Source organism: Pieris brassicae, chromosome 1 (assembly GCF_905147105.1).
Source record: "Pieris brassicae chromosome 1, ilPieBrab1.1, whole genome shotgun sequence".
In the NCBI taxonomy this organism is placed as follows: Eukaryota; Metazoa; Arthropoda; class Insecta; order Lepidoptera; family Pieridae; genus Pieris; species Pieris brassicae.
Genome location: NC_059665.1, coordinates 17278264 through 17420222, shown reverse-complemented (window position 1 = coordinate 17420222; position 141959 = coordinate 17278264). Strand labels below are relative to the sequence as shown.

The window sequence follows — 141959 nt, the reverse complement described above, 5'->3', positions numbered from 1 at the left end:
TTATTACAGATACTTTGCGTAATGCCTATCATTGCCCAAAAATCCCGACATGACCACCGCTTTAAAGAATCGCGCCATAGCCCATGCCACCATCCGTTTGTTGAGGGCATCCTAGGGGATACCTGGGGGGAAATGAAATCAATCTAGGGGTACGTCGCCGAGACCATCTGGCAACACTGATATATACTAGTACTATCTAATCTGTGCTTTAAATTTTTACTAAGTATTGATTTATGGCTGACGCACAAACCGTGCAGGCCAAGAAAGGGATAAAAAAAAAGGATTGATTTGTTTTGATTGTGAATAAAAGCAATTCATAATCCATTTAATTTACACTACAATTAATTTATAAAGCTTAAAGGTTTTGGTATCTTGTACGATGTCATCAATTATTCAAAGAGACGACAACATTCCACTAGCTGACGATGATCCTCAAGTAATTATTAGCGATGAAGTTGATAATAATCGTTTGGACCACGGAAGGTCCATGGACTCTTTACCGAGCTCTTACACAGGATCTTCAAGTCCAGGATTGAATGGTCCCCCAAGCTTTGAACCTGATTCAGGAATTGATGAACAAGAAGAAAAGGCCCGGCTCATCTCCCAAGTTTTGGAGTTACAAAATACTTTAGATGGTAAGGAAATACCATAAATAGGTTTATTTTTGTGCCTCTTAAATCCCTATAATAAATTGTTGCATAAATATATGGTATCTTCTTTTTCTTGTTTCAGATTTGTCACAAAGAGTGGACTCTGTCAAAGAAGAAAATTTAAAACTGCGTTCGGAAAATCAAGTGCTAGGTCAATACATTGAAAATCTCATGTCTGCATCATCTGTCTTTCAATCAACAACATCTGCAAAACAGTAAAATATTTATTATCTTTCTAGGTACATAGTATTGACTTATATACTCTATCAAATATTTCACTCTGGAGGTGTAATGATTAATTGTCTATTTCTATAGATTGTTTTTGGGCACAAATAGCTTAATAATATATTTCTCAGAGGTTAAATGCTGCTTATGCATAATTATGATGACGAGCCATAACTATTTAAAGTAATGTTGCAATGCCTAAGTGTAAAAGTGCATTATAAATTACTTAGCCTATTGATGATGATTTTTGTGTATTTTATTTTTATGTTGCTTCATGAATTTAAGCAGTATTGTTAAATTGTGTAAGAATAAAATATTCTGTTGCCTATGTAGGCAATTCCAATTTCCAATTTGTATTTATCAGATACCCAATTTTGTAATAAAGGCTTCATGGTATGTCATTGTAGATTTATAAAATATGTAACTATAGAATTAATATTTTAAGCTTTTAAATATTTATTAAAATGTATTTAAAGTTTGTATCATTATCATAGTTATTAGCCACTATATGATCATTATTTATTTTGCCTATATCTGATTTCTTTAATTTTATAACTCAAATAAATTTATGTCATATTGCTTAAATAAAATTGGATCAAAATTACTTATGAAGATGTTATTAAATTTGAAAAAAAAAGAACTGAGTCACATTAAAATAATGCATCATTAATTTTATTAACATAAGCAATTTTATTTTTTACAATTAAATGATCTTAAATAATATATATAAAACTTTTTTATCTTAAAATGATAGAATAGATCGATAGTGATAGAAGATAAATTCCATCACATTTTTTTAATAGAAATTTAGACCTTAGGTATAATCAGCAGATCTTATTTTCCTAGCAAAGTGGCTATATTTCTGCAGAATTTTAAAAATGCTTATCTATAATTGCAATGTTTTTGGGGAGCTTTTAGGAAGAGAAAAGAATATACCGAATTTACGCTTTATAAAGTTGCAAGTGGTGGGCAGATTCCGAAAATGGAGTTGAAGTGACAAAAACTAAGAGTAAAGAGAAATATACCCAAGTTTAATTATTAAAGTCTCGAAACGAAACGTACTATCAGTGATGAATAATTAATTAATATAACATACTTATTTTAAATAACGTAATGCGACCAAACCGCTCGACTGAAGAATTGAATCCATGTTTCGTTGTTTTAATACGATCTGATACAAAAATTGATTGATTCTAACGATCCGATCTGTAAAGAGAACAGCATTGGCCAAATCCAACATCACTAATTTCCAGTCTATAAAATTTACGGTTTCGGTAATCTGTTTGAAGTTTCCTTTCAGTCAGTTTTTGACCGATACTTTACGTAGACGTAAACTCGATTGAAGAATTGAATCCATGTTTCGTTATCTATTTCTCATCATTATTTTTATACGATCTGATAAAAAAATTGATTGATTCTAACGATCCACGATCCGATCTGTAAAGAGAACAGCATTGGCCAAACCCAACATCACTAATTTCCAGTCTGTAAAATTTCCGGTTTCGGTAATCTGTTTGAAGTTTCCTTTCAGTCAGTTTTTGACCGACACTTGGTGTGGACGTGCGCGGCTCAATTATATGTTTTCTTTTTCCCTAATTTAATTATTTGATTTCTGACCATGCCGAAAAAATTAAAAGTCGTTGTGAAATCTCTATATTCTCATGAAATACGCAAAGATGTTAGTTTGGAAAACTTAAAATCGTTAAAACTTGAAGATGCGTGGCCGTTCATCAGGGAGGAAATTGAAACGGAGATCGGTAGCAGTCAGCTCGTCTGTATACCTCATATTACAGAGGCCGATCTTTACAAAGTTACTTCTCTATTTGTCCCTAATGACAAGCCAACAAATGGTAAAATGTTCTCACCTCTTGGAGAGCTTAAAATGAACATAAACATGGCCAAGTCAGACCCGCATTATGTCAGCTGGTTAAATGAGAGTGATTTCCAAGATACTTCTTTCAAATTCCCTCATGAGAGTGTGAAGGTATCCTACCTTATTGTTTTTATATAAGTTACTCATTTCACAACCTTTTCCAGAATTTGACCTTTGTTTGTCCCTTGTGTAGTGACCCTAATATTTAGCCTAATTTTAAAATTAGTTTAAAGTAGAAAATCTTAATGGGCCTGTAAATTATTTTATTAAAACTCAGAAATCTCATTATTTGCCAGTAATTATAATATCCGAAGTGCACATTATTGGTATGTAATATTTTTTAGACAATAATACCTTTTTGGAGATGGGTTTTTAGTTATCTATTGATTCTAATAAAATTGTAATAATTTTATGCCCAAGAAATGTATCTCTATTTCACAACATTCTTACAGATAACTTTACAAGATGAGTCAATTAAGAATAAAGTTAGAGTTATTATGGTGAGCTTCAATAGAACAATTATTCCAAACAATAAGGATCTTGTCAACAACATTTATTTGGATGTTGACAAACATAAAGGTTTTTATAATTTAATACTTTTTGTTATCACATAATTTGATTACTAACAACTTAAACACTGCAAATTCTTTGTATCCATTATATGCACTTATTAGTGATGAAAGTTGCTAAAACTTATTTTAAATTAACTAAATTTGATAAAACTTATATTTTTAGAATTACAAGGCAAAAAATCTGTGTATATGATCACAAAAGTGCTCATGGCCAAAACCATTGAGTTCAGAGTGACTCAAGGTACATCTTCCAGAATATTTCACCTTGGAAATGCATCACCATTGGTCTTTGGCTTAGAGGAGTTCATGATTGGTGAGGATGGAAAACTAATTAGTAAAGTGAGTATTTAGGATAAGGTTTAATAGTTACACCAAACTATGCCTGCTGTATGTTATAAAAACCAATGTTTTTGATATATGGATTTATACTTAGCCCTAACTTTGACCCTGAATCTTAACTTTACCACATTGTTGATTTCTCAGTACACAACTGTAATAGGCAGGTGACATTTCTTTTTTTTTTGCAAAAATACTAATATAGTGGCAAAAAAAATGTCAAACTATTAAGTTAACAAAGGTAGAGATTGGAAGTAATTTTTTCAAACTTATACTACATATATTGATGTTGTTTCCTGAAAGTTTCTGCAACATGTTTTTAAATTGATAAATAATTTTTAAAAAAGTTACTCAATTTTACAAAATAAAATATTGCAAATAGTGACATGACTAACAAGGTAGTAACAAGAATTGTATGATTTATATGAAACAACAAACAAATATGAATGAATAATCCCTCTTACTATGACCGGCAAGAGTGACCTTGTGTTTTTGTGTCAATAGTGATAATTTAACTTCCTGTTAATACCACATTAGGATTGTCTAATCATTTATCAAGAATCTATAGTTTATAATAAAGTTATTAAATCATGAAATTTAATAATTGAAATCAATAAGACATCAAATATCTTATAAATAATAAATTTTACCTTCATGAGGCTACATATAGAATAGTTTTTTCATAAATCACAATAAAATATGTTACTGTCCATCTAGCAAGAACATGCTTAGTTGCCCTAGCATACATAGCATACTCATTAATGTGATATATCTAGGTTGAGTTATAAAATATTGCTAATTATAATATTTATTCAAATAATATAATTTTCATAAATTCATATTGTAACAAAGTGTTAAATTACTACTGGATCTGAAGCCATGTATTTGCTGACTAAAGTATACTAAGATAGTTTTCACAATACATTAAGGTGCTTTCCCATAATCCTGATATCTGAATTACATTCTTATCTGTGATACAAGATAAGATAGCTTTTATGATAGTCCTTTTATAACTTATGTCTGCAACCTAAAATTATTATTATTATATTACAATATTTGATTTTATACAATTAAGAACTAGCTGATAAATGCAGTTTTTTGGATACATACTATAATAATTTTTAATCAAAATATGTATTTGGTGCCAGCCACTTTTTATTGGAGAAAAAGCTATTACATTTGTAGTTTGTTAAATAGTGTGTATTAAGTACTTAAAGGCACTAAGTCTCCCGACGTCGACATAGTTATCAATTACATAAATTGGTTTTGGCTATTATTTAAATTATAATAAGCCTTATGAATACTTTCTGGCAAATTTCCCATAGCTATTCAAAGAATTTCCGTCACATTGCTTATAAGATGACCTGTAAAATACTACTTTGTTAATCATTGGCATACTTCTTAAGTGATAGAATTATTTTTATTACATATATTTAACGTAATTCGGAGAGAATTATCGTTGTTTATAGTTGTAGTAGTGTATATAGTTGCAACAATAAAAGGTTAATAGCAGGTAATTAAAATACTATGAGTTACTTGAAGGTCATCGATAAATCAATACGGTATTATTTACGTTCCGACGTTGCTCACTTGCCGTTACACATATTAAAAAAAAACATTAAAATTTTCCAACCGCGAAGATTTCAAGGCGTTTATTTTAAGATATATATTTCGATTGATAATTTACACGATGAAAAATTAATATACACGATGCAGTGACGATTTTAGTAACTCTCGTTCGGTGAGTGTAATTTTTTTCAATAATCATACAAGACCTTAACATCATCTCTATATATAAAATTCTCGTGACACAATGTTTGTTCCCACACTCCTCCGAAAGGGATCGACCGATGCTTATGAATTTTTGTATGCATATTCAGGAAGTCTGAGAATCGGCTACTATCTATTTTTCAAACCCCTAAGTGATACAGCGAAACAAATTAATAAACTTATCCTAAATATGTATGGAAATTGTAAAGTTCTTAATCCAAAAATAGTAGGCTTTGGTTAATTGAAAATTTAATTATATCAAAAAAAAAGCGACGGCATTAAACAAAATATAAATCGACTCTCTTTTGTTAAAACTTCTATAGGAACAAATAATTATAGGAGACCAAAAGTTAAGAAAAAGGGGGTACCTTTATTTTATAAGGACAAACAAACATTTAAAATCAATATTCTGTCGAAATACATAGTATTCTCGGCTCAAGACACTGAATTTCAAAAATTACGCATATTGAATTTGAAAAAATAATGAGTTATATACTAAATGACGTATTATTTATGTGGACGTAGTTAGTAACTAGTTGTCACGTAGAGGAAATCTACAATTCTCAAGTCAAGGTCACATTTGTTTATTATAAATTATATTGTTCGAAAAATATCTTAACTAAAATAATTATATTCACTTATGCTACTACTTGCTAAAGTGAAAGTCTTACACAGTATTTAAATGATGTTATAGTTTTATATAAGTTAAGGTTAATTGTTTAATACTTGCAATTTTTTTTAATGTACGGAATTATTTTAATTCATTTACTGTCTCATCTATAAAATCTTTAGCTACAAAACTATGTTTATGTATAAACTGATTTTAGCAATATAAATTCTGGCTTAAGTGAGGCTTGTTTTAATGGCTGAGACTGCTAACCATTATCAACATAAAATAAATTGTGTAGAGAAAAGTAAAATTAATATTAAAGAAAAAATTAAAAAGTTTCAGGTTCCACCGAGATTTGAACTCGGATCGCTGGATTCAAAGTCCAGAGTGCTAACCATTACACCATGGAACCGATACTAGCTCTTTCGAATTTCAGTAATTCTTTCTCAATTTTACCGCTGTATTTTTGTGTAATTTTTTTATTTTTTTTTTCAGCAACCAGTTACAATTAAATCCAAATTTCTTAACTGGCAGAAACTACATCCATCAGACCAGTTGTATATTGCCGAGAAAGTCACAGAAAGTGAAGAATAAAAATAGTAAAAGAGACTAGAATTAATAGCCTGTGAAGGCTTGCATTTCAAAATACTTTAGGTATTTCGCTTTTAAAGCAATGTTTTAAAGTAGGTGGTAGTTCTCTTGCTAAAGCAATGAGGTAGAATAATTATTCATTATTTATAATTTGTACTTAGTACGTAGTCATACGTACCCTTATTCATATACTTTTATTATTCATATGTGTAGGTAGTTTGCGTGTTACTTAAATTTCATGTTGAAACTTTAAATGTACAATACTTTTCATGTTTAATTGCCTATGTGATGTCACTTTGTTTATCAAATATTTCCTCATATCATTTGTCATCACAATTCATAAGAAATTGAACTGAAACATTAATCTAGTAAATAGGAACTTGTGTTATTAACTGCTCAGCACTAATGTTACATTTATAGAAAAGTAATAAAATATTATGTGTATCTGATAAATGAGCCTTACACACTAACACTATGAAATATGCAACAACAATATCAAGAGGTTGACTATTATAATTAAATTTGTTGTATCTCATTTATTAATGTAATCTAGGGATTATTCAAGTGAGTAAATATAAGTGAAAGCTAATATTTATTGGTAAAAGTGAAAAAAAATTAATTAATTATTAATTAGTTTTTACACATTCCTTAATGCTGGCAATATTTGTGATTATTTATACTTCTGTGATTATTTCTAACCACTAATCAGTTATATTTTGTGATACTTAAGTACTTAACATTTTTGTGTAATATGTTTTTTGTTGATATATATAAACAAACAGTATTTAAATAAATTGAGTGTTTAAATAAATGTTTTTTTTTCTTTGACTGCTTTTCTGTAGTGTATTATTTAATATTAAAATTTATTAAAATGGCAATTGAATCTATGATGCACTAATTTAAAACTTTCTACAGCCACTAGGACTAGTAACCAGTAACTCTAATTTGACTTTTTAATCTATTTTTAAAGGAAAAATACAAATCTGCATTAATAATAGTAATTTATTATCCAAAGTAATTTTCTAGTATTTCTTTATTGTTTTTCTAATAAGAGCCATTCTCTGTTTATGTGCTTCTGTTACGGGGGCCCTCTTGTAGGGTCTTAGGTCGTCATTGCCAAAGCCAGGTATCCACATATTCCATTGTCTCTCTGAAAATAATAGACAATTGTAGTGTCTAAATCATTTGTTCCAACCATGTAAAATACATTTCTAGATTCCACACATGGATATAGGTATAAAGATCAGCGTACAATAGAGCCTATTTTAAAGGGTATACCCGTTTATTTAAAAATTTTGAGGATTTATTCAGCAGTCTATATAAGTGTGCCCCATAGTGAAAACATAAAAATATTTTAAGAACCAATTACAATTTAAGTTAAATATGTAGTCAACATGTTTTAAATCAACTAAAAAGCAATAATAAATTCATGTCTTTTACAAAATAAAAGGTTCTGAAGTCACCTAAATGTAACTGAACATCTTTTAGCTCCACTGTTGGAGCATGTCTATGTTTAGCAAGTGAACAGGCAGCATTTAGTGTAGTGTCAATAAAGTCATCAGCTAACTGCAGCAACATCTCTTCCACCTCTTCATCTAGTTGAACTGTGGGGTCCACTTCTCTAACTAATTCTTGTAATCGGGGTCTGCTTAAGAGCTAAAATTAAATACCATTTATCAGATCTAAATGAATGCTTGAGTTTCATATTAAATGTTTTTTTTTGTGAATAGCAATACATTATTCTAATCAACAGAAAGTACAAACAACATTTGATTCTACAGCAATGCTTGATTAAATATTAATTATTGACTAACTAGTTAATAAGTTTATTCTGCACTATATACTTTAAAAATGCAAATTGACAATAAGATATCGATTTGCACTTTTAAAGCGTTATACCTGTGTTGTTTGATCGCCAGATCCTTGATTGGTTTTTGTTGATACTTGTGCTTGGCCCATTGGACTATGCTGCGATGGGGAGCCTTGTATTGACGATGTTTGTAATTGTGGACTTTGAAGTGGATTATTCACATATTGTATGGTTCCTGGAGTCATACCTCCAATTGTAGGCATATTTGCTCCTTGCGACATTTACACCAAGTTCACACAATTTAATTCGCACTAAAAGTTTAAAGATTCTACTAAAGTTTCCCAAGGGTTATTAATTATTATTATAAAAAAAAATCTCTTAATTGTTTTGTTTGTAAAACAAATACCACACAATACATTAAACCATTATTTATACTATATAGTGAAAAAACTTAGTTGTACTCTGTAGACGTTATAGTTGAGACTTGAAACGTCATGGGGCTTAGACAAGATGACTTAACAGTAGTGTATGTAAAAAGTCGGACGCAACATTTTTGTTATTATCATATAATTGCGGCACTGTAGCATCTCTTGGCTGCAAACGAAGCGTTTTTGACAGTACAATTACGTAAAAGCGGTAGTGTATTTAGAAAACTGTGTGTGTTGTTTTTATTGTGTCACCCTCTTTGTTTTAGGTAACTCTGCTTAGATTAAATTCAATTTATTAAAACTATCCTGACCGTATTAGACTTAGAACGCGTCATTGGCGGAATTATGATTTACACAGAAGTCGCCATTATTAAAATAAAGTTCTGAAGTGAAAACTGTGTGATGTTGGTCAAAACATCAACGGACAACCGTCAGCGTTGCGTCAAGTATAAGATTTTTATAATAAGCTGTTTTAATTATTTACAAATTATAAATAATAAAAAACGAAGGAAACTAATCGCGACATAACATAAATGATTGAATTGAATTGAATGACAAAAAAAAATCAGAATAATTACGTAAGGGGAAAAATAAATAAAATTATAGTTTAATGTAATAATAGAATTTACAATAAACATACTTATAATACTATATACAAGGGGATTAAAATCTCTTAAAGTAAAGAAATGTTGGTAGGAAGGGGAAAAGAGAGAGATACTAAAGAAGTATATAAAAAAGAGTGGTCATATTTAAGACAAGAAAAGAACACATGATTCAGGTCAGAATAGCTCTCGCCACACTTCACCCTCACAGCGGAAGGCTGATAACATCCTTATTTCCCAGACAACAATAGTTTGGCAAACTATGGCATTTTGGGAAAGGAAGTCTGTACACCCTGCAAGAAACGACCCTTAATCCAGCCGCTCTCTTTCCAACACATTCGACGATTTGTGTAGATATATGCCGGCTAAAGCAGCAAGATCATGGCCAAAATTCTAATTCTAAGCATTATTGGCCAAACTGTCAGCTTTCACATTTTCAGGGATTCCCCAGTGACTAGGTACCCGACAAAATGATATTACATAGTTGTGAAATTGACAGTGCAACAGCTTTCTCTTACATTCAAATATTATATTAAAAAATTGGTTTTGCTTTAGTGAACATTTTGCTAATATGCTATGCAGTGTTTCTTGATCTTTCGAAGGCTTTTGACCTGGTCAGATACGACTTGTTGTGGGGTAAGTTAAGGCAGACGGGCGTACCGGGACCTTACGTGGACCTGTTCTCCCATTGGTACGAGCATCAGACCAATCAGATAAGATGGTCAAACACACTGTCGGAAGAGTACAGGTTGGAATGCGGGGTGAGGCAGGGGGGTTTAACCTCACCCGCACTATTCAACCTGTATATAAATGAGCTGATAAGGGCACTCGGTGGCGCACGTGTCGGCTGCTCGATTGATGGTCACTGTATGAACAGCATCAATTACGCTGACGACATGGTGCTACTGAGCCCATGGTCGGTGCCATCCGGCGTTTATTGTCCATCTGTGAGAGGTACGCAGAATCTCACGGGCTCCGTTATAATGTTAAAAAAAGTGAACTGCTCGTCTTTAAGGTAGCAAAGAAAAAACCGACTTATGTGCCACCAGTAACGCTCGGAGGTGTTCCACTGAAGAGGGTTACGGAGTTCAAGTACCTTGGCCATATTGTAACTGAACACCTTAAAGACGATGCAGATATTGAAAGGGAACGGAGAGCGTTGGCTGTCCGCTGCAATATGCTGGCCCCCAGGTTCTACCGTTGTACCGCACAGGTTAAGGTAACCTTGTTCAAGGCATTTTGCCAGTCCTTTTATACATGTGCCCTGTGGGTTGGATATACGCGGCGGGCATACAATGCTCTCCGGGTGCAAAATAATAAAGCTTTCAGGATGTTGTTGGGGCTCTTGCGGTACTGTAGCGCGTCGGGTATTGCGTATTGGGTACGCGTCGCTGTTTTGAGAAACTGGGTTCATATACATGCCTATGTACCTGGTACCTCGAATCAACGGAGGTTTTTGAATTAAATGTTTTAATAATTTTGCTAACATAGTTATAAGTGTCTCTACTAACAATATATGGATTTATAATGGTCTGAAATAAATGATTTATATTTTTATTTTATTTATTTATTATTTAATGGACATGCTGGAGCGCGCTCGAGATATAGATAGCCCTATGTATTTTATTATTGTACATATGTTAATCTGATTGTTTGCATTATGGGGGTGGTTGTGAGTAAGGGTTCAAAATGAATTCTTTTTTTCGAGCGCGTCATATTTTCTCCTAGATGTGTGGGTTTATAATCTGACGATTATCTGGAGGGATTCGCCTAATCTGTCAATTACATTTACAGTTTTTATTAATTTGAACTTAATTAATTGAGAAGTTCAGAAAATAGGAAAACTGTATGTTGTTCAAGTACAACTTGTATGTATAATTTTTTCTAATGTTCATTTTATTGATATTTTCAAAGTAGTTTCACCACAAAACACGCTTTATGAAAATATTACTCATAGTTAATATTTTTCAACTGATATAGGCATCATGCAGCGCCACGTATTAAACTTTTTTTCTTACTTCGGCTTGTGGGAATCGACAGATTATATATTTTTCGTCTTTCTTGAATTATTTCCTTCAAAAAAAAATCGGCCGCGCTCGAGAATGTCGAGATGACGCTTTTTTTGCAACTTTGCAGCCCTATCTTTTCGTCACTAGAAAATTGTCATTTGTGAAATATACACTTTTTAGCATCTAATAAATTGACCCGACTTTAATCTGACGCGTTCAAGACTATCTCATGATTTTTTTACTAATCTGATCCTTTACCCTTGACGGGCCACCATATATATGGGGCTCATATTTGGTGGAGGTACTTTACTGGGTACACGGTATCCCTCTGTATATTAATCTGCCACGTTGTAGTAAATCCCGAAATCCCCGCTTGGGCTCCCCTACTATAAGCTCTATAATGTACTTTTGGAATCAGTAAATACAACGGTTTTTTTTAGTTTGAAACACAGCACATATTTAAGAGCTTTTAGTAGCCTAGAACATTCAAGGGTAAAGACTGATGATTCTGGAGGTAATTTAATTTTCTGAACAACCAACACACCCATTGCAGTGTTTAGATTCATCTATATACATTGGATGCCAGTTGGGCAATTTACTATTGACATTGTAACTAAAAATTGCCTTGGCCTTAAAATCAGATTTTTTAATGCCAAGAGAAAAGCAAATCTCTAGAGAAAGAAGACCTCAACGGAGGAAGTACATAGAAATAATGTGTTCGGGCTTGTATTGTTTGAAATTCGGGAAACTTAATGATAGACAAGGTAAAGGTTTAGATATGTAAAGAGGGTAATTTTTGAGTAAGAAACACCAATTTGGAAATGAGGGGATTATTATGGAACTGGACAGTTCTAAAAATGAACCTATTTGACAGACATTCTAGACAAGACAAATTAAAAGAAGGGTTACAACATTCTATATGCAGGGTATTAACCGGGCTTGATTTCAAGGTACCAGAAAGAAGCCTGATAGCCCTAGACTGTATGAGGTCTAGTTTTCGAAAGCCAGCTACATTACCTGGATCTAAGACAAACGTCCCAAAATCCAGTTCCCTTCTAATGACAGCATTATACACCAACCTCAGTGTGGTCGGGTGATGAACCCACCAAACTACACTGAGATACCTCAGCATGTTCAAGTGTGGCTCACATTTACCAACCATAAATTCGCAGTGTGGTTGACCTGTTAGTTTAGAATCAAGTATAGCTCCTAAGAACGTATATAACTATACTTGATTATAAACGGGTAATATATCGCGATCACATGTTATAGTAGGTGAGGAAGGAGTTCGGGATTTAGTGAAAAGTACAACGCTCCCTTTTGAGAGAGACAGATCTAGGCCATTTGCATCTATCCAAGAGAAGGAAACATGTTGTTCAGCAATACTTACAGACATATCAGAGGCATAAAAAACCATATCATCGGCCTATTGTAATAAACTAAGTGAATATCCGACTGTACCTTCTAGGTCATGTGTATAAATATTGTACAATAAGGGACTCAGAACAGACCCTTGTGGCATGACCGTCAATACTAGCCTACTAGGCATGTAAGGGCCGCCAACGTCTAAAATAATTTTCCCCGCCAAAAAAAGATTTACAATGAAATTAGTTAAATATAAGGGACCTATAATTTATCTAATGAACTTTTTAGAATATGCAGCAACTACTGACTTTTTAGCTGAGAAAGCATTACACATTTTTATTTTCCTACTTGCCATGACAATCCGACATACCTATAACTTATGCTTGGTCACATTTTATCTCAAGTACCATCTCTGTAGAAGCACATAGACATTCATATTTTCATAGATGCATACAGTAATGCCTATGTGCCCAAACATTTGTCAATACTTCTGCCCGATCAACTATTTAGGCAAGGTGCGTTTGTAGAGATTCAATATTGCATCTGTGCATGCGTAAATAGGCCTGCGGTGGCCATTAATTGCTAAGTAATACTTTAACCTGTTTCGTAACAAACAGGTCAAAGATGTTAGGTTCAAATACCTGGGGCTTTATATATGTAACCAAACACTTAAATTTTCGTTTAAAAATTATTATGATATTGCATTGGTATTTATTGGAATTCATATTTAAACAAAATGTATGTTTAATTCGTTATGATTCTGCATCAGAATCCATCGATACGTCGGACAAGTCATCTTCTCCTCTAAACTTGTCTGGAGATATACTAGCTAATCTATAATCGTCACAGAACTGTTTTAAAGCGGCGTGTATATCCCAATCATGTTGTTTTAAGCGCCTGTGAAAATATACAAAAATTAAAATGTTATTTGTTAGCCAAGATAAATATTGCATGTATATTTACGAGTTAAATGAGATTTAAAATCTGACAAGCATAGTTTAACACGTGCTTCAAAACTTCTTGTACCTTCCAAAACGAATATACATATTTGAAAATAAAAAGCATTAATTGACAAATACAGATTGCAAAGTCAAAAACAATAAAAAGAATATAGAATGACAAATGACGTCCATCTTGTAGTAGATATATTGATAATAATATGATTATAATAATCATATTACTAATAAAGCGAGTGTCGATGGCTACCACCCGTGCCGCCTCGATTCGGCAGTATTTGTAACAAATCGCCTCGCGAGTCTGTCGAGTCACGAAGATATTACTTAATTTTTTTAATTGTAAAATTATCAAAGGTAAGAACATATTAGCGGACATAAAAATGGGTTGGGTTTAGAAATATGTCGCCTGAATTTGATAATACTGATTATGTAGGTGTTTCGGGGGACCTTGGTTGGACCTTGCTGCCAGAGTTGTTGAGTAAGAATTAAAAAAAATTATTTAAAATTTTGTGAAATGTATTGAAATTCTTTAATTAATCGGTTGTTTTTTTAGCAAGAAAAATCGATTTTTAAAAGATAATCGAGTTTTTTTATATTTATCGATCGATTATTTCATAATTTTAGAATCCTTACTTAATTTACCTTCATAATCAGTATCAGAAAATTCGGGCAACGGATTTCTAAACCTTTACCATAAAAATGGAGTATATACGATAATCGCATTTACCAACGAATACGTGAGCCCCATGCCTTGGATCCGCCTCTGGCTTAGTAACCGAAATTTTGTGTTGGCGGTAAAGTGCGTTTTTTGGGAAAATTGCAATTCTTGTATTTACCTCTCGACCTCGTCTCTCTTTAATTGCGTGTAGTGGGTGAACACTCGACACACCACTTCGCGCTCCTCTGGTTCCGGGTCGATGAGAGTCAGCTGATTTTCATTTCTAACCGGTGTCTGCAGAATGTTTAATTACTTTATAATTAAATATATTTACATCTGGTGGTAATGTACCTGAATGAATTACGTATAATATATATTTTAACACACATAAACAACAAAGCTATGTCCTTAAAGCTTGTATTATTACAAACTGAAGTTGCAAGAAATATAGGTTACATCAAAAACATATTGTATATTTTACAAAGCATACATAAGCCAACATCAAAGTAGTAGTAACATTATTTTCATTTTAATGTTTTTTTCTCCACCTTAAAACTGTTGTCGGCCATCTCCTCCGTTGCAAGTGTATAAGTAAAGATTTCTCTATTAATAAAATGCGTTGCTGTGGTATCCTCTGTATGAATGTCAATCATAAATGTTCTTCGGAAAAACATAATTCTTTCAACATCAGAGAGCTTCTCCTTGTATACTCCTTCTATTACCAGATTAAGATTTTTTCTCTAGAACAAAATGTTATAAAAATAAGCCTACGATGTCGTCCACAGCTTCCAAATTCAAACAGAACGACAGATCATGTCGCGTATCCGTTGGACTGGAGATATCGTTAATCAATCTATGAAACATATACCATAGACTCCTAACTCTACCAAGAATAGCCCCCGCAAATAAAATATCAAAAATCTTAATTTAAGTTAGAGCATGTTTAAATTAACTCTAAGTAGATAAGAAATCGTTATAAAAATAGGATGATAAGTGTCGACTTACACTATGACTTAGTACATCAACGGTAAACGTACTTCGATCATGAACTGTGGGAGGTAATGAACTGAGCATTGACACAATATTTTCCCGCCCTTTAATATATGTACCTTTATTGTGGGTTACATCTGATCCTGTAAACAAAGAAATAGCTAATTGGCGCGCTCAATTACTGAGGTTACACGCAAAAAAATTATATTACCTGGAAAATGGCAATTAATTGTAAATAGAGCAGCTTCGTCGTAGAAGTTAGCAAGATTTGACCGCAAATTAGAGTCATAATGTGAGAAGTAGAGACAAACGAATTTTTCGACCACCATATTTGTCTTCAGTTTCACAGTTCTGATGAATGTTTTGAAGAATGGCATCATTATTCCATGATTGTTAATTTTGATGCCATCCTGAAATTCAGTGGCAACTTATAATCCAAATTATTTTGGTAATAAAAAAATGGTTTTATTGTGATATAAATCCTTTGATTGTTAAAATTGTTTCATTTGCTAACTAGCCATTTAATCTCATCTTGATTTTTATGGTTATTTACTTGACAGGGTTAAATATTAGATATATTGTAGAGTGGAGTGATTGTTTACTGACTCTAATTTTTTTAAATAATATATTTTAATTAAGTTTAAGTGAAAGTTGACAATGTTACACATAGTATCAAAGGATTACAAATTTATGCAGCTAGTTAGAGTGTAAGTGTAGTGTGATTTATAAAATATTCACTTTTAGAATAAATTATATCAATATCAATCTTTACCAATTCAATTAACCTAGGGAATTTTATAGATATTTTCCTTATATAGCTTGATACATCTAATTCCGTACACAGAGGGTTTCCCTCGACCCATAGTTTTTCTATTTTACTGCTTACTCTTTGTAGTTCTACCAGCGAAGGTATCTACAAGAAAATACAAATAAGTTCTTTAAGGTAGTAGATAATAAAATTATATAGTCCAATGCATGTGATTCCTGGCATAAAAATCAGTTTAAAATAAAAACTTATAATTCTTATGAAACTAAGGGTTAAATGGTTAATGAGGTTTTGTGATGTTAAGTGATATGACTCACTCAGCCAGAGGCTGCAAATGAAATTCCAGCCTTTTAACAATTGGTATCTTTAAGCAAAGAAACAGGCAATAAGACCATAATTGCACCTTTGGGGTAACTCAGTAATATTCATTACCCCTAGTGTTACTAGAAAGAGTCACTGCACCAAATAGGCTGGTTGGTAATAAAAATTATAAAATAAATACAAAAACATAGTGCATATATTTAATAAATGACTAATCAAACCTACTTAGAGAGCGTTCAGGTATTATGTCACGAAAATTTTGTGGATTTGACCCCCCCATGAAACGCGCCGTAACGTTGCTTTATTCAATAGTAAAACGTTTCGTGACCAACCCCAGTGACTCTTTATACCTAAAACTTACCATTATGTGGTGTAAAGTACTGGAAAGTGGAAAATAATATTAATAATAACGCGTAACTCAATCCCCACCCCGCATCGTAACGTATTACAAGAACGCCCCCCCCCCCCAAATTCGTTACGTAATACTTGAAGAACACTCCCTTATACAAGATAAGAGAAGAAAACCAAAAGGCATGGATGGGTTGCCAAATCCAAAAGCACACTTTTATCTTTGTATTTTATTCAAAATTAAATAATGTTAAATATAACTTACTTGGTTATAACTTAAATCAACACCAACAAGGTCTCCTTTAATGAAAAAGTTAAGGATTTCTAGGGGCACCTGACTGAAATTATACAAGGTACATTTTTATTGTCTTAGAATAAGTACAAATTAAATTCTGTAAGAATTATGATGAAAATAAGGTAAAATTTTTTGTTTTAAAGGAAAATAAACATGATAATATTCAATATTACTGCTAGTGCATAATATCATACTTTCACAGTTCTATAATAGATTACCTTAAATTATTGTGACTCAAATTTAAATATTTTGTTTCCTTTCCCATTCTTAGCATAAGTATCTTGAATTGGGACAGCAATGAAAGTTTATAAAAATCAATTTTCTTATCCACAAACTCTGAAAAACAAACAAAATAAGATATGGTATAATTAAATAAAATTATATTAAAATGATTGCTTTTTTATATATATTCATTAACACACAATCAAAATTATCTATATTGAGTTAAAATAAATGATTATACTTTTTAACAGCAAAAATATGAATTTTATCTTAGAGAATCTAATTATAATATTTCTCCTTATTAGGGAGAAATATGAGACTTTCAAAAAATAAACATACTGTAAATTATTGAAGATTATATACCTAGTAACCAAGTAGTTACTGAAAATAAAAATGAGGAATTTACCTTTATCATTACAGAAGTTAGATAAATTAAGCTCAAAATTAATCCCAAATCTTGAATTAACAGTATTTCTTACTATATCTTCTAGAGATACTTGGTAGTCAAACAATTCCATTGATGATTTGTCATTTAAAAGTATATCTATACTACACATTTTTCTCACATATGGAAATAGGAAGTCCACCTTTATAATTTTTAATACAAAACTTAAACTGCTAGTGTAAAATGTTGTGATTCCGTTCTGTGTTACAAAGTTAACGGGGATGAATGTAACAGAAAAGAAACTACTTAAGGCTTCATAAAGATTCACCTCATCATCAGTCCAATTGTGTAGCTAAAACGATAATATTAAAAAAATATATATGCTTTTTATTTAGTTTGTATCAGCTAATGTGTAGTTTAACACTCCAATATTACTTTTACACCAAAAACCCATCGCACTTTATTACGCTGACTTAAGCTAAATTATACAATGTACATACAATACAATAATATAATAAATACAAGTATATCTACCATAATTTTATGAAAACTGTATTTACAAACATCATCATCTGTTGATAAACAGGTTTCCAAATAATCAGTAACGCTTGTTGAGATAGTAACTCTATTTAAAAGGAATTTTTTGAACTTTATGTCTGCCATAACCTTCAACTAGAAGATATTATTAGTTAATTTATATAATGCAGCCATACAAATTTCAAATCAGTAACATAAAACATTTGTTACTATACAGTATAATCTGTTTTTTTTAAATATTATAGTTGTTTATTAGTTTTGACTTTATGCCAGTTTCAAGTAAAAAAACTCTGATTTTTCATTCCGTAGAATTATGACATTTCATAAGTGTTGCTACTAAAAAAGGGACAAGTTTGACTAAATTTAGGACAATAGAATAAAATGCTACGTATTATTTAAGTTTTACCTACAAAACGTAAAACTTAATATTTACTTCCTCTAGGTCACTTAAGTAAGTAAATATTGCTAGTCTAGTCAAATTGATAAAAGTATTCTACATACACTACCGCTTCGAAAACGCTTTGTTCGCAGCCAAGAGCCATGTTACTACACTACCGCAAAGTCGACAGCGTAGCTCCGAGCTGCTGTTCGTAGCACCTTATTCCTTCATATTGTCTCTGCATTAAATTGATTCACAATGTCACATTTATGAAAATAATAAAGTAAAAACTTAACAATATTCTTGTACATTTGCAAAAGGAAGGAAGGAATATCTTCTACCGCATTTTCCATAGATAAGAGGAACTGTTCGGTGTAATACGCAGCTGAGTTTCATTATCAGACGTTCGATAGAAGTTGGAAAGTAGGAACATTAAAAAACTACTATTAAATGTAACTTGAATATTGAAATTTAAAAAAAAAACACAATGGGAACCTGGGACCAAACACAGAATACAAGTAATGAATAATAACCGAATGAGTCATTCTGTTGTCATTATGAATGACAGATATTCATATACGTCGCTGTTGACGCGAAATGCGAATTAAACCGATGGCGGATAGACGAAAGTCGTGATTTTAAAATTTCATTGTTTTCACTGTTTACGATCTACCCAATTAAGTTTATTTAACACTAACTGTTGTTTCTAGCATAATTGCGATATGAATACTGTAATACTTCGTATATGCAAAATATTACTTTTCTTTGTAATTTTTATGGGTTTTATTGAACATGTTGTCATTGCTAGTAGCCCTAAAAAGTTACAAATTGGTGTTAAAAAGCGACCTGCCGAATGTCCTACGAAAAGTAAAAAAGGAGATCTACTTCACATGCATTACACGGTTAGAACATTTTTGTTTATTTTTCAAGTAAAAAATGCGTAAGTGTTTATGATCTAATCTTCATCCCTCTTGGCTTTATTTTTGTTTCAGGGTACCCTTGACGATGGAACAGAGTTCGATAGTTCAATACCAAGAGGAAATCCTCTAACATTTACACTGGGGGCTGGACAAGTCATTAAAGGATGGGATCAAGGCTTGATAGGCATGTGTGAGGGAGAACAACGTAAACTAGTAATTCCACCAGAGCTTGCCTATGGAGAGGCTGGTGCTCCACCTAAAATTCCGAAATCGGCAACGCTTACATTCCATGTTGATCTAGTAAAAATTGAAAGGAAGGATGAGCTTTAATTTCTTTTATAAGATACATTAATTATAATTTAACGTCTTGTAAAAAGTCTTTCATTGAAATATTCAGATGGTGGTTGTATTGTATTTTGTATTATGATTTTAATTATAAGAAAAAATTTAGATAAAAGAACATTATATTCATTATATTTTTACAGTTGATTGTTATGAAGTGGAATAAACCTGAAAAATTAATCTAAAAAGCCATTTTTCTATCAAAAATATTAGTTTTTAGAATATGTGAACAAACATTAAACAAAAGTATAATTTCTCGGTGGTTGCTTAAATTTTTATTTTCAAAATAAAGTTAAAAAAACAAGGTAACACATTAACAGTAGTGCACCATCAATCATCCTCATCATTTCTCAAGAGCAGCAACCTACATGTGTTTTTGAATATGTTCTGTAAATGTAGTTATTATACATTCTATGAGATGATGTAATGAATAAATTAAAATTTTTAATTACAGTTTTATATTACTCAACTTATTCCAATTAAAGAAAATAATTTAAAATTTATAGTTTCCAATATTGTTTTTACAATACATTGACTTTGCAAGACCTATTAAATATGATTATACATTATCTTCAGTAGAGGTTGCTCCTGAGGTGGTGTCCCATCGCTGCTATTGTGGAATCTAGTTAGTTTGAGTTGTTAATGAGTTCATTACAGATTGTTATGAGAAGGGCTTTCAGAGTGATTGAGAGATGGTGCAATTAGCACAACCTACCTGTCAACCCATCAAAAACAGAGCTAATCCTATTTACAAACCAAAGAGTTATTGGACCCTACAGACTTCCAAAACTCTTAAACACTGAACTAAGCCTCACGGAAGAAATTAAGTACTTAGGTGTGATTTTTGCCAGTAAACTTCTCCGGAACAAACACTTAGAACATAATCAAAAACAAAGCAAGATCACCATTTTTGATAGGGATGGCATTGATATGCAAAATGAAAGGCGTTAAATGCGGTTTATCGCCTAAAGTTAACTTAAAAAATAACTATATGGCTTTACACTGAAGTAATCAGGCTGATGCTAGCTTATGCAGTCCTGATTTGGTATCCAAGATCGAAACTCCGAACGGCAATCACGAAACTTGGACGCTGGCAGAGGCTTGCCTTGGTCGCTGCTAGCAGTTGCATTAAAACTTCGCCAACTGCAGCAATGGAGATAGCCTTTCAAAATGGTACCCCTAGGCCTCCACATACAGTAGGAGGTAGTACTAGCTGCCATTAGACTTATGGTACTGGATCTATGGGGAAAAAATCACTACAGTAAACACAGCGATTCTCAACGGGGCGATAGAATAACAAACTCTCAAAGCCGCACCATGTGATTGGATCACTGATCATATCAACAGGAAATACCATGTACAAATGAGATAAGAGGAACGTGATCAAACGAGCCTGAATGAGCTTCGCATATAGGTATACCGACCACCTCCAAAACAGGGCGTACTACGGCGCTGGCATATTCTCTCTTGATATTAACATCGACATACACATATCCCTGGGCACACATAGTTGGACTTTTCAATATACAGCGGTTAGGAATGAATAACTTTTGTATTAAGCTCGTATACGATAGTGCGTCTGTACTGACGGCGTCACAATGTACTGAAGGAAGAACCCTGACAAACAGGCTTACCCTACAGTAGATAAAAGGACACAGTGGATATCTCGGCAATGAAGCTGCCGACGAGCTTGCGAGGAGTCTTCGGAATGAAGCCCGCTGGACCGTTCCTTGCCTTGCCCTACTCACGAATGCAAACCTGGATTCGGCAAATACCTGCAGAACTGGACTGCAGGCCTTTGGCAAAATGGCTGTGCCGGCAGTTAATCTGCTAATGACAAAGCGACTTCTAACTTCTAAGCATCTACAGAGCTAATCTCAAAAGAATGATAGGAACAATTACGTGCCATTGTCTCCTTTATAAACATCTTTTGGTCTTAATGATGACTAATCAACATGCAGAAATCCTCGTGCAGTGAGGTCGCTCCGTGAAGCCTGCGAAGTGCTCAGGCGACTTCTGTGTTTCTAGAAGTAGCAACGCTGGCTTAGTTAGCCAGGATTTTACGCACAACGGACTTGGTGAATGTCTAACTGCGGAAAGTTAGTCCACCAACCATACCATGATTTTAATTAGCATTTACTTACATTTATACCTTTTTCTGTGTAATTCATTAATTCTTAAATATCTTTATAATTTTCCTAATAGGTATGTGATTACTTTCGTATGAGGGAGATACTAGTCACTAATTCTTGTATGGGGAAATGTAGTCTTCCTAGTCTGGCAGGTCGAGGATAGTTCCTTCTAGCTAACAAAGCCTAAACAGTAACTCTTCTCCGATGGTAATTATTTGATAATTAAGTCTCTCGATCCGATCCGATCTCTTAAATGTGCATGATATTTTTATGTAGTCCGTGGACATAAAAACGATTGCGTTGTGTTCGTCCAACGTAATGTATTAGTGGACAAAAAAGTGACGTAATGGAAGTATAAAGACTACTTAAGAAACTCTTAAAAATAATAATTACAAAAAGAGTGAAAAATTGCCAAAAACTTTAAAGCCTCGGTGAAGAACAGAAAGCTTAAAAAAGGCAACTTTGGAGAGACCAAAAACAAAGAAGTAAAAAAACAAGACAATATTTCGCATTTCTTATCTCGGACAACAGCTAACGCTACGCCTCAGAATTCAGGTAAGGTTCTTATTTATTAAATACTTAAAACTAAAGAAAATCAAATTATTATATATGAAAATGCTTTGAAAAAAATAAATAAATGATAGGTAGGTTTTGGTTCTCTAAGAAGAAGAATTCAAAGAACGAAACACCACCACGCACAGCAAGCGTCAGCATTTACAGAAGAAAACAAGAATTTTAAAACACGCCAAGAAGTGCTTAAGAAGCTCACCTTGCGTAGTGCTTATACTTTACTTTTAAAAAATGTTAACGATAGGTGTGTTTTAAAAGAAAACGAACGACGGAAATTACACGAAAAGTTCAAGATTTCATTTCTGAATTGAAAATGCAGTTACAATGCTAACAGGAACAAGCCTCGTGCGTTTTAAAAGCAGTTACCTAAATAAATTAAATATTTAATAAGACTGGCCCGAAACTAGTAGAAACCTGTTTTATGTTTGTATTTCATTAATAATTAATGAAACACTAATCATGGAAAAGTCTTCTTTTTTTTTTAATGCACGCTCCGTGCCGTTCAAAATATAACCAAAGCGTACACTATACTTTAAATCTGTAATAGGATGAAAATGTCTTTTAACCGATTAAAGAAAAATTAAAGATAACAAAAGTCATGAAAGTGACGTAATCGGCTAGATTAGGCTTATTGCATTGAAATAAAACGGATTTGATGTATCACTTTGTATTATAATGAAAGATTAGAGTTCTATTATTAAATTTAGGTTATTATATTGTAAAAACCACATGGTTTTAGAATTACAGCTAAATATAGTGACGTAACGGACCATTTTATGCATACCGTTTTACTGAGACTTGATTATTGTCCGATATCTTGATCTAATTTACTAAAAAACTTAACAGTACATTGAACAATATTTATTTTATCAAATTAACGTAAATTTATCGCAAAATATGAATAATAATTTTTCGTTAGTCCTCTACGTCATATCTCGGAAAAAATCTAAAGTCCCAAATAGTAATCTATTTTTAAGTATTTATACTTTTGTCTGTATTCTGTACTCTTTAGGAAAATGTTTCAAATGTCTGGGTGTCAGTGATGCCAACTTGGAGGTTTCCCCCCAAAATGTATGGGAAATCAAGTTGCCCAAGGATTTTTTAGAGTTATTTAAAGGATTTTTATGGGATAACTTATTCAAGATTTAAAGTAAAACGAACATTTCAATTTATATTACTCATTCAACCTAAAGAAACAAACTTAAAAGAACTTACGCGTGGATATATGATAACAGTTAGAAAAGTACAAAAATTTCTAAAAATAGTTAAAATAAATTAAATTTAAAGAAAGAACAATTAAGTATAATAATTAATATCTAGACCAAATATTTAGATAATTAAGTAACGTCTCTAAATATGTAAAATGCACCTCACTTACAAGTATGTTTAATTCATTTTTGAAATAACCTTTCAGACCGAGTGTACATAAGAAAATGAAGAGGTTTATAGTCGATATTAGGATTATCTAAAGTTGGTCCTAGGCGGAAAATGCTGTAGGAGTTGGCATCACTACGAGTTTATATACATATGTTACATATAATTAAGTGCTTAAAACTCCGATGTTAAAAATATTAAGAATTCCAAGTAACTGTTTATAATAAAGCCGCTTAATTACTCTTATAAATATGGTGAAAATAATATTCCTTCATCCGGATCTTGGAATAGGTGGGGCTGAACGTCTTGTATTAGATGCAGCTTTAGCTTTCAAAAGTAAAGGCCACGAAGTCGCATTTTTTACCAACCACCACGATCCTTCTCATTGCTTCGCCGAGACAAGGAATGGGACATTTCCCGTTACTGTCGTCGGAGATTGGATTCCACGTTCTATCCTAGGAAGATTCAAGGCGGCTTTCGCTTATCTGCGTATGGTCTATGCTGCAATTTATCTTGCTTGGTACGTTATCCCTGTCGAAGAACCCACCCTTATATTCTGTGATCTCATATCATTATGTATTCCATTTTTAAAATTTGCGAGGGGCCCTTTCAGAGTTGTCTTTTATTGTCATCACCCTGATAAGCTCTTAAGCACAGAGCGTGGTTTTCTTAAAGATCTATATAGAGCTCCCTTGAATTGGCTTGAGGAACTAACAACAGCACAAGCAGATAAGGTTTTAGTTAACAGTAAATATACTGCAAGAGTATACAAAGATGCATTCCAAAAAATAAAAGATGTCCCTGACATTTGTTATCCATCTATCAATACGGAATTTTTTAAGAATACTACTCCTAAGAGTCTCAAAGAAGTAGTTCCTGTTGGAACAGATAAATTTTTATTTCTATCCATAAACAGATATGAAAGGAAAAAGAATCTTCAATTAGCTTTGCGAGCCTTTGAACAACTAAGACATATGTTATGTGAAGAGGATTGGTATAGAGTGCATTTAATAATGGCTGGTGGTTTTGATCCAATAAACTTGGAGAATATGGAACATTTTATTGAACTGACTGATTTGGCATGTGAACTGGATATTGATGATAAGGTAACATTACTGAAATCACCCAAGGACATTAATAAGGTATCTCTGCTATACTATTGTAATACATTAATATACACACCATCCAATGAGCACTTTGGTATCGTGCCCCTAGAAGCAATGTATTACAGTAAACCAGTTATTGCTGTAAATAGTGGGGGACCTACAGAGACAGTTGTAAATGATGTAACTGGATTTCTATGTCCTCCTACCAGCGTTGACTTTGCTGAAGCAATGGCAAAATTAGTTCTTAACCCTGAACTGGGAGTAAGATTAGGTGAAGCAGGCAGGAAGAGGTTTGAAAGTAAATTCTCATTTGATGCATTTACTGAACAACTAGAGGGTATTTTGACTAGAGAAAGACAGCTTATTTCTGAGGCTAGGGCTATTGAATATGACCATAAGCGTAAATAGCATGAAAGTGACACTCAAACAATATTTGACATTGTTTGAGTGTTAATATTGATTGGTTCACTATTTCTTTAGTGCTTCATGAAAAATGCTGTTAATCAGATGTAAAAGATTTAATAGAATTTAAAATACATACTTTTTCATCTTTCATATTACCAAATTAAATAATTTATGATTTATCAACTTACTGATAGAAAATAGAATTTTAATTATTAAATAATTTTAGAATTTATTATTTGAGGTGTGATAATGATAGACTTGACTGATGATAATGTTTGGATGTAATTGGTGATTTTATATAGAGGTATTAAAATATTTTGTGATATGGTAAAAATTATAATGGTTTAAATTTCATTAATATGTAATATTGAAATAGATAGTTATTTTCAAATTTAGTAGTGTATTAATTCTTATGTATGTGTCAGTGTAAAATTGTAAATATCATCACATTATATTCTATCTTATGATATTCTTTGTACCACAGTCTATTCTCAAGTTTCCCATGCGGCCTTAGTTGTAAGGTTTTTTATTTATTTACATTATAGATGCCTAAAATAACTATAGTATACATATACTACATTAAAGTTTGTATGTACTAACTTAAAATACTAACAAATTTCATTAATATTTTAAAAAAAATCACATTGTATGTTTGTCTCTCAGTCTTCTCATACCTATCACAAAGCTATATGTAGTTCAGATGTAAAACTCCGGGAAAAGTTAAATAGGGAAATCATATGAGATTTTTGTAACGACTTGTGAAGGACAGTAGGTGAGATCCACTCAGACAGCATGGCAGACAGCCTCTGAGATCTGAAATACTCTTCAGGTGGAAGCAGGCCCGGCCCATGCAGTCAGGTTCAATCAATAAAGTTTCACTTTCCATCATATAATATTTAATCTTTTATTAAAATATTTTTTTTATTATAATATATCAAGATGCACTTGATGGTATTTACAATTTTACCCTGATATTCCAATTTAAATATGAAATATTAATTATTAGCCAAACTATAATTAATTGACACAAGAATTTCCTATAATTATAAAAAAATATATTTAATTAAAACAATTGAAAACAAGATTATAAATACTTTATTTTGAGTTTTACTCAATTATAACCTTTTCAGGTTCATATACTTTTTCCACAGTTTCAGGGGGTAAGGGATCAATAATTTCAAATTGAAGATCATACTGTTGATCCAATCCCAAGTAGCTGTCACTCATAATATACAATGTATAAATAAGACGACCTGAAAGCAATATGAAAGGTCAATGATAACAGCTGACACTACAACTTCTACATAGCAGATTTCTCTATTTGTTATGTGATATATATGTATATTCCTTGTATAGGAAGGTTGTTGGACTGACACTCGCCATCGATTTTTAGATCTAAGGCATGCTGTTTTCTCACGCTATTTTCCTTTACCGTACTAACGCATATGAAAAGGCAAAAGTCCTGATTCGAAGGCAAAAACCTCGAGGTGGAGAGGGGCACGTTTACGCCACTAGTCCAGCACTACTATTGTAAGAACTCTCTGTTCAAGAGCATTATAATTTTAACCCTATGTAAAATGCATAATGTAAGAGCTAGTCAGACATAATTTTATACTTGTGATAAAATTTAATGGTATGTTTAAAATGTATTAGGTAAATTAAAAATTTAATTGGATTACTACATTATGGAATTTTTTGTCCAGCGTCTGTCTCTATATATATGTATGCTATGACATTTAAACAACCTATATACCTGAATAATTTGGTGTATAGAACGTCAGGAGGGAATTTCCTCTAGCTGGAACTCGCTTCAAGGCATGCAATTCTCCATATTCCAACGAGCCGAGTGTAACGAACCAGCCTTCATTTTTGGAACGAGGGAATCGGGGGCATATCACCGTATTCACATTGCCCCCTCTACGTTGCATCTCTAGTACTATAGTGTATTCCTAAATAAATAGAATAAGTTAAATGAAACAGTAGTAAATAAAAAAAGTTCGATAGATATTTTGACATAGTTAAACTAAAAACCAATATTCCAGTTTGCTTGAATATAAAATTCAATTTGAATTTAAAGACTTCAAACAAAGAAGGTTGTCCGTTTTCAATAAAATAAAAAATGTTTATTATGGAACATAAGATACAAGTATCACTTATTCCACGTCATTAAATTTGAATAGGTAGGCCCTACTCATCGGTAAAGAAGACAGAGAATGTAGGCCGAGAGAAAAAGCCGGCATAAAAAAATCTATTACAATAGCAAATCATCAAACAACAGTTATTTTAAATGATAAGGATTGTAATTAAGGATATTATTTGAGTATAATTATAATTTGGGCTTTAAGGCGAAATTTCGTAAGATTTCAATTTAAATATATTCCAATCTAGAGAACAATCTAACATTCATAAAAATTATTTGTTGTTTTTCCTTTTCAGTTGAAAGGTTATTTTTCGTTCGATACTTATATTTAAGAACTAGAATTACCGTAAATTAAAAGTAGTATAATTTTTCCGTGTTTCTCTGCTATCAAGGCTGAGCAACCACATTTTTTTAAATATTATGGAAATAGTTTTAACTTTATTGCAACCACGTTTAAAGCTCGTCTTAACAGCAATAGTTTTGATTGGTTCTCTGAGAGAATAAGCATTTCAGTAAATGTTAAGGACATTTGGTTTCTTAAAGATTTTGTCAACCACATTCGAATAGGACGTTAAGGTCGCGTCATGCTCTTGGACTTATCAGAAATGGAGAGATAATATGTATACCTGATCGGCATGGATCGGCATCCACTGGTCCTTATGTTGTGGCGTATGAATCTTTCTATCATGTTCACAGTCGCTGTCAAACCATATTCCTCGTATACTTATTTTCACGTCCAATGTGGGTAGATCACAAATTACCTAAAAAATATAATAATCATAATAGGGAGTTTTCTTTTTAATGGAATTAAAGACAGCTAAGTTGCCTTTGGGTAATCTATTAAAAGTAATTAAATAACACTAATATTAATCTCTAATTTACAAACACTACAAAATAAATTAATAAAAGCACTATTTAGATACAATTTTTTAACACAGACTAATAAAATTTACCTAGAAACCAAAATTATGACGATTAAACAACTATATGTTTATTGCACCTGTATCTTAATTTAAAAAAAATAACTCACTCCATAGTACCTTATCATTAAAAAAAACAAACACACAACTACAATACTCGTCGAGCGAGTTTGCTTATCTTGCCGAAGCCGCGCACAAATTATTTGAAGAGGTCGATTGGGTTTGGATTTGGTTTGCATTTATTTAATAAATTACCATAAAAAAATCGCAATATTAGCGCGTTTAACAAATTCAAAAGGGCAAAAATACATGTCAGAGTGAATCTACTAGACTGGAATTGGGACGTGTATCTCGCTCGTATATACATAATGTTTCTCATGTATATAAAATACAATTTTGTAATGAGAAAATAAGGGTCTTTAAACATTAATATTAATTTAATTATATACCAGTTTTATTAAATATTAACATGTTCTTGAGCATCTCAAGCCGGCATGTTTGCCATTTAACCATTCTGTTGGTTACTAGTTTACGCCGAACTCCCATCACAATTACACAAAACAGGAGAAAAATAAGGTCAAATGAATGAAGACAAACATGTAATGATGAGCATGCGCATGAGCATTCTTCTTTTGACATAAGCGTAATAGTATAAAATCAGTGAAGTGTAAAAAGTAAATTATAGTGAATTGAGCGATTAATGGAGTGTTTAATATACTCTTATCTTATCTTATAATCTTTGATCAAACCTTTATTAATATTACAAGATACCTCATACTGACCTTATAAATCTGATCAATTTGATTCTCCTCGAACTCTCGTCTCAAATACTTTGCTAGCAGTTCATAGTTCCGCATACATGCGACTTTGAGACCATTTAACATTGTACACGGTTTATTAGTGTCTTTGGCCATCCTAGAGAATATATAAAGATGCTGCGACTCTATGTGAGGTAAAGTGGTCAAGGGTGAGTCGGATGGCCAGCGGGCTTGGATAATACACTGCATTAATATTTGACATGACAGACAGACATATAACCATCCGTTTTCTGCTGATGTGTCAATCATGGCCTGTAAATAGGAAATTGTTACTTAAAAGCAGGTTTTATTGGTATAAAATTCCATTTCTATTCTATTTCTAAAATCACGATATTTATTTTGAAATACGCTTACAATTTTTGTTACAGTCAAATTACAATCTTATTACGTACACATACATAAGATTTTTTCGTTAACATTTAACATTAAGATACATAACCTGAATAATCCTGATGGTTTGGTCTAGAACTGATTTAGTATCTGTTAAGTAATCAGTGTTGGGTAACTGTATTCGGGTCAAGTGCGCTTGGAGCAGCAAAAAGGCTTTTACATGGGATGAGTCTAGAGTTAGTGGATCTACAGGCAGACGACAAAGTTGGGATAATTCACTGAAAACACATATTTTTCAATTAGTTCAACTACTGAGTGTTTGATAATAGTTAAAACTAATAACAGTTTGTAAATGACTGACTTATTAATGGGTATCATAATGAAATTGAACTAAATGTATTATACCGTATTTTATATGCAGTATAACCCGTTCTGGGTTCGATTTCTGACAGTAAAATCGGTGCAAGTTAGAGTAATCAACGGCATTCTCTAACACGTCAAAATCTTCCGAGTTACACGTGCTCAAACCATAAGGCTACAGGTATATCACTAAACTAAAGTAAAAATCTATTAATGACATTCGTCTTTGGCCTTAGAATTTTTGCTCACCCTATATTTATTGTAACTTACCCATTTAAAACATCCTCGTTATGCCTTACAGGTAGAGTAGCATATTCGTGACTGTCCGACAAAACACGTAATAAGGCATCTAAATCTAGATTACTTTGAAGATGTTGAGTGAAATGCGCCATTGTCTTATGTGACAGGTAGTAATAGGAGGCTATCCTACCCATCCATGTAGATTGGACTGTACGCTGATCCTACAAACAGGAAATACGTATACAAAATCGATATTTTTGCACAAAACTAAATACAATAGATACCAACAAATATAATTTAAGATAACTGTATTCATAAAACAACAAAATTATACGATTAAATTTTGAAAATATGTTTGATAACTCGTACGTATGAGGTAAGGGAGCGGTCAAGTATTACGTCAAGCAATTTTTGGAGATTTTTGACTCCCCCCCCATGAAACGGGCCGTAACGTTTCTGTATCCAATAGTAAAACGTTTCGTGACTAACCTTGGTGTAGTTGTAGTGACTCTTTATACCTAAAACTTACCATTATGTGGTGTAAAGTACTGGAAAGAGGAAAATAATATTAACAATAACGCGTAATTCAATCCCCGCTCCGCATCGTAACGTTTTACAAGAGAACACCCCCCCCCCCCCCAAATTCGTTAATAATACTTGAACGCTCCCTAACTAAAGAATAAGTTGATATGATCTTCTATATATTCCTGAAAAATATAACTACAGTGTACACTTCATATAACGTCCCTGGATTTAACGACGAAGTCGAAAAAGCGTCAAAATCAATAGGAATTGGTTGGTTTAGTTAGTTTTCCATATCATGATACACTCTACACAGCATTACACCTACTATTAATAACGACAACAATTAATAAATAAAGTACATGCTTTTTCAGTTGCGCAGCTTTGTACGTTATTTTGTCGCTTTATTATCTTAGCCCGAATTAAATCTCAACAACTCTCGCGAAAACTCTCTATAACGGCATAAATTGCACAGTCCCTTCAGTGTCGTTATATAGAGTTTACAGCATATATGTAATAGCGTATTATATAAATACTATTTATTAATCATTAGGTCTTACATGTATTTAACGTTTATTTAATTGTATTATCTATTATTTATTGAGAGAGTACTAACTCTCTTTACTTTCATTTCCCACCAAGGGACAAGCTTTAAAAGTATATAAATTTAAAATAAATCAATTGAATTAAATTTTAGCTTAAATCGAATTAGATTGTCACAGAACATTAATTAGTTGATAGTGTATCTGTTGTATTGTGTTTAAAACGATTACGTTCCCTCTCGAAGTGACAGCTAAACTTCAGCATACATAGCTTTATTTATGTATCTGTCACCGTAAAATGGTAAGCACCGTTAGGTTATAATCTATATTGTGAAACGGAACGCACCTCGAGCGCTGATTGATTAAACGGCATATACCCCGTGCCACCATATTTGTTTGTTCTACGGTCTACTATAAAGCCGACCAATCAGGGATAGCCTTCGGACAGTTGACAATTTTAAGATTGTAATTTGACGTCTTCGCTTCGATAGATTACAATCTACCTATCCAATAATAATAATAATAATAATACGTTAAACTGAAAGCAGTACGTTAAGGTTCACAATTTTTCGACGGTTCACAATCTCGCGATATAGATTATAACCTAACAGTATTTACAATTTTACGGTGACATATCCATAGTTTTGTCCCTTTGGAATAAATGTTCAAATAATGTATACCTCTTCAATTTCCACACAACCGGCGTTGGTTAATGCATCGAGCGATGTTTGTACCAAACTTGACAAATAATAGTTGACATCTTGAGGCTCAATACTCTCTAAGTTGTAGTACGACGGGTTTTTAAGTAACCTCCGGAAGAAATACGTCCAAGTTAAATAATCTAATATATCCTGTTTTGTTTGTACTGTACCTGTAAGATATTTTTTTTATATTTCTCTATAGCCGGTACAGAATGGAAAACCAGTTTTTTTTGTTGTCAGAAAAGATTAGTAATTAACTTTGTTATGTTACTCATGTTAAAAATGTACTTTACTAATAAGGTGGAATTTCTCAGTGTCGTCTGTCTTTTTTAAGTAGGTGAATAAACCTGACATAATGTTTTACAGGAGATCCAAAATGGACAAGAATCTAAAAAATACAACTTAATAAAGAAACATAAAAATGTATAAGAACAAGTGAAGGAAAAAAAGGAAAAAAATCTAATTTATATGCCATTTGTACTGATGCATTGAAACAGTTCATAGCAAATTACTTATCTCTACTAATCTCATTAACAAATGACACGTTTATAATACATTAAAAAAAAATCAATGGCGCTACAACCCTTTTAGGTCTGGGCCTCAGATTTCTGCCTTTGTTTCATGATCATTTGTTTATCGAATAGGCAAATAGGTGATCAGCCTTCTGTGCCTGACACACGCCGTCGACTTTTTTTGGGTCTAAGGCAAGCCGGTTTCCTTACGATGTTTTCCTTTACAGTTCGAGCTAATGTCAGCTTTCACCTTTAAAAATCGTCATGGTTTTGTTTACAAAATGTAAGTACCTGCAACCATTACATCGTTGCTCCTCATCACATGTAACAGTTATTTATTGTAATAAATTAAAAAAAAACGGGCCTCAGACTTAGTCTCGTTAAACCGAACCGTTAGAATGTAAAAGAAATCATTAATTTATTTAGTTTTGCAATCCTTTTTCAACATTTTGAGAATACCTGCAACAATTTCAGCGTTCAAATGGTCAGCCAATACTTGAAGTAAGCTAGATTCGACGGGGAATGGTTCGTAGAGAAACTTCTTGTAGAAATTCTTCTTTTGATCATGAACCAATACTACAGCCACACCTTCATTGTCGTACTGAAAATAAACATATAAAATTGTACTGGGGTAGCAATTGGCATATATGAGTTATTTTAGTCGGTACTTATTTTTATTTTTAACCCTTGGAAACGTAAGTGGATTAAATTATGGCATCATTTCAAGGACATCGAAAATATTGTTATTGCTTCCGATTAAATTCAATTTTTCCAATGACTACTGATGGTTTAAAGTGAGGTTTTGCGTACAAGTTAAGTTTGATGGTAACATCGTAACGGAACTGTTATTTCTAAGACATAAACGACATAGTAAATAATTAAAGAAACGCACACGTTGCCCAAGACCCATAGATTCGACTTCAAGAAAATAGAGTATTCATAAAAGGCCGGCAACGCACTCGCGATCCTTCTGGCATTGAGGGTGACCATGGGCGCCAGTATCACTTAACATTAGATGAGCATCCTGCCAAAAACACTATTAACTTACTTGTGGTCTTCCAGCTCTACCCATCATCTGGAGTACATCAGTAATGGGCATATCGACATATCTCTTTTGTTTCCCGTCAAAATACTCCGTGCCCTTTATCACTACCAGATGAGCTGGGAAGTTCACTCCCCAAGCGAGTGTCGCGGTACATATTAACACCTGTATTCAAAATCGATGTTATTTATTTATTTACAATATCATAGTAGATGACATCATTTAAGACGAACGCGCCTTGATCTATAAACAGCTAACAGCCAAAGTTTCAGCAAGTATAAAGTAAAAAACAAATTCCGTAAGTTCTTTGAAAATTTAACTAAAATTTAGGTATTTATGTGTGTGTTTTTACACACATTTATGCCAAAAATCATCGCCAGATATAATTGTATGATTGTCAAACTATCTGGTACAAAATATTGCTTCAAATATCGTTATTACCGGTCTTTATTAATAAATGTAAATACCATACCTGAATCTTCTGGTTAATAAACAATTCCTCCACCGTAGTTCTATCCTTTTCATGTAGACCAGCATGATGTATACCAATACCAAAAGCCAGCGTGAGTTTTAAGTTCGATTCCCTTATATTTGACAGAATTAATTCCATCTCCATCTCTTGCATGTGAAGCCATTGTTTAGGATTCTCCTCAGCTGCTAAATATGCTATAAGGTCTAGTGCTGTTAATCTGAAATGTAATATTACTTAATTTGAAGCTCTTTACAACCTCTTTTAGATGGACACACTGTTTTATTAAAAAAAAAAAGTTTTTACGTCTTAAATTAAAATAATTTGTTTAGGGCTTTATAAAACTAAAGAGCAAAACTACGTGCTGTATCTTCCCCATGGAGACCATAATGTAGATTGACTGCACGACACAATTTTACGCAAAAGTTATACCCAACGGGACCAGTACATATGATCTAGAACAGAAAAAACCGGAGTATAACTGAGAAAACCCTCAGTTCAATCTTAACAGACTAGGAGTCCCGATCGTATGTGCCGGAGTTTCTATATAGGGTGTCAAAAGACGCTGCAAGCCGAAATGGTAGCAAATGAAACGGTGTTTGGTTAAATAAGGTCTCCAGGACTTGAAGCGCTGCAGGTGAAAGGTTACAAAAACGCATACACACGTACATACATACATAAATGCATAAAATAGCTACTGAATGTTACGTTCTCTCTTTCACACTACAAATTAATAAACGAGTCAAAACACTTCAAGTAACTATTATATAGTACGTTTCCGATTATGGACCGGGTGGTAAGAATCATGAAAATACCTAGTCTGCCTCCTACTGGATACGAAGACAAGTGAAGGCGCGCACGGGGAATGCGTACGTATGGCTTGAAACGTAGGTTTATTCATTGTCATCATACGCGGACAGTAGTGACGTCCAGGGTGACCTGATATGTGTACCTGTGTCATAAAAATTGTAATAAGACACCAGAAATTACAGCGGTTAAAATTATAATTTCTTTATTTTCTCCCAATTAACATTTGCAACAAACAATAAGATTACAGTTAAGAAGGTATTGGTTTCCAAACTACCTAAGAACCTGTGATATGGATAATCAGGCTTCCATTCCACAGCAAAGTTAGGCAAACAAATTTAAAGTTTTAAATAAAGAAAGAAAAACAGGTATTTTCTTTTGTTAACATAGCTTTTACACATTTAAAGAAAACACTTTTTTACCGGATTGAAGCTATGTATTATTAAACTATTTTTTAATATATTATCCGATAATTCCGATATATATCGATAATAATATATGATATATATCGAATAAATCCGATAATTATTTTCCGACATTTCACGTGCTTTACAGCGTGTCACAGTTACAATTGTCACAGTGACTTCAGCCAAAAGGTGTTGAATGTCAAAAAGTAGCACAGCTGTAGAGAAAGTTGTGGTATCTGTATTTATTTCCCCGGAGTTGATATCGACTAAAAGATGATGGGTTTTTACTGAAATGACTCACGGTGTCCTCTATTTTCGCGGATTGTTTGTCTTGGGGTTTCAATTTTAGGCCGTCTTCTCTATTGAAATTGGGGTGTTTTTTTTTATTTCAATAGCTTCGCGTACCAATCTTGGGCAGAATATTTTTTCTTTCGCAAGTACTTTCGGTAAATAATAATGGGGTAAGAAAATACATTTTAAGATTTTTTTAACATAGTCTTACTATTGTGTATTATTATAATGTTACATCCAGAAATTGTCCCGTGTAAAAGATTACTACTTGAAAATGTTTTGCCGATCAATCGGTCGCAAAAAACAAATCACTATTGTAAGTACTTACTTCCAAAGGCACAGGTCGCACAGAGGGTCTGAAGTTGTAAAGTCCCATTTCGCCTATGTTCAACCAGTTTGCTAAATCTTTAGCGTTAGCTAGAGCTGTCGACAGGCCAATTATGCGCAGACGCCGTGATGTATGCGATTCAATGAAATTGGTTCTAAAAAAATAAAATCATATTTGACAATTAGAAAAGATATGACTACTGAATTCACATTTCTTTACGCAAGGTGTTTACTTAAACCGATGATCCAGGGTTCAACTGCTAGAGAACCGGTATTTTTCTGTTGGGAAGGCTAACTAAAGGCGCCTCCTTTGCTTAGTAGCAGTAGTTAAGTAGGCATAGACAATAGATGCAGGAATGTGTTTTTATCGGTGAAAGGTGAATATAATTATTCATATAACTATCACATTTTTGACTTACGTTGAATGAGAGTTACTAAAACACAGTTAAAATCTATTACAAAGACCAACCTTGACACAATAACCTCGAGTACCGGCCCCCTATCTTCACCCAATAGATGAATCTCATCTATAACTATCAAAGCCACGTCCTGTACGTAATTTCTCGTCTGCCACGAACGACTTATACCATCCCATTTTTCAGGCGTTGTTACTATCACTTGAGAACTTTTTATGGCACGAACATCGGGTGATACGTCACCTATTTAAACCAATTAATTAGTAATTAGTAACTTCTATGCTTATATTTAAGAACAAGGCCGAAAAAAGCGAACTCTACTCCGCGTTGTAAATAGGCAGTAAAGTGTTATCTGACGTTAATAAGCGTTCATGTATGTGGTTGTAAATAAATATACCAATGTTCATTTTGTCTATGGAGATGAAGAAAAGAGAGAAGATTTGCTAGAAAAGCGAAAAACAGCGGTTGTAGGTTCTTGCTCGACCAGGCTAAAACCTAGGGCTGTAGCGACTTGACGCATTTCCTACATTACTCAATTTTATTTATTTAAAATAAACGTAAATTGTGATTTAATGAATAGATAATGTTATGTACGAGTGCGTGCTATTTATTATATATAAATGTGTTATTAAGTTTTAATAAAAAAAATATACCTGTCAACTCCACTACTTTCTTCCCGAGCCTCTCCTCAAGTCTCACTTTCCAATCCTTAATTCTTTCTTTGACGAGCGCTTTCAGTGGTGCGATATATACGACCTTAATCATAATGAAGATTTCGTAAAAAAATTGTCTTAATAAAACAATTAAGGTATCTAAAACTGTCAATAAATTTTTACAGTTTTATTTGTATTCTCATTCACTTCCATAATATATTAATATTATACTTTAGAGAAACATTCTACTAAAGTCCGATATAAATCGATAAATAACAACAGATCAATGTTATTATTATTCTTTGTTATATAAAAGAAGGCAATAGAAGCAATATGGAAGAGCACCTACTAAGTCTGTATTAAGTGAGTCTCATTCAGGGCTAGTATGTAAAATGTATGAATGTATGTATGAAGACAATAATAATAATATAAACCTTATCAATTTATTACAATTACAAATCCCATTTATGGTTATGTAAACAAAAAATAAATGGCGTAAATTCATCTACGTATTATTGCGTTTTTATGCATGCCCACGGGACAAACCCGTGGCATCCCTTCCCTAAGATTATCATTCTGGTGTGTACAAATGTCTTGTCCATGTAAACCTTTATCTTTAGTTTAGTAATAAGTCTTAGCTTTTTGTTTTTCTTTATAATAATATAGTATTTTGGTTTCAATTATTGTTAAGTTACTATTTCATTAAACAATTGGAAGACTAGACCCTAGACTTAGTCCAGGGGCTCCAATACCTGCTAAAACAATGTAATTTGTTACTGAATAAAGAAATTTTGTATTTTTTAATTTGAATACCAGTCCATAGACAAATATGTTAGTAGTTGCGTTGCTAGTTAAAACAATCTTATATATTAACGTTACAGATAAAAAACCTTACCTTACAACCAGGATATTGATTAAAAACCCTAAACATAGCTATTTCAGCCACAATTGTTTTTCCTGAACCCGTTGGTGCACCCAATAACACATTATTATCCGTGTGGTATAGGCAGTGAAAGATTTGAGTTTGTATCGGATTGAAATGCGAAAAGTTGTAGAGCATTTCGTATGATGGTTTATTGAGCGCTGTAACTGGTAACGGTTGAAGTTCCAATAGGTCTGGAAAGATTTTTTTTTCAAACCTTGAGTCTCGAAATTAATAAGGATAAGGCATTTGTTCAATAATAAAGTTTTTATAGTATTTATTGTTGCAAAATAAATAAGGTTAAATTTTTGAATTATATAACCATATTATATTTAACTAAATATATCATAAGATTCGTACTAAAATTTTGAATGTAAAAAATTATCTTTAAATGTTATAATACGTAGTATAAATGTTCGTAGTTCCAAAATGAAATATCGATCCGAGGTGGTATAAATCTATGTATTTTTATAATCTTTTAAAATTTGTATATACATATTTGCCTTAGAGAGCCTTAAAAAAGACTGAATATTTTAAGAATGAGTATATCAATTCCAATACGCGTTGACGTGTGACATGATATGTCCGCTTGACCAATAATAAATAAATAAAATAATAAATAACAATCAAACGCAACGTTAAATCTTGTGCAGTATACAAAATGTAACAAAAGTTTCGTTTATATATACCTGTATGTGGCGGGTGTGTTTCAGGTAAAATCAGATGTTGGAACGTTAGAGGTAAAACACTTTCTGATCCTAACCATCTGGAAATAAATAGAAAATAAATTATTAAACGGATTAAGAATATATTCTATCTATACAATATTTGGAGATAATAAATACCTTTCGGACGTAGCTCGTATGTAGTACTGCGGTGGCAATGGCTCAGATATCGGTATCGTTATAATCAACTCTTGCGGTTCATTTGTTATAACCTAAAAATATATAATTTATTGTAATGCTTATTTTTTTATATAATACGTTTCTTTATCTGCTTGATTTTTGGAAACTTACGTATAGAAGCTGATTTATGATTTTTCATCAACACATTTAATAATGATTTAAATCTTTCATAGAAATATAAAATTTTGTATATAATGAAAAAAAAAAGGTTAATTATGGAACATAAGATACAAGAATCACTTATTCCACGTCATTAAATATAAATAGGTAGGCATCCCTACTCATCGGCAAAGAAGACAGAGGATGTTGGCCGAGAGAAAAAGCCGGCATAAAAAACTCTATTAAAATAGCAAATCATCAAACAACACTTATTTTAAAACAAATATCGCAAATTAATTAGAAGCAGCCTGTCTATCACTAGTCCCAGGACCCTTTATCAACAGATTTAGATAATCGTTAATTTTGTAGTAAGCCTTTTTACACAGCTTTTCTTTAATACATTTCTTAAATTTATTAAAAGACAGAGAAAAAACAGCCACTGGGATTTTATTAAAAAAAAGCATCCCTTTTCCCAAAAAATAATTACTAACTTTATATAGGCTAGTATATATAACTTGTAAAAGACTATTTTAATAAACACATAAAACAAAATAAATCATTGAATTAATTAAAAAACTAACCTGTTTCTTAGTAATTAAAAAGTACTCGTGGTAGTACATAATATCTGATTCCGGATCTTCCACCCATATCCAAAATGCTTCAGGTGCCTTGCCATGATATTTGTCGTTCCATCTATATTAAGTTTCAATTATAAAATTGTTAATTGAAATTAGGATAGTAGTAATTTAAAAATGACCATAATTATACGCCTTATAGTTTATGAATTAGACATTACGTATTTAATTTTTTAACTTATATAATAAACTTTCTAATGAAGTAACTTTACGCATATAATATTAATGTTAAAATGATTTTAATATATAAATAAAGTTACGTATGGGATGTAATATGAGAAAAATTTAAAACTCTATTTTCAACAAAAAAAATAAAGTAGGTACTGTACTTTGTATAGCTAAAAACGATTCCCAGGCAACATAAAGTGAAGTGGAAAAGACAGAACGAAAAAGTGTACATTTATAAGGGTTTATGAAAATATCCGTAAGTATATATTTACTTGAAATTTGGTGTTATTGTAAGTCGAATTCGTAAAACTGTTCTTGTAATGGGGTGTAACGATGCCTCCATTTCTAATAGAGGAAATTCATCAGCGCATTTCTTTACGTGACGCGCCGCTTTAGGGTTTCTTACTAGGTCACCTATAAAAATAATAACTTGTTTTAATATTTTTTAAATAAAATATAGTTGATACAACTTGTTCCGACTATATTCCCCATACCTAGGGCTAGACTGCCGTGGTACATTTACCATCTATATTCACACTTATACTTTTTACACACACTGTCGACGTCTCGGGTCTAAGGCATTTGCCTCATGTCTTTCATCATATGAGCGTTAAATGCGCACATAGAGACATAGAGTAGAGTCTATTGTACACAGTGTACAGCCGGCGATCAAACAAATAAAATATTAACAATATTAAAATAGTATTGTCTTTTATTAACATGGCTTTTACACATTTAGCGTGCGTGCTCACTTACTTACTTATAATTATAAGCATAGCTTCAATCCGGTAAAAAGTGTTTTCTTTTAATATTAAAATATATAAATTTCCTACAAATTGTGAGTAGAAATAATTTTTATGGATTTATGGATTTTATAAATGGATCTTAATTGTGTAAACCATAAACTGCTTCCATCCCCCTTAAACAATTACACCGAACATAAGATAGAAAGAGACATACCCACTTCCTTCCAATCCATGTCTCTTATCTGATCGGGTTTCAACATAGGATATTCTAAGTGTTTCATAATTTCTATGGGAAAACAGTTAAACTGTCTCATGTCACTATAGAAGTCCCATTGTTGGAGCTCCATCATTTTCGCCATTTTCAAGTACAAACCGGCCATGTACGCGTTGTTTTTGCGTAGTGTTATCTCAAAAAGTGCGCGGACTATACGTACTGCGTTCTAAAAAACATTTCAAATCTAAGCTATTATAATAAACTCATAGACTTCTAGTGCATTCCACCTCGTTAATGAACGAGCTGGAATATGAAATACCGGATATAAAATAATTAAGAAAACTGATATAAGAACAAAAATATTAATTTGTTGCGTTAATTTCTATTAAAATCCCTCCTCCTTATGCGAAAAGATACTTAAAATTGTTCCATGTGCCTCGTACGAAATCGAATTACCTACATAGTTCGCCAATGTTTCGGGTTTTATGTAACTATGACACCAACTATGAGAATATTGATATTTTCCATCTCACCATAGAAGATGTGAGGAAGTTTTTGAAGAGGCGGGAAGACTCTGAATTTGTTTAAAAATTAAAAATATTAAATATTGTTGCTGTTTCAAATGTTTCAAGTTTCAGTTTTCTTTAGTTTAATTTTTTTTTTAAATATATTTTGTTTGTAAATGTTACATAAATACATGAAATAGATACCTGGCTAATATAGTTCAAATCGGACTGCAAAGAAGATTGATTAACGCGCCCCTTAGAGAGAAAAGTTTGTAATAGTATATTGATTTTCCAATGTATGTCCTCCGGCGCATCTTCTATCCTGAGCTCACAGTATCGGTCCTTAAGTTCCCATAGCTCTGATAACTCTTCTTTTCGCACCTACGAATAATATATTTTTATTAATTATTCTATAGTTAACCTTGCCACTTTAATTGAATATTTTGTTAATAGATATCGTCAATGTTATTCAGGGATAATATAGGAATCTAATGTTGACTGTAGACTGGCCGGTGGTTCGAGGCTCAAGGTCTCAAGTGGTCCGGATCGCCGGTCTTGATTGAACTCTATGTCGGATAAACCCGGTTTTTCTTGGCCTCCGAGGGCCCAATGTAATGGCGTGTGGAGGGCTGACGTGTTTTGTCAGTAGGAAGGGTCTCGCTACCTTTCTGGACAGCAGAGGGGTTTGAGTGTAGACCCAGCCCCATAGCCTCGCATAAAGCTCGACGTTTTATTTATTGTATAAATGATCTTAATATTAAGGAAGTTGGTGTGGTGGAAACAGAAACTGTACACAGTTTCACTTCAGTTCCACCAGGACGTCGAACATATTTAAATCATTAACATATATATATACATACTAAGGCCAGTTACATATAAACTATAACATAATAACAATCAAACCATTCAAACGATTAAAATTGCACGTTAAACGTCATAAAAGAATTTAAACACTGACGCGCCATAGAAGCATGTTCTTGTCGAGAATTCTCATTCGAATACAGGATGAGTTCTTATATTCGAATATGTATTAAATGTCGATAAAGTCTGGTTAGCATAATTTATAATTGTTTGATTTATGTAATATTTTTTAATTTCAATTTAATATTGTTTCTTGTTATATTAGTAAGAAGTCTAGCTGGTAGCGACTTTATTAAATATGGAATAATGTAGTCTAATGTTTTTTTCCCATATAAATAATTCCCATGTAATTTAAATTATTGTATTTGGGTAATAGAAATTCGTTTTTTTTAATTTTCTACGTGTTGAATAGTGATAGTGAGTTTTAATTGTTTTGAGGTAATTTTCTGTAAAGTAGTTTTCATTTAATAATCCTAGTTGCACTTTCTCTTGTATAGGTATAATCTTGAAAAATGACAATAGCATTCTATAGTCCTCTTTATATTGTGATTGTGTGTTTATTTCATAAAAAAGGAAATTTTACAAAAACTACACAGGGCACCCCGGTCGGCGATTACTATTTCTAGCTTTATAATTTACAAAATAGAATAAAAAAAGATATATAAATGCTAAATGAATATAAGATAAGTAAGTAAATATATACAACGTAAATTTATAAATTGGTAAATATTTACTTTTAATTGTTGGAAATCTGAACATCTGGTCAACATTTCCAGTACGTATCCCTGAGTCATAGACTTGCGAACCATAGAGTTGAAAACATCCATAGTCTCACAGGTTATGTAGTAGTGACTTGCTGTTCTGCCTAGATCTGTGGACAATGTTTTTTAGTTGTAATTCAATAATTATCTTTTTGATTTAAAATTAAAATTACACATCTAGTTATAAATGGATTTAAAGATTGGATAATGGATTTACAATTTTTCCGTCGAATGACAATGTTACCATGGTAACTTAGACTTTAAATTATATTCAGAATAAGGCTAAATATGTCTTGTTTAGTTAATGTTTGCAATAGATACCGACGTAGATGTATATTTACCAAGCGATATCAGCAATCATATTTTTCTATAAAAAAACTTGGACAAGTACTTTGTATATTAATAAACGTAAAAACGGATATAATAGTAAAATTATATGGATTTACCTGTAACATTTAAATCTCCAGTTCGTTCGTTGTACCTTAACATTTGAGTCTTGTCGAGTTGCATGGCCGCGCTTGTTATGAGTTGTCGACGTTTTGTCTCTAACATTGGCTCTTCTTGCACGTCGCTATAACTTAGACCGTATACCTAAAAAATATAATTTAATATCTGTTGCTAAAGAAACGACTTAAAAACTTCCTAATTTTTTTATCTGTTTTGTGTTAAAATTACGTAATAAGTAAACACCTCGGAAAAAATACCTGTGGGTTAATCCTCATGCGAACGAACAGATAAGTGTAGCTGAGCCATTCAACTGCTTCGTCAATATTCGTCACAGTTCCCAGAGCAACCTGAAGTTTACAAATATATATACTATAGTAACTACATTAGATGAAATGTTAAAAGATTTTTTTTGCAAAATAATGTAATAAATTATTTAGAATTTATTACGAACTCCTGGTAGAGCCAACAAAATATAAATAGTTCGATCAGAGCGTGAGTTTCTTCGGGCAATATATGTTTGAATATATGGGTCAGCCAGTGGGTAGGGAATTTAAAAAAAACACTACTACTGTGTACTAGTGTACCCACGTAAGAAGTGAAACTTCTTTATGACCTAATTTTTGAAAAATGATCAATGATCAACTTTACAGAATTTGGTAAAATAAAGTTAAATTAGATAAAGTTTAACAAATTGCTTTTATTATCATAGACATGAATACAAATAATACAATTATTTCATACTACCTCATTACTACTAAGATTATTACAGATTTATTACTATCATTGTTATCGTTATTATATATTTTTGTTATTAATGGCTTCGAATTTCTTCGAATCAACGTGGTAGGGACAAGAAAAAGATGGCGTGTAACGGAATAATGTGACGCGTAACCGAAAAATGTGACGGTAATTTTTTTCCAACGCCGATAAAGAAGTTTCACTTCAATAAAAATAATATCTTTCCATACTAAAGTAATCCTCTGTCTCTTTTCGTCACTAGTTAACAGAAAGAGACGAAAGATCCTTTTAATTTTAAAACTTACCTCAGCATTCAAATTATCAGCCAACAAATTAATAAAGTTACTCTCAATAGGAAATTGATTGGTCATAGATTTGAGGTAATGCGATAGTTTGTCGTGTGTTGTAATAATAATGCCCGTTCCAGAAGTATCGAATTGCGGTCGACCTGCACGACCGAATATTTGAAGGACATCTAAGATACTTAAATCCACGAATGTACCATGACTTTGGTCGTAGATCTCGGTACCCTAAAACATAATGGTTTACAAGACAACAGCATCAGAATACCAATACGGCAAGGGATAAACATAGTAATTGCGCCTTTTTCAATACAAATTTTAAAAAAAAACATATTGTTTGTTTGAGAAATTAAATTACCACATAATAATTACACATCGTCATGGCGCCGGAGCCGTTCTGAGATACGAGATCATTTTAGTTTCAAATTATTAGGTCTTGCACAGTATAGACTTTACCTTATGTCATGCAATCAGGGAATATAATATCAATAAATAAATACATAATCGTTATAAAGCATTAACAATTTGAGGAATATTTGGTAATGACAATGTAACTTACCCTTATAACAACCGCGTGCGCTGGTAAATTAACTCCCCAAGCTAACGTCGATGTACAAACTAATACTTTTATGTAACCATCGGAAAAGTATTTCTCAACCATATTCCTGAAACATTTGCCATACATTTTTAGAATCCATTAAGAAACATTCTTCAAGTTCATTTTTACACAAGAAATAAATTTAAAGTATTATTATGCTATATCAAATACGTTTTTGGGTAAGGACAATAATTATTGAAAAAATCTAATCCTGGATTCCATATTTTCGCTATCTAACGACTAAGCTATAAAGTGTATGTTATTTATTATTCTATAGAAATATTTATGAATACGTACCTATCACTTCTTAGCATACCAGCATGATGGCAGGCGAACCCAAAAGCGAATAGCTCAGCTAGCTGCTTATTGGGACTGCTGCCGATAGATTTTTTGGCTTTAAGAAAACCTGAAAAACGAAATAATAATCACTAATATTTTTTTATATTTAAGCAACGGTTACGTTCAGTATATATAACATATTTAAAAACAGTATCGATTTATAAAGTTTCACAGTTTTTTGCCGGACACACAATATGTTCCGCATTAAGAACTAAGGCTTCGGGTCACAAATCATATTTATGTGACCGTCTCGCTCGCACTTACGGTTCTTATGGCGAGGTGTAGTGACATACGTAACAATTGTAGAGGTGCATATCAATAAGGATCGATATGCTAAATTAGGTCAAGTATTAATAGATTCCTATTAATATATTCATTAATATATATATATTAATAATAATATATATACAGATAGCATACATATGAACATATTAATACTTAGAGATATATATATATATAAAATAAAAGTATTTCTGAAAATAAAAGGATTCTCATGATTGATTCCCGGCAACAAGTCCTTGAAGACATTAGATGCGCAGCAGTAATGTTACATCTTACTTAAACTTTTTTTTTTTTTATAAAATAGGGGGCAAACGGGCAGGAGGCTCACCTGATGTTAAGTGATACCGCCGCCCATGGACACTCTCAATGCCAGAGGGCTCGCGAGTGCGCTGGCGGCCTTTTAAGAATTTGTACGCTCTTTTCTTGAAGGACCCTAAGAATTGGTTCGGAAACACCTCAGCGGGCAGCCGGTTCCACATAGCGGTGGTGCGCGGCAAACATTGCCTTGAAAAACGCTCAGTCGTGGAACGTCGGACGTCGAGGTGATACGGGTGGAATTTTGTGTTTTGCCTCGACGTCCGATGTTGAAACTCAGCTGCAGGTATTAATCCGAACAACTCCTCTGAACACTCTCCATGGTAAATGCGGTAGAAGATGCAGAGTGACCCCACATCTCTACGCAACGCCAAAGGATCGAGCCGCTCGGAGAGGGATTGGTCATCGACGATTCGAACCGCTCTTCGTTGGATACGGTCAAGTGGAAGGAACTGGTACTGGGGAGCCCCCGCCCAGAGGTGAGAACAGTATTCCATGTGGGGCCGTATTTGCGCTTTATAGAGTTGCAAGCGGTGGCCCGGAGTGAAGTACCGTCTCGCCTTGCTGAGCACACCAAGCTTTTTGGAGGCTAATTTAGCCTTTCCCTCCAAATGACCGCGAAACTGAACGTCGTTCGATATGTCAACGCCAAGTATTCCGATGCTGGCTGTGGCTTCAAGAAGAGTGTTTTCGAAAAGAGGAGTAGCGACAGAGGGTATTTTTTTCGCGGAAAACGCGCAAACTTGTGTCTTCTTGGGGTTAAATTGGACTAGGTTTAGTCTACCCCAGTCCGAGACTCCACGTAAAAGAGTTTCGACTTCAGACACAAGTTTGTTCCGGTACTCATCGACAACTGCCCGAGAAATACCTGCCCGGCCAGTGTAAAGAGTATCCCCAGTGCTGTCGTCCGCATAGCAATGAATGTTGCTAAGTTGCAACATGTCATTGATATGCAGAAGAAACAGGGTCGGGGACAGAACACAGCCTTGTGGGACCCCAGCATTCACGGGTTTAAGGTCGGAACATGCTCCGTCGACGACGACCTTGATGCTCCGATCGGCTAGAAAGCTGGAGATCCAGTCGCATAATTTCTCAGGAAGCCCGTAGGCTGGAAGCTTCGAGAGCAGTGCTTTGTGCCACACCCGATCGAAGGCTTTCGCTATGTCCAAACTAACCGCTAGTGCCTCCCCCTTGGACTCAATTGCCTCTGCCCATCTATGAGTAAGGTATACTAGAAGGTCACCAGCCGAACGACCACGACGAAAGCCGTACTGATAATCGCTAATCAGCTGGTGGCCCTCTAGATAACTCAAGAGCTGGCCATTAATAATGGATTCCATTATTTTGGAGAACAAGGAGGTTATTGCAATTGGGCGATAGTTGGATGGATCAGAGCGATCGCCTTTTTTAGGGATCGGATGTATCGAAGCGGTCTTCCAGCACTTCGGGACAGTGCCGAGCGAGTACAGGTACCGGAAAAGGCGCGTCAGGACCGGAGCCAACTCAGGAGCACAAGTACGCAGCACAATTGGAGGGATACCATCCGGCCCGCTCGACTTATGAATGTCCAAGGAAGATAGTGCTCTGCGAACAGCACGTTGCCGGAATGTGATTTCCGGCATTGAGTTATCACACCGCGAAATCGCCGGTGGTGATCTCCCCCGGTCATCCAAAGTCGAGTTGGGCGCGAAGAGACAGCCCAAGAGGTCGGCCTTCTCCTTCGCAGTGTGGGGTGGTATCGATGGCTGACAAAAATTACCTTGTACAGCTTTGGCGAGAGACCTGAAGGCTCGGGTCCCAGAAGGGAGTTGGGCCAATCTCTCGCCAAATCTGGCGATGTGCTCTGACTTTGCCTTAGCGATTTCCCGTTTGAAGGACCTGGAGGCTGAGTTATATGCTTTTTTATGTTCGCTGGTATTGGCATCACGAGATATCGCCGCTTCCGCCCATGCATTAAAGCATTCTCGCTTTCGACGCGATGCCGCCGTGCAAGAACGCTTAAACCAGGGCTGTGACTTGCCACCGATCGGCACCGCAGAGAATGGAATAAAAAGTTCCATGCCCTGTAGAACCACTTCGGCGACAGAGGCAGCGACGGAATCTGGAGCTTCCGACGAAAAGCACATAGGCCCCCAAGGGTAGGACGCAAAGAAAGACCGCATCCCATCCCAATCTGCTGACCGATATTGCCAAATACGACGACAACCCGAAAAACGGGGCCGAGGAGGGCGCGGAGCGCAGTACTCCGGACCACACAATGATCCGATGAACCCAATGGCGGGTCAACAGAGACTTGATAGGTCTCCGGATGTGAGGTCAGCAGAAGGTCCAACAAAGAGGGTTTATGACCATCCACATCTGGTATTCGCGTAATCGCAGGGACCATTTGTGACAGGTCGTAAGCTAAAGCAAAGTCGTGAAAGGATCTTCCCGCGTGATCGGTGGTTTCCGAACCGAGCCAATCGGCATGGTGAGCGTTAAAATCGCCAAGTATCACGATTTCAGCGGTAGGAACTCCTTCGAGCAGGGAATCTGTAGCCATTTGGATGTGCTCAATGAGTCGCTCAGTTTCGGTATTTCCGCTATGGGACCTATACAAGCATGCGTAGAATCGCGGATGGTCATCGCGGTCTACGCGCAGCCAGAGGCTAGATAGGTCCCTTCCTTCAAGCGACCCGAGGCGACGAGAACAGATATCCTCTCTGACGTACACGCAAACTCCCGCCCGCGGCACAAATGAATGTTCCAATTTGTACCCCGGGTAGGAGAGGTAGGAAGTATCAGCATTGATCATCCATCCATCCATCCGACCATCAGTATTGATGGGCTCCGGGAGTCTCACTCACCGCACGAAACGCGAGTACAATAAGATGAACCTATTGCATCACTTCACGCCGGTTTTCTGTGAGACAGTGGTACTGCCCCGGTCGTGACTGCCCGATTGGCTGAAGCCCGAAAGCAACAGCATGGCACTCCCACTAGGAAAAGCGCTCCCACTACATGCACTAACTGTACTGGAAAATCTTTTAAAACTTACCACCAGAATCTTCTGGTTCAAAGTGCTTCAAATGACCCTTCTTTTGCGCTAGCTCCTTCAAAACCATTGCAGTCTGATGAGTCGCATTACGCGCGTGAACGAAGACCATCACCTGGTGACCCTTTTGAACCATGTCTACTGCTTTTTCGTAGCAAATTTCATTCATTTGCTGGATCTGTAATTGGTGATAAATGTGTCTATATGCCAGGTACATATGGCGGAGTAGTGTTTCTTATGATAAAATATAACTGATTTGGGTTGGTAGGCCTAAAAAAAATATCTTTGAAAAAGATAGAAATCTGCTCTGCGTATTGACGGGTTCGATTATCTGCTTGTCTGCAGCATGTTATTTATTTTACTAAAAATAATTTTAACTATACAAAAACATTTCTATTCCAAAAATAATATTCCAATCTTACCTGTCATCATATACAAAATCATTTGTAAGAGCTAATCAAGATGTGACGAGATGTGTAATCTAGACTAATAATCTGTGGCTTTAAGGTTGAAATTTATAGAAATCCTTTGTATGTAGAAAAGATTCGCGCACCGCATTGTAAAATGTGAATAATACCTGTCGTAAGTGTGAACCACCTCCACTACCGACATCTTTCACGCCAATAAATTGCTGTTCCAAGGGCACAGGACGGAAACGTGAATCGAAATAAAACAGGCCAATGTTAGGATTTACACGAAGGAATCTGTAATGAAAGAGAAAATATTCATACCCTGCGAACATCAATTTTATGATTTAAAAATAGTGCTTTCATTATAAATTTTATTTTTTCTTAAGAGTTTCTAGCATTATTGAAAGTTTACTTTTAAGAAATTTCTCTACAGGATTTCATGGGGAATTAAAAACAATTACCTGGCGACGTCCAAATAATTGGGCAAAGTAGCTGATAAGCCGACAATTCGTATCATATTCTGGGAAGACTCGACTTGTCGTAATGTACGTGCAACAATCGCCTCCACTATGGGACCTCGATCGCCGTGCAATAAGTGAACTTCATCTATGATCAACAGTTTGACAATGGATGCTAGTTCCGTGTCCGCTGTAGAAATATATGAAATTAATTATGAACCTCAAAATTTTCAAACATTTACTTTTCAGAAAGTTGAAAATAACTTGCAGACCATAAGTCAACTGAGCTGGTCGAGATTTGTGAGTGTTCTATGACACATATAATCGTAAAACTGACAAAGCCATAAACAAGCGTCATGTAAAAAAGATGTAGGTACTTATTAGTTGTCGCGTCTTACTTAATTATTTATTGTCATTATTAATGTATTTACTGTATGTATCTAAAAGTTTTTCGGGTTTATGGGTAAAGTATGAGGAAATGGAATAAATTTCAATATAGTCAGGCTTTAAACCATGAGATGATTTGTGTAAACTTTTACGATGCGCGCGCGCACGCCGTCAAAAAAAACCGACACCTATTGTTGGCTATATTTATTTTGTGATATTTAAATAATTTTTTTTAAAATAAATAATGCGTTATATTGAAACTTTCAATGTATTATATTTTTAGTGTTGTTTTTTCTACAAGCCTAGAATAAATTTTTGGAAAAGATTTTTATCTTGTTACAAAGAAGTACAACTTTTATTGCGTGTACATAAGTACACACGTTTTTTTAACAAATAGGGAACGTCCTAAAATATGAAGATCCACAGAGTATATACATATTATGGTTAAAAATCACTTACTTGCTCCTTTACGCGTAACTACATCCCATTTCTCAGGTGTAGTGACAATCATTTGCGTCTGTTGCACTTCGGTTTTAGTTAATTTCATGTCACCCGTTAATTCCCTCACAGAAATACCAAGACCTTGTAGTCTTCGGCCAAAACTCGCTGTCATTTCCGACGCTAAAGCTTTCATTGGTGCTATGTAGATGATCTAATAAATAGAAAATTAATAAGTTTGCCTGATTTTTTATATAGTATCTCTAATTCTTTTATTACTAAAATAACTTGTAAATAATAATTAATGTATAAAAAATTAAAATATTGATTATCATCATTAGTTGAATCGACGATGATGTTTGTAAATGGTGTCTTCGGTTAAAATATTCTGAATAATTTAAGTTATGCATACATCAGATAAACATTAGATTAACACGTAAAAATATCGAACTTTGTTTACTTATTTATAGACATGGTTTGTCATAGGGTCCAACGCCATCTTGCCTAAATAACCGTTGTGGAGGTTGAAATTATGAATGTTTACGTTAGAATTTTTAAAGTCAATATTTAACATAATTAAAAATAGCAATTTGTATTTCAAACATATAAATAAACAAATTTACAAATTCAGCAATTCATACCTTAAATTTGTTCTTCATAATAACATTATTCTCGATGTATTGTTTAATTTGATGTACCACGGTGAGCAAGGCAATATTAGTTTTTCCTGCACCAGTAGGAGCGCATATTAACAAATTCTCATTCGTATTGTAAGCTGTATTAAATACAACCGACTGTATTCTGTTTAGTTCTTTTATATTCTCGAATGCCATTTGACCAACCTGTTAATAAAAAAAGGTGTGGGTGTACTAGTGTACACACGTAAGAAGTGAAACTTCTTTATGACCTTATATTTCGAAAAGTTATCTACTGCAACTTTACAGAATTTGCTAAACTAAAGTTAAATTAGATAAAGTTTAACAAATTGCTTCTATTATCATAGACATGAATACAAATAATACAACTTTATTACTGCAATTCATTTAACCATTACTACTAAGATTATTACAGAATTGCATTAATTGTAATAGAATTATTACTATCATTGTTATCGTTATTATATATTTTTGTTATTAATGGTTTCGAATCTCTTCGAATCAACCGTAACAAGAAAAATATGGCACGTAACGGAAAATGTGACGCGTAACCGAAAAATGTGACGTCGATAAAGAAGAATTTCACTTCTAAATGTAAACTTTCTAAATCCCAAATATATTTGAGACACGCTGGTTTTTACACGATGATTACCTTCACCTTACGAGTGGGTTTTAAAATGCGCACATAGACTGAGTGTTCATTGGTGCACAGACGGGGATCGAACCGACCTCAGGGATGATTCGCACGTTAAGCCAAACACTGCTCTACAGGTTGGTAGGTACTTGCAGATGAGTTGGCGTCAAACATACTCAGTTAACTTTCTGAGCTGATGTTATTCAAAAATCTTTACTTGTATTTTATTTATTGTTTTTTTTAAACAAACAAAATATCATCTTACTTCATCCAAAGCCGCTATAGGCACGCGCTTGTTACCGATTTCCAATGGCCCTGATTCCATCTTGGGAATGATCACTTCTTCATACTCTTTGAGATCTTTTCGTACTGCGTTCTCGGGGAGAATTAGTTTCATACCAGAGACAAATCCTGAAATACGAATTGGACTGGATAATGTTTTTTTACGTTACATTGCGTTAATAAATTTCGCGTGCATCATAGCTATCTTGCTCAAGAGTTAATAATGTTTATACGTGTAGTTTACAGACTCGAGACTTAGAGCTTACAAAAAGACAATTTTATTTCACGAGAACTTAATATTATGCCAACTGTACGTCACCAGTCTTAATTTTGTAACTTAGTCTTTTGGGCTTTAAATTTATTAATTACGGGAATGTTACGAATTCTTAGGTTGAACTATGAAAAAGTAGAAAAGTAGAAGTAGTAGAAAGAAGTATGAAAAAGTAACAATCAACGGTTCTATAGAAACCCCGAGAAGTACTACAACTAAGCGGAAATCGACAATTGGTGTAGTATTTTTGCGTCAGCTGTCAGAAGGATAAGTGTTTAAGACAAAATCACTTTTTGACAGTCGTAACTCGCTAACGCTAAACGAATTTGTATGGGGTCGACATTAGCACACGCATTGACACTTGACCATTTTCATACAAATTCGTTTAGCGTTAGCCCCGGGTTATTATTTGATATTTTAGCTAATGTTTTGTGGAAAAGGTTTTAGGAGAAATAAATAAATATGCATAATCATCAAATGTAAAAATATACATAAGAAGTTTTATCTATGCTTTTAAAAGATTGTTTTTTTGTCAAAAGGAAAATCGCAACCGTGTCGCAAATATGCACGTGATTAAACACTCCTATCGAATATATTTCAGGTATTTTATAATTCGGCAACATTGGTTTATCTTTTCGATATATTGTCCGCAAATTTTGCTTTAATTAAAACAAATTAATTACCAGCTGAATTTTTGGCATTAATCGAGGAGTCATATACATTAGGATATTGCACTTTCGTTTGGAAATACGATATCTTTTGAAGTACTGGATCCACGTTACTTTTCGACGTAGAAAACGGTACGACTGGTTTCGTTAACTCTGCGATCCTGTAAAATGTAGACAAAAATAACTTATAATTTACTAATTATTAATTATTTATGTATATCCATCAATCAAGTAAATACACGTATTCTTGCAATTACTATAAGTGAATATACCTATAATTTATATACATATTTCCTTTATAAAAACGAACCTAGGTTTGGAAGACAAATTAGGTAAAATTTATTATATCTATAATTGCAATTATACTGTGTGAACTAACATCTCTATGTGAAGCCAAAAGCATTGAGCTGGCTTGAATGCGATCTAATGGAAGGCATTGGAGGTATGTATTTTTTTTCAAATCAGACAAATAAAATAAATTCAAATACGAATTCAAGAAGAATTTTACAAAATGCTAAAATTTATAAGTTATTAGTATCATCAAGTATGACATTCCATGTCCCAATCCTAATATTTTTACGAAACTGTGGGTTCTTTGCTTGTCCAGGTTGAGCCTATGTACAGTGTACTATTATCATCAGTAGTATGCTGTGAACACCGAGCCTGACGAGTTGCTCCAGTGTTACCAGTAGCATATTTCACACCACGCAAGAGAAGTTCCAAAAAGTGTTTTTATTGTTGGCACTAATAGAAAAAGGACATTTTAGCTTTACCTTTTAGCTCGAAGTTGAGCAACATTAATTTCCGGTTCGTCGTCATCATCATCACCCTTTTTAGTTTTAGATTTCTTTTCTCCTTTCCTCACAAGCTTAGCTAACAGTTTCTCTTGTTCAGATCTAACTGACACTTGACAGAGATACTGTGGCATTTTATTTTCTGGTAACATTGCTGCCACTGGAAATGAGTTATATAAAATCATTTTTTTTATAGCATGGCAACACTTTTTAGCTTCTTCGCAACCCACCCACCCAACACACTAACCAAAGACCGGGTTATAACCTATTTGCGCTACAAACACGGATGCGTTAATAAAGTAACATTTATAGAAGTATACTTTAATTGTTTAAAGTAAATTTATTTAATCCATTTAATTTGAATGCTTAAGTAGTATTAAGAATATCCACAGCGCTAAATAATCTGAATCTTAAGCATCATCACAGCATCACACCACACAATTCTGTTGTGTTTTTTCCTATCTACGTTGCGTAAATGTTTAAACCTTTTGTATATGTTATATCTAATAATTGTCTTTTGAAATTCTAATATTAATATTCTATTCTTCTTTAAAAATTCTAATATTAGCTGTAGTAGTAGAAAAATAAAAAATACATTTTAAAAATAAATGTTTATTTTATGTAAATGATCGTGGTAGTGTTAGCGAATTTTTTAAATATTATGTTATTTAATTAACATAATCTCAAAAAAAATAATTATTTATTTAATAAAATTAATAATTAATACAAACTTTCAGCAATGCTAGGTTGTACAGGAGCTTTCAAGCTATCCGTTATATCCTGACGATGTTCTAAAATCTCTTGTATGAATTCAAACTTATCGAACCCCAGTAAATCAAACAAATCATTCTGCATTTCGTCATTGGATCGTGGGGAGTTGAGTAATGTTATAATTGACTGTAATACATCTGCACTGGTCATACCACCTGAGCTTTCATATAGCTCTCTCACTTTTGTTTCCAGCCATACTTTTCCAAACTGAAAAACGAACATAATTTTTTTCTATACAATAATTTCGTAACGAAAAACAAAAATATCGTGAGAAAACCTGCACATCTTTAACCTTAAAACTTCCGACTTGATTCAGGTAGAGTAGATTAATGAATATAGTGAAATGATTAATTAAACCAAATGAAAATATTTAAGATTTGAGTTAAGGTTGTTGAGTCTATACTATAATGTTTTTTTTTAAATATATATATATAATTTCTCTGTGACTATGGGTAAGATTAAAAGTCAAAATTAAAAGACTACCAAAAAATCAAATGGCATCATGGCAAAATCGATTTTTGACATACTGAGCACTTAGTCTCTACTGTAATTCTTTATTTCCTTAGTCTATTTAAAGCATATTTATTACATATCAGCTACTAGGCAATTAGTGATCAATGACAACAATAAATCTTATCTAATTCTAATTTAATAAAAATATTTTGAAAGTGCCAGAAATGGACAAACATGTTAATATTATCTTAATCAGATATTTATTTACCTTTGGTTCCAGCTGAGGTTTTACTTGTCCTAAATTATTTTTATTATTCTCATTGCTGTATTTCATTGAGAAATCATTAACAAATGAACTTTCTGTTGCAGGTTTTCTTGTCAGTTTTGCTAATTTTTTCTTCAAAGGTTTGTAAGGGATGAAGATACATTGTATATTGTCACCCCAGAGTTTTGTATATGGCTTAGCTTCCAACATTTCTTTTTTTATATACTCTTTAGTTTCTTCATTGAGGTAGGTAGAAATTTCTGATACCACCTATAAAGGCATAGAAAATCACTTATATTTAGTTTTATTAAGGCCAACACCAAGATGTAATGAGTATGCTGTTTAAAAATAAATAGCATAATTTATGGTTTAAAACACATTTATATTGATAAATCCATTGAGACAGTCACAAAATTATCACCAAATATACAAATAGATAAGGAATTTTACTTATGATGTGTGAGTTGAAATACAGTTGTTTGTAAAGTCAGGTTATTTTATTAAACAAATAATTGAAGGTAGACTAGTTAAGAATTTACTATACCTTACAAATTCTGTTAGCAATTGCGGTTTGAACATTTCCAAAGGTCTGTCGGAGCTGAGATAAGTGCTTTAACATAACAATATCTTGGTCTAGAAACATTCGTAATGTTAACACAGCCGCATCTTCTACTACATTATCACTTTGGTCTCCAGTTAGCTGCTTACATTCTACCTTCAACTTTTGTAAAAGTGGTAATATTTCACTACATTGCAATTCATGTTTTTCAAGATATGCATAAATATCACTGTATGATTTATATCTGCAAATTAAAAAAAAAACTGTTGTTTGCAATTTTTATAATCACTTAGGAAATATATAATCACTTTGATCCTTGAATAAAAGTCTATAAATTATTGTTATTGCAATCTCATTAAAGTATTAAACTCACACACTTAAAGGAGATTATGTGAGGTATTAGTGAGTGATAGTGACATATTGAAAACATTGTTTGAAAGTTACTCTCTTACTTGTAAAGTTATGTTCACGCTACAAATTTAAAACTTCATGTCCATCACTGTACCAAAAATATAGCAATGAACATGAGGATTGTTATAAAGAGGTAAAAAGTTATTCTTTTTAACATAAATTTGTAATTTACATTTATATTCAGAAACAAGACTTGGGGCTAAGTGTGACTTACATATGAGGTTTTTTAATGAAACTGTGGTTTCGAATTTTACTGATTCGAATTTTACTGATTCTTACTGAATAAGTAGTAAAGTAGTTGATGAAAATACCTTGAAACATTAGTATTAAAGTTAATAACCAGTTGTGCCTGATCTCCACTTGGCTTTAGACACCGTGGTTTATCAAGCTGGGTGTGAGCCCTCAGAGCCCTTGTAATCCTAGGCAGCTCAATCATTTTTAAACGTAATTACTGAAATATTATAACGTCATTTTTACTTTGACAATGTTATATTATGTGGTGCAATCAAATATGTAACCTTTCAATAGACAGTACTTACTTACTCTTTTAGTATAGACATCATCATTACTAAAAATTTAGTGCGACGGGTCATTTTTATAGAATAATATTAAGATAGAAAATAATAAAATACTCACCAAGCAATAATTAAACGAATAAGATGTTTACAGTTTACATATTTTTTCTGAAAACGATAATATAATTTTTAGCTGAACTTGAATGTAAAATTTTATAATTAATAGAAAGTTAAAACTTTTTCACTTTACCTACGTAAACGAATTAATAAAGTTAAAAAAATCGAACGATAATGATTTGGTAAATCAAATATTTCTTACACTAAAAATAAACAATGCCCGGTCACTAGTCCCCTGTCAAAAATACAGAGTATTGTTAACAGACTAACCATGAAAACTAAATCAGTCTTGTGGGACTTTTTTAACTTAGGTAATACGTATTTATTTTTTAACCAGCTTCTTATTGTATTTAAAAAGCAGCAATACAAATACTTACATACACTACTCGTTTACTCATTCACTTAGATTTTAAAATCGTTACTAAAAATAGATTTAAAGTGTCTATTGTACGAGGAGTGTTCACGTATCCTGTTTGACATAGTTATACTTGTAAACAATATTGAATTTTATCGTATTAAGATATCAGAAAATCGATGAAATCACGAACAATACCTCCATAACTACGTAAACGTCGAGGCTGTTTAATATCTTATATTTTAGTGTTTGCTTTTTAAGTTTTCAATGACATGGTTCTAGGTATTGTATGCTATAATAATTAGTTTCAATGAGAATTAGTTGATTAGTGGTAAGTGTAATGGATCACAACAAATTAGAGACCTCCCATTAATAGAGACTGTAATAAGTGTTATTGTACACGTACTATACAGTATATTTTTATTTTAAGTATAATCAGTGAGAAATAAAATACTAGTATTAGTCTTAGTTTATACTAGCTTTTAATGTCCAATATACCAAATAATCTGAAAAGAAAGTTATGAATTTTATGACTAGCAGATACGATAAATGCTGTACTACGTCACACACACGTCTTAAATAAAAACATCTAATTATTCATCTAAACGATTTTCGAATCCATTTGAAAACACACGCACACAAATTTAATCAAGATCAATCCAGCCGTTTAGGAGTTTAATGAAAACTACATGTACAGAAAATTTATATAATATGTAGATACCACGATAAATATTTTATGTCATATTCCCACCGACTAAATTAAGTCTAGTAGGAGTCTAGCCTTTAACATAATCTTTTTATTGAATGATTATTTTTATATAATCTCTCTTCTTCTGTAAAGAAAAGCAATTAAGGTTAGTATTTCAGAAAATATTTTACAACAGCAAGATTTTTAAATGTACGATAGTAATTTTATTTTATGCTTATTAATAATTGTGGTGGACAGTCTAGCACCTATAAAGCATAATAATTTCCATTAAAAAAATGTCAAACATTTAAAACATAGAAGTATTTATTTTAGTCTTTGTAATATTTTATAATTTTCTATAACTATTTGCGGAAATGGCTTACGTCGAAAATAACTTATATTTAGGAAGTGCTTTGTAAATGTAGAATTTTGAATACATATTTTAATTTTTCGAGTGTATTTTAGTTAATAAAAGGTTTTTGTTCAGAGATAAATGATGTAGGTCTTTATATGTCAGATGCCATGTTGAACTTTTGACAGCTGTGTTTTCTTAATATTTGTTTTGTCAAAGTGTCAATTACTGGTGATTTTACCTTAAGGTATATAGGGAATAAGCCTCTATCTCTTAAAATCGACTCGTAATTGTCCATTACAATATTTAAAGTCAGATTTTAATGATTTGTTATAAATAAAACGAGTTCAGTATTTAAATTCGCTTTTTATTGAAGCCATACTTTTACATAAAATAATGCTATAGATACATAAAGTTTACCTATATTTTCAATAAGATAGTATTGATTATGTAAGTAATTTTACTATGAACTATTCAATTTTTTTTAACTCGCACAACAGCTAGGCAGGTTTCAAATTAAATAATTAATATCCCATTACTATAATATTATTAATTGGAACATCAAGTGCTATATAATACTTAGAAATTCTTATATTTGTTAAAAATAAAAATACATATATATATATATATTTAAAAAACCAATTGCCTAAAATCTATTATATACCATATAACAAATAATGGGATAATTATAGTCGCATTTGTTACTAATATAATATTCTTGTTTTAAACATTTTTTTTATAATAAATTATTTATTAAAATAATAAAATAACTAATAAATATACTAAATTAAAATATGTACACAATATTGTAGGTGCAAACCTTGATTTTTAAATAAAAATCTCTATGTTATTTATTAAAGTATTACGCTTCAAATATTACTTTTACTTATTATGAATATTTATGTTATCTATGATTAAAGGTACTTTAATATATTTATCTCATGAGACTCTGGTGTATTTCTTTTACCTTACAGTGAAAGAGTATTTCATGCTAAAAACGCGTCCGAATGTAACATAAGGAAAAATAATATTAAAAATATACGTATAATATAATGTTCTCTGTGGGCTCATCACAGATAGTAAACATTATACTAGTATCGCAAGTTCTATTTCCAAATTATATTAACAACATTCAGAACTAACTTTCATAGTTTATACTTTAGATTCTTAAATAATTTTTCATATCATGTTCTGAATTTGTAAAACAGTAAAGGACGCGTTAATAAGATGAATTTAGTTGTTTAACTTGATTCTTTAATCTAAATCAAACATTTATTTATGATGATCATTAAAATACCAATTTGTTATACTTATCGGTTAATGTAGTTTTTCTAAAAAATTTCAAACCTCTGAAACATTACTCTAAAATATGTTATTTACATGCTATAATTTTTCTATTTAAATCCTACTAGATGATGAATTTACGACATCAATATGAAATATTTTGTTTTGTAACTATAGATCATGATTATTAGACAATATTTATGAATATAAAATAATCTTCCGAAAAAAATATAAATTCTTTATTTGAAACGCAATATTAAGCACATACTTTTTAATTTAAAAATATTACTGGTAAATATTTGCAGAAGTAGAACATGTGGTACAATTCTGATGTACAGAAGAGATTTTTATGCATAACAAAATAAATATATTAATTGTTAAGTCTATATCAGATTTATGTACAACAGAATTAGCATTATCTAACTAGAAAGCAGTTAAAATCTACATCAATTTCTTACATGTTTTAAACACACAGATTTTTTTTAAATACACGAACTGGCCAGTAATAAAACCTTATAAGAAGGTATATTGTGACACATCTATACAAATTGTAATATATTTAACAATAATTTTATTAGGTATAAAACTTCGTTTCAAATCTATGTAACTAAGTTTAAATGGTTACATTGTGAAACGGCTAATAGGTATACATTTTTAACAAGTTACAAAACCGCTCAAGGTGCTGTGCAGCTTCCCATAATACATTTTTTATACATTAAAAAACATATAGGTATAAATAGCATGACAAATTTTAAGCGACTTATATAGGACAAAATGTTGTGTTTAATAAACGTCGAAAATAAATTTTAGAAAATTAAACTCTACTTTGTAACACGGTCTCTAAAACAACATTAACAGGTCTCTAGGGGTAACAGTTTTAAAAAATTTGGTCCAAGTATAAAAAGCAAAATTAATAAAAATTTATATTGTTGAACACAATTAGAAAATATCTTGATATGGTATATTTTTGATAAGCCTTATTGTAAGGGCCAGCGGAAATTTTCGCTATTCAACAGTAAATGTTAATAAAGAAAGATCTTCTAAAAATATTCTATTAAAACATTACTTATGGCAAAATAGTGACAGATTCGGTAAGATAAGTGATCTCAAAAATTTAAAAATTCTAAGATATTTAGCCTCAATATTTCGATATTATACTGTTTCATTTTATATAATTAAGAAAACATTCAACAACACTAATCTATAAAGAACGACAAAATTATTATTCGGGTTAATCGTAGCCGGGACCGAAAAGCAGCGTAGCGAGACCTGTAAAGTATATCATTTCAATATTGTTTTTTCAAACCTTTCCCACTATATCAATGTTCTCGAAAATCATAACATAGTTCAGTAGTTTTTTTGGTTATAACAATTGCTACTTCGTTAAAACTGTAAAGTAAACATAAGAAACGCCATACCTCGGTTTGCCACTAAATATGTTTACAGACCTAAAAAATAAAACAAGGATTAGAACACTGTTTAAAATTTCATAAAAAGGGTTATTATGTCTTTATTCTCTGTAGGGATATTTCAGCAAATGACAAGCTATTAATTTACGTCAGCAACGACTATATTTTGCCCCTGTGGCGCGAGAATTATATAAACAGCAATTATTGTATTACAAATTTTTAATCTTTACAAGTTTCTATAAGCACATTTTACCAAATTTTTCTACAGATTAATTTAGTTTAGGGTTTCAGCTATGCATTTCTGGGTTTTCGGAAAGCAGGCATATTGCTAACGGGGGCAAGCACTCAGAAGAATGAAGATTGAATCAATTGGAAATGCCCTAATTATCACGTCACGATGGTAGTAGTACATATAGATAGAATATAGACATTTTACACAAGAAAACATGTTTTTAAAAGCAGCTTTGTGATTTAAATACAGCCATTATTTTTTATCATAAAATGTTTATTTTAAACATAATGTCAACTTTTGACGTGTTTTTAGTGTCCATTAGCTTTTAGTATATCTAATATTTATAAAAGTGGTGCCATAGTTAAATCACAGTTTTTCTATAAGAACGATTTTAGTCACTCTTATCTGATAGACAAGAGACAGAACAGAGAAAGCCAACATGTAGACCAATACATACTCTGAAGCAAATTAATATCCGACATTAGATATATATGAATAATGCATTTGGTTTGTCAATTTAATATGTAAAGTAGTACATATGTGAAAGTCATACCATTTTAGTGTTTGTCTCGTTTATATAATAATAAGTTTTGATCTACTTGTAAATGTATGTTTATACGTTTCAGGGTATGTAAGGTAAGTAACAACGACACAACGAGGCCCACTTACCAAACAGGCTTAATATCAAAATATTAATAAAAAACAACATACTGCATTATATCTATTCATAATATAACAAGTAACTTCTAAATTAAACTTCGGTTACCGAAACTTGTTCACACAAAGTTGGCTGAAAATTTAAGAAAAAATAATAGCATGATTAGTCTAAAAGTTCGTTTGTTAACAACATAGAGCGACAGTCTAGAGTGCAGTCGTGAAATTATTTAATTACTTACCAATGATTAAAGCCAAAATTATAATTCCAATGACAGCTGCGATTATCATCATCTGAAATCCGAAAATAACTTTTAATATAGTCCTATTATAATTTCGTTCTGAGAGCGAGATTTTTGTTAATTTTGTTAGGACGCTAAACTTAAAATGACGTTACTTTTAGGTTCTGCAACCAAAATTTGCTCTTCAGCTTGCCAGCTTGTTGTTCAAACTGTGAAGCGCCTTGTTGCAGTGCATCTGAAATGAATAAGTTTTTATAGTGAGTAATAATGTTAAACTTCCTCGAAGTTTGTAACAGTTTAAAGAAATTGAAAATGTAGATGGCTGTACGGTACATCGTAAAGAACGCATTTAAAACTGAATTTATTATTCAACCCAGTCTATTTGGCCTGAAATTTATCTTGAGTACAGAACAGTATTCTTTATGCAAGTAATTCTTACCTAATCTATAGAACTAGGTACCCATTTTCAAAACAAGTCTGATTAACGTATCAACTTGTCTGATTATCTTATATTTTGCAAATGTAAGAGAAAATGACATTTACTTATAAATTACAGTAGAGTTTCTGTTAGAAAAACTTTAAAAAAAAGCTTTGGTAGTTCCATACATTGCCTTGAATTTTCTTTTTATACTTGGCATAAATGTATTTCCATATTATTATGTACCTGCTCGGTCATCAAGTTCCGAAAGCTTCTGATCTCTCTCCAGTACCTTTTCGACGTTTGTTTTCATAATATCCACCACCTGAACAAAATAAATAAGTACAATAACATACATTTTGAATATATTATTATTGTAGTTTCTAAAATAATGAAGTCTGAGGAAATTCTAATATTATATAAAGAATCTAGTTAATTATTTTCTGTAACTAAAACGTTAACATTTTTCAACAATGAAAGTTAAGATCGATACAACAAATGTTGCATTTTAAATCCATTTTTCCAAGTTAGATGGAGAATGTTCATAACATGGTTTTCAAGCAAAATACCTCATCGACTTGAGCCTGTGTCTGTTGAAGACGGCGCTGGGCAGCAATCTGTTGGGGCGTCTTGGGCCCACCCACTGGCATGTCATCGCTGGTTGGAGCTAAACCTCCCTCCGTCGTTGCCCTGTAACGAAGATCATTCGTAATTACAAATTACATTAAAATAATAAAGTATTCTGCGGGGTTTATTGTTCACAATGGGAAAGTGTTATATTACACTGCCTGTGATGAATAAATATAATTAGTTTTACATTTATAACATTATTGGATATCACATCTGCAATTTATAAAAAAAGTATATTTAATATATTTACGATACGCAGTCATGCAATAAATAATTTGCTTGCTTGCTATCATTAACTTCTAATAGAACTAATTTACTGGCTTTGTACATTTTACCGTCGTCACTTTAATGTATTAGAGTATATATTTCATAAAACACAAAGACTGCGTAAGTAATACATACATTTAAAACGGAAATCCCACTTTCGCCCAAAATAGTCTAACAATTAAATGTTTTTCAGTTTTTATTATCTTTGTACTCAAATTGAACTGATAGTGTCCTTCGACCATAATTTCGTATGATTGTATTGTGTATATAGTATATGTTATCAGCTTCGTCGCTATGTCGTCTGTGATTAGACCGTCGTATTGACAGGAATAGTTATATTCGTTCAGCTGAATAACATATTACTAAATCAAAAGTAAGCTATCAAGCGACGCAATTGCAAAAGGCCTGTATGAATAGGCCATACACTCCGAAGAGATTCCATTCATATCCCCAAGCAGTTGCTTGATTGGAACCCGCATGGTAAATGGAAGCCGTCCCAAGCAAATCTGGTGTTGTACGGTTGCAGATGAGGCAAAGAGAGCAGGAAAGTCAAGAACGAAGGCGATGAAGACTCACTGTGGACGCCCTCTGCCCCATCTAGGCATTATTGGATTTTCATTAGTCAAGTAAATTAAATACTAAGTAATAGTAAATTCATATCAAGAGGACTAGTGAATAGAAGCATAATTAATCGTGGGCGAACACTGTATTCGAAAATATGTATTATCTTACTGCCCACGTAACACATGTTAAAGATAATAAGGTGAAATAGGTAAATATCAGCCTTAAAGGTCGCTGTGTAGAGGTGAAGGGTAACTAATGATATGATCACAAAATTATGGTCGGTTTTGTGAGTGATAGAATTTAAGTTTGTGGTACTACTTCGATACAAGTGACGGCTAAAATAAACCTGGGCTGGGCGACTTCCACGTGTGTTAAGTGTAACTCGTGATAAGATTAAAGATAGAAAATAATTCAGAATCTTTTTGCTTTTTATTGATGTTTTACGGCTAATATTTAGCCATTTGAACGTATTTTAATGTATAAATAAATGTGAAGCTCACCATCTTATGACGATATCATGTTTAGTTTTTCTACGTTAATACGTCATATGGTGAAAGGTCACGAGTAGCTAGAAAAATATTAATTTGCGTTCTAGATTTTCTTTTTACATGTTCATGAAGCTTTCACATTCTTAACCAATGCTTTCTTGGGTTTAAGTATTTAATTTGAATATGTTTAGACTTTAACAACTTAATTAACTTAATTAAATCATTAATCTAATCTAATGATTAAATTAAATCAAACAATTTGGACTGACATCATCAAAATATGATTTTAGTAACCAAACAATGTCACTAATCTCAAACCGTGAAACCGCTTAAATAATGGCCTTAAATACATTTTGATACAACTGATATATCATATTACTATTATTAGAATTCTTCTATTCAGATAATATGAGCGTATGTATGTATATATTTTGCACTATTGTAGAATTTATATTTAATTGGTTTTGTTCGAACTTACAGATCTATAGATTCGATTGTGTCAATCGCCCGTTAAGCTTGATAATATCGGAGTCTACCCCTATGTCCCAATTACTTTTTTCCGATAAAATAGTTTTTGTATGTAGCCTAAATAAACTTAAATATTAACAGTTTAATGTCAGTAATTTTATATGAAATGCTAGTTAATATCGGTTTCTTCATTATCAACAGCTTTTTATTATTGAAGTAGATTGTCAAGGTGTCAGAAGCTTCTGAGTTTGGTGGTGTGATAAGTATGATAATAAACCCGAGGTGTTTTAAGTATCACACACCCACGTAACTACAGCTGGGTTTGCAAATGATGACACACGCCGTTATTTGATATTCTAAGAAAAGCCGGTTTCCCAATCGTGTTTTCCTTATGGGGGAGCTGGAGTTTCGAACTAATTACCTAAAGGGTTAAAAATATAATACTTTCTATATTGTCCCTTGATATTATGTTGAATTTTGATAAAGGTTTCGATTATTTTGTTTTGTCTGTATTCAAATTTGGGACCGTGGTATTTATTATGAAAATAAACCCACCAACATATATAAAAATAATATGTGTAGACCCCTGTAAGGTATAAATATATTGCATAGTTATATATATGATATGATGTCAAGTGACACGATTGAAATCTGTTCGCAGAGAGTGTCCGTAATACTAAAACTAACATATTGCTAGAAGAGTATATAGAAATCAAAGTATGAAATAACACATATAAGAGTTTTTTCGTTCGTTTGCCAGGAAAATGGGCATAGAAAGATTGAATCTTCCTCTATTAAACCTTACAATTCAGTATGAAATGATTTAGTAATTCGATAGAAAATTACTTTTTCCGATTCCGACACAAAATTTAGCTACACTATAGTAATTTAGTCAAGCGTAAATTATAATAAGTGAATAAAGATGCTGGTGTCAACATTCCTTTTCGGAGGGAGTGCCATTTGATAACAAGATAAAACGCAGAGCTTCTCTGTAAAGTATTTCACTAACTAACGTATATAATTCATCCAAAGTAGGATAAGTATAATAAGTAAATACTGCAGATAGGTTAGTAGTGAATTATCAAAAAGTATAGTAGTAGTATATAAATAGTATACTTACATTTTTCTTTAAATTACTGCTTTCTCGACGAAAAGAAAATCCTTACTTCAGGAAGTCTTGTTACCGGAATTCACGAGTATTGATTAAAAATCCATTCACTGCAACTTGAAAATTTTCCCCTCTCCGACCGTGTCTTCCCAAATGAATGTACTTTATGAATGGGGCACTCAATTTCCCACAAGGAAATTGTCCAGGCTATTTATAGCAACTCAAAATAAAACCTACCCCTTTATACCTGCTTTTACACTATTTCACACATATATATGATTTTTATTCTGAGTCAACGCTGATGAATGATAAAACGTGCGATTTTCAGAAAATTTTAGACTAAAGAGAAAACCTTTCGCGACAGGGTTTACTGATTTGTATGGGAGAGGGCGCGTCTATACTTTCCTTAATAGGTACGAATGGACTAAAAATACCACTTCTGAATTCAGTCCAAAATAATCCGTACTTAGGTCTACATAAATGCCATTTTCGCTTAATTAGTAATACAGCGAAAGCGCATGTGTGAATGTATTTTTGTGTATGTATTGGTCGAGCTATTAACGCATGCGCTCTTGGGTTTTCCGAGGGTAACAAAAATCAATTCTGTGAGTATGTGGGTGTTACGTAATGGCGTAGACATGCTTGCGTTGGCAACTTTCTTTATTCTAATTAGGGTTAATCCCTTTCTAGTCATCATGTTAAAATCTATATAAAATTACTTGTAAATTACACCTACAATAGTATTGCGCACAAGACATCAGGGTATCCTAATTATATATATGAAAATGTAAGTAGGTACATTCGTAAAGCAACAGCTTAAGCCAATGGTAGAGTTTTTCTTTAAATGTCACAGCATTTCACGAAAGAAGAATTTTATAAGTACCACTGATGTCTTGTTTTTTTTAAATAATGTGATTACCTTAAGGATAAATGATTTTCAAATGACCTAAAAATATAAAAAAAATTAGCCCTTAACTTTACTTCTTAAATGGTGGAGTTATCAAAAAAAACCCTACATAGTAAAACTTTTAACGAAACGAATTACTTGCTAAAATTCACGTATCTTCCTCTGGTTGTTAAAAACAAAAATAAATATTTATTAACTATACACAAACTAAATATCAATTGAATCTAATTTTTTCTATTTTGTTATACAAACTTCTTAATTAAGAAAAGATTACAAATAAGAACGTATCGTATTTCTAAATTCTTTGAAGAAGTTTGTGCGTTATTCCCTTATTTAGTGAGTACTTTTCCACAATATAACTCTATTAATATTGATGGAGAGAAATTGTTTTCTTTTTAGACTTGCTTTTAAACGGATTTTTATATGCCAAATACAGCTATATTCGTTCGATGACGATGTTCGGTGTTCGGTACACACCTTATTTGAACAAATAGCTCACACACGCCATAAATATTCAGGAAAAAACATTTGAACGATAATTATCAATATTTCGTAAATACAAAGATGTATGAAAAAAATGTTACAGAATTTCTCATTTACATTCAAATTCTTTGTCTTTTCAATCAAATTAAGTTATATGAGTTAAATTGATTTATCTTATTATAGACAATAATATGAGACTTAAAACTTATTAATGACCAAAAAATATCTTTCTTTTCGATTGGAGAACTGCCAAACTAGCACTTATTCGTGAATTAATAGAATAATTGGGTCTATTAACGCCCATATTAACATAATAAATGTGTTTTACTTGAAGGTGATAGATTATATTTTGAGTAAAATAATAATTGTATTGTATCAGAATGCACTTGTGTTTAAATATAAATTATCTATAAACTCCAACTCCAGTCACATGACATTCGTACAGGCATCTTAAATTCATTGATGAATTCAAATAGACGAGTCAATTCGGAGAGTATTTGTTTGCTGACTCTCTTTCCTTTAAGTGATATTTTGCTCGACTCAAAAGAATTTTTTACTGCATTTTTTCTTAGTGACTTTAGATCACTCCTCGTTAATGATAAAATTACAAAAAACACTGCATAAATAATTCGTTCAAACGTCTCGAGAAGCTAACTGATTTTATAGTTATGAGTTTTATAAAGATCATGAGAACAATTTCATTCTTAACGAAAAACGCTAAAAAACAAATATTGTATGTAAACAGAATGTACGTAAATAACGTGAATTTTTAATTTGAGTAAGTATGTATGTATTGCACATTAGATTATTTATCGTTAAAATTTGGTTCTGTTACATCATTTAAAACAAATATTTTCCATGAATGGTAAATATTTTTACAACCGTGTCTTAAGTTCAAACAACCTTGTCAAAGCCTTCGACGTAAAACCTCATAACATTATGATTATAGGCTCTTTTGCAATTAAGCATATATTTATTTTACGTACACATATACATTAAAACTCTTTTAATTCTAAGTGACTTTTCATCCTTGTGTATTTTATCTTCCTACTAACATTTTGTCGCGATGGCGTTAAAATAAAATAAAATAAATCAATTGGAACAACGTCTATCAAAATTGAACGTTATGTAGGCATAATACATTTTTAGTTACGTTATCAGATACAGGTTCGTACAAAGAATAAGTTTCCACTATTTTTCATTACAAACATTTGAAAAGCGTTTAATAAAGTTTTCCATGGGCTATTACGCTACGCTTTCTATTTTTATAGAATAGTAAAAACTTTTATGAACCGAACAAAGCGGCAGTCGCCTTTTATTTTAGACTTGAAAGAGATTATTATTGATAAAAAACTGTCTTCTTATTTCGTCCGTTGATGAAACATGAACATTTGTTCTATAGCTTTTATGATCTAAGTGTAAAAATAGTGATAAGCAACTTTATTTCTACTTCAAAAAGCTTAAAATCATTTATATTTCATCCATACGCGAATGTATTGCGTATCTTGTTAGAGTATGTAGTACGACTATGGCGTTGTATGGTTTCAGTTAACTAGTTAACGCATATGCAAGTAGAATACGTATGACTTGAGAAATTCTAGGTTCGAATTAAGCACAAATAAATATGTTTCAATACGAACATGTATAGTTTTATAATATTATTAACTTAGACAGTAATAATAATAAACTATTTATAAATAGAACAATCATACTTTTGAATACTTCGATAACTAATATCTTGTACGATCATAAATTATTCACGAAAGGACGGTGATCTCTTATTTCAAAATTCTCGAAACTTATTTAGGTGAGTATATAGTATGCGACAATAAACATGCAATTGCATACAACGCTACATTTATTGCTATGTAAGTCTATCTAATAAAATAAAAACGTGTAACGTGTGACGGCGTAGAGAAATTGAAATGTGTTAAATTGTATAGTGATATTAACTCAATTAAACATAAGTATATATATACATATCTCAATTATTTTCAGTTTGTCTTTTAATACCATATCCATCTAAACAGCATTTTGTTTGGGTGAGTAATTTCAACAATTTCATTTTTATTAGTATGAATATTACCTACCTATAATAGAATTATCGACTTACATGAAGATATCTTTGAATATATTCATTCATTCATAGAATTGTATTAGTAGTTTTTTTCATAATGTACCAGTAATTAAATTAAATCAAAGCCTAAAACTATAATGATTAAATTGTTTACGTTACATTAATGTGAACTTTGTACTTGGCAAATCCATTATATTTTTAGCCATTACATTGGTGTTTGCTAGCTGATATTTGTAATCACACCTGGATCCCAGAGTGCGGCGCTGAAGATGAGATACCAACTAACAGGAAATTGTTCATAGATGAATGCGATATGTACGAATACAACTGTGACTATGAGAGAGGTACAAAATAGATTTTTATTATTAAAAAATGTATTAACTGTATTTTATCCTCTATTGCTAACTATGTACATTCCCGATATCTGTTGTTATCCATCGAAGTTGCAAATTATTATGACACCTAAACAAACAAATTCAAGAACCCATGTCCAATGCCTACAATAACTCTTTTTTGATTACAGATTTTGAGCCTATAAACTATTCAGATTGCTTCAATTTACCAATAAAAGAATGTCCTGTTCCTCCACCATGTCCATCAATACCCCCGTGTCCTGATCACAAATTGCATAAGAAAGGAAATAGGTACAAATTCGTTAAAACTCCTCCGTCGGATTCTTTAAGACGATGGGGTTTTAAAAGAACTACGCTTACGTCATTACCAAGACATATGCTTAGAGGAAGGCGACGGTATACACCCTGGCATACTCGAAATATGAGAAGAAGAGTATCGAAAACAAAAGCCACATTCACAACAGTTGTTTTAAAAAGAGAAGAGGTGATCAAGAATGGAAAACGTATGATGAAAGTAATAAAGAAAATATTTAGAACGGTTACGAAAAAGAATTTTACGGAAGATCAAGATTTTCTTGAATAAATGATTATTTTCTATTCTTACAGTAACTTTTGTTTATATTGCTAGTAATATTTAGTTAAGCAAGTTAAAAATTAACAAATTATAAATAATGCGATTCTTGCAAATTCAGACGGTACGCAATTAAATAGCTGATCTCTCATGGGTATTGCGGTTAAGCAAGGTAGACGTAAATGCTGCTTGCCTAAGTAAACTTGGGGCACTGCTAGCAATTGCGACGGTTTACCACGACGAGTGTGACTATTTGTCACTCGCAGCCCCAGTCTGTCCAACGTTTCCACATTGTATGCCCTACCTCTAAGGACCTTAAAATATTTGGTGAGGTAGCAAGGTCCCTCCTTACCTCTAACCGAGATACCCAAGATAAGCAAAATTTGATATATAAGTGGTTAAAGTGGGTACTCTCCATATGGCCTCATCATGGTCAATATAAATAGTAAATTTATTTTAAATTCGTTCCACCATGAAAGATATTTCTTTTATTTATAGAAGGGGAATATATTTTAGTTTTCAAGCAAGTTTATTGCAATGTGTCATAAAAATAAATGTATGCTGTTTCAAAAGTATTATTTTTTATACCACTCGTATGGTTTTATAATGATTTTTATTTTTAGCGTAGTTAAGCCATATGAAATGACACTTACTCTAAATAGTTACTTGTATATAATAGCTTTAAGTGTATTTACTCAGCATACATTACAACACTTCATACCTGTAAGTATATTATTATTTTTCCATATGATATTAAATTTTAACTAAATATACATAAAATACATAATATTAAATAAGAATCTTTTCAGCCCCCATCGCCGTGTCTATTGGCACAATTCTGTAATCACACTGGTATTCCACTCTGTGGCAAACAAAAAGAAGAAAAGCGAAAATTCATAGACGATTGTGACATGTTCGAATTTAATTGTGATTATCATAAAGGTGAGGTTGGATTTTAAATATAAAAAAATGTTGGCATTCCTCTCATGTATACATTAAATAAATCGTTTATTAGATATAGATAAATTTAGTGGAATCATTGAGGATCTAAGCGGGTTTTCTTATGATGTTTTCTTTCATCGTTTTCTAGTACATAATGCACGCAAAAAAAGAATTGTCCACGCTGGTGAACAGTCGGTATGACCTGATTTAAAAAAAATACTGTGCTAAATATAAGTGTCAAATCTAATTTAAATAGCAGTTGTATCTTAAAAGCACTTTAAAAATGTGTTGAATGAAGTATCATGTTCATATATCAATCTCTTATGGTTATCACAGGTCGTAAACATAAATATTTCAGAATTCAAAAAAGTTGCTGACGAATTCTGTGAAATAATACCTGAAACTAGCTCAACTTCAAGCACATACGATACAACAACGATGACGTCTCAAAGTTTAACTCCCATTAATAGTTCACTTATAACAGAAAGAATATCTAGTACTATTTCTAGTTCAACCGAAAGCACAACGCCGACCACTATACCCAGTACAACAGAAAGTATGTCTAGAACAACCGAAAGCCCAACACCGGCCACTATTCCCAGTACAACAGAAAGTATGTCTAGTTCAATCGAAAGCACAACACCGACCACTATTCCCAGTACAACAGAAAGTATGTCTAGTTCAACAGAAAACCCAACAACGACCACTATTCCCAGTGCAACAGAAAGCATGGCTAGTTCAACCGACAGCATAACGCCGACCACTATTCATATTGCAACAGAAAGTACGACTTCTAGCAGATCTGAAAGTACCACAGTTCAAAACAATACTGAAGTCATATCTGCCACTGTAATAACAGAAAGTAATCAAGGCGATATGCAAGTGACGGCAAATTATACATGTACATCAGGTTTGACCACATTAGCTACAGAAAACTCTTCTGTAGTTACTTCAACAATACCAGTTTTAACTCAAACTGAAACATCATCTGCCCAAGCAAAAACGAATTCAACAATCATGACCACACGTTCTACGTTTTCTGTTACATGTAATATGTATCCTAAAGACTGCGAGAGACCAGTTACATGGGAAACAACATCTAAAGGAGAGACTCGAGATTTCTATCAAATACTCAGAGCTAAATACGGAAATCGCGTTAAACTTTTAAGAGCTACTACACACTGGCCAACCGGTGTTGTTTATAGATTTAATGAGGAAAATTTTCGATTTGGTCGACATAATGAGAGTTAAGGCTTTCTGAAGACGTAATAGGCCCTTGGACCATAATGTAGGTTAATAGACTGAAGTGCACTACGTACGGTTTGAGCCAAGTTTACAATTGGGCTTGGCTAACGGCCAGGTTTTAGTGGAACTGACTTTAGGGTTATTCATCTGTTTGTGTATCAAGCGTTCAGACAAAGACGTACTTAGGGGCTGTGACTTTTTTATCGCGTCTGGCTTCTATTCTGTTTACGACATCGTATCCAATTATGGCTTTATTAGATCTTAAACTAAAGGTGATTTGAAGAACTTACAGTTTAACATTTAAAAACTGCAACATTTTGATAAATTATTTGATGGAATTTATGACACGTTACATGGTGCAGAAATTTGGTTTCATTTTAAATATCTATATCTTACCATTTAAAATGAAACCATTATTCTGTATACAAGGTTCACCCAAGGATGGCACATTGTTTATTTATCTGATGTTATTTAAAATAATGTATAATTATAACCAGTACATTTTTGTGATTTACGATAAGATTGGAAAAATATCATTAAATATGTAATATAAACTTCAAAGAATTATTTCGTAGTTAATAGTTACACACGTTTGACGTTCGTTGACCTCGACGTTAATCGAATATTGCAATGAACTTGGCCCCGAGCGAACGCAATCGTTAAGTTTCTACGTCTCGGGAACTATTGATTTTGTGTCTTTTCGAGTCGCTTTTGGTTTTTGTTAGTGTTATATAATATATTATCGTTTCAAACTAGAAATACATTTTGATGTATAGAATATTTAATTTTACTCGATATAATTTTTATATGTCCACTCATCGTAATTCTTTTTACGATGCCTATGTTTTACAAAACATGCCTATGTTTTTTGTCAAATTGTCTTCGACTTTATCAAGTTTTTATTAAAGTTATGTAGTATTGTGCAGAAATTTAAATGTTTAGTAATTAAGCATTGAGTTTGACTCATCAACTTAGTGTCAATTATAATATCAAAGGTAAAAGTCTTAACTAAAACTTGTCATAGTCATAAAGTATACATTTGCTTAATGTAATGTTATTACTTTGTGTACCCTACATCAATATAAGGTTAATCTTTTTAATTACACTTACTGGATTGCGACATATGTTGGATTTTTTTTGACGTTTAACTGTTTATAGCACCGCAGGTCCCTAAATTTTAATCCAATAAACATTTACACATTCTTTCCGAAGTTTAAAAGATACATTTTATTTGACTTTGAGACGACCGATATTGGAGTTAAGTTAGAAAGGATTGTAAATAAATAAATATAATAACACCATAATCAACAAGGACAGTCATTCGCCACGGCAGTACTAAAGTGCCATCAATGTGCTTCAATGTGCCTGATGGGTATCTACGTCAGAAGGTGACATCGACTACAACTAAGACAAACCTTTCGAAAAGGCGAATAACTTATATTAACGAATTACATAGGCGTACCTTTTTTATTGTCTGTTGAGTGAACTGACAAAAGTTCTATTATCTGTTCGAGTCTATTTATCAGTAGTTAGTATTTTTTTCTTGTAATTTCATTTTTTCTAATTAATTTCTTATGCCTAAATTTTGTACTGGATTTATATCGATTTAGGATCACCCGTTACTGTGTTAAATAGACAAATAATTATTTAATTTGTTTAGGAATCATAGAACATAATAACGTAATCATTGCGGAATTTAAATTCTTGCTGGTCACGGTTTGTCCTTTGTTTTACCATGCATTGTTTCATAATTTGTAAGATGAAAAAAGCAGATTATTGCATCAAGTGAGCTTTGACAATTTATTTAAATATTACGTGTTTTCCTTCTCTAATGAGTACTATTTAGTAATATATAGTATGGCAAATTTACGAAATGTAACCATTTACAGTAAATGATTGAATATTCAATGATGAGTTGATTCATTAAGTATTTATATGACCTTTTACTGAGTAGACTCTAGGACTATGGAAGAAAAGTACAACAAACACTGCTTTTCCTACTTTTCTCTCATGGGACAAATATGTTTACGTCCTTTGTGTCATTACGTAAACATACTGTCTCCATGTATGTTTTTTTTAACCGGTATGCCTCGGACTTAAAAAAATTGGCTACAGCCTGTACAATAGATCACCTAATTGTCTCATAATTTGCAATCATACGTTGCATGTCTTCCCCATTAGACAGGACTTTAAACACATTGCATGGTAAACATTGAATGGATTGATCAACGGAACTAGGAAGCGACAGTTCGGAAGCATACAAGGCAAACTTGTAAACTTATACTACGGTACTAAATCATGTTAATCACTTGGTGATTACATATATGTAATCACAACTTGTTGTTCTTATTTTTAATTAACTGTAAAATGCGTAACATATTTCTATGTAGTATGTAATTATGTGTCATAGTGATTTTGTGTAATCATTATACTGAATGATTTCTCCTCATTTCTTTACATAAGATGTATTATTTTTTTAACCATTAAATATAAATATTGTGTCTTCATCATTTTACTAAGACATTTGAGTCTTAAATTTCAATGCGTCTATAATTAACGTAATATTTAATATAAGTAAGGAACAAGTTACAAATCGGAACTCGGAAGTCACCTTAAGGTTACTGCAGAGCAAGCTATATATTATGAACATTACCTGTGCGGGCGCAGTGCTCGTTATAACGTGACCGTGACTTTTGTGAACGTAAGTGCTGTGTTTCTACTGTGCTAAATATTGGAAGAATCTTTTAATTAGTGTGTTTCTTGCATGGTTTTAGCTCCTTTTATTTGGATAAAATTAACCCTGTGTCTCTTCGGTGTTTATTGCGATATATATATATATGTATCTACGTACCAAATACAATTAATACAAGCAATTGTTTTGGTACAGTTATGTAGTATAGTTTGATATTATTAAAGTGCTATTTAAATAATTCAATTCTAATTAATAAAAAAACTTATGCAAGCTTTTGAGCTGTAAGATTTTGCGCGTGAACTTTTTAGCGTAGATTGCTAAAATTTATGTAAGTTGAACTATTGTCACTCTTGGTAAGATGTCTATAACTTTCAGGTGAAGCGAAAACATGCATCGAATACTTTTGATAGCCGCCTTAGGGGTAGCGAACGCTTACCCCGTACTATTCAATGAACCCTTACATGCTGGGGTCGAATATGCTGTACCGCTGGCTCCAGCAGTACAGTCCCACCCTTCTGTAGAACTTAACGCAGCGAGTGAAGCACAACTTCCAAGAGAACTTCTTAAATCAAATGCCTTTTATGATAACCCCGCAATTGCTGCTGGCTTGGCGAAAGAATCGTGGTTTACTAATAAGGAAATGCAGGTAGTTGAGCGTGAGGCTGAAAAGATACCGAGGCAGAGGATCTATGACATGGTGAAAGGAGCTGGCTTCCTTGATCAGCACTAAACATTGATTACCACTTTTGACACCCAAAATTAATTTGTGTATCATGGATCTATAATGACTTTTTTTTCACACATTATTCTTTAAACATAATTATTTTGATAGTAAAAATATTATATTTATTTAAGTGGATAATGTTGTTGTCGTAATCTTAGTTTGAATATTTGTTGCTTGAGTTCCGTTGATTATAAGTATTTTTAAGTTGTATATTTACCTTTTAGTTTGTAAGCCTTGTAAATACGCACGTGATTTAAATTTAGGCCGTCACCTTGTTTGATTTAATTTAAACTTAATTGTGTGAATGTGTACAATTATTATCTGTGATCTCGAACAATAAGTACTAGCGTAAGTTATTGTTTCGTATACTGTTTATTTAATAAAACAATTGTTGGATATTTCAGTATTTTCTTGGTTTTATGTTCATTATGCTACTCTTGTTGAGTTCCATAACTTACATTGAGGCAAAAAAATTTATTAAACTATGTCAATACTATCCGCCTTTGAAAAGGTGTTGTAAATTATAGAAGTAATTAATACATTTTATTATAATGAGGGCAAATAATGCATATTTTATATTAAAACCTACATTATTTTTTTATGAAATACTTTCTATACTTCCATTGTTGTTTGTACCATTAGAAAAACTAGATTACAGAATTTTCTAAATCACAACCATCTCCATAGGCAGGTTTCTTGAAGCTTCTTCCCCGTTTACAGGTCACCCAGCATTCGTGAACAGGTTTTTGAACAAAATCTGAAAGTAAAGTAAAGTAAAAGTAATCTGGGCTATATTTATCAGACAAGAAAGATACGTTAAAAATTTATATTTCATCCCTCTGATATAAAAATAAAGTATATGTATAGATAGTATTGTTTTAAAATATTCAGGATTGTCACAGATGTTGTCGATAGTACAACATTGGGAGTTTTACATTGCGGGGTTTTCAATATGCTGTGACGATGTTATTGCACAATGAAAGCATGGTATGGAGGATATTATAGTTTCGTAGATATTAACAATACCCTAGTTATAACATGTTCCTCTGTAGATCAATAGTTCAGGTGACCTAATTTTAGGTCAGAAACCGATCTATTTGTTTTACTTAAATATACCGTTTTGATAATAGTAAATAGATTCTTTATTAGTTTAATTACCGATAATTATGAAAAGTAGTAAGAAATAGTTATACTCTTTATTTGAATTCATATATGTACATACTATAAGGAAGATAAAAATTTAATTACTTAAAAAAAACACGTCGTTTAACGAAGCTGTAGAGTTTTCATTAACATTTTTTTCGGAAAGAGCACAACAAAAATGAATGAAATTACCAAGTTTTAAAACTCACAAAAATACAGTTCAGTGGGAATGCCACAATGCACAACAAAAATGAATGAAATTACCAAGTTTTAAAACTCACAAAAATACAGTTCAGTGGCATTCCCACTGAACTGTATTTTTGAGACGTTACTAAGACGTAACAGTGCGTTCTGTTTCAAGAAAATAACCACAACTATAACATACGATACCATAAATTAAGTGGCAGAGGCCAAGTTGAGGGTTAATATTATGCATTGCTTCTCTGTATGTAGATGACATTTCAACGGCCTCTTTAAATATATATCTCGATGTATTTAATAATACATATATTCGATATCATTAACTAGTTCGTATATTTGTTGAAATCAGGTTTGTAGATTAAACGAAATGTTTTTATTATGTACTAGCGGACCCGATAGACGTCCTGTCTTAACTATGAATATTTGTTTCGAATTGGTATAATTAACATTATTTGTTTGTTTTTCTGGCGCGTATAGTAATAGTTTTGTTGGTATTCCGATTTTGGTACAGATGACATAAATCTGGCCATGTGAAAAACATGATTAATGCCACAGAAATTAGCGGCTGTTATTATTTTGTATGTATTTTATCAATATTATAACTCCGATTGAAGAGAAGAATCGTTGGTAAGTATTCTTAATTTTTCTAATTTTCATTAATAAGAACCTTCTCCTGACAATAACAAACACAACAAAAAAAGAATTAGCGAAACGGGTCCAGCCGTTCACGCGTAATGCCGTGACCAAGAGATAATAAGGATAAGGATTCATTTTTATATATATAGATTACACTTACACATTGGATTCTTATTAATTAAAAAATAAATCCACTTCACATCATAATATGTAAATGTTACTATTATAACTTTTAAGGAAAAAGCAAAAAGGTTAGTTGACATCATAGGAGACCGAAAAGCTGATAGCTATCTCGGACAAAGAATTAGTCTAGCTATTCAAAGGGAGAACACTGCCAGTATTTTCGGACCCTTGCCTAAAGGAGACCTCTTTTAATAATATATTTTGGACTCCTTTTATTAATAATATAATATATAGCTACTATATTTTAAGGTTAGTTATTATTTTTTGTCTTTTTAACGTATGTTAATATTAAATCAGTATTAAACTATCATAAAGTTATATTTATGTAAACTATGGGTTTGTAAAAATATGGAAATATTTTTGTAGGTATGTGTCCAAAAATTGATATGGGGTGCCTGTTTAACTGGTTAGCGTTATGAGGTTTCAAATAAGAAACAATTATATTTATTTAATAACTAAAATTTTCAATATAATTTTCTGTTAATAATAATAAAATCATGGTTTACACAGAAGTTAAATAGATCATGTTCTATAGTAAAGCGTAGGCGGATTATATTGAGTCGATTTCTGAGAATTCATTCGAGTTACTGGTCTTCACAGTCTGTCCTTAAGGATTTGTGTTTAAATGATCTACATTTTTGTTGGCAAATATTCTTCGTAAACCAAATGTATCACTCATGAGCTAATTATCGTGTATCCATCAAAGCCTTTATAGCATATTAAGCTTAATTTCTATTTAAAGAGTGTTCCTTTTAAGTATAATAGTTTCTAAAACTTACCTTTTCTAGTATCGCAATTAAACTCATGCATGTCGCAGGTGTCAATAAAAGTGCGCATTTCACCGCACGAATCGATTCCGCACATTGGGACTTGATCGTGTCGGCAAATATCAGCTATTTGGCACTCTTCTTTAAGCTTAAAACAGGTAATGCACCTGATTTACACGTATTATTTTTAACTTGTTTTAACCGGAACATGCTTGTTTCAATGATTTCAAGTCAGAACCTTTATGACTGACTTAATTTACGATTTGAGTGATAAATCGAAAAGTATATATTTTTAATGATATTATATAATGATATTAGTTGTGTAGTATAAATACAATAATAAATTATCAGTTTATGTGCCGTTATTAGTTTATAATTAGTATTTTCAAATGTTACCTTCGCACCGTCGACATGAGCTAAGCAGTTTTCTACATTTATAACCAACACTATAATGCAAACAAGTAACATATTTCGTACATGATGTTTTACAATCGTATTTTAAATGGATTGTATTAAATTTACAATAAAATCTTTAACCTTTAATATAAACACCTATATTAAATGAAAAAGTGATTTTGTTTCTTCGCATTAGGTATTAACTAAGAGAATTTGTATAAAATTATTGTTCTTACCATTTTTACCACGGTACTAAATAGAAGAATTAAAGGCTGGCGAATTAAAAGCTTCATGTACTTTGCTCCTTTGCCGTTTTCTAAGAAAGTATGGATGGGTTCCTAGGAACACTAAACCTTATATACCTTAAAATACATTTCTTACAGTATTTAGCTTAGACAAAGTTTAACCGAGTATTTGATTTAGTATACGTATATGGTGCAACATTCCGATACTTTAGGTGTAGTAAGAACAAGTGAAGAAATGAAAATCTATTGATAGAACAACATATATTCATAAAATACACACATACGCACTCATTCAGAAAACAATCATTAAAGCTTTTGAATGATTTAGCGTTTTGTGTTTCATACGACAAATTATGTACGCTGGAACTCAATCAGTGTGGCAAACAATAATGTTCAGCTATCCATGGTTTAATAATTTATTTATATTTTGATTTTATATTCAAGTTACAGTCTGTTCTATATTCTGGCTTCTTGAAGGATCGTCCTCTTTTGCACGTTACCCAACATTCGTGAATTGGCCTCTGTTTGAAATCTAGAAAATGTCAAAAATAAAATATGTATAAGACTTAAATTACTAACTGCAATTTCACCGTTTCATACTGTAAGCGATTGTTTGATGTGGGATTAAAACGATTCTTTGTTTTACGCTGATGTGTTCGTAATTACATTTCGGTAATGTCACTATGGGAAAAAATACGATATTTTTTAAAATAAAATACGTTGATTAATCATAGGTTTTCGTTCCCATCAATAGGCACAGCGTTGATAATAATCTTAAGATTAATTAACAATTTATACGATTTCCAATGGTATAAATTTAGAACCTGAAGTTTTAAGAAATTTGCAATATATTATATATGTAAATAAAACATTATAATCAACTGGTAATTGTGAGCTTACTCGTGTCGTGCATCGAGCTTTAAAGTCTCTATATACAACGCCATCGATTTTTTGTATTTGATGGCGGTTCTTTTGAACTGAGGACACCCAAAAGAGAAGTAGAAGGAATGAAGGAAAAAATACTACGATTACTATGAATTACACCTGTTTCTTTCATTTTAGAAGGTTTGTTGATAGCTTAGTACTGTAATATACCTTATATTGTTGTATTAAGTTATCAAGGAGGATCATCAGTCTTCCTTAATTTTTCTACCGATACGGAGTCTACAAATAGCAGCAGGAAGTTTTTATATTATTATTGTTTTATCATTATAAATAAACTAAACGTATATAAAACACGAAAACACTACTAATGGGTTTAAATTTGGTGCCTAAAGATCTACACAGTAAAAATGTAATATGAATTCCCTATATAAACTAAAGAGTTAAAAAAAAATACAACCAATACAAGAAACGAAACGAAAACTTTACATGAAACAGCGAGAAAAAAACGCGTGTGTACTTACGTACACGCGTTAAAAGTTATACTTCTTTGGCGTAACAAGATAAAAATCTTTTCACAAATTTTGTTTCACATTATTCTAGGTTTGTAGAAAAAACTGACACTAATAATAGAAAAAATACCCTCAACATTTTTCCCTAAAGCGCCAAAGAAGTATAACTTTAAAAATCATTTTTGTACTTTATATAATATTACATCAATTTTAAAGTCAAGCAATCACATCCCAGGTTGGCAAAAAAATTAATTTTTACTTAATTAAGCTGCAACCTTCGGATGTTATTTTGAAATTTGACGGTAAACAATTAAGAAGGCGCGAATACATATATGAGGTCCGTTCTCAGTATATATTATATGCGTAGTATGTAAAGCTATCTTCTGAAATATGATGTATTTTAAATAAAAAAATCAAAGAACAATGAATAAAATAACACGTAACATAGTTATGTATTAGGTAATAGTTATAACTTATGAACTACTCTGAAAGTGACCCTGTTCAATGAAGCTCCAAACCTTTTTTGCTGTCACAGTTGAACTCATGCATGTCACAAGTGTCTATGAACGTTCTCATCTCCCCGCACGAGTCTATTCCACACATTGGTACTTTATCGTGGACGCATAAGTCTGCTATTTTACATTCTTCTTCATTCTGGAATATATAATGCGAGAAATTATCGTTATTAGTATACAGACAAAACAGTTATGTTGGTTTTCTGTCGGTCAGTTAAGCAACTGAATAACTATATTGCTTTTAAGATTTTATTATTTTGATTTTACATTTAGAGCTCGCGAATCGTATAATGGATTTTTATAGATGTTATAACAAATGCGAAAACTCTTTTCTTAGTTTGTAAATATTAAAATATTGAATGCACATCGTACCTTTATGGCTTCACTGTGTGCTGTCACAAGACTTACGTAGGCCAGTAGATATGGTATTACTAAAATATAATAAAATGAATTATTTTTTAATTGTAAATGTTTTACCTTGACCATTAAAATAATTATTCTCCTACCCCGCAATAAACTCGACATATACACACTTTCTAAGAAATTAATTCTTTTGTTTAAAAATTGTTCGCGCGTGTAATTTTCAACGATTAACCATTACTAATAAGTAGAAGTCATGGATTTAACGAGAACTCTCTATAACGCTATAAAATGCTAACGCTAAATAATTTATTAACACTGTATATGGGGTATTTTTCCTATATTTTAAATTGTAAGTTGTAAACAACTTACCTATAAAAATAATCATAACGGAGCATTGTGGTTAAACACGTTTACACAATAGAAACATGCTATAAAATTTTATCTTTAGCCACTTTAAATGGATTACTTGAAATCAAATATGTTCAAAGCGAAAAAGTATATATTAAATTAATAAATTTAACGCACAGTGTTGCTGTCTATGTTTTAAACATTGTTCATGTTTTAATACATGTTTTATAATGGATGTATAAATAATGTTCCAATATCGCTTTTGACTTTCAAAATTTAATTCCTTATATTTATGATCGTTTAATCAGTATACTTGCCGTGCCGATATCCTTCAATGTTTCCATCAAAATTCGTGTTTTAATTGTATGACGTCATAACCTTATTGTAATGTAGGTTACATTTGTTTACTTGCATTTTAATTAGCACGGAAGAGAATGTGACAGGGCTGTTAGCTATGAGAACCGCATCAATGTTTCTAATTTAATCATAACTTGCTTAATACCTATAAATCACATACAAGTAAGGTTATGGACTAAAACGTTTTAATATTTGCAGGATAGTAAAAGTTAATGAGAATATTAAAGCTGTTATAGAAGTTGAAATTTTAACTTGAAATTTTAGTCGACTTGACCCACGTCAATTTGTATAGTAATTTTCATTGTTTTGAAACAACCTTTCCACGAAATAAATTTTTAAACGGTTCCATTTTTATTAAATATCATCAAAACGAAAAGAACAGAGGTCATATAAATAAAGGCTATTACTTTAGAATTAACAAAATGCCGCCCACGCGAGGAGTTTAAAGAAAATAATGAAAATTAATATTAAACAATGTTTTAAAGCAGCGTCTTAAAGCGTAAGCAACTTTAGGAGTTTAAAAATGTTATTTCCTATGCTTGTGACCTGAAATTTGGACGTATCGGTAATATACACACTCCTTAAAAGTTGCCAACGCACTCACGAGCCAACTTGAATTATAGGCGACAGTTCAAATTTTTTGATCTAATGAGATTCCAGTTTCCTTTATTCTATAAATACGATAGAAAGAAGCAGAAAAAAACGATACTATGAAAGTTTCTATTCAAACAGTAATATATATATTTAAATTAATACTTCAAGTATTAAGATTCTTCGTATTATACTTCCAATTATCGACACTATAAGTGCATTTCTTCGCCTCCCTTTCTAAGTGTGTTGCTTCAAAAGTCCACCATGAAGTTCATATTTATTGGTAATTATTTTTTAATAATTGCTATTCCATTAAGAAAATTAATTTAAATGTTATACACCTAATATTATTTTAGTTGCGGTGATGTCCTGTACATATATGTATACGAATCAAGAACCTATAGAAAGTTTAGAAGACGTGCTAGCTTATAGAACAGAAATACCAAAGGTGAGCAATAAATATCTTTTTTCAATTAATTACTTTCAACAGTCCCAATAAAGACGCTTGTTCCACCAGAAAACTAAACGCGAAGTTGAGGAGACAAAAGCAAAGAAGTCACAATTCCTCCACTTCGTCGAAGAAAAGTTAATACAGCATACACAAGCATTGGAACGTATTATAAAAACTACAGCAAATAACGAAGAATTGTTAAAGGAACTTATAGAATTTTTTTCAAACAACATGGATCACCTCAAAATGCCTGAAAAGATATTAGAGATACATGAACCAACGAGGAGGACCTCGAATGTAGATTCAGAGAACCCCCTACTTAAGTTTGGAAACGGGTTTCCAACTTATGGAATCCTATTGAAAGATATAATAATGCGGAGGTTTGAAACAGATGAAACGCCAAAAGTACTTGTTGAAAATTCCATAGAGGTATGCGCGTCGTAAATCTTTTGAAACGTGTGGGTTGTCTTCAGAAGATTTTACTACACACTTACGCCTGTTTTTTGAACTAATCAAAATAAATAAATATGATACTGTTGATAAATATCTTTCTGATTTAACAATATGCTCCAAGAAATTCTTAATATCCTACGCTTTGACAGTTTTGGCACTCTCGGGAGGTTCGATTATTAATTCATAAATATTTACGAATATTTTCTTATAATTAAACGGACTAAAACCCCATGATCGCAATGATCATAATCCTAGTATTTGATCATAGCACAGCAATTATTTTCAGACCCGTCGAGATAATGGAAGACTAATAACTCAAAGTAAAAATGATCGCAGTCCGAGTCCGTGGTGTGCCATCGCAGTAGTATGCCAAAGGAAATTTAACCCTGTTTGTGGATACGATGACAACTTTGGATATGGGAAATTCGACGATCTTTGTCATATGTTACAAGTGAACTGCTATTGGAAATACAGTAAGTAAAAGTTATTTTATGACACGATAGTGTCTATGTTCATTTTAGTTCTGTTTTGAAAGCAAACAAAAAGGAGTAAGAGAGTTAGCACTGGTCGAATAAAAATGGATAAATTTAACTTTATTTTAATTTACATTTAATAGGGATATGAAATATTCGTAGAGGAAAATGTCTTTCATCTCCTTTAATGGGCTACATGAAACAACTGTTATAGTTCCAACTTTTTGACGTGTTCTGAATAGTTGTATAAAACTTATTTTTAACGATACAATTCCACGGGGATGAGTGATCATCGCAAAATAATTTAGCTTATTTGCTTTCCCAGCTTAACCAAAGTTAAGTCACTTTTTGATAAATTGACACTGAGATATTTTTCTTCTAGAGAACTACTATGTTTTAACCGTTGTAGACGAGTTGCAGGTATAAGAATGGAAATTAATAATAATACCTTGTTTCAGATTTTGCTCTCGTGCCGTCTTGTAGACCTATAAGGAAATAGTAAAATTCATGACTTCAAATATTTATTTAATAAATTATGCTAATAATAAGTTTTTATCCAACTCCTTGCCCTAATTCTCTTGGATTTGGGCAAATCCCTTCCTCTTCTTTGACATGTCTGAAAACTATAATAAATAATTGTAAAACCTCGCAATATTACTATATATAACACTAACCGTTACGTTTATTTTAAATATCTATAAGGAATACGTTTATTTACTCTAAAAGTCTATCACCAAAACAGCTGTGTCTTAGCTTATATATATATATATATATATTCATATATATTGTGTTGATAGACTTTAATGAGGCTAAATATATCTATAAGTTTAGACATTACTTAAGAGTGAGCTATAACCAACTCACTAATCGTAGATTTGATTTGATCTAAGTATTTGATGTTTGAATTAAAATCAATAAATATATTGGATATATATTACACTTTAATTTTCATGGATGACTCTAATAAAAAACACAATTAAATCACAAACTCAGCTTTTTTTGCCTAATTTCCTTTTTATTCATTCATGACGAGTATTATGAAGTCAAAAATATATTAACTTTAAGTTTTAATAACATTTATAAGTATAGATAATTAAATATACTTAGGCCCTTAAAACGGGCGGATGGAGACCCTAAATTTTGCTAGCTTTGAGCCCGTCTTAAGTAAATAATGTTACCTTCATCGTTTGTCTAATGAATCAACATAAACCAACTATTTACGTATTACCGATCGACATATTGGTTTTATGTAGCGTATTTGAACAGTATTCGATGTTTGACAACGCTACCTACAAATCCTACTATTTAATACTGGGAATAATCTAATTAAGTTTCATTCGCTGAACTCTCCCTATTTAACATATACATATATATAAAGCGGACAAAAGACGCAAAGGAGTATATGAGAAAGGTATATTAAAACTTGAAACTGATACCTCTTGATCTAAAGTTGAACACGGTTAACACTAAGGTTTTAATAAGCTTGTAACATACGTACCCATGTTGTATTCACAAGAATATTCATATAAATCGCAAAGATCAAGAAAAGTCCTCGCCTCATTCACTGATTTCCCGCAGGTGATTACAGTGTCGTGGAAACAGGTGTAGGCGTGTTCACATAGTTTCTTTAACTCGCTCTGAAATATTACAAAGCTCAAATAAGTAAATCTTTTTGCAATCATATTTTTATAGCTCCATACACACAATCTAAGACTACGTGAGAGATATATTATTAAGACAGACCTTAAATCAGAAACCTTGACAAAAGTGACGAACTTCAACGTAATGCATGATTCTTATATATTTTTTTTATTGTTGAAGATAATTCTTACCAAATGCGCTTTATCACCAACAATATGTAAATACGATTCTTGAAAAACAAGCATCAATGTTAGTAAGAATGTAAGATATTTTCCTAACATTTTTACAGACACTTTGATTATATCTTTGAATAGATAATCAAGCGAGTAAGGGTTTCTATCGAGGCACAATTGGTTGCCCAGTTAACAGGTGCGTATTTAGAAAAGCTTAAATAAATAAATAATAATTAAATGATTTGATTTCTCTGAGTTACGAATTTTATGAATGAAATTATGAAAATATAAACTTGCCCCATGTAGCGTGTGACAAGTGAAACGAAGGGACACAGCGAAAAATTTGTGAGCATTATAGCAAGGCTGTAAGAGGCCAATAAACTTGGGTTCCTTTCTTTCCAATAATTCATTTCCTTTGACATAGCTATGACATATATATCTAGCCTCCCATAAGATTATGGAATGTTAAGAATTTTAATTAGCTTTCCCTGGGTTGGCATTAAACATAGGAAACAGCAGTTGTTATAATTTTTAATTTACTGAACTTTAATGAATTAAGGTATATAGTGGGGATCTTTCTAATTAGATTAGACACAATATAGAATAAACAAGTATTTAAGTCATAGCATGCATAGTTTAGTATAATAATTCATATTCGTGCATTTCAGTTCGTCTCTGTTCCATTTTAAGTTGAAGAATACAGGCAGGATGTTGTAAAGGTCGTATATTGTAAGCTGTTCTGAAAACGATATTAGAGTATCGCGTCAATATTTCTATGAAAATTTTCTTAGAGATAATTATGTTTAAGATTATCTGCAAATGTGCTTTAATGAGGTATATACCTACAGATGTACTCCGTATTATCAGGTTTTTAGAGACTGAAGCAAATATTTTACTGTATTTTTTCATCAAGACCTATTAATCGACCAGTAAAATAAAAGTATCGACACGTAAAAAAATACAAATTTGTTTAAGTTTTCCAATAATAAAAATTTATAAAGATAGCATTAAGTATATTTAGAATTTACTGGGAAATAACGTTATAAATCTCTTAAGACAACTTCATATATTTAGTATAAATTGTCGTAATTTTCTAATTAGTGCGTTTTATTATGAAATCATTGTGTGGTATTTATATTTACTCAAAAATATTCGTTTAATATAGGGAATTTTCACTATTCCCGTTTCAATACAGAATCTAAGGTTTTGTAAGAAATGAAATATAAATATATATATCTGTCATCTTCAAATGCATTTAATTTTCCAGCCTCTGCAAAACCTATTGTTATAAAATCTGGACATATTTCAAGCTCTGACGAGTTCTTTTGTCTCATTTTTGCCTCTCTACGTTCTTTACCTTAGAAATTTAAAAAATAAATTTCTAAAAATTGTATGGTATGTATGTATGTAGGCTTTTTACCATACCGTCATTTCAATCTTTCCATAGTTTGGTGTAGTATTCGTGATATTAACATCAATAAATTATTTACTATACGTGAGTCTATTTTGTAGTTCGAAAGTTTATTCAGAACTCAATCTTTTCAATCAGATATTTATTGTTAAATTAAATTAACAACTGGAGTGTACGTATTTTTCTCACAAAGATAAAATAGATCACTACGACACTACACTATAGGTGGTGTAAGTACATATATGTTTTAAGTAGGCTTTAACATGTATACTGTGACGTTTCTTCAGTGTACGACGCTCAAAGATTCTCATGTACCTATAGGTTTAATTGCCAGCAAAGTTATTAATTATATTTAAGAAAGTATGCGTTGTTGTTGAACGCATTAAACATAAGGAATTCACATCGAATAAATAAATAGGCAATGAGGATACAAAATAAGTACAACCCTATAAGGTTAACAAAAAACTGGATTACTTTATTTTCATTTCTTATACATGTTTATTTAATATTGTAGTAGGTGAATATTCAATTTTTAATCATCATAATAGCTGTTGGTTGGTCGACGAGATGCAGTCAGAATAGATTTGTCTTGAGGACATCCAGTCTGTTTATAATCTGAAATAAGATGTATAAGTATTAAGCAGATGATGTTTCACTTGTAAGGCACACGTATTTCAGGCTATAATGCCTTATTGTTTAGTTTTTCGGTCTATTTGTCTTGAATGACTACAGATAATGAAATCTCGGGTTCATACAGGTCGATTTAATAAAAAATATGGTTTTAAATAAATTTCTATGCTAGCCTTTAGAAAGTTGACAGCGCCTTTCCCAATGCCTTGGATGAGCTCATACAGCTGGAGATATAATAAATTGACTCAATAGTAAAACCCCGTATCGAAACATTTCAGAATGTTCAGGAATTTTGCATTAAGGCAAAGAGTCGTCGTCTTAACAAGCTTTTATCGGTCATACACCTGTGTGATCTTGAAAATTCGTCAATCAAATCTAATCGATTTCTTAACTCACTTCGCCGCCTTATACAGTTATAGTCGAACATGTCACACAAATCCCGGAATCCCATGACGTCACCAGCATGGCTGACACCACAGATTGGTATACGGTCGTGGTTGCATACTTTGGCCATGCTGCACCATTTGGCACCCATCTAAAAGAATACAAGAAAAAAGGTATGGCTCTAAGAATACTGTGTAGAATTCTATTCTATTCTCAAGTGTATTTAGAAATAATGATTAAAATCTTGTCCTGCCCAGTTACTTTTATTCTACTAGTACTTGCAACGAATTCGATAGATAATATTGTAATTTAAGGTTTTGTATAAAATAATCTACGAGTATTGCGACTGTCTTAAGAACTTGGAGGGTCAACCCTAAAGTTAAAGTTCGGTCAATGGTATATAATAAGTAATAGAACATCATCACTTCAATTATTTAAAAAAAAATAAACCTTCCGCCCCATAGCGATGTCTTCATTGTCTCTGTCTCGCGGCGGTCCGTGGGCAGCCACTGATAAAACGTAGAAGACCATCAGGACTGAAATTATTTTCATACTAATTTTTATACTTTAAAGTAATTTGTTGTTGGAATTGATTTAAAATTATTAGACGACATTTCGCATTCATAACTCAGTGTAGTATAAGTAGAAAGAATCGATGGACAAAGAAAATGGTTTGAAGAGATTGATAAGCCAGACATAGGCCATGCATCTGCTCCTGCCTCATTGGCCCCATTTTTCGCTTGTCTAGATTATAGCAACTGGAGGTCGATGGTTTTCTTTCTCTTTGGTAAAAGACGTGAGCTATTTAAATAAATATAAGAATATACTCACGATTAATTTTCGTAACCATTTTCTATGTGACTGCTGTGGCCGCGCGATTAGGTTAAAGTAACTCATTGTCCTAAACATTGTTGAAGTTAACTTCTATTGTCTATGACTTCCTGTTTGCTTTGGATTTGTATATACTGAGTTGTGAGTACTCGGAATGCGTATCAAATATTTAATACATTAATTGAACGTATATTATTAGTATCTTCAACCAAAGAACTTTTACACTGATTTTCACATCACTCAGATATTTAAAAAATAATACCATTTATTTTAAAAGCTCACTATGTTTTTTAAAAACCCTGGTAGCTTACTACTCACATCTTGAATCATACACTCATGGCCGAAATTAAAATAAATCATCTTACTAGAATTTAGTTTGCTTGCTTTGTTTAGGATAACTTTAAAAAGGTTTAAGCAATTTATAAACTAGATAAGAAATGTATAAACTTGGTGAATCTTTAAAATTTAATCATAATAGCTTCTATAAAGGTGGTACTTGTAGGCACGCGGACGACGAAACTCGGTTGAAACCTGAAGACAAACATGGTTATATTACTAGTGTAGGTGATTAGTACGTGTCGTCATGAAACAATAATTTGTTCTGAAAAGAACAGTTAATTGCGTTACCGTTAGGACAACTTTTTGCCGCGCCTCGATTTTATTGTCTACGCACCCTTCGCATCTTGGTACCACATGTTACCACTAGTGGCCAGGTAGGATAATTTTTGTATATAAATCTACAGTTTTTAAAAATTAAAATCATTCCACATTCCATCTTCACCTTTTCTCAACGAATTATTAGGAAGTTTTATTTTAACCAAATAAGGACCAAACAACCTAAAGTAAAACTACCCTAAACTAGTAACTAGGAAAAGCTTGTGCTCAAATTTCGTTTTAGAAGCAATAACAACGCTTCAACTGCTACTTCATTTAATTATAGTTTTTAACGTACTGTACTGAATTGTGATTATCAGCTGTATTTAAACAATAATTTTTAGCTTTATTAGGAATAGATAGAAGACCAGAGAGTACTTTTTATATTGCATAAGGAAAGCAACAAAGTGGTTAATAAATAGTATTTCTTCTTAGTTAATAAAAAGTTAAATGGACTTACTGGCATTATTTTCGCAGTTAAATTCCATAATATCGCATTGATCAAGGAACCACTTCACCTCATTGTTGCTCTTTTGGAAACCACATTTCCGTCTTCCATCGTGGACACATAATGCAGCTTCTAGGCATGGTGACTGAAATACAGAGATATACTATGTAGAAACATATGGACTTGTACCAAGACACTATCTGTTTCTTGGTTACAATTAATTATTAGCTTGTAACTTACGACGTTTACGGTTTAAAGTTTTGACACAGTTTCACACTAACAGTACCGGCTGTTCTATGAAGAGACGTAATATATGTTTATTTAGCCTAAACTAAATAATGAGTAGTTTTAGTGTATACATTGAACAATGTTGGCTAAGCGTTTGCCTCTCAACTCTCGAGGTAGTGCGTGCTGCACCAATAGACTTTTTATATGCGCATTTAATTGTCGTACGGTGAAGAGAAACGTGATACTGGTATGCCTTAGACGTAATAAACGATGACGTGAGTCAGGCACAGGAGGCTTGTCTTGGAGGATCTCCTATTTCGCGTATCGACACAGACATTGAGCGTCTAAAGGCCGCGATCAAATATACCACAAATATTCTTACGAATTGTTTTAATTCCTCTTTAAAGCGTCGACATCCATTAATACATATAACGATAGATAACAAAAGAAAACTCTTTGAGTATTTCATCACAAAATATGTGAAAAATGAAACTCATAAAATTTTAATAGAAAGTTATTGCCGATAGAGATTGTTTCATAAGACCTTGAATTGTACACTATTATCGATATGCGTCTCAAAGCCGTTTTAGGTAGGTCGTTGAGTGTGCACTGTTTCATGAAAATTTTATTTAGAATTTTTGTTTTAATGTTTCATTGTAGTTTTGTTTATTTTTACATGTAACTGTGCAAGGACATACGGTAATGAAGTAAGATTCAATTTACGTTTTCTTTTTAAAATAAGTTCTAGAATGTTTTTTTTCGTACTACGATACTTTTTTAATAATAATTAAAATAATTGTGTTGTGTTTAATTTATGTGCATGTTTGACGGTGGATTTTTCAAGATAAGTAGGAGATACAGTTATTAAAAAGTTATTAAAATATTATTAAAAGTACTGTTTTCAGAAATGTTACTTTGCCAAGATATGTATTCATGACGCAAAAGAAAAATGTGGCGAAGATGAAAAAGGAAATGTCAGACGATTCTTAGATTCATGTGATATTAAAGAATACAACTGCTTGTATGGAACAGGTAATAAATACAATTTAATCACATTAATTGCAATACTTACTATAAAATAATTTAGATGATACCACATATGATGGTAAATTTTAAAATAAATTTAATTACATTTAGATTACAAGAAAACGGCTCTTGAAAATTGCAGGGAAGTGATTCCCTCCATCCAAGACATTCAAGAACAAACGACACATCCTTCAACAAATACGGAGAAGTTTAAAGAGGCATCTGAAGAAAAAAGTTCCACACAAGCTCAATCAGAACATGAAGTATCAGATAAGGAAAGCGTATCTCAACATCAAAGCTCTAGAGAAACAACAGAGGATAAGCAAACACCAAATCAAATTGATCTCGACGTAGGGTCTAACGCAAAAGAATCTATGGAACAAGAAGAGAATGGCTCAAACCTAAAAGAATCTAAAGAAGAGCCAGAGCTAAGTTATGTAACCAATGCAAATGAAACTGAAGTAAATGCTGACTCATCACATGAAAGCAGTAATGATAATACAAAGAAAATTTAAAAAAATATGCCTTTTACTAATATTCTAATAATATCCAAATATTTAAGAGTACATGTAGACTTAAGAAGTATAGAAATATTACTATTATATTTAAGAAAAGGATGATGTATAAACTTTTTAGGCATATTGATTTTGCAACAATCATTTATTGCTATTCACTACTTGTAGAGTAAAATAGTAAATAATAACAATTAAAATAGGTATAAATACATATTTGTTAACATTTACATTACAACTGACAACGAAATTAAAGGCTCATAAAAAATCTAAAAGTATAGATAGCCAAAGCTAAAAAAATAATAAAATTAAAGCGTGCTAAATTAAACGAAAACGTTATACGGCGTTTACAAGTTCTAATAACTAATATTCATTAAAAATAATTAGAAATTGCAATTATAATATTAATACCAAATTATACAGAGGCCATCCCCAACACAAGACCCAGGTTTGGCAAAAGTAATCAATGAGTACTGGTGCTGGCGAGCAAGATACTGTGAGAATGAGGGAGAGACAGTTTGCGCTAGAGAAATACGTCTTAACCGATGGAGAAAATTCGAGAATCCCTGTAATATGTACAAAGCCAACTGTCGGCACGGATACGGTGGGTATTAGGTTTATTCCAAAAATAAATTATCAACAATCACTTTATTATTTATTATTGAAATATATTTACCGATACTTAATTAAACGTACTTATTAAGTTTGACTTAAGAGGGTGGCAGTACGCCTACCTACGCCACTCAGATGTGTGTACATTTGTTTCATACCAGAACATATATTTTAAAATTTGTACTTGTGTGAACCATAGAAATACTGCCTAAACTTTATTGCACTGTTATTGAGGGTACCAGATTTATCTACAAGAATATAACATTTCATATTCTTTTCCAGGTTATATGGCCACGGATAATAAGAAATGTTAGGTTATTAAATCGCCCATTTATACTGACGTTTCAATTACTGAAAGCTTGTTTTCTCACGGACTATTAATAAAGAATAATGCTTACTGTATACATCGTAATATATAAAGTAATGTAACAGTGAATTTTGCCTTTTAATTAGTGAACATGCATCGTTTAAATGTTATACACGGTAGGTAATACTATTAATTGAAGACCGATCAATTCCCGTCTTTTAGCAGGGAGTACGGGGCAGTTTATATTTTTAATTTTTTTTATTTAATTTGTTTTCAGTGTTTTTGTTAAGTTTAATACGCGCTGAAAATATATATAGAGTAAGTAATAAATGGGTGATTACTAAAATAGACGCCTGGCTATTGACTTAAGCTTTTATTTTGAAATAATTATTACTTCGCATAGACTGGTAAAATAACAAGTATGTAGCAATATACTTGATTGTGTTTTAAAATGTTTATCAAAATCTGCAATTCAACCAGCTGGTATACTGTGAGCCTTGAGTCTTGAGAAAGAAACCTTAAGAAAAAGGTCAGGTCAGTCGCGTCCCCATTTTTTTATATAATTTCCTGTAGTTTTTGTGTAGTGGTATTGTGTTGTAGCAGATTTATGTAGAAGTACTACATCTTCATCACTTTTGTTTTGGTTAAGGTATGGCAGTCTGATTTTGGAGAATGGTAATGTCTATAGAAGCATTGAATTGTTGAATGTATTCTGTAACAACAATAATATTCATTTGTTTGGTGTTATATCATAATGCGAGTATTTATTAGGCAAATGCTTATTGATTAATTTTACAGAAGGGACATTGAAAGGAAAATAACTTAAATGACATATTGTCTTTGATTTATCCGAATACTACACATGAATGTATTAAATTATTCACGTAACGTGATTTGTTGCAGTCTTGATTACCGAGAGTCTAACATATTGCAAAACTCTAATCTCGTTAATTAAATAGTAAACTCGGGTTTATTTGCATTAAATAAATTCTATATAAATGGCTAACCTTATCTAACATAAAATCTTTTAGGAGATAGAGCCGCTAGCCTTACAACGATTCGCAGAGTTTAATTGCTTCAAGTTAAAAACTTGCACTCGAGGAGGTGTAGCTATTTGCGGTTTTGACGACACCCGTAGAGTCCTAGCTCAGTTTGAAGACATGTGCACACTCTATCAGGTTAACTGTGAAGGAAAAGGCGGTAATTATAGAAATATTATAAGCAGCGGTAACATTTATTGCAAACATAAGTACAAATAACAATATTTAAATAATAACGAAAGCAACAGGCGGTATTATCGTTTTCGAGCGATGTCATCCGAGAAAACTTTTAAGAAAAATGTAATTTAAAAGGTGTGCGCAAAAAGTGCAACGACTACATAACATACTACTTCTATAACGAAAACAAAACAATATATAATACAGTGTTAATTTCTAAATTAGGACTTCTATGTGGACAAGTAATGCTTGTACAGTAGAGGTTTAAAGGAATGTAGAGAAGGAGCTAAGTCGTTTGAGACAGGAAGGGAATTCCATAGCCTACTCAGTTATAAAGGCTTCAATATTTATTTAGGAAAAGTATGAAAACAAGCATAAAATTTAGAGTCGAGACTTAGAGCGAGACTCTCGGACTAATGTTAAGTGTGTGATTTAACGTATGGGAGTCTTTCCTACTACCAGGCGTCTCGCAAACCCACATTAGGCCTCCCAAAGCACAAATGAATTGTTCCATCTCAAAACCAGTTCTTTATAGATGGCATATAATTTACTATACGAATTCTATTCGAACAATGTAATCTAAGTTCGTGAAATTGTTTAGTTTCAAATGCGGCCACAGAGCGCTCAAGTTTTCTATACAAAAATGTATAGTGAGGATAAAAAGTAATCGTAGGTATATCACGTCTTGAGAAGTCGTCTAGAAGTCCTATAACATTTTATCTACAGGAAAATGAGGGAAATAAATAACTAATTTTATTAATATACGGTAATGATTTCTTATTCCATTTTCTATATTTAAAAAAAAAGTGAAAAACTATACTAATCACCACAAAAGTTCTAGAATTTTTTATACGTTTTCCTTTGTATTAAAATCACTCCAAGCTGTTAAGTATATAAAAATCCCTAAGTTATAGTTGACGATCCCACGACCTAATACCTATTGTTTTTCAGTATTTATGTACGTCGAAGAAAACATTTGCGAAGGACAGAAACGATTTGAACATGAATACAAGCCATTTGACGAAAATTCTAAGTATTTTATTGGTTAACTTTATTTATTTTTAATAATACTAGTATTGTTATGTTATTCATTTTAATTATATTATATATGAAATAAATATGATTAAAAATTAAGCAAGATGATTTTAGCCACAGCGCCATCTCTGCCAAGATCCAAGAAATTTCATAACGAAAACACGCATAAAACGTATACGTGTTTTTACTCTTTACGATGACATCTCTTTGTGCATCTTGTAGTATCTGCAATAGAGAGCGCTTTAATACAACTTAATATTAATAGTATATTGAACAATTCTAGGTTTGAATTCCGAATTCATAGTGTTTGAATGTTTCAACACGCGATATTTTTATTTAACTGAACGTTAAAATCTCCTCAGTTTAACTTTAAAAGAACTACAGTATATATCGATATACGAGTGCTCCTTCTGTGAGTTTGAAATAAAAGCAAGATTTGAGTAAAGAGGAATAGCACACTACACCTTGTACACTTGGTGTCGTATGCAGCGTCTAACAGTTTCTTCAACCTCAAAGTAGACTGAGACTAGTTTGCCCGTTACCCTCGGTTTCGACAGACAGCCCCCTGTGCAGAGGCTGTTTCAGCGCAGAGGAATCAGTCACCCACGTAGTCCTGGAATGGGAGGCTGTGACTAAACAACTTGTAGAAATCCTCGGAAAAGTGAGGTCGCTCCGTGAAGCCTGCGAAGTGCAGAAGAAGTGGCTTCTGTGCTTTTGGAAGGAGTTAGGCTGGCTTAGTTAGCCAAGATTTTACGCACAATGGACCTATTGAGCGTCTAAGTGCGGAAACAGAGTCCACACATAGAATACCCTCGGTTTCAAAAAAAAATTGATAAGTTGGGTTTTTTGCTTTTTATAAATTCAGAAAACAATATCACATAAAAACTCGTATTTACCCATAAACTTCCTAATTTCACAATGTATATTATAATACCTAACGAACGTTCTCCGATGTCAAATTCCACTTAAGTGTGCAAAATTTAAATTCGATAATATACAATAAGTTCTTTATGTTTTTACTGCGTTTTTTCAACGGATAGTTTCTTGCAATAACTAAAACATTCCTAATTTAGAATTGTGCACGTGCTGAGTGAAAATTATGGCGAAATTTGCAAACGATACCATTTAGAGAGTAAATGGTAGTACAGATTAGATTAAACCACCTGTTCCCACGATCTCGTGACAATGGAGTCTTATTTACGTTATGAATATACACGCAGGTACTTTGCACTGCACTACGAGTGAGTGAATGACTTTTTAAAGTGTCATTTTATTATTCTGATCAATACTGTAGTCAAGACACAGATAGCAGGTTTACCATGTATGCAGGCTGACAAAACATTAGAGAAAATGCGCAGCCATGCATAGTGTTTAAATACGTTGATGGAAAGAATTTTATATAACAACCTGTTTCCGTAATTCTGCTTTAATTGTTTTATTAAGACGTATCTATATAATTTATATAAAAACTATTAAATATTGTTCTCATGATCATTTATATTAAAATCATAAAACTTTATTCATAGCCGAAATATGGTTGTGACAAAATAAATCAAAGGCCAGTCTTAACACTAGGGTCCCTGTGTTGTGGGTACTCGACTACAATTATTTCGTAGCACATGGTGCAGGATTAAAACATTTTTTAAATATTTGCCTTAATGTGAATAATAAATCCATAAATTGTGTAGTTTTTAAAGATAATTCCAAAAAATTCTGAATTAAATTTTTAACTTTAAGAAATCCTGAAGCAGGGTTAGTGTAAACCACACTTTGACGGTGTTTTTTAATACAATTTAATAAGGTATTATACTATAATTTTATACAGAAGAATTTTTTTTGTATGTTTGTTTTGTATGGATTAAACGAATAAAATTAAATACTGGACCGATTTCAAAAATCTTCTACCATTTTATGTAGGCCGTTATTTCAAATACGTTACGAAATAATATTTTTTTAAGAATACGATTATAAATGCTATATAGGAGTTTATTTTGACGACTTAATTATAAAGAACAAAGGAATGCCGCCGAGGACCGGTTCATTTCCTATTTGTTTAATAATCCCGTCATACTATACAGATAATCATTTTAAGAAATGCCGAAACAGTTATGCTTTTGTCGGTGTTGATGTCGCAGGTGTTCGATTTATTTGAGAATAATATCTAAAACATTCAAATATACATTGTAACAATTTGTATTATACGGAATGCCGTACAACCAATTAAGTTGATATTATATTATATATATGTGCGTGATAGAAAATAATGTGGATAGTACTAATTCAGAATTGATGGTGGAATTGGAACTATGGACTTTTGTTTCAGTCTGCGCATTTAACACTCGCAAAAAGACATGAGACCCAAAACTCGACAGCGTATGTCAGGCATAGAAGGCTCACCTACATGCTCATTAATAAAACAATAAACATAGAGAAATTTCAGGGCACTGCTAAGGTTTGTAGCGCTGAAGTTAAAATATATGACCATTTATTACAATATCCAGAACAAAACCGTTGAGCAAAGGAAATATATTATTTTATAATTATGCGCGTTAAAAGAGCGTAAATAGAAGCAATACTATGACGACTCCATATGGCGACTGGTAGAATGCGCAAGTGACCCTGACAGCCTCTCAGGTTGAGGCATATTGATGGTTTAAAAGAGGATCACCTCTCTGAGACTCTGAGTTGCAGAGTGTCTTAAAATTACTTACAGATACCGGCAAACATCTTGAACAAATGTCCTTACCTGCGCAGAAGCGATGTTTAGTTATCACTGGGAAGGGGGGCGGCGGGAGAGTGACGTGTCAATGGACACGTTGCTTATGTGTACGATGCGCCAACTTTCCCCCACGCCCTAGTTTAATGTTCAAGAAGTTTGCCGGTATCTTTAAAAGAAATATTTCACTATCTACTTTACTCCACGATTTCCATTTTTAAAGAATGACATTACGGATTTCTTGGAATTTTGTAATTTGAATTTTACGATAAAATTTATTCGTTAAAATCGATATATTTAAAACTATACTTGAACCGTGTTAGTTTTAAGTCAATTTAAATTCAACCGTCTCTCCTGGCACGTGTTCGAAAAGCGTGCGCATATAACAATTAGAAAGGGTAAAAACAAAGAATAATTTAATAAAACTTGTTATTAATTCTGGGTGAAGTCGGTTGTCGTGTATGTCCAGTAAACACGTGGCAAATGACATGAAAATCGTGAGTTTATGAAGAAAGTCGGAGAATATATCGATATTGATGTTATGTTATAGGTTGTTGAACTTTTTTCTTGGAATGCAATTACTATGCAAAATCCAAGTGGTGCTTAGATAAGTATTATATTATCCTTTAATAGCTTATGAACATTTTTTTATAGGCGCTGTCAATTGCGAATGAAGAAAGTGTGTATTTTTCTTTTTCTTAAAAAAAAATATTTGAAAAATTATCACAAGATATAAAGGGATTCTACCAAATATATAATTACACAGTGCTTTTTTATAAGTACATTATGTTTTGAATTGAAAATGTTAACTACATATTTCCATTTAGAAAAATATTCTACGTCATAATATAGATTAATACCCTGTAATTGAACTATTTACGTGTTATCGATAATCGTCTAAATTGTAACCTCACTAGTGAGCTCGTGCTACGATTGTTTTCAATATGGTTTTGATTAACACGATTTAAAGAGTCGGAGTACTTTGTCTGTATGCAAATTGATTTCAGACGCGTATACGTTTAGACTACTGAAACCATTTTCATGAATATCGTGACGAATGTGATAAAAATAACCGGTTTGAACTGGAAAATGTTTTGCAGTGGCATACGAGTTTGAATAGACGTTTGTGGGTATCTCGTTCGGTTTGGGTTTCTTAACATGGTGTTATAGTTTGCTGCTTCTAACAATTTTTTTGTAAAATAATAAAATTGGTGATTTAAACGAGTCACGAAGACTTTATTGCCAGTTTTTTTCTTCAGAGAGAAAATGTTAACTTCGAAGTATACAATTTTTATTGACGTTTATATATCTATATGGATAAATTATTTTTAATAGTCAAAATACTAAAGTAATTTGTACTCTAACAAGAATAGTGTTAAAGAACAAAAGTTTGCTCCTCTAGGTAGTTTAGTTTAGTTTAAAATAAAACTAATTAATTAACTCGCAATATCTTCCGCGTGTAGCAATCTATAACAACGTAACCCAGCCCAGTTGATATTGCATAAACAAAAAATAATACACATATATTCTATCATAACAGCATCTTAATACTTATTCAATAACAATATGTCTATGTATATGTCCTAACCCATAGAGGGCTGTCGACGTTTAAAATTACTATAATATTCCTTATACCTCCTACCAGGATTAGGCTTTTTATGCATATTTAAATACTATTATTTTTATGGAGCAAACCTTACTCATCTATTTGTGGTCTCACATCATTTTATGATATGATGAATGTAAACTAAGAGTATCTTTGTTGTACTACAAGGCGCCAAAAATCAACTCGACAATATCATCACAGCGCATGCGCTCGAACAGACGCTGTCACAGAAAAGTAAATTATTTCAGACTAAACTCTCCTGCCTTTTGCTTCATTCCTTATTGTATTATCTTCTTTCATCATCAACATATGAAGATTTAATATGTTTATGTAAATATTTTGTTTTTACTAGCTTATCCCTTTGTTTCCTTTTGATGTCTATGTTTATTCTTTCTCACGTGTAGTTTGTTTGTAGTTTACTTGAAACTGGCTTAATGTTTAAACTATTACAAAAAATTATGATTTACATGTCAAGTAGGCGCCTTCTTCCACGTTCCTTTAGATTTCGTTTTTAGGTTCTCCCGGCAAAAAAGATTTGAATTAACCTCAATTATGATATATATAAAAGTAAATTAAAGTACACTGTTACTACTACATACTGCTGCTTTAACTGAAATATTATATTATGAGATATCTAATATGAGTATTGAACAATATATCATTATTTAAAACGGAATTAGATTTCTTTGTATCAAAAATATTCTACGCATGATTCAATAATAGATAATTAATTGTTAAATTCCACATAATTACGTATTATATTTAAATTAATTAGTTATTATATTCAAATGTATCGCGTGCGTACAAAGAAATGGAAATAATAATTTCCTCAAAGGAAATGAATTAATTTCGCACGATGGCCTTTGTCGTAGGTACGTATTTTAAATATGCTGGTACTAGTGAATTAAAAAAGTAATTTAGATTTAGAATCTGAGAAGTTCATATTTAGCTCTTGATCGTAATTATTTAATTATAATAAAACATTGGTGTCAGATAAAACTTTAATCACAATAGGTTTAAAAAACTACATACTTCGATTTTAGTAATTTAATTCAGTGATATATTTTAAGGGCCATGTGCCATTATTAACATATATCCTAATTGAATTAAGGAGAATAATATACGATTATATGACTAACTTCTTACCTTTCCTCGGATGGTGGGTAATCTTTGTACGCAAATTCTTGATTTCTCAGAAAAAAAACACAAATAAATTAATCAGGGTAGGTACAAATTATATGCATATGTAAAAACAATGTCAACTTTCATTCACGTGATGGTTGCGATCCCAAGTTATATCAAAAGTTAATCTAGCCGCGTTCTTATTTTCCTTTTTACAAGGAATCCAGGATGTATTTGCATGAATATTTATCATATATTGTCGGGTTTGTCGTAAAACGCATTTAAATGCATTTTTATCTGACACTTAGGTTATCTAAAAGTTTGCACACGACAGAGTATTTTAGTGCGAGTATTTATTTTGTTGTTTATGGGTATTTAAATTTATTGCTTTGGCTATTATCTGTTTGTTATCTGTAGTTTTATTAAAAGTAAAGTAAAAAAATATTTATACCTACAGGTAGAATTAATTTATTTCTAGGGTACTTGTCATTTCATAGATGTTAGCAGTGACCCTTTCTTCCAAGGTCATGATGACCGATTATAGGATCACGTTTTTATAGATGAAGTTGTATAACGATGAGCACCCTCGTTTTTAGGGTAGAGGACCAGATGTACCTAACAATATATTTAAGCAAAAGATTCCTTATTTTCTGTCACACACGTAAACAATACGGGTTGCTATTTTTGGAAAACAAAATAGCAACCCGTATTGTCTCATCATTTCAAGAATACGGTCTTTCTACAGCTTGCAACCCTAAGCTTGCAGGTGAAGATGCACCCACTTTTTATTGAAGCTACAATTTTAATTGAGAGGTTGTGAAGTTTTTTTTTTATATTATGGCAATAGTATTGAATTTATGCCAGTTTCAAGTAAAGGTTTTGAAGTTTACCGATCTTTGTACCGAAGATTTGTTTGTATATGACGGGAAAATGTCAAATAAGTTGTTAACATTTTAATATATTTATAATAATTTTTGTGCATGAATCGACTTGAAACTTACGATATGTTTGTAATATAGTATGAATATAAATACTATTTGAGACAAACACTAATGTAACAAAATTAAATTCATGAAAATCGGAACATTAAAAGTTTATTAAAGTCGAACCTGAAAACGAAACAAACTTTCGCATTTAGTTACGATTATCCTATATATAATTAAAATTAGCAGGCCAGGCCACGTATTCAGTGTTTACAACCCAGTTAAATAAATTAAGCGTTCAGTTTTCCCACGAGCACGCTCCAAGTATAATTTATTAATTTGTTTTCTACTAACGATCCTACTAATGCTTAAAGCTTTGCCTCTTAACAAATTGGATGGGTTATGCGAGAGGGAATCATCGATTGATACCAGAATAAGGCAAAGAAAGAATACATTTCTGTAAGGCCAATATTTGTTGGATATAGTGATACTTTGTAACAAGATTTAAAAACCTACCCATATTACACAGAAAAGAAAACAATACAATAGAAACTTTGCAAAGTAATTTATATGTCTTGAAGTTTAACCGGAAACGGAAAAAGTGAAATTTAGTAGAAAAGTTCTTGTTTACGCTAACACCTAAAAATGTATAATAGACTTAAAATCGTATTAAAACTATATTTAATTTTAATTATAAAAAGCTACGCAGTTGGAGTTTCGCGTATGTGTGATTAGTTCTTGATTGCGTCATTGTATTGTTTTATCCAAATCGATTAGTTTTTGAACGTCACATCAGAAGGTAGTCCACATAATCCAGGGTTGCATATGGATCACGTAGTATTGTAGACATCAATAATTCATCATACTCGCAGTCATACAGACAGGCTTGCAATAACAATGCATCACTGTTTAGTAGGAGCTTTTGTGGTGCAAGGAACAAGAGTGTAAATCCTAACCTAAAAATGAGACATTTTAGGTTTTAGATTATATGACAAAGATAACGTTCATGACATATGTATATCACTGAGAAAAAAATGTAATATTAATTCTTGAATGAATATGGCGGGCTGTAATGACGAAAATTTTAAAATGAAAAATAAAAAAACATGTGTATACTTATTTACACGCGTTAGAAGTTTTACTTATTTGGCGTAACAAGATAAAAATTATTCTATGTTTGTAGAAAAAGGTAAATAAATATCACATAATACAATTTTGACTGTAGCTACTTTCACGGTGTATGTTTTTTGTGACGGTGTGTGCTCGTCGTAAAAAATACTTTCATCATGTTCCCTAACGCGCCAAAAGTATAACTTGAAAAGTGATAAATCTGTAGTCTATCGGCTAGTTTCCCTCCATTTTTTAAAAACATCATCACAGATTAAAATTACATTTTAAAATTGAAACCCACTTTGATACTTGGACTACGCGTAGCGGGGTAAGCTTTTGTTCATTTGACTTTTGTAGCGCCACCATTATAAAGTGACCCATAGATACCTACGGCTAGTATAACTTAAAACAACCTTGGCGGTATTCTAGGAATGGTCCTTGACCATTTACATCCTATTAAAGAGTTTGATATCGGATTGCTAATGTAAATTATCGTATTTAAACTAATTCGTGTTACTTATGTAATTGCATAAGGGATAGTGTACTTAATACTAATTATAACAGGGATTTGTAAATCATGAAAATGTATGTGGGAAAAGGTAAGCGGAAACTGTTCAGCATGTATTTGCAATTTTGACGTATGGTGTGTTGAATTTGTTTCCAGTAGAACAGTGGATCAACTCATTTTCCGTGAGTGACAATTGTACATTACCGTCGGGAAGGGAAGAGTTAGTCTGCTCTATAAATTGAATGTTGGACATGATTTTACAGATGTATCCCTCTGGAAAATGGCCACAGACAAATTATAATAATTTATATTTAGAATTTACAACACCGTTTTGTAAGTTAGGACTCATAGCGTCCCATAGCTCTAATACAACCTATGGCTTATGTCTCATTAAAATAAAATATGTAAAACTTATATTCGTTTACGGGTTTTCAAATGATATGCTTATCTTTTGATAATGTTGACTGATACGGTAAAATAAGGGGGTAATTATAATTGCCCCTTTAAATAAAAAAATTGTATTAAATAAAATATATTATAATATTAAAAAAATTTATTGCTCATAACTTAAAATATTTAAATGCAATATTTACATATAAACTATAATAATTTACAAATTGGACGGTACAATACATTATAAACTATTACTTTGGAATCAACTATAATTTGGACGGAATCAATTACAATTGACAATTAGCTACTTCAAAAACTTATTTTAACTATACTGACAAATAGATTAACATAACAATACTGAAAATATTAAAATAAATAAATACATAACTTATTCTTTGTAACCTAATATACCCCTCTTGCTTAACCCTTATATTTTGACTCGTTAAGTCACAAACGCATACATAAGTATTATCAACAAACACAATTAAATATACCAGTCATCCAAGAAAAGATTTAATATCAAAAACAGACTTGTAATTAAACGATTGAAAAATGATTAATTGTATAAAAAATACAGTACTTTATAGGTATTGAGTACTGCATTTTTTATGACAGCCAGCAAAAAGTAACTTGTGAGTAACAAGAGTATCATATAATTACAACTTTAATTTGTTCTGTTTACCATACAATATTGATGTCCTTATACAAGTTAATGTATGAAATGAAAGGTTAAACTATAAGTGGATAATATAAATTGTTCTAACCTCAAATGGAATTAAAAACCTTTCAGACTTGTTGTCAATACGACTGGTAATTGTATAAAGAAACCGAGAAATTAATTACAACAAAAATATCCAATAACAAATCAGTGTTTTAAATTGATTTCTCTGTATTGGTTTGTTGATAGTACTTTGTATTTAAAATTTCATAACAGATCAAATGAATTGGTAATGTCAAACATAAAATAGACTTAATTAAGTAACCATAACTCTTTCTGTGGGCATTGGAAGTATATTATACGAAAACCTTTGTGTATAGTCTGTCATTTTGAGGTTATCTGACCATGGAGGACTTGGGTTCCATCGCTCCATGCCATCTGCGGGTTCCATCGAAACCCCAAGGTTTGTTAGACGCATTCGCTTTGCTGAGGGATATTCCGTACCTGAAATAGTGAAAGATGTTATTCTAGGTATATCTGCCTCTAACTATCTGATCTGTTTGTAAGATAATATTTTAATATGTCTGAAGATTCGTATTTTCAAAGTGGAGAGATAATAATAATGAATAATAAATAATGACTGAAAATGATATTTCATTTCCATAAAGCGCTTTTCTAGTAGCAACGTTGGCCCAGTGGTTTTAGCCATTTTCCAGCTGTGCACCAATGGATTTTCTTCTAGCGCATCTAACAACAGACAAATTTAAATATTACTAACCATCCATACAAATGCTGGTACAGGGTTCTTGTGGGTAAGTTACAGATGAGAACTGTTCATATTCTCTCTTGCCGGCATATGTATACGGGTACATAGTCATTGCTTCAGGCGACACCTCGTAGTGATTCGGTGACCTAAAACAATATTACACGTGAAAGTTTGATAATAAAAATATTATTTAGCCTATTGTGAATGTAATTTTAGCAAGTTTTGAAACTGTTTAATAAACAATTTACAATGTAACAATATCTTTTAATTTACAATGTAATAATGTCGCTATGAATAATCGGAGTTAGTGGTAGGTTCAAAATTAAAACCTAATGCCAATTAATCTATTTTGTTGTGTCGTATGTGCTCCCAATATTACTTAACGGTACGCAAAATAGTTGACGATATATTCTTAGATGTACTGAATATACACAAATACCATAAAAATCGGTCAAACGGTTTCAGAGGAGTTAGGTTACAAACACGATTTATATATAGAATTTCGCGAAGACAATTTAAAAAACAAAATTTCGTATACGAATAACAATTTATTAATTTTTAAACAGTAAAAATAATAACTCTACATGTAAACTAAACGCAATCATTCATAAATTGTAAAACAATTTTTATTTGTATAAAAGCGTGAATGAGATTTATGACGTGCGGAGTTAAGCCAATAAATATGGTAATTAAGGTGTCAAAGTATGAAGTGCGACGGACGTCCAGACATATGAATGTACTTTTAAGAATAAGAAATATTCTAATAATGTCTACTTATTATTTCTTCTATAAGACAGGAGAAACGCACCCAACCTGATGTTATGTAATACCGCGCCCATAGAATTTTACAATGGCAGAAGGCGTGCGACTGCGTTCCCGGTTTTTTAAGAGTCTTATTTTTCAGTACAAACGTGTTTATTGCAAAAAAACCTTTAGTCATAATATAGCCTTTAGCCTATATTTTCTACGGGCAAGTAAAATAGTTTCTAGTTATAAATGCATCAGATACTATGGACTCGCGTTAAAACTATTAAAAATGATCATAAATTGACCTAAATTGCCTTTTAACAGAAGTATTTAAACTTATACTAAAGTCTAAGGATGAATTTATTCTTACCTTTCTTCACTTAGAGTAGATTGCGGTGAATGCGTAGAGTAATCCACGGGTCCTCTATCAGTAAACATCCGTTCGCACACATACTCTTCTGGTTTTTGAACATAAGGCATATAACCATATTCCAACTCCGTGTTTTCCACATATTGGTATTCTTGATAGGGTTCTTGGAATTGTTCCCGTCGGAAGAATTTTTGACAACGCGGGTCCAGCCCACAAGGCTGGTGCTGGTAGCCGTAGTATTGGTATATCCAGGAGTTGGCCACCATTATTGAGGCTTCTTCTTCGCTGCAGAAGTAAAATTATTATGAAACGTAATAATGTGTTTTTTATATTGTTATGTTGTATATGACGTCATAGTTGTATGTATTATGGTGTCATGGTTTTGCCTATACATTTTCGTTGTATCGTATATTTCTGTTATCGATCCTAAATTAGCTCTCAAAAAGAAATACATTTGAGGAACAACATTGTAACGTTGGCTATATAAGTAGAGTTTATATATTAAATAACATTATGTCAAGTTTATAATACATAAATCAAAATCATATAGTTTTTAATAGGATTGTCTACATAATTTAACGAACCCCATTACTTATAAAAACTAAAAACGTTTCACTGTTTAAACCTAAACAGGTTTTGACTAAAGTAGTATTTTGCCTTTATCAATAAGACAGAACTTTAGTTAAAATAGTGTAATTAGATGGATGTTATAAATAAGTGGAAAGGTCTGCGTCTGTATACTGTTTTTTATTGACTAGACTAAATATTTATATAATCATTTATGTATTGCACGTTTTTTTAAAGACACCAGAAATATATAGATATAATTATATGAATATATGACATATATATAGAGTAACAGTTATATTACCTTAATACTTGATTAGTAGCAACGATGAATTGTCTAGGTGCGTCCGTGGCTTCCTTGACTTGTAAAACCATGTGTATCCATAGGAACTCGCCAGATCTCTGTTGCAGCCTCACTAGTAATATACAACATTTATCTTGTTCCGATTGTGTAACTGCAACACATTTTAATATTTTAACCTTTATGTCTTATATGAAAATTACTCTAGATAAGGTGTTCGCGTAAACAGTAGAACACATGGTCAACACACAAAACTAAGACATTCAAAGAACTTGATACATATATTGTATAGAAACTTACTTAATTTATGTTTGGCTTGGGCTTCTCGTAAACTATCCCAATGTAGTATTTGGTACCACGATACATCTATTAGTTCCGATTTATTCCATCCTAAGTACCACTCGCCACTGAAATAAAATACACCACTTAATATTATATAAGGAACACAAGTTACCATTTTATTTAATAATTTATAAATAAAGTGGTAACTTTAATTTGAAAGCTGTTTATTTAATTTTAGGACACAAATAGCTAATTACCATATCTAGCTAAAGATACAAACAATACAATCAAATAACACACTAATATTTTGATAATAAATTGACGTTATTTTTGGTGGGTATAGCTTACTTGGTATCGATATGCAGTATCTTCATGTCCATGGCGTGCACAGTGGTGAAGACGTTTGTGGCGCCGTGGACTACGCATTCGCGCGTCTCCGGCATCGCAAGCGGCGTGCACGATGCTAGGAACACGGGCTCGTTGCGACTGCATAGCGGTAGGTATGATACGTAGTGCCCTCGAACTAGAACTACCTAAAATATATTTTTGTTTAACAAAATATTTGTATTCGATTGTATTGTAGAAAGCCGGACTATGGATATATACTCATTAAGAACAATAAGAGTTATATTATTGGAAGTTAATTAAGGTACATAAAATAACAGTCAGTCAGATCTTACACTACTTACTTTTTGGTCACCAAATCTCATTTGTCTCCTAGCGTTTCTCGATACATTCATTCTACAGAAGAAATGTCTATTCTTTGGTATATTTTCAGTCTCTCCGTTACTTCCTCTATTTAGCTCTAATTGAACCATCTGATGATCTTGTCTATCTATTATATCATATACGCTATCTCCGTGTATTAGTAAGTCTTCCTAAAAAAAGAAATCTTTGAGCAGATGCTAATCAGAATCGGGAACTGTTAAATGGTCAAATAATCATGAGTTATATTTATATCTGTTCGCGCTAAATCGGTGTCAATCAAAGAAGGATGACATTTGTCGATTTAACTTTGACACACCAATTGGTAGGTGGTGTCCCGGTGTAATGGCGGAAGGGAGCTAGCATGTAACCGCTGTCGCGTGCGCACTAAATATATACTGCATACCGTATAGCATTTACTTTTTTTTGATTTATCATTGAAGGATCCAGTGTTTGGAGTGAGATACGCCACCGTGCTAGTTTAAATCTTATCGATTATTGAATTCCTTTCTTTATTATTCTGACATGTGACAGCCGAACCAGCGCATATTATTTCACCGAGGGAAAGGAGCATCCTGGATATAGCTTCCGGATACCCAGGCCCACACAATATCATTAGTTAGCATTAGGATAAATCATATTACTATCAATAAAAACTTAATTAGTTTAACTTTTTTACTAAAGCCTTATTCAGTTTTTAAACAAATATTTTTGCTGTTATCAAAACAAACATTTAAGAGAATAAGAGGGTAAACTTAAGTGGATTGCAAAATAATAATCTGCAAATAACAAACCATAGAATGTCCTAAGTATTCAGCTGCATTTTCCGATATGTACAACAATTTTCCATTCTGTGTCATCATCATCATAAAACCGTTCATTGCCTGAAAGACATTGTAAGTATTAGTATTTTTCACGGACAAAAGTAAACGTGATGCTAAGGATGACTTCCAATACATCGTTGATATTAAAATTACTTATCATCAATCTTTATCTTTTATTTCCAAGTTAATTGGATATTTTATTTTATAAAAGTACATTCAACCCACATAAGATCGAACTTGAAAAATAAATAGAATCCTAAATTAGAGTTTAAGGAGCAGTAACAAACATATGAATAACAAACTTAATTAAATTTTAAATGTACATTTAGTATAGCGTATGTAACAATTTCAATAACATATATATTTATTAGTTACAATTATAGTAATAAGTTGATTGTCATTTTATGTTAACTCTGACGGACACATTCATATATTTTTTTTTTATTTTATTGGCAAATAATTGCTCCAAATCCATGTAATAAGGACTGGGTAGGTATATTGTTAAACTTGAATTTGATAATATAAATTATTTAATGCGACAAAACATCTTCGCTTCGTCCCTACTGAAACATACCTTTGAAAATCCAATATTAGGTGTGGGTGTACTTTGTTCTTGATACTGATAGGTAAAGTCGTGACTCTTGAACACTAAAACAGAAAGAAAGACGGAATTATGGGTGAAGTTATAGCAACCAGAGATAAGATAGTGAACTAAATGTTTTTTAAACGTCTTAATATGCCTTTTCGTGACTGAAGGTGAAACAAAAAGTTTTGGAGACGTTTTGAAAACATGAGACAAGATTTAGGATATGAACGTGATGAGTTTCGACAATCGTGTGGGGCATGGGAAAATTTGGAAAATATATATGAAAGTTTTTAGTATCGTAATAGTTTAACTATATTTTTACCACATTTTTTTGTAATACATATATGAGCGTTTTTTTTAAATAAAGACACATTCGATTATTTTTGACAATAGTTTACGATACAATAGTTTAAATACTAATATCACAAAATTATCTACGAAAAACGAATCATATTTCATATTGCGTATCTGAGAAATGGGATAGTGGAAGTCAAACGAACAAAATTTTACCTTAGATGGATTTATTTATCTATTTTGACATTCTCTCTGATATCAATATAAATGCGGTTTAATTATTATGGCTCTAACATACATCTGCTATGTTATAAGCACGGATATTATACTAGAGAATTAAGTTATGAAGTTATTTAGAAGTTATAAAGTAGGTCTTAGATTACTGAATGTGTTTCGTTTTCATTGTAATTTCTTTGTGATCAGCCTTGTGTGCCTGACACACGACAGTCGACTTTTGGGGTCTAAGATATGTCGGATTCCTTATGTTGTTTTCTTTCATCGTACCAGCGAGTGATAAATGGGTACAAAGACAGAAAATCCAATGATGTACAGCCGGGTTCGATCTTACGACCTTAGGGCTGAGGTTCGCACGCTTAAGCCGCTAGGTTAAAAAAGGTCAATTTACCTTGTTGAAAATAATTCATTTTCCTTACATACACGCAGACCAGAGCCATCAGCTGCAATTGCGACAATCTCTGTCTGGTGGAGGGTGGAAGGGGTAGTAGATCTCGAAGGTTGGATATCTCTGCGTTGATGAGATCACGACGCATTTTACTTGCACCCTTTGTGGATTTTGTAGGCTCGAATCTAAAACAAGATCCATACTAAATATTCAATTACTTTTTACCTACCAACAATTCACAGAACTAGGGATCAATTGGAAGACCCTTTTTAAAAGTTGTACGATATACACGTGATTACATGATTATCTACTTCTGAATATTATGGTGTACCTACTATAATATTCTAAATTTGGATGTTTATTGAATTTGAACGTCAAAGTTGTTCAATTAATTGGTATATATTTATTAATTAATACTTCGTTGGAAGAAATACAGTAACATAAAAATGATTAAATAAAAAGGAAACTTAGGGTCAATATTAAAGTAACATCTCGGTGCTTGATGCTGAGAGATTAATCAAAATTTAATTTGTCGTGTTTACTACGTGACATGAGATACGAAAGGGAATTGAGAATACAGGAATGATATTAGATACCGACGGAAATCGTGAAAAAGTTTAATAAATTACTGTTTAGGAATCGTTTTAATTCTTAAGGAAATCCCATTGATAAAAAAGATTTATTTGTAAACAATGTGCGGATATTCCGGTCGGACAGGTGTCCGTTTGTCGGCTCGTTCTGTAGAAATGTATTAACATACTTGCAAACATTACAACCATTTTAATAACACAGTTTATACGACTCTCAGTGGTTAAAGAGGTTTACGTATTCAAGAAAATTAACAAGACACTGTTATATGAATATTAATTCATCCTTGGATTTCTAGCTAAAAGCCGAATTTTAAACGAGCGTAAATGATTTTGTACTTTAATACTTGTAGCGCATACCTCAGAAATCAGGCTTGATTGCAATGAAATATACAAAAGACTCTTTCAAAGTCATTATTATTAATAGAAACAAAAAAACTCTTCCTTTAGGTTTTTGAAATTGGACGTAACTTAAAATTGGACATTGGCCGTTGAAAACTATCCATTTTAACTAACGCTTAACTTGAACAACTTTCTATATTGTAAACTGTCGCGGGTCGACGGAAACCGTGTGTAAATTTATTGCTTTACGCCTATATTATAATATCCATATTGTTATGCAAATTCTTCCGAGAGCTCATTCTGAATGCGTTCAATTTCTTTTCCTATATCATGATATTGAATACAAATTATGAGGTTTATTTCATTGTAAATCAATGTATAATTTAATTAATATTAATAGGTTGTGAGATGAAAGTAATTATATTGTGATTGGAATATTTGATCAAACATTTTATTTGTTTTACGAACAGGCGTATATTAACAAAATACAAACGTCAAAAGAATGATTAAATTGTATTTTTTTCTTGTAGTTAAGCTATCTAGAATAACAATTTTTGTTTCTTTAATTTTGTATATATTTAATAAAGAAAAAATTTTATACAAGAAAATGTAGTGCTAAAATCAATACGCCTTAATGGACGACGTATGCTAGGTACAGAAGGCTAATCCGTATAAACTTAGTAAGATATAAACTATAAACCTAATTGCGTATAAAGAAACATGATTCATAAAATTACGGCTATACGACCCTGCATAAAAAACGCATTAGTCTTAGATTCTGCATAGAATAGTTAATCTTTAAAATGACAGACTTTCCTTGATTGCAAACAATATAAATAACAGCTGTATTTATAGTATTCCGTACAAACAAGTCACTTTAAATAATATCATATACAAATTAGAATACAATAACTCTTCGAAAAAACTTTATAAATTACGGATGTCCCTAACACGAGCCGCTGTTTCATCTCACTTGGGGTTCCTTTTTACGGCTTTAACGATTACCTTTTTTTGATGTGATTGTGGGAAGTGGTAGGCCGTTAAGTTTATTTGATTGTTATTGTAGTGTTTGATGGTATAGACTGTTATGTTTAGATTCATTACAAATTAATTATCGTCGGGGTATTACCAACGTTACTTAATCTTTCAATTGCTTTGGAAATTGGTCTTCTTTTTCTTCTAGGTGTCTTAGCTGGCGCATCTTACCTCTACTAGGAGTTGAACTGCGTCAAATATTTGTTATAAAAATTCAGCGCCTCTGGTGGTCGTTTGCCAAACTAAAACCTTTCATAGTAATATTTGATATATTGACAAATATTAACATCAAGATAAAGTTTTGCTAATGAGTTTTTGATACTTTATATATAGCACGATAATATATAAATGTTTAATTTTATAAAAATAATAAATAAATTATGTACAGTGCAATAAAGTTATATTACACAGATACTCTTTACAGTCTCGAAGCGAGAAACTCAAAAATATTCAAGTAAAATGTAAATCATTTACTGGCGATCAGTGTTGGGGCAAAAAGCTGGCATTCCTAGCATAGTTATAACCATGACAACGTGAGGCTTTCACGGGCCACATTACACCGTGTAAATTCTTACGATACAATTTCCCCTTTTTTATTGGGCACGTGTTGAAATTTTATGCAAAAACTGACCTTTCCCAGGAAAGTATTAGGCATTTATCTTAAGGTTTTTAGTATACTACTGGTTATTATCAAAACATACTGGTATATAATAATTTACAAAAGATATAAATAAACAATACAAATAAATCAAGTCAATAAGTATAAACGGAATAAAGTAAACGTAACTATTGTAATCTAGATTTCATCTACTTATCATCATTATTCACTAGGTATCATATTGTTTTACGTTGTGAGTTATAGATCTTATAGGTTTTGTAGCTGCAAGACGTTATGAATTCCTGTTTTAAGTTTTAAAGAATTATATATATATATATATGATGATGATTGCATATATATCCAATTCTTTAATACTTAGCAGCATCGTTTTTACTGTTAAAATAACCTGTGGGTGTTATTTCATAAGTGTCTTGTCACAGTAGGTCTAATGTTATTGGCAATTTAATTCCTCGTATAAATAGAAATTGTATCCAATATTTATTTATATCTTAATATATATAAATCTCCTGTCACGATGTTTGTCCGCGATGGGCTCCTAAACTACTTAACCGATTTTAAATTAAATTGGCACACCGTGAGCAGTCTGGTCCAACTTCAGAGATAGCTTAGATCTTTAATTGTAGTCGCAATTTTATTTTATTGCAAATTATTTGTCTATAATTAATTGACAGTCACACTTTTAACTCTAAAAGATTCTAACAGTTGTCGATACTTTTCGACTGGATTGAGTAAGTAATCAATAGATGGCACTGCTACGGTAAACCGACAAATGTGTCATATAACCTACAATTCAATATCATGATTACATGTGTTATTGAGGCTAAAGTATATAGCCTATAGTATAGTATTTATACTATAGAGGCTATAGTATAAATATTAAATTTATTTTGTAGTAAACGAAATACCGTAACATTCAATTATTTCTACTCTTTTTTAATTTTTGGTGTTAGCATAACCAACCACGTGTTACTTAGACCGAAGTTTAAATCAAATTCAAATTATAGTGACGATAATACAGTGAAGTTATTCTTTCGTGTCACGATATTAAGGCTAACTAAAACCACATTAAGGAGAAACGAAGTTCGCGGGGGCAGCTAGTAAAAAATATAAATAGTATTAAATTAAAATTAAAGATAGATAAATTACAAATACTTTTATATTTGTAATTGATCTATCTTTAAACTTAATATATTTAAACACTGTACCACTATCTTGACAAATAAATGATTATTATTATTCAAAAATAAATTAAAATCATTTTATATTGTGTTAACTATTTATGTATGTTGTAAAGTGTTTTGTTGTTTTTTTTCATGTGTTCTAACTTGAAAATAAACTGAAGTTTTAGATTAATTTGAAAGTGCTAATGCAAACTAATGTATAAGCGACCTTTGTATTTCATACTTTAAATTGTGATTAACGTCAATAAAACCTGTTAAATCTACGGTTGCTGGAGATAATTGTACAATGGAAAATGCCGTCGGAATACTTATGTGTTTTGGTACTATGACGAGTTAATAGAACGATTAATAAAAAAAGAATCGATTGTTCGCCAGGTTTCATTGTGATTGGTCAGCAGAATCTCTAGTTCAATACGCGTCGATACGCAATAAAAAATAGTCAAATTAAATACATTGAAGGATATCAAAATCAGTTTACAATTTAAACATTCTTTGCAAAGTATATTTTAAAATATCCCATGAGTGTTAATTTACTGCGTAGTTATGTAGGTATAGTAAACATGACGTCACAAAACTAAACTTCAACTGATAATGGAAATAAGTGACAATTTAGCATACGTGTAGCAATTTTATGTACGGTACATTATGTAACTTTCAACCTTGTACGAAAATATACACGAACTAATTTTTCAACAAATAATTTTATATAAGAGTTTCCGCCCACAGTTTTGCCTAATAGATTTCAGATTGATCAAAATAATTTTAAAATGTAGTCAATATAGGCTTAATTTATAAAACTAAATGTCTCAATCGTATTGATGTGCGATAATATTAGCACTTTAGTTAAGCCTGATTTAGAATCTGGGAGTTTGGCCTAACACTATTTAAATGGCAACACCAATTAATCGCAAATATTATACGTATATAATAAGTATATACATAACACATTTCAAGATTGTGTGTAAGTTTGAGCGCATGTCAGGACATCTTAGAACCTTCATTTGTTTTAATTATATTTATAATACGGCTTTGTGCTATCTTTTTATACTAGAATTCATCAAAGAGTTGTAACAATGACTAGCTGTTATGCTCAATCTATTAAATACTAATATTTAATTTTTGTTACGACAGTCTCCGTCGCTTAGTCCTAAAATCTATTTTTGGCGAAACAGTCATTTTTGTCTGATTCTGATAATACTATCAGTATTACTGCAATCAAAGAATCTATGTAACAAAAAAAAAGTATAATCAGCAAAATATTATCGATTTGCAGCAGAATGCAAATGAAAACTTATGCCTATACGTAAAGTAGGTTTTAGTCGAAAAATATGATATGATACGCAGGAATAACAGCATATCTTATTAGACATCACTTACTAGGATTAGGAGGAAATTTCTTGCTGTAGTGGCATACTGTAGGAGTAGCTTTCTGTCTCCGTAGACAGTAGAAAAACCCTCATATTTTAGCTTGATCAACAACGACCTAACCAATCTCAAGTATTCAATTCAAATCGAATCGGACCAAAGATCTGATATCATTTTGTCTGTCCGTCGATCGAGTGCGGATAAAATACTCGAGTCGTCATTATGTCAAACTACGCGTACCTTTGACAGGAATTATCGTGTTATCGAGTAATCATGGGTCATTGTCGAGAGAAATCATTATTTCTTAGTACGTATAGAAATATTACGAAATTGGTATGACTGTTTGAAATTGGTAGATATATATCTATTGGCAGATTTCAATTGCTTTTGTATGTTACTGGTTAAAGTGGAAAATATTGTCCATTCCACTATTAGATAATTATTCATTATTTCATTGTAATATTGTCCTTCGTTATGATTAAAATATAATGTACGATGCTCATAGAAAAGGAAATAAATAATTCTAGTAGGTAGGTATGCCGACTGCATTCACAATATTAAATCTTGAATACGAAAGTTTTAACTTAATTTGTCAAAAAGCGTTGTCTTAATAAGTAATTTAATAGTCGAAGACTGCAAATAATATTAATTAAAATTTGCATAAAATGTTAGCTATGCCTAAGTTATGAGAACTGTATCTTACGACGGTGTAATTATAATATGCTTTGAATTATTAATTGCACGTTGCTTTTGATTCAGCGCTACAATATTATTTCTAAGAGAATGCGAGAACCTGAGAATTTTAATTTGAATAAATATTTAAATAAATAATTATATTACAAAAGCTTTAGAAGGTAATTTTTACTTATACCTTTATTTATTAGTAGTATAATCATAACAATCATATATACAGTATTTTCAGTTATATATACAGTAGTTATGTTATTAATCTACTACTAGCGATAATAAAAAAACAATAAAAACTATTTTATTGTGAAGTAAGTAATAGAATAGATTTAATTCACAATAAATTATACTTCCATATTTATTGAAAATTTTATTGTTATTTTTAAATATACCTACAGTAATACCACTAAAATAACTAAAGTTTACTAGTTTTATTAGTTTAGTTCAGACTGAAAGTGTTGAACAGTAATTTTTACATTCAACAATTGTTATAAAAACATGGTTTATTAATTTTGACAAATGCAAATTTGTTAATATATATCTTAGATTAGTTATTAGATGTAATGCCTTAAGGATGTAACGCAGATTAAAATACAAATTTTAGCTAATTAACGCTGCTTTAAGCAAGTTAGTTTGTAGGTAAGGTAGAAATAGGCAACGCAATCACTACAAATCTTCTCAAATTTTTACAAATATTCGTTAATTACATTTATTAATTAATATTAACGATTAAATTGGATATTTAAAATCTTAATATTGTTTTTTGTTTGAAAAGTAGCTTAAATAGTGTACTGGGATGCGCATGCACGTTTGTCACGTTCAAAAAACATATTTCAGTCTTGTATTTTCCATAATAATTACCATAATATAACAAATATATACATAAAAACAGTTTGAAAATGTTTCTTGAAACTTAATTTAATTAATAAGTTAACGATGATAAAAGCTTAAAGCAGTTTATAAATATAAAAAAAACCCAGTAATTAAATAATTAACTTATACTTCTTATCGGAATCTAACACATAAATCGACTTACCTTAAAAACATTTTGACTGCACTATAATTCCTTAACAACAAAATTCCCACATAAATGTCAATTCATTTCAATTAATATCAAAAATAAAAATAAATTATCACGACCGCACAGTCCGAACGATGTAGACTTAATGATGGCTCAATAAGGACGAACCTTTTCATAAAAACTCACAAAATTAATGTCATATTAAACCATAAAATTAACAAGCACGTGTTCAACATAATTTAACACCTATGCCTCACACAATAAGAAAAAACCATTTTAAATTCTAACAAAACCGCGTCAATTTATGCGTAAGCTTTTTATTGGAATGAGATTAAGGACCGATACTAAAGCTCCGATACTTCCGTGCGCGAGCGCATCAGGACAACGACTATAAAAAGCCTCGCAGCGAAACCTCTCTTTCTCGCGTAGTTCTTTTTTTGAAACAAAAAAGCGCCCGAGTTGCTGACCCTTTACCGGCCAATTTCAAGATAGATTTTTAGAATTTTGTCTTGTCATCAGAAAGGGGATTTTGAAAGAAAAGTTTTAAACAATTTCAGTTGTCACTCAGCGTGCGACAGAGACGGATACATGTCACGTTCCACTGATTTCAGTGGGAAAGAAATAGAGAGATATTTTCTGCCGGCTCCGTTTAAGATTAATGAGTCTGAGAGAGATGTAAGTAATGTAATTATTGGAGGTTTGCGTAAGGGAGACGGCATAATGATTGAAAATAGCGACAGTTATTGATAACATAATGTGCGTTTATTTGCGATTTGCCGTGAGAGCCGCGATTCATTCGTATTACTTTGAGTTAATTGTGCTGTAATGAGACGGTTTTGAGGCGATGTAGCGGAGGGGACCTGTTAGGCCTTTTTTCTTTTGAGACGAGTGCAGTAATGTCGCGTTTTAATTGGAAAATGTCGATGTAAATATGAGTATATACTAAACGTGTTTGATCGCGGTAAATATTGTTATCAGATGCATTGATAAATGTAAACATTATGATAAATATTTCTGTATTAATTTCAAACTATTGTTAGTTTATATACATAAAATTTGATGATGTTATAGTTGTTACACATAGTTAGCCACTGGCTGGTATGGGCCATTTTCAATATTCTATATGGCCTGATTTAATTAAGTGATAATAAAACAATTATATTGATTTAAAGAGAACTTTTAAAAAGTAGCTATTCTTTTTCTGATTTAAAAAACGTAGATAAAAGTCGGATAAATCTTATTTATTCAGTAATAAGATATTAACAACTAAGTGTTTTTATAACAAATAAATGAAAATATATTCTTGAAAGGCCAGCAACGCACTTGCGAGCCTTCTGGCAATGTGAGTGTCCATAGGCGGCGGTATCGCTTCACATCAGGTGAGCCTCTTGCCCGTTTGCCTGCTATTACATAAAAATATGTATTGCAAAACTCCATATTTTTTTTATAAATAATACACCTTTTAAAGGTAAATTATGAGGAGTTTCGATTTAAATTAGGGATCACATTTGAAAAGCAACATCGCATTTTATGTTAGTGATAATAAAAAAAGAAAAAGGTTGAGACGTCGCCCAAGGGCAGCTACCGTGCTACTCGAGATTAAACACGTAATCTCCGGCATCGACCCTAATATAAGAGAAGTTTTATTCAAATTCTTACATGAAAAATAACTGTAGATGGGTGGGAAAGAGAAATTAATAAGTATTATATGAATCACGCGAGAACATGATTATTAGGACTCGCTTATATTTACATAACTTCCTGCGAGTTTTATTGTTACACAGTCGAAGTTACGAATGTTGGACTATACTTAAAACTTAGAATATATTATTTTGCCTTAGATACAGTCATGAAAATCTGCTTAATAAAAACTAACTGAAACCCCATACAAATATATCCATATACCTCTTATTATTTCGATTCTTGATTAGGACCTCAAAGCTTGTCAGTCATAAAAAAAACTATTGCTACGAATATTTATTTTGGATTTTGTAAATTTATGGTGATTAGTGGTTTATGACGATATTGTATTATGTGTGTACTCTCTTTCTATTTGTTTATTATTTATTTCAAACTAGCGGACCCGACACACGTTGTCCTGTCTTAACTATGAATATTGATTTCAAAGTGGTATAATTATCTAAAAAAATATTTCAGAAACAAAGTGATTATTATTCTAATGCTGTATTATCATAATATAATATTGTATATCTACAATATTCTTTGTTGGTTTTCAAAATTAATGCCAAAAACAATTAGCGACTGTAATTATTTTATATATCTTTTATCAATATAATAACTCCGATCGAAGTATTTATTTTAAACGATATTCATTTTTCTTACTTGTGGATATTTTCAGTACGCATTCTGTCAATGTTATGTCAAACGCCATAAGGTTAGATGAAAAAAGTTTGAATTGTAAAGGCGCTAAAAATTATTGGTTAACAAAAGAATTCTTAAATTTTCTGATTTGCCGCGAAATTCATAAGAACCGTCACCTGTCAATGACAAAGAAAACAAAAAAATAATTTGCGAAATCTGTCCAGCCGTTCACGAGTGAGGCCGTGACCAAGGGCAATAGGGATTAATTTTTACATTTATAGATTAACTTGGCGTTGCATAGAGATGTTGGGTCTCTCTGCATCTTCTACCGCATTTACCATGGGGAGTGTTCAGAAGAGTTGTTCGGTCTAATACCGGCAGCTGAGTTTCATTATCGGACGTCAAGGCAAAATACAAAACACCATCCGTATCACCTCGACGTCCGTCGTTCCACAACTGAGCGTTTTCTAAGGCAGTTTTTGCCGCGCACCACCTCTATGTGGAACCAGCTGCCCACTGAAGTATTTCTGTACCAATTCGACTTAGGGTCCTTCAAGAAAAGAGCGTACCAATTCTTGAAAGGCCGGCAACGGACTTGCGAGCCTTCTGGCAATGTGAGTGTCCATGGGCGGCGGTATCGCTTCACATCAGGTGAGCCTCTTGCCCGTTTGCCTGCTATAACATAAAAAAAACTCTCATGTTTTCATTAATATTGTTAATTTGTGAATGAAATGTTGACTTTACAAAATTAACTACAAGTTAGAACCTCATTTATATCTGGAGTTACATTGCTTAATTTATATGGGCTACAAATGTGTTTTAGAGTATACTTGACCTAGCCCAAGCGATCCCACACACCTGATGCGGTAAAGCCTCTTCCGATCCTCGGTGTATCAAAGCGTGGGTGACGTCCGGTAACGTAAGGTCATTAGCGCGCTGCTCACGCGCCGCCTAAACTGCGACACGTGCGATGGGCCACCCTTATACATGGTGTTTACTTATTGGTTTTTGGCTTAGAAACTTTAGTTAAGTGTAGTATATAAAATAAATCCTAATAAATTATTTGGGTTTTACGTTATATAGTTATACCATTTAGATAGTGGGTGTACTTGTAGTCGAAATGAGAAAAACATAACTGATTTAATAATAATAATCAAGAAAAAGTTTTATTGCAATACTAGGATCTATATAAAATTTATATATTTTCTATTATCTTGTGTAAATCCGAGCCGTAAATAATTGATCATTAACAAAACTCAACAAAGTCAAGTAAAGGTCTTAAATCCAGACTCAGTAAAGGTTTTAGTGCGCATTAGATAATTCTGAACTTGAAAACAAACTCTTTGTTTAATAACCTTAAATAAAATTTCAATCAGCCTATAACTAGCCAATCGGCTTACTAATAACAGCAGGGAGGTCCACCAAAGGTGCCGGCATGATTTACAAAATCACGTCCCACCCTAATGTAAACAATAGACAAAGAACCCGACAGATTATTAAACTAGCCGATGCCTATCAGTATACCCAGAATCTCTGGGTGCTCTGGTTTTGGACAATTTTTGACTAAACGCTGAGCGATTGCATCTTATCTGTCCTTACCCACGGGGGTGAGTACTAAGTAAAGTTATAATATTCATAGGTTAGAGAGTAAAGAGTTATATTTCATTAGTTATATGTCTGTTACGTTTTAAAATTGTATTTACGAATAACGTTAGTTATAATTATCATAATTGAAATTATTTTTTAAAAGGCTGTTGAACTCTGTGGCTTTGGAATCTATTATGTACTTATGATTTATTCTTTCTTGGATTTTTTTATAACTGAATAAACGCGTGATACATTAACATTAATAATTTAACACGTACTTAATTTAGTCAAGATGCCATACCCTCCATACCATACCAACTATATCTGAAGCTTACAAGTCTTTTGACTGTCCTGTGCTTATTTATGATATTTTAGTAGCTTAGTTTTGAGACGACGCAACTGTGTAAATTCTTAACAAAGTCATTCAGAATTTTAACGAAAAAGTTTATAAAGCTTTTGGGCGGTGTCCTTGACCTCTGCTCCAAGTTCTGAACTTGACCCTGGGTAGCTAATCAACGAAATCGCGGGCGGGCAAGCCGACCGGTGATTTAATGCAACGCTAATTATGGCTTGTTCAAATTGTACCTTTCTCACGGATACTTTGGGCCGGTTGCTCCGCTATCAGTTAAACAAAAGCACGCAAAAATCGGCGAATTAGAAATATGTATTAATGTCCTATTTAAATATAAATAAGAATATTAAAAAAATTAAATATTAATACTGTTGTTTGTGTCATTAACACTAGGCAACATTATATGTAACATGACATTTTCATACATAACAACGCTTTTTAAATATATATATATATAAATAACAGATATTGAATGATGTATCCATACCTTAATCATTGTTTAACTAGAGTTTATTTTCAGCAGAACAATGGTGCAATCGAACTTTACTGTACCTTACTGCATTCGCTATACTTATTCCATCTGCCGTAACCTGTTACTTAGCTTATACCATCTCTTTTTGTTACATATTATTCCACATAAGTCTATCTCTATCATTTTTCTCAGGTCAGACCCACATATTACGGTAATGGTACATATTTAAGTAAAGACGTTGAAGAAAAAAGATGTTAGGTTTATTCAATGCCTAAGGCTCATGTGCGTTTTAATAAGTGCATAATTAATTAAATTTATGTTATATTTAATTCAATATGACTTAAATATAAGCTATAAGCTAACAACCTCTTTGTTACTATCAAGATTTTAGGTAAAACTATTTGTTTTACTATACACTCGTGCAGGTGTAAAAATTGCAAACATATACAATAGCACAGATTTCTATTAATTTTTATATTAATTAATTTAATTTAAATATATACTAAATTAACTTGAAAGCATCATAAAATTATACAGAAATTTAAAACTTAAATACTGGACATCCTTCCATGTCATCTACGTGCGCGTACACTGAAATAAAAAAGTTCACAAGTTCAATACAATGTTGTGCAGTGTTCTCGGCAAAATTTTAATTGAATTTTCTATTTTCAAAACCCCCTCTTAAACGTAAATATTATCAGTAAACACGTGATAATTTATGTCTCGTTAACTTTACCTTGATTGGTATCGCAAGCGAACTCCAACAAATCGCAAAGATCGAGAAACGTTCTCGTTTCTTCGCCCATTCGTCCGCATATTGGTATCGTATCGTGAATACATGTGTCCGCAAGACTACAGAATTGGTCGATTTTATTCTGAAATTTTAAACAAACATCACAAGGGATGTTAACAGTCCAACGAATTAAACTTGGAATCATTTGACAATAGACGTAGAGATTTATTTTGCCGTTTCGTAACTTTACAAAATAAACGTCTACTTATTTTTCATAAAAACCGTGGACTCAGTGATGGACAAATGGGCCACTTATATACCGTGCCCTCTTAGGTGTACACTAAATCCACTTTCTAGTATAAAATTAAGTGAGTTATAGGAGATAACAATACGATACTATATCGTAAGTACCGATACGATACTACTATAGGAATAATGATCTTTTTGATATCGTTAGTTTTATTACGTAAAAAGCCAAATACAAAATAATAAAGTATTGGTACGTCAAATGACTTAAGCTAGGGCTTTTAAGTTTGTAATATTGCCATAACATCCGCTTAGCCGCAAACAATTACATCATTTATGTTAATAAACACCGATAAATATAATTAAGTACACATTTCAATGATATCCACTTACATTAAATATAATCTATTACTGTATCACTGCACATTAATTAAGTTTTATGTCAAAGTTTACGCAAACACAATAGAGCTTTTAAGATCTTTAGATAACTACTGTTGCGAATAAATATGAAATAAATCATTTATGTTATTTAATTAAGAGATGAGTAATTTACATAATTGTAATTATTATTTTGTATTGTATAACTTTGCAATCCAATGTCAATAAAATATTTTGCAGACTTTTAGGTAAAATTCGCAGTCTATGAACCTGTGGTAAGCTCAACGCCTCGCGACGCTAGCCAACTATGGTTAAGATGTTGCATAATCTTATTTTATTATTAATATATTTTAAAAAATTACCGAAGGTGTCGAAGCGTGTTCTGGAAGATGACACCAAATGGAAGTTATGAGGCGAATCCAAAGCATGCCTGAACAAGCAACACTAATAATTATTTTGAACAACTATTATAAAATGTTATCTTGATATTATAGGTAGATAATATTCAATAAAAATACGTCGTTGTTTTTTTTTAATTTTATGGCCTGGTCAGGAGACCTTAAAGCTAAGTCTTACGTTGTTTTTGGCACCCACTCATAAACTAATAATGCAGATGATTAAAAAAAAGGGTTACGGACGACAATTTTTGCGGGATTACGTCATAAGAAAACATTGATGAAAAGTTGCACACTTCTATGAATTGAATTGAATTATTTTAGTATATAATCTTTATTTTGTAGAATACAAAGGAGTTTTTTTCGATAAATAAACTTATAGTAACAAGAAAATTTCGTTATTTAAAAATAAATTAAACCATCTATATAAAAAAAAATAGTGTGAATCAATATCATAGACTAAATGTTATCAATTACACTCACTCTATAGCAAATAGGTAAATTATTATTTTCAATAATATTATTTCGACTTGACACTAAAGTAGGTTAAATTTTATCCTTTTTTAAATTAAATTAATTAAACAAGGTCACTAAATATAATTATTATGATTTGTTGTATTAAGTTTCTTATTTACATATCAATTTCCCGCCAAAACAGACAATAGTCACAGACTGACTTTTGGCAGAATAACGTTACGACCTCAAGGGGCTTGTGACAAAATCACTTTTAAGAGGGAATGACATTAGATCACGCTTTGTCACATGACCATTTTTATCGAAATTGATTACCCAAAAATTATTTTTCGCAAGCCAAAGGTAAGTTAGTGAAGGGTAGCGTAGAACATTACTAGATTAGATTAGGATTTTCAGAAATGCTTCTGAAAAGTTAAAGTTCACGTTTGCCGCCTATTATGTAAAAAAGGATATATATCAAACGTCAGACCTAGCTACCTATCGTTAATACTTACAATAAATGATGATGTTAAACCACATCCTCGTTTAGTATTGAGCTGGTAAATGATAATATCCGATGCGTTCATGTTGTGATTAATAACTAATGTGTATTAATAACTACAACGTATTAGCAACATTTGGTTCTTCATAGACTTAATAGAATTTTTGATCTTAAGAATCGGTGATCCTTTAGACATACAAACTTTAGACATTTTGTATGCTTATGTACTGTTTCTAAATTTGTTTTAAAGCATGTTACCTATTTTCTACTTAATTATGGATCAACGAAACATGTCGTGTGATTTAGTTACAAAACCTGATTTAGTCGCAGTCGAAGCGTTAGTGGAATCTATATATTCCTTATTATAGTATAGGCTATTTGACAAGATTTTAAAAACAAGTTCAGAGTATTTATTAATCACTATGGAACTTATACAAATTATTATCTTTAATATTGGCGTTAAAAAATTTAATTTATCATAAAGAACCCGCCAAAACGCTTTTCTATGCAAGATGGCGTCGCACCAGTTCCTATGATGTAACGTATTTCTAAACCCGTTAACAAACGTTCAGTTTTGTGTGTTTAGGATTCTGCGATTTGTGTAAAATTTTTAAAGTGATTTTTGTGTAAAATATATTACAAATGATAATCAGTGCCAACATCATTTATATACATTGATAAAGATGCTTCGTTTTTAGATTAACCTTCTAATATTATAATTTACGAAGACCTGATAAGAAGTAATTTTGTGTATGTAATGGATCCCTATACGATTTAGGATTTATTATTTGACCATTATATGATAAATCATTTCGATAACTTTTTACCGTAATTTTATTTATTTTTTTAAGCATACATTTTTTTAAAAAAACATGAACTCCCGATCATTATTTCGCCAATTTTAACCAAAATACACAAAAACTACTACATCTTATTTATAAGCATGGTACGACATCTTAGATTCGACTAGTCACGTGACTAACGTATAAAGAAAAATATTTTAAACTATAGATTTTAGATAGATTAAAGAAACTTGTAAATTAAAGTTATTTTACTCCAAGTTGTTAAAGTCTTTTTCATACTGTCAAATATTTATTAATTATTGAAAATTTCTCTTGTCTTACGTGTTACGAATATACCTATTGATTATTTATGTTCTACGTCTTTCAACATAACCTATGTTATGATTTTATATCCTGTCTTTGGTAACCTAGAGTCGTTTAGATTCTAACTAGGTCTGGTAACGTTCAGTTGTGCAATTGTTATTAGAATGATATTTAAAAAGCTACTACCGAGTAAGTAATTTAAAAAATATATTATTAGAAGTATTTGGTTTGATATCTTAATTTTGTTACAGGTTTAATAATTTTAGTGATAGCAGAAGAAGTATGGAGCCACGTTGAAATAGAAGCGGAAGATTACTTCTTCCCGTTAGAACCAGTAAGTACAGTTTCTTTAAATAAATAAATCAGTGGCGTTACAACCTTTTTTGGGTCTGAGCCTCAGATTTCTGTATTTGTTTCGTGATCATTTGTCAATTAAATAGGCAAGTAGGTGATCAGCCTGATACACGCCGTCGAGTTTTTGGGTCTAAGGCAAGCCTCAAAGAAGTTTAATTCCATATTTTCTTTAAAAGTCGAGCAAATATTAAATGCACACATAGAAAAAAACTTTAGAGCACTGCTGGGGATCGAACCTACGACCTCAGGGATAAGAGTCGCACGTTGAAGCCAACACTGCTCAAGTACAGTAGTAAAGTAATCAAGGAATCGTGTAGTATTATGAATTAATTTTGAGATATTTTTTAAAAAATTATTATGGCCTTCTTTATATATGTTATTCCAACACTGGCTACGTACCACTATATATATATATATATATATATATATATATATATATATATATATATATAGAAATAATGAATATTAAAAAAAATGGGATGAAATAAGCTTTAAGCCTTGAACACACAAGTGTCATCAAAGAGCTAACGTCAAATTAAAATATAAAAGAACGTACAATGGCACATGGACTATTTATGAAATTCTTATACGCTTGAATAAATAGTCCCTAGCTCTATAGGAAAAAATAGAAATACATTATTAGTACATTGATTTTGGTATAATTATAATTGAAGCTAGTATTACATATGCAAACAGCAATTCTTATCTTGAAAGTAATTTCTGTACAATTTATTTGTAATTTCTCTATTTTGTTTCTGTTTTCTATTTGTAATTGTCATGAGAACAATAGCGTAAAGGCGTTCAAGCTATTTCCTCTATTGAGATATTGTAATTTATAGTATTTGTAACGAAAATTTGTCTACCAGGTAATAAATTTCTGCAAAATGGCCGACCAGTGTCAGCATGACTTTGTGGCAATTTGCGGGCAGGATTCTTTAGGTATTTCTAGAATGTTCAATGACAACTGCGATCTATATGAGTACAACTGTGATGAGAAGAAACGTAAGTATACGATTCTAAGTTATTACTGCTATTTATAACGCATACATATATTTATGATGACACACAGATTTACAGTATTTACAATAGTCTTAACGTACATAGTAATAAATTCAAAAATAATTTATTCATTTATGTAACACAATGTACACTTATGAACGTTAATAAAGAAATACATATAAAATGCCTCTAATTTTACATTTACTGCCCGTTCTTAAATCAAGGGCGTAGAACGGGCGAGAAGAACTGGCAATAAACTCTCCGTCATTCATTTCATTTAATAATAATGATAATTAAAAATAATAAAAAGAAAATTTCAAACAAATTTAATTAGATCCCTGTGGTAGTTTACTGCTCGCAGAGGAAAAATTATTATTCGCATCTACTTACTTAAACTCGCATGTAGATTTTTCTCTTCACTACGGAAAATTTTGATAACTATACCCAAAAGCATAGCCCGTGTCTCATTTTATTGTCAACATACAAATGGGAATTTCTTTACCTCTTAACACTATGGTCTGCCACTATGTAGTCTCATACTATGAGCGCGCTATGAACACAGGCTATTACTACTAAAGTTCCTTAATTTAGGAACGATTTTGATGACCGAAGTTGTTCATCATCATAATATAATTTTAATCCGTTATTCGCGTGTCGTTTAATTTGACATTGTCAACGCACATTCTTTGAAACGTAAAATATTGTCTGGTGGTAATGCATTTGCGCTTGTCCCCCAAAGTTACAGGGGTATGTGGGACTCAATTAGACGTAGAAGATAGGCATATCTTCCCCTATTTACTCCGCGAGGTTTGAGACCTAGGGGAAATGTGATCTTATTTAAACTCCATTGATATAATAATGAACAGTGGAACAGATTATTACGTCGATACACAAATGACAATTAGAACTTTTTCGCCTTTATTTTATAACTAAAATCTCTTTTATATTCATTCCAGAATACCGCCACGTAAAGCTAGATGTGTGCAAGTATGAAGCCGCCGCTTCTGAGAGGGCACAGTATAGATAAAGCAGTAGCTACATGGCTTTTGTTAGTGGCAAATAAATTTTATTATAATATGACTGACGTACAGCTAATACCAGATTTACTTCCTAACTCTAAGTACGAGTTAAATAATCCTATGGAATACTCGTATTGTCTAAAGCAAAGATAATCTTGAAAAGTAATTGTCAATAAAAAAGGCTTAAGAAAGTATATTTTAAAGTTCCTTTCCGTTCCGTTCCCTTCCGTTTCCTTATTTGTTGTTTGTTTTTTTTAAATGTGGATGTAGAATATAGTACATAGTTATTTTCATTTCACCTTCCCTGTAATATTTAGATTTTTAATATGCAGTGTAAATAAAATTATAACTAGTTAAGTCTATAAAGCAAAAATACTCCAATAAAATTTACCCAAAATAAAACGAAAAGATTCATTTCTTTATTTTGTAAAAGTGTTTTAAAAAAATATGAAGTCTCCAGTATTTGTCATCGCGAGTAACTACAACACATTCCTAGTACTCTGTCTTAGTATTTGCGTCAAATATTTACTTAGTAATCTTGCCAATGTTACAAAATCTTTGTGTTTTTTAAAACTCGCTGCTGTGTTACTTGTCAATTGCTGTGGATTTACCTCACAGACAGAATTTCTGCGTTAACCGATTATAATAATCTAAAAAAATCTTATTAAAAGTCCAATTTATTAATTATTATAGACAATTAAATAAAAACTTTATTAGAATATGTGTTGAATGTGCAATATTTAGTAAAGTATGATTTTCACGAAAAAAATCAAATACTTGAACATGTATTCGATTTTTTTTCGAAAGGAAATCTTTACTTATGTAAAAAAAATATATGAAATGCTATAGATGAGCCTAGCTGTTTAATTCCTTCCGTGAACTTATACAATTTTCCAGACGTCATTCTCGAAAGACGATATCTTGAGCTGGCACCCAATAATTCTCAAACGGGTCGTTATAGATAGGCTCGGCTCCATTACCCGTACAATACTCAATTAATGGCTCTACAGTGGAAAATATTTGCTGTGAAATGGTCGGAAGATCAACAGACTTGTTTATTAGTAGCTGGCAAATTAATCGAGGAAGCGGTTTTGAATAATTCCATGAAATCTGTTACAGAAATCGGAATATTATCGTTGTGTCCGTTGATTTTCTACCACGTGGTTCTTATGATTAAGCGCTTTTAATTTAATGATACTTTGGTTAATTCCTACTTTGGTCAATTTCTGGTATAAGTTGGTGTTGGACATAAACGTCTGGTCTCTTTGTCTATAAAGATAATTATTAGTGTGACATGTAATGTGTGTGTTAGCCGGTCCATCAATATACAAATATTACTATAAGTAGAGTAATTCCGCTCGCTGAACTGAACGTACTCCAAGTCCATCCTTGATTATTAGAATTCATTTCTGTTAAGTAGAAGTTATTTAAATAATCACCTCTAGTAAATAAAGTATCTTTAGGGAGAGCTTTTCTGCAGTAATAAAAGCTCATACATTTAAAGGAAACGAATTTCCTGGTTGCCTTATTTAAACAGATGTTGCGCGCACCCGATTACCATGTAAGTGATAATGTGAGCCGAAATTTGTCTGAAACTGACATAGGGTGACACTCCTTAACAAAGTCACGGTAAATATTTGTATAGTATGTATATATATATATACATACTATCGTTATAATGCAACGGCATGCACTTACGCAAAGAAAACAAAAGAGTTTCAACAATATAATCACAAGTCTTTGTCAATTGTCATACGTTTTAATTAATGTCAAGACTGAAGTATTAAGACCAAAATTATATTTTATAATTAATATTTTCCTTACTTTCTTTTTATATGCGGTTAAAATGCAGATATATGTATTATATTTGCGAAAGACTGGATAAAACATAGATGTTTTAATTAAATTTTGAATACCTCAGTACCTAAATTTAATAAGATATCACTTCATACCGAACTAATAACTCATGTACTACGATACATACATATGACAATATTGACGTATATTTATTACGTCGGACAGATTGCTCCTCGAAACTATTTAAACATGGCAACAAATATCAAAGTCGGCGTCTTTTTTCAAATATTGACACTTCAAATGGAAATGTTATGTCAAATTTGTTACGGTAGCCGCGTGGCTACTTTAAAATACTATCTATAGACTATTACTACCTATCAATTATTTGTTAATTATTAATTTTAAAATATATAAGGTCACTCACACACTAACGAAAACTAAATATATTATTATATTCATTTTATTTATGTTTACTTGCTAGCAATTGGCGGGAGTTGGTACTGGGGGCTTAGTCAAGATGCATTAACAGCAGTTTGTAAAAGTCGAAAACTAAATTTGTATGAATATTTGTCGACATGAGTTGTCATGTCAAGCCAGGGACAGGGAGCGCTGGAAGTTTCTTGAAGTAAGGTAACGAGAACAACCATTATCTAACAAGAACAACCAACACAATCACTAACTTATGTATTTTAGTTTTTTTCTTCGCATCATCGGGTTTTGAACCTGAAATAAATATGTCTGCCTACTACACTTTTAACTTAACTTACTTAATTTTTATATGGAATATAAATATGTCGCAGGCCAGTGGAATAACAAGTTTTTATTATGAAGCAGATTCATAAATATTTGACCTAAACGGAGCAAAACGCGATAGCGATACGTAAATACGACGTCTTGTTAACCTAAAAAGTTAACAAGGATCGGTCAGCACTTAGCCAAGACACGCTAATTTTGTGGACAAAGCTTAGATTTATTTACTGCGCCTAGTTGTGGGTTAGCCGGACTAATTGTGAATAGAATGCCAGTTGACTTAACTTTGACCTTCGAACATCAGGACCACGGTTGCATTCTACAAACTGTGTACCTTTAATTAAGAGGACCTTAAATACGGCAAAGTATCTGAAGACAAGAGACAGAAAAATATTCATATGTGTTAGGAGGTACATGAAAGTTTATGTTCTTCATGTGCCCTTTTCTTTTTCAAGTGTCCTTTTTATTATTGCTCCTTTGACTGTTTTAATACATAAACTAAACTAATGGAACAATAGTTTAGTCTAAGCTATTCTACGGCTTATGTAGGTTTAGTTTTGCCTTTAGTTAGTTTTGTCTCACAGTAGTTGCCTGAAACAGATCGTTTTTCTAAATAAGCTGTATTTCTGTATTGCTGCAACGAAGTGTAAATTAATAAAATAAAAATTTAGGTTTTGGCCTGGACAAGGAATATATATTCTTAGGTTAGAGAACGAGCCTTTTGTTAATAATAGCGAAATGTCATATCAGTTTTCCTGAACCTGGAAATATAAATAATAATATGTGTGTATTCACTAAATATATATGACAAATTTGTTATATAGTCTAAACAATACAGTGATGGTGTGAGAAAGAGTGAGTGTCTATGTACGATAAGTACTTACATTGAAACTTATAAAAGCTCTTCTCCTATTTTACCTGAGGACTCTGGATTTTTACATGCGCCGTCATTTTTCACTACGCGCCGCAAGTAATTAAATTAAAAAAATCTCTTGTAGTCTTGCATCACAACACTTTTCGTATTGTGTCTACTATTCTGTTACAGGCACATTAATCTTCTTTAAATGAAAGAAAATCATCATCTGTAATTAATATACTCTAACAAAAGCCTTATACGAATAACAAATTATTACAGTTGTTTAATTAATTTAATATTCTTCAAATGAATGAATTAGCCCAGCGCTCTGCCTCGGGCTGGAGTTATTGAAAAACAAAACTCAGCATTTGTTTAGTTCAGTATTATTATTATTATTGGATTTAAGTACACATACATAATCGTTCATTAGCTCAGAATTTATACAGAAGTAAAGTATATTTAAAACTTTGCTTTATATATAAATTAGTTTTTGCAGTGAAACTTCTATTTTTTATCGGCGTTGGAAAAAATTGTTCTTTGGGAAGTGATTTAAGTATAAATAACAAACATTTAAACTCGTTTTCAAATTTATACATGTATTTTAATTGGTGTGAAAGAAAAGGTGGAACTCAACTTTCTATAGCATAAGACTTTAATTTGTACAATGAACCGCAGGGATTTCATACGACAAATATTTTTCAGCTATGTATCTATTTCCATTTTTATAATCCAAGCACTTACAATAATTAATAGGAGTAATTACAATAAAAAACATATCGATTTATGTTGCCGGTGAGCTGTGGGGCCAGTCAATTGATTAGTTGGGGGTCTTTGTGCGTCCGCGCCGCCGCTCAGAACAATTTGCTCGCGGCCGACCGCCCTAATTTTAATGGCCTTATAAAATTTATACTTAATGTATTTATCGTATGATGGGTTTGTATGGATTGGAAATTTCTAGTATTTATGATTGAAAGACAAATAAAAAATACGGAGTTTTAAGCAGCTATAACTATCAAATAGTAGACTTAGACTTCTAGTTCGGAAGTCAACGATTCCTAATATATTTCGGATAAGACCTGTAAATTACGAAAATTGCTTAACTTTGGGTTTTCCGTACTTTTAGTTTTACTATAAAGTTTTCTATATTATTTAGTATAGAGAAACCACGAAAATACGTTCCGTGTACATGATGGGTAAATAAACGTCTTATCCATATAATACGAACATACGCAGCCGTTTAAAAATTGTATTGTTTTATTGTTACATGCATTAAGTGCCGATGTAGAGTCATTACAACAACAAGGTTTAAACAAGGCTCTGGTGATAAAACGAATGTATTGAACTTTTGTCTTCTTTAAATGCTTAATTATTTAAGTAAGTATTGGGTACGGGTTCAGGACTTGCATGCATTTTTGGTCTAAGATGTAGGATATATTTTGTTTTCTTAGAATTTTGATAGTAGTTTACCCGTGAACAAGTAACACGTACTTCACAAAGCTCAATCGGGTAAAATTGTAAGTATGTGATAGTGTTATAAACCTATCGCGTGATATTGATTTTTTTTCTGTGATTTGCAACATACGACATAAAAAAATGCATGATTTTTAAGTATTCAAAACAAAACACATGCACAAAAACATTGTGGAGACATATCTAAATAGCCAAATGTTATTGCTTAATAAAATACTATCAGTTGTATTATCTCCTGAAATAGATTGTGTAGGGTTTGCAATTGTGTATATAAAGTAATTCGAGTATCAGTTATGAAAAAAGTAGTAATAAGCTTTTATGTGTATGTGTGGAAAGCTTTTCATTAATGAAGTGAAGTACGTGCGACAAACCCCGGACCTACCTCACGAGTGCGCAATACGTAATCGATGCCGAATACAGGCATCGCGCACGCGCCCTCGTCCTTGTAAAGTCAGGTGGAAAAGGTTTTATAACAGATTTATATATAAAGTTATATTTCAAACAATATAATTATTTTTACAGAAGAAACATGAGAGTGGACGCACACCGGAAAGCTAGTAAGATGAATTAACTGAGATAGCAGGAAAATATTTGAAAAAGGTGCGATAATAAGGGATAAGTGGAAGAATATGGAGGACGCTTTCATGCCACCATCGGTATTAAATACAAGTATGACATAAACTTAATGTAATCCTTATTATACTCGAATTTAGGCCATTATTATTTTCTTTATTTAATATATTTATGATTTACATTTATTACAGTGATCGGTAACTTGTGTTTTTATGCGTTTACCAAATTATGTTTAGTAGGTTTGAGTGAAAGTACGAGTAGGATTCCTAAAGGTTAATAACGACAATGGTATACACATAGCAAGCGAGAATACTCTAATCAAATTTGCATGTCATTATAACAGTAGATAGATGTATTTATAATTAATTTAGATAAAGCACTGCACATATGAAATCGATACGATACATTTTTGAAACTTTGAACATTGTGTGCGCGATGTTACTGCGGCCGGCTATTCGTGCTTTGCGGCAAGCGTGATTCTGAAGCTCAGGCGAAAGCTCTTCCTTTCAGTGCTCACTTTCGGCAACATTGTGTCTACTCGTTAACTCTAACAAGTCAAAATGTAAGTACCACTTATTAAAAAGTTTGTCATATTGAGTAATTGATTAACTGCACAAGTTTTTTAGATAATGGTATGTATTTTATATGTAAATTAACACTCGATTCGTCCATGAAAATGTAAATAAATGTATATAAATATAATTATACAGTATGACAGTTTTATTTAATTATTTAAATTGCTTATGCTTATTATATTCATGCTTTTACTTCACTCGATGCAGTAAAGTTAAAGTCTTAGTTACCGTGTTTCAATTTTACATTTCATTTCAATATCCTTGGTATAAAATTCATTAGTAATAAAAAAATCTAGTTCAAAATATATCGAGTTAACGTCTTATATTATACTATGCTATGCATATGACATGCACGAAAAATAGGACAGATAACCTTGGTACTCTGCAACTAGCTTTTGTAAACAAGAAATGCCGCATTATGATGGACTGTGGCAGTGTGCCAGTTGCTATTGATTCATAAACTTTTATCATGACATTGTCATTGAACTAAAAAACGTGTTGATAATATAGATTTTAGTAATTACAAATTTGGGAATTTATAAATTAAATAATATAATATAATAAAATAAATATACATAATATGACACATATTATATATATTTATATAATTTAGTAGTAGTTAAAGATAGGTAAGAATTATTTTTAGGGTAGGTAGTTAGATTATACCAACAAGCCGAGATTTTTTATTAGGGTTAAAACAATTCTTGGTTACGATTTCTGAAAAAAAAACAGTTGTTTAGAAGTGGATTCACAGAACACATACACATAAAAGAAATATCACTGGTCTCTGACCCCAATTGGCGACGTGAAGTCCCCACTTATGTAAAACCTTCATCGCACATTTTAGGGCGGAAGAAGGCGGTACACAGGATGGGCTGGCGCCACCACAAACTGAAACTGGAGCTGATGGAGAGATTGTTGGAGGGCCACGAACACCCCAGCAAATTGCAGCCCAGAAGAGGCTGCAGCAGCAACAGGCCCAAGTTGATGAGGTATATCACATATTAGATATATGAGGTAAGGTAAATAGGTAATAATAATCTACAAGAAAATGTAGTTTCGTAAAAAAGTAGTATTAGTAGTAGAATTAGTTACTAGAATTACCAAAATATTAAAATTTCAGGTCTGTGAAATAATGAAATCAAACGTTGAAAAAGTACTCGATCGAGACGCAAAGTTATCAGAACTTGATGATAGAGCCAGTAAGTTTAACTCGTTTGATAATCCAAAATGATATTCGTGTCAAGAAGGAAAATAATATGCCTTTTCTTTAGACGCCCTTCAGCAAGGAGCATCCCAATTTGAGCAGCAAGCAAAGAGTTTGAAGAACAAGTTTTGGCTCCAAAATTTAAAGGTATTATTATATGTATAACTATTACGTTTAAACAGTAATATAAACGTTCATTAATTCTCAAAATAAATTTTGAACATCAACCTGCGCTTTGTTTTAAAATAAGTTTTGTTCGTAAATTGCATTGTTATGAATTAATAAAAATGTCTTTGTTGATTTTTCATTTATGAATTTTAATAATATTTTTGTGTTTATATTTCAGATGATGATCATCATGGGCGTAATAGGAATCGTGATAATAGGACTCCTCTTTGGTGAGTTACAGGGTTTGAGTTCAGAATTTATGGAAGCTAAATTTAGTACAATGCAAATAATATGCTTGATTGGACAAATAACTGTTGTGTATTAAAAATAGTGTAGTAGATGTTATCAATGTATAATTGTATAGGTATGTCTCAATGTTAGTATTGGCTGTCACCTAAAAACAATATAAAAGCTTTGAAATCTTCTAGCCATCTATAAATGTTGTGTGTTTTTCTGTTTCTCTATGTCTTATTTAATGTGGGCATTAAATTGAACATTAACACGTTTAATCGCGTAACGCTTGATAAGATTGCCGTTTTAAAAGTCGTTTGTCCTTTAAATTAAGTCGATTTGAACTAAGAGGATGAAATAGGACAAAACGCTCTTTTATCAAAATGAGTCTTTCAAACGTTAAGCATACCACCGTAACTATCTACTATTGTCAATATTATTTAACCCTTATTTGTATTTTGGAATGATTTCATATTAAATATTTACATTGTAAGTATAAATATAACTACTCTGGCCATAAATACTGTTACATAAAAACTTTTCTTTTTATCAACTTTTTAATTGTTTTGATTTTGGAATACGTACATTATTTTAAAAATATTGTTATTTAAATTTTGCGCCATTTCATATTATTTTTCGTGTTCATTATCAAATAACAATATGAAATGGGGTGTTAAAGGAGAAAGGATTGCAGTGATCGCCCTGCACAAAGTGAGTATGGAGCCGTCGGTCATATTTCAGACAATTGAAAAGCTTGGTATCAGCCGTATCTTCGTACAGCGTACTATCAACAGATATAACAACACTTTTCTGTCGAAGACCAGAAAATATCGGGGCGGCCGCTTGCTTTTAGAACTACAAGGGCTATTAATGCTGTTAAAGCCGGAATTCGTCGAAACCCCATTAGGAAGCTAAAAATCTCATCGCGAGAAATGAAGATTCTCGCTAGGACTCTAATGCGTAATATAAAATCTTGATTTATAAGAAATGTTTTGTCGTGATAAGCAGGTGAAAAGCACAGAAATATCGTGATTACATATGAACCAAATTTAAAGATTGAAGAACACTACAATAAGCAAAATAATAAAGTGTACGCTCACAGTTCTAAAGAAGCTGCTCCAATAGTCGCAAAGGTACAACATGGTTACATCCTGCGTCAGTCATGGTTTGGTCCCACCAAGTCTTATCAAGGAGTCACAAAACTACACTTTTGTGAAAAAAAGACGTGAAAGCTTCAACCAAAGTGTAACAAGATACAGTCTTGGATGATGTCGTGAAACCTCTCAGTAATACACTTTTGAAAAATATACCGTGGTCTTTCCTGCAGGATTCTGCACCTGGTCAAAATGCACGAACTACCCAGCCTGGCTTGAAACTAACGTTCCGCAGTTTATAAGAACTGAAGACTGGCCCTTGTCTAGCCCAGACCTCAACTCATTAGTACATTGAGTATCTTAAAACAATATTTGGAGCAAGCAGTGGCGAATTTTCCCTTGAAAACAATGCGTAAATCCATAGATACGTCGCCAAACAGATTAAAGTCCTGTATCAAAGCCAGAGTTGACCATTTTGAATACAATATGTTTGTATTTTTTTGCTGAGACTTTAATAAATATGTAGATTGTAGGATTTTAACAATATAACATTACTTCATTCGAAAAATGCATTTTCATTAGAAACAGAATATATGGCTGGACTAGGTATATTCATGCTACATATAATAAGTTATTTGATTTTAAAACTAATAAAGCTGACCGAATCATTTTACTTGACTTTTTGTAACAATAAATTGATAATGGGTAAACGCTACATAAACTGCTTTATAATCTACGTATAATCGCTCACACAATTGTATTAGCTTGTCCATTTAATGTCTGCATTAGTAAAGACAGCTAGATTAGAAGCTTCGTGGCGTATGTTTTGCTTAACGCTGTTTGCAGGTGATAACATAAAACAAATGTTTGGTTAGTTCGATATCGCGGCACCCCGTCTATGCCCAGCATCACTCCTGTGGCTGCCACCAATGCTACTCTGCCCGTTGCCTCTACTAAGTGTAAGTTCTTTATTCTCTTAATTTTCATTGACTTTCATCCTATGTCTCTTAAAACCAAGCAATATACTCTGTGATCAGAATATCGTGTCAAATATTGCATATATATATCTCTTATAAAAAATTATAAAAACTGCAAAAGTATAGACATATATCTTTTTGCACAAAAATCTGTGCAAAAACATCTAATTAAACTTAATTGACTTTTATCAAGTTTATTATATAAATAAGGTTATTATGAAAAAAATCCTTATTAATAATCGTTACTAAACTATTCTAAGGCAACTAAGCCTAGAAATATTTAGTGATTTGCATCATTCAGAATAAAGCTACTGTTATTGTAAATACATAAATAACAATTAATACTAACAACTTGCGCTATGAATTTTAAGAATGACAGCTAACTTTATAGTCTGTTATTGTAACAGCGCTGTAATCTGTAGTACTTTTACGTAGATATATGAAATTAAATCTACCAAACATTTTACTGTGAATCAAATCTGCGAAACTTGAAATCATTTTGCATAGATTTAAATTTGTTATATAAAGTTTTTCACACAAACACGTACACATGAACTTATAAAGAATATAAATGAAACCATGTTTATAGATAAGTCTAAACTACACTACTATGACAAAATGTATTTTAAAATCGTTAGGTTTTGCTCTCTGCATGACCGCTTTAATTCTCATATGAATGTAAAGCTCGTTAAACTGTAAAGTTTAATATTGATGTTGCATGAGCTACTTATCGTACAAGGATTGTATGTCAGTGGTTAGAAATATTTTTAATTAATAGCCGTTTATATTTCCCGTCGTCAGTTCATTAATTAATTAGGAAGACATTAATAAATATATTTTTTTAAGAATACGAGGGTTGGTTTCAGACTATATTAGCCAATATTTATTTCAAAGTACTTCTATGTACGTGAATACTTTTCTGTGGATTAACTACTTAAAATTTTCAGGAAGATATATGTAGAGAATCACGTCAATCTTCAGGTAAGATTATTTAATGTAAATTTCAATGTACCCAATATAGATGTAATTTAAAAAATATGTATTTATTCCTATTACATAACATCTATTGAAATTGTATAGAATTGTATTTACTCCATATAGATTTCTAATAATACTAACTTAGGTTATTAAATGTAAATTGAAAGTCTATTCAATTGTTGTTTAAGGAATAATACTCTATAAAACAATATTAATAAATAACAAAAGTTGTAATTTCCTTCAAAGAAATCTATGTTATAGCAGACAGTAGCATATAAAATATGTTTTGTTTTGTATGAATCGTACATTAATTAGGAAAGTATGTTTCATACCAAATTTAATGATGCAGCTTACTGAAGTGGTTAGACTTCACAGATATACAATAATATGTAGTTTTATCCAGCGCCATGAAATTACCGCAATTAAATATTAGGCAAAAAGTTATAAAATTGCGCAAATTTTGTCTTCATCGTATAATTCGTTAAATAATAAATAAGTGTTACTATAAACGTTGACCTAATTTTTCACGAACTAATATTAATAAAATATTTCTTAGTCACTGATTAATTTACATCTTTTTACTTTCTGTTAATACTATGAACTCGTGTTCTTTTCTTTAATAGTTAAATATTTTATTAAGATTATCCATAAGGCGTTAAATACTTAATTCAGTACGATGGTAATTCAATTCAATTTCGCATCGTTAGCTGTTAAAAATGTGGGGATAAGGGCTGGCAAAGACGGCGAAATTATATACAAATTCATTTCAAATGAAATAGATGATTTTATTTACATTGAGCTATTGAGAAATAATTTGCGTGCCTTTGTAGCTTTTAATGAATAATATTGATGTTATACTTAACAATTTTATAAGTCTCTCAAGTGAAACTTTAATTCGTTATTTGTTTAATTTTGGAACACTCAATCATCCTCTTTCAGAGAGTATTTTAAATAACTTTATTTATTTTTGTTGGATCTGTGATATTAAAAGTATTGTGGGAGATAGAATACGTAAGAGGAAGCAACATAAAAAATTTGAAAGACGGAAGTCCTGGAAGTCGGATTACACTTCAGAAATTATTCAATTTGTGTTTTTTAAGGCTTCCAAAATCGAAACGTGAACTATGTTAATTAGAATTAAATTTCTATTATTATAGGTATTTATATACTATTAAACACAATTATAAACTTCTTATTTTTAAATTTGCATAAAATAATAAATAAATGAAATGGAATACGGATTGATTTCAATGAATTTTGTTTATATCAGGTATAATATATTTTAATAATGCTTAAATCCTTTGGAGACTTGTTATATTCCATACTCTCTCAGTAAGTTCATTAGATATATAATATTATATTAAATGTCAATAATCGAAGGGTTTCACACGGCCTATATATAGTAGACGGAGTCAATTTTAAGTATATATACTCAAAGTATCCATATAAATTACTCTTAAAGTTGACATCCACAACGGGGCAATTCTTAAAAAAGGAATATATTTCAATGTAGGCTCTATCGGAAATGTATTTACACGATGAAATCATTTTTTGTGAGTAGTAAGCTATATATGTTGTCTTATAAAGAAACTTACGAGAATAACACTTTTGAATATAATGAAGTTTAGATTGCCACCTACACTTCACTATAGTTTTAGTAAAGGAGAGATTTCAAAATTGAAGTTTACAGTGAGGAAAATAAACTTTCTGATAGCGATACGATTAAGCGACAAAAGCGTTGAATAATTAATATTCCTTTTTTAAAAATTGTCTCATTTAGAAATTAGGTTAATTGTAACACCAAGGTAGGGAAAGGTAAAAATTGGTAGATCGTGGAATTGATTACGGTAAGACTCAATATGTTACTTTAAAGCTTTAAAATCACGCGTTTCGTCAATTATGTATCTATATGTTAGAACTATATACTATAATTTAACTTATATTAATATTGTAGAATTTTAGAATTAGTTTCTATCTCGTAGCAGGAACTACGTTTTATGTTCAAAAATACTATAAATATTTAAAATAAACTAAAAAGTTATTTGGACGTTGTAAATCTCTAAATGTCTCTAAAGTATTGCTACATGAAAGAAATTATGTTTTTTTAATATAAGAAATTTGAAAGAAGTCACTTTGCCCGGCAAATGTATTCTTAAACTATATACTTAAGTATGTACAGGAAATGTATGGTGCCATTGACAATATTAGTTCTCTTTACTATTCTAATGATATTATGGGTATGTTAAGATATTTGTTCTTCATGTATGAAAAACTTTAAAGTTTAAGACTAATATAATTATTAAGGGATGCCAATAAAACTATAATCTATGACAACAAATATTTCCTATTATGAGAGATTAATACATTATTTGGTAATTTGACCATATAGATTGGTATAATTGGCTAATCAACAGAAATTTTATTTCTAAAATACCTAACAAAAAAATTAAATTGATGTATAAGTTTTCTATTATCATAAATATTCTGTCATTTCGATGTAAGTATTTAGTAATCACACTGTATTTTGTGTTTTACTTAATAAAGATTATGTTATTACAATTAAAATTTTATTTTCAAATGAACGATTTATTACAAATTTCATTCCATAATTAAAAAATAAAAATAAATTTTAAAAATGTGAGGTG

The 141959-nt window shown here is 31.8% G+C and overlaps 19 protein-coding genes, 1 long non-coding RNA gene and 1 other non-coding gene across 42 annotated transcripts; 11 read left to right on the top strand and 10 right to left on the bottom strand.

The window, feature by feature from the left end:
* Positions 1-214: 214 nt before the first annotated feature.
* LOC123708846 (short coiled-coil protein homolog) lies at positions 215-1408 on the top strand. Its single transcript, XM_045659780.1, has 2 exons — positions 215-635; positions 733-1408. The coding sequence occupies exons 1-2, from the start codon at positions 380-382 to the stop codon at positions 867-869; spliced, it is 393 nt and encodes a 130-aa protein (XP_045515736.1). The 5' UTR covers positions 215-379; the 3' UTR covers positions 870-1408.
* A 290-nt stretch (positions 1409-1698) lies between these two features.
* On the top strand, positions 1699-7398 carry LOC123712001. Its single transcript, XM_045664905.1, has 4 exons — positions 1699-2859; positions 3201-3327; positions 3484-3659; positions 6532-7398. The coding sequence occupies exons 1-4, from the start codon at positions 2494-2496 to the stop codon at positions 6628-6630; spliced, it is 768 nt and encodes a 255-aa protein (XP_045520861.1). The 5' UTR covers positions 1699-2493; the 3' UTR covers positions 6631-7398.
* Trnaq-uug lies at positions 6377-6448 on the bottom strand. The gene has a single exon. It is a non-coding gene; the product is annotated as a tRNA-Gln (tRNA).
* Positions 7399-7617: 219 nt separating the features above from the next.
* LOC123715627 (transcription initiation factor TFIID subunit 12) lies at positions 7618-8937 on the bottom strand. Its single transcript, XM_045670813.1, has 3 exons — positions 8527-8937; positions 8091-8283; positions 7618-7777 (listed from the first exon to the last, which is right to left on the bottom strand). Exons 1-3 carry the CDS (start codon positions 8716-8718, stop codon positions 7650-7652), a joined length of 513 nt encoding a protein of 170 aa, XP_045526769.1. The 5' UTR covers positions 8719-8937; the 3' UTR covers positions 7618-7649.
* A 4590-nt stretch (positions 8938-13527) lies between these two features.
* LOC123712974 (nuclear RNA export factor 2-like) lies at positions 13528-19162 on the bottom strand. 5 transcript variants are annotated; one of them, XM_045666438.1, is made up of 11 exons: positions 19040-19158; positions 18821-18936; positions 17804-18134; positions 17394-17511; positions 17146-17218; positions 16218-16358; positions 15657-15855; positions 15461-15588; positions 15004-15195; positions 14634-14749; positions 13528-13738 (listed from the first exon to the last, which is right to left on the bottom strand). In XM_045666438.1, exons 3-11 carry the CDS (start codon positions 17952-17954, stop codon positions 13594-13596), a joined length of 1263 nt encoding a protein of 420 aa, XP_045522394.1. In that variant the 5' UTR covers positions 17955-18134; positions 18821-18936; positions 19040-19158; the 3' UTR covers positions 13528-13593. The 5 variants fall into 5 exon arrangements, with proteins under 5 accessions (XP_045522394.1, XP_045522387.1, XP_045522358.1 ...); XM_045666431.1 differs by having other exon boundaries at positions 18821-19162; XM_045666402.1 differs by lacking the exons at positions 18821-18936; positions 19040-19158 and adding an exon at positions 18317-18786.
* A 4945-nt stretch (positions 19163-24107) lies between these two features.
* On the top strand, positions 24108-26558 carry LOC123713541 (alpha-1,3/1,6-mannosyltransferase ALG2). The gene has a single exon (XM_045667263.1). The coding sequence runs from the start codon at positions 24288-24290 to the stop codon at positions 25548-25550; it is 1263 nt and encodes a 420-aa protein (XP_045523219.1). The 5' UTR covers positions 24108-24287; the 3' UTR covers positions 25551-26558.
* Positions 26559-26624: 66 nt separating this feature from the next.
* LOC123720105 (activating signal cointegrator 1 complex subunit 3) lies at positions 26625-57163 on the bottom strand. Of its 2 annotated transcripts, XM_045676610.1 has the most exons (41): positions 57139-57149; positions 57010-57056; positions 56685-56824; positions 55948-56206; positions 55407-55673; positions 54646-54892; positions 53894-54074; positions 53136-53281; positions 52165-52310; positions 51251-51451; positions 50631-50823; positions 49788-49974; positions 49494-49620; positions 48920-49094; positions 45244-45352; positions 44908-45013; positions 44352-44576; positions 43566-43655; positions 43308-43452; positions 42835-42971; positions 41444-41620; positions 40734-40959; positions 40046-40187; positions 39552-39663; positions 38812-38903; positions 38656-38732; positions 37940-38160; positions 37045-37147; positions 36445-36634; positions 35977-36130; positions 34959-35095; positions 34147-34363; positions 33681-33839; positions 33092-33233; positions 32100-32290; positions 30386-30576; positions 29865-30033; positions 29390-29677; positions 28314-28448; positions 27301-27496; positions 26625-26800 (listed from the first exon to the last, which is right to left on the bottom strand). In XM_045676610.1, the coding sequence occupies exons 3-41, from the start codon at positions 56807-56809 to the stop codon at positions 26655-26657; spliced, it is 6531 nt and encodes a 2176-aa protein (XP_045532566.1). In that variant the 5' UTR covers positions 56810-56824; positions 57010-57056; positions 57139-57149; the 3' UTR covers positions 26625-26654. The 2 variants fall into 2 exon arrangements, with proteins under 2 accessions (XP_045532566.1, XP_045532558.1); XM_045676602.1 differs by having other exon boundaries at positions 57010-57163.
* Positions 57164-59904: 2741 nt separating this feature from the next.
* Positions 59905-69377, bottom strand: LOC123711095 (vesicle-associated membrane protein 2-like). Of its 6 annotated transcripts, none has more exons than XR_006753905.1 (8): positions 69316-69377; positions 63209-63329; positions 62886-62964; positions 62377-62456; positions 62222-62273; positions 62037-62115; positions 61103-61132; positions 59905-60953 (listed from the first exon to the last, which is right to left on the bottom strand). XR_006753905.1 is itself a non-coding variant. In XM_045663514.1 (8 exons), coding segments are annotated over exons 1-6 (348 nt in total). In that variant the 5' UTR covers positions 66179-67283; the 3' UTR covers positions 59905-60953; positions 61103-61132; positions 62092-62101. The 6 variants fall into 6 exon arrangements, 2 of the variants coding, with proteins under 2 accessions (XP_045519470.1, XP_045519480.1); XR_006753898.1 differs by lacking the exon at positions 69316-69377 and adding an exon at positions 66177-66864; XR_006753904.1 differs by lacking the exon at positions 69316-69377 and adding an exon at positions 64601-65724.
* Positions 69378-69386: 9 nt separating this feature from the next.
* LOC123711088 lies at positions 69387-70593 on the top strand. Its single transcript, XM_045663498.1, has 4 exons — positions 69387-69422; positions 69553-69596; positions 69834-69975; positions 70155-70593. Exons 1-4 carry the CDS (start codon positions 69389-69391, stop codon positions 70565-70567), a joined length of 633 nt encoding a protein of 210 aa, XP_045519454.1. The 5' UTR covers positions 69387-69388; the 3' UTR covers positions 70568-70593.
* Positions 70594-71130: 537 nt separating this feature from the next.
* LOC123709474 (cell wall protein DAN4-like) lies at positions 71131-73866 on the top strand. Of its 2 annotated transcripts, XM_045660874.1 has the most exons (4): positions 71131-71278; positions 71365-71497; positions 71856-72773; positions 72882-73866. In XM_045660874.1, exons 1-3 carry the CDS (start codon positions 71162-71164, stop codon positions 72746-72748), a joined length of 1143 nt encoding a protein of 380 aa, XP_045516830.1. In that variant the 5' UTR covers positions 71131-71161; the 3' UTR covers positions 72749-72773; positions 72882-73866. The 2 variants fall into 2 exon arrangements, with proteins under 2 accessions (XP_045516830.1, XP_045516822.1); XM_045660866.1 differs by having other exon boundaries at positions 71856-73866.
* Positions 73867-75180: 1314 nt separating this feature from the next.
* On the top strand, positions 75181-76538 carry LOC123713132. Its single transcript, XM_045666653.1, has 2 exons — positions 75181-75443; positions 75810-76538. Exon 2 carries the CDS (start codon positions 75823-75825, stop codon positions 76162-76164), a length of 342 nt encoding a protein of 113 aa, XP_045522609.1. The 5' UTR covers positions 75181-75443; positions 75810-75822; the 3' UTR covers positions 76165-76538.
* Positions 76539-76549: 11 nt separating this feature from the next.
* LOC123713149 lies at positions 76550-79862 on the bottom strand. 3 transcript variants are annotated; one of them, XM_045666696.1, is made up of 3 exons: positions 79721-79862; positions 79101-79236; positions 76550-76915 (listed from the first exon to the last, which is right to left on the bottom strand). In XM_045666696.1, the coding sequence occupies exons 1-3, from the start codon at positions 79775-79777 to the stop codon at positions 76806-76808; spliced, it is 303 nt and encodes a 100-aa protein (XP_045522652.1). In that variant the 5' UTR covers positions 79778-79862; the 3' UTR covers positions 76550-76805. The 3 variants fall into 3 exon arrangements, with proteins under 3 accessions (XP_045522652.1, XP_045522645.1, XP_045522660.1); XM_045666689.1 differs by lacking the exon at positions 79721-79862 and adding an exon at positions 79485-79637; XM_045666704.1 differs by lacking the exon at positions 79721-79862 and adding an exon at positions 79485-79620 and having other exon boundaries at positions 79101-79255.
* Positions 79863-80131: 269 nt separating this feature from the next.
* On the bottom strand, positions 80132-82521 carry LOC123713135. Of its 2 annotated transcripts, none has more exons than XM_045666675.1 (4): positions 82371-82521; positions 82011-82069; positions 81642-81777; positions 80132-80261 (listed from the first exon to the last, which is right to left on the bottom strand). In XM_045666675.1, exons 1-4 carry the CDS (start codon positions 82384-82386, stop codon positions 80146-80148), a joined length of 327 nt encoding a protein of 108 aa, XP_045522631.1. In that variant the 5' UTR covers positions 82387-82521; the 3' UTR covers positions 80132-80145. The 2 variants fall into 2 exon arrangements, with proteins under 2 accessions (XP_045522631.1, XP_045522623.1); XM_045666667.1 differs by lacking the exon at positions 82371-82521 and adding an exon at positions 82145-82291.
* A 902-nt stretch (positions 82522-83423) lies between these two features.
* On the top strand, positions 83424-85606 carry LOC123713123. Its single transcript, XM_045666639.1, has 5 exons — positions 83424-83580; positions 83654-83745; positions 83815-84177; positions 84488-84674; positions 85133-85606. Exons 1-5 carry the CDS (start codon positions 83562-83564, stop codon positions 85171-85173), a joined length of 702 nt encoding a protein of 233 aa, XP_045522595.1. The 5' UTR covers positions 83424-83561; the 3' UTR covers positions 85174-85606.
* Positions 85607-88348: 2742 nt separating this feature from the next.
* LOC123714111 lies at positions 88349-91633 on the bottom strand. Of its 3 annotated transcripts, none has more exons than XM_045668251.1 (6): positions 91457-91613; positions 90859-90991; positions 89745-90275; positions 89364-89449; positions 88926-89064; positions 88349-88514 (listed from the first exon to the last, which is right to left on the bottom strand). In XM_045668251.1, the coding sequence occupies exons 3-6, from the start codon at positions 89761-89763 to the stop codon at positions 88432-88434; spliced, it is 327 nt and encodes a 108-aa protein (XP_045524207.1). In that variant the 5' UTR covers positions 89764-90275; positions 90859-90991; positions 91457-91613; the 3' UTR covers positions 88349-88431. The 3 variants fall into 3 exon arrangements, with proteins under 3 accessions (XP_045524207.1, XP_045524215.1, XP_045524223.1); XM_045668259.1 differs by lacking the exon at positions 91457-91613 and adding an exon at positions 91087-91421; XM_045668267.1 differs by lacking the exons at positions 88349-88514; positions 88926-89064; positions 89364-89449 and having other exon boundaries at positions 90196-90275; positions 91457-91633.
* Positions 91585-93027, top strand: LOC123714104. Its single transcript, XM_045668238.1, has 4 exons — positions 91585-91664; positions 91735-91781; positions 91980-92106; positions 92212-93027. Exons 1-4 carry the CDS (start codon positions 91643-91645, stop codon positions 92613-92615), a joined length of 600 nt encoding a protein of 199 aa, XP_045524194.1. The 5' UTR covers positions 91585-91642; the 3' UTR covers positions 92616-93027.
* An 846-nt stretch (positions 93028-93873) lies between these two features.
* On the top strand, positions 93874-95903 carry LOC123714126. Of its 2 annotated transcripts, none has more exons than XR_006754274.1 (3): positions 93874-94180; positions 94563-94731; positions 95700-95903. It is a non-coding gene; the product is annotated as an uncharacterized LOC123714126 (long non-coding RNA). The 2 variants fall into 2 exon arrangements; XR_006754273.1 differs by having other exon boundaries at positions 93875-94065; positions 95700-95902.
* An 8490-nt stretch (positions 95904-104393) lies between these two features.
* Positions 104394-118085, bottom strand: LOC123715128 (neuronal PAS domain-containing protein 4-like). 2 transcript variants are annotated; one of them, XM_045669981.1, is made up of 11 exons: positions 117736-118085; positions 110887-111068; positions 109956-110029; positions 109352-109441; positions 108542-108730; positions 108201-108385; positions 107871-107977; positions 107574-107724; positions 106703-106987; positions 105598-105731; positions 104394-105323 (listed from the first exon to the last, which is right to left on the bottom strand). In XM_045669981.1, the coding sequence occupies exons 1-11, from the start codon at positions 117744-117746 to the stop codon at positions 105136-105138; spliced, it is 1596 nt and encodes a 531-aa protein (XP_045525937.1). In that variant the 5' UTR covers positions 117747-118085; the 3' UTR covers positions 104394-105135. The 2 variants fall into 2 exon arrangements, with proteins under 2 accessions (XP_045525937.1, XP_045525946.1); XM_045669990.1 differs by lacking the exon at positions 110887-111068.
* Positions 118086-122798: 4713 nt separating this feature from the next.
* Positions 122799-128236, bottom strand: LOC123711374. 2 transcript variants are annotated; one of them, XM_045663952.1, is made up of 4 exons: positions 128122-128236; positions 124173-124240; positions 123190-123328; positions 122799-123044 (listed from the first exon to the last, which is right to left on the bottom strand). In XM_045663952.1, the coding sequence occupies exons 2-4, from the start codon at positions 124236-124238 to the stop codon at positions 122995-122997; spliced, it is 255 nt and encodes an 84-aa protein (XP_045519908.1). In that variant the 5' UTR covers positions 124239-124240; positions 128122-128236; the 3' UTR covers positions 122799-122994. The 2 variants fall into 2 exon arrangements, with proteins under 2 accessions (XP_045519908.1, XP_045519901.1); XM_045663945.1 differs by lacking the exon at positions 128122-128236 and adding an exon at positions 125174-125218.
* On the top strand, positions 126392-129264 carry LOC123711371. Its single transcript, XM_045663932.1, has 4 exons — positions 126392-126455; positions 126518-126600; positions 127487-127622; positions 128576-129264. The coding sequence occupies exons 1-4, from the start codon at positions 126431-126433 to the stop codon at positions 128644-128646; spliced, it is 315 nt and encodes a 104-aa protein (XP_045519888.1). The 5' UTR covers positions 126392-126430; the 3' UTR covers positions 128647-129264.
* Positions 129265-134556: 5292 nt separating this feature from the next.
* Positions 134557-141738, top strand: LOC123712498 (synaptobrevin-1-like). Of its 3 annotated transcripts, XM_045665623.1 has the most exons (7): positions 134557-134646; positions 135507-135651; positions 135783-135861; positions 135934-136013; positions 136213-136264; positions 138235-138318; positions 139284-141738. In XM_045665623.1, coding segments are annotated over exons 1-7 (444 nt in total). In that variant the 5' UTR covers positions 134557-134644; the 3' UTR covers positions 139286-141738. The 3 variants fall into 3 exon arrangements, with proteins under 3 accessions (XP_045521579.1, XP_045521572.1, XP_045521588.1); XM_045665616.1 differs by lacking the exon at positions 139284-141738 and having other exon boundaries at positions 138235-138410; XM_045665632.1 differs by lacking the exon at positions 139284-141738 and having other exon boundaries at positions 138206-138367.
* The last annotated feature ends 221 nt before the right edge of the window (positions 141739-141959 follow it).

Coding starts and splice junctions, on each gene's coding strand:
- LOC123708846 (XM_045659780.1), top strand. CDS start 380: ATGTCATCAATTATTCAAAGAGACGACAACATTCCACTAGCTGACGAT. Junction 636..732: donor GTTACAAAATACTTTAGATG/GTAAGGAAATAC, acceptor TTCTTGTTTCAG/ATTTGTCACAAAGAGTGGAC.
- LOC123712001 (XM_045664905.1), top strand. CDS start 2,494: ATGCCGAAAAAATTAAAAGTCGTTGTGAAATCTCTATATTCTCATGAA. Junction 2,860..3,200: donor TCCCTCATGAGAGTGTGAAG/GTATCCTACCTT, acceptor ACATTCTTACAG/ATAACTTTACAAGATGAGTC. Junction 3,328..3,483: donor GGATGTTGACAAACATAAAG/GTTTTTATAATT, acceptor TTATATTTTTAG/AATTACAAGGCAAAAAATCT.
- LOC123715627 (XM_045670813.1), bottom strand. CDS start 8,718: ATGTCGCAAGGAGCAAATATGCCTACAATTGGAGGTATGACTCCAGGA. Junction 8,284..8,526: donor CTGGCGATCAAACAACACAG/GTATAACGCTTT, acceptor ATTTAATTTTAG/CTCTTAAGCAGACCCCGATT. Junction 7,778..8,090: donor AGATGTTCAGTTACATTTAG/GTGACTTCAGAA, acceptor TATTATTTTCAG/AGAGACAATGGAATATGTGG.
- LOC123712974 (XM_045666402.1), bottom strand. CDS start 18,445: ATGGCAGACATAAAGTTCAAAAAATTCCTTTTAAATAGAGTTACTATC. Junction 15,196..15,460: donor TTGATGTACTAAGTCATAGT/GTAAGTCGACAC, acceptor ATTTTGTTCTAG/AGAAAAAATCTTAATCTGGT. Junction 14,750..15,003: donor TGGCCGACAACAGTTTTAAG/GTGGAGAAAAAA, acceptor AACATTCTGCAG/ACACCGGTTAGAAATGAAAA.
- LOC123713541 (XM_045667263.1), top strand. CDS start 24,288: ATGGTGAAAATAATATTCCTTCATCCGGATCTTGGAATAGGTGGGGCT.
- LOC123720105 (XM_045676602.1), bottom strand. CDS start 56,809: ATGATTGAGCTGCCTAGGATTACAAGGGCTCTGAGGGCTCACACCCAG. Junction 45,353..48,919: donor TGAACCAGAAGATTCTGGTG/GTAAGTTTTAAA, acceptor TTCGTTTTTCAG/GTTTTCTTAAAGCCAAAAAA. Junction 38,733..38,811: donor ATACGAGCTACGTCCGAAAG/GTATTTATTATC, acceptor ATTTATTTCCAG/ATGGTTAGGATCAGAAAGTG.
- LOC123711095 (XM_045663514.1), bottom strand. Junction 62,965..63,208: donor CACAGGCTCAAGTCGATGAG/GTATTTTGCTTG, acceptor TATTTTGTTCAG/GTGGTGGATATTATGAAAAC. Junction 62,457..62,885: donor GGAACTTGATGACCGAGCAG/GTACATAATAAT, acceptor TATTCATTTCAG/ATGCACTGCAACAAGGCGCT.
- LOC123711088 (XM_045663498.1), top strand. CDS start 69,389: ATGCAATTGCATACAACGCTACATTTATTGCTAT. Junction 69,423..69,552: donor AACGCTACATTTATTGCTAT/GTAAGTCTATCT, acceptor AATTATTTTCAG/TTTGTCTTTTAATACCATAT. Junction 69,597..69,833: donor CTAAACAGCATTTTGTTTGG/GTGAGTAATTTC, acceptor TTATATTTTTAG/CCATTACATTGGTGTTTGCT.
- LOC123709474 (XM_045660874.1), top strand. CDS start 71,162: ATGATTTTTATTTTTAGCGTAGTTAAGCCATATGAAATGACACTTACT. Junction 71,279..71,364: donor CATTACAACACTTCATACCT/GTAAGTATATTA, acceptor GAATCTTTTCAG/CCCCCATCGCCGTGTCTATT. Junction 71,498..71,855: donor TAATTGTGATTATCATAAAG/GTGAGGTTGGAT, acceptor TAAATATTTCAG/AATTCAAAAAAGTTGCTGAC.
- LOC123713132 (XM_045666653.1), top strand. CDS start 75,823: ATGCATCGAATACTTTTGATAGCCGCCTTAGGGGTAGCGAACGCTTAC.
- LOC123713149 (XM_045666689.1), bottom strand. CDS start 79,556: ATGTTACTTGTTTGCATTATAGTGTTGGTTATAAATGTAGAAAACTGC. Junction 79,237..79,484: donor CTCATGTCGACGGTGCGAAG/GTAACATTTGAA, acceptor ACCTGTTTTAAG/CTTAAAGAAGAGTGCCAAAT. Junction 76,916..79,100: donor TAATTGCGATACTAGAAAAG/GTAAGTTTTAGA, acceptor CTTTACTTTCAG/ATTTTGTTCAAAAACCTGTT.
- LOC123713135 (XM_045666667.1), bottom strand. Junction 81,778..82,010: donor CACACAGTGAAGCCATAAAG/GTACGATGTGCA, acceptor TATATATTCCAG/AATGAAGAAGAATGTAAAAT. Junction 80,262..81,641: donor CAACTGTGACAGCAAAAAAG/GTTTGGAGCTTC, acceptor GACATTTTCTAG/ATTTCAAACAGAGGCCAATT.
- LOC123713123 (XM_045666639.1), top strand. Junction 84,178..84,487: donor TTGTTGAAAATTCCATAGAG/GTATGCGCGTCG, acceptor AATTATTTTCAG/ACCCGTCGAGATAATGGAAG. Junction 84,675..85,132: donor GAACTGCTATTGGAAATACA/GTAAGTAAAAGT, acceptor ACCTTGTTTCAG/ATTTTGCTCTCGTGCCGTCT.
- LOC123714111 (XM_045668251.1), bottom strand. Junction 89,065..89,363: donor ACATCGCTATGGGGCGGAAG/GTTTATTTTTTT, acceptor GTATTCTTTTAG/ATGGGTGCCAAATGGTGCAG. Junction 88,515..88,925: donor TAACTGTATAAGGCGGCGAA/GTGAGTTAAGAA, acceptor ATCTTATTTCAG/ATTATAAACAGACTGGATGT.
- LOC123714104 (XM_045668238.1), top strand. CDS start 91,643: ATGCGTCTCAAAGCCGTTTTAG. Junction 91,782..91,979: donor CAAGGACATACGGTAATGAA/GTAAGATTCAAT, acceptor TACTGTTTTCAG/AAATGTTACTTTGCCAAGAT. Junction 92,107..92,211: donor CAACTGCTTGTATGGAACAG/GTAATAAATACA, acceptor AATTACATTTAG/ATTACAAGAAAACGGCTCTT.
- LOC123715128 (XM_045669981.1), bottom strand. Junction 109,442..109,955: donor CTAATATTGGATTTTCAAAG/GTATGTTTCAGT, acceptor AATGTCTTTCAG/GCAATGAACGGTTTTATGAT. Junction 107,978..108,200: donor ATACTGCATATCGATACCAA/GTAAGCTATACC, acceptor ATTTTATTTCAG/TGGCGAGTGGTACTTAGGAT.
- LOC123711374 (XM_045663945.1), bottom strand. CDS start 125,198: ATGTGGTTTAACATCATCATTTATT. Junction 124,241..125,173: donor GTTTAACATCATCATTTATT/GTAAGTATTAAC, acceptor TTGCTTGTTCAG/GCATGCTTTGGATTCGCCTC. Junction 123,045..123,189: donor CGCTTGCGATACCAATCAAG/GTAAAGTTAACG, acceptor TTTTTATTTCAG/TGTACGCGCACGTAGATGAC.
- LOC123711371 (XM_045663932.1), top strand. CDS start 126,431: ATGATATTTAAAAAGCTACTACCGA. Junction 126,456..126,517: donor ATTTAAAAAGCTACTACCGA/GTAAGTAATTTA, acceptor ATTTTGTTACAG/GTTTAATAATTTTAGTGATA. Junction 126,601..127,486: donor ACTTCTTCCCGTTAGAACCA/GTAAGTACAGTT, acceptor TTTGTCTACCAG/GTAATAAATTTCTGCAAAAT.
- LOC123712498 (XM_045665616.1), top strand. Junction 135,652..135,782: donor AACAGGCCCAAGTTGATGAG/GTATATCACATA, acceptor TTAAAATTTCAG/GTCTGTGAAATAATGAAATC. Junction 136,265..138,234: donor GATAATAGGACTCCTCTTTG/GTGAGTTACAGG, acceptor ATGTTTGGTTAG/TTCGATATCGCGGCACCCCG.